The sequence below is a fragment of the Panthera onca genome, chromosome A1 (genome assembly GCF_046562875.1).
Source record: "Panthera onca isolate mPanOnc1 chromosome A1, mPanOnc1 haplotype 2, whole genome shotgun sequence".
In the NCBI taxonomy this organism is placed as follows: Eukaryota; Metazoa; Chordata; class Mammalia; order Carnivora; family Felidae; genus Panthera; species Panthera onca.
Window position 1 is genome coordinate 132,798,194 of NC_138339.1, and position 144,179 is coordinate 132,942,372.

General features: G+C 38.6%; 1 protein-coding gene, 1 long non-coding RNA gene and 1 other non-coding gene across 3 annotated transcripts; 1 reads left to right on the forward strand and 2 right to left on the reverse strand.

The window, feature by feature from the left end:
* Positions 1 to 4,506: 4,506 nt before the first annotated feature.
* On the reverse strand, positions 4,507 to 85,565 carry SLC27A6 (solute carrier family 27 member 6). Its single transcript, XM_060636226.3, has 10 exons — positions 84,517 to 85,565; positions 66,064 to 66,267; positions 44,717 to 44,875; positions 43,272 to 43,396; positions 23,793 to 23,987; positions 15,443 to 15,533; positions 11,948 to 12,146; positions 10,283 to 10,380; positions 9,082 to 9,212; positions 4,507 to 5,085 (listed from the first exon to the last, which is right to left on the reverse strand). The coding sequence occupies exons 1-10, from the start codon at positions 84,995 to 84,997 to the stop codon at positions 4,909 to 4,911; spliced, it is 1,860 nt and encodes a 619-aa protein (XP_060492209.2). The 5' UTR covers positions 84,998 to 85,565; the 3' UTR covers positions 4,507 to 4,908.
* On the forward strand, positions 85,455 to 87,153 carry LOC132681588 (uncharacterized). The gene is made up of 3 exons (XR_009611126.2): positions 85,455 to 85,559; positions 86,376 to 86,483; positions 86,975 to 87,153. It is a non-coding gene; the product is annotated as an uncharacterized LOC132681588 (long non-coding RNA).
* Positions 87,154 to 107,981: 20,828 nt separating this feature from the next.
* On the reverse strand, positions 107,982 to 108,116 carry LOC132682486 (U4 spliceosomal RNA). Its single transcript, XR_009611675.1, has one exon. It is a non-coding gene; the product is annotated as a U4 spliceosomal RNA (small nuclear RNA).
* Between the last annotated feature and the right edge of the window lie 36,063 nt (positions 108,117 to 144,179).

Genomic DNA, 144,179 nt, shown 5'->3' on the forward strand with positions numbered 1-144,179 from the left:
TAACCCAACTAGGTAAGCACTGAGGCTGTGAGAGAAGAGAACACAGTAAACCTGACTATAATTACACTTTACTCCTGAGTGTATTTTTTATTTTTTTAATATTTATTTACTTATTTTGTTTGAGGGAGAGAGAGCTTGAGTAGGAGAGAGGCAGAGGGAGAAGGAGACAGAGAATCCCAAGCAGGCTCTGTGCTACCAGCTGGAGGCTTGAACCCCAAACTGTGAGCAAAACCAAGAGTCGAACGCTTAACCAACTGAGCCACCAAGGTGCCCCCAACTCCTGAGTTTAAATAGAAAGTCATAATGCTGGACACTGGACAGCGCAATGTCAAGGTGGCAATGCATTTCCAAGAGCCACATATTAAAAGAATATTTTGGTATGCATTAAACTTCTACATCTGCAGTGTGGGCCAGTAGATATACACCACTGTTTGGGAAATTTTTTAAGAAATAAAAATCACTACAGATTAATAATAAGAAAGATCACCATTTGCTATTCCATAGAGTTTTTAGAACTTGTTAATCTGATATCTCTCTTACACAAAGACAATAATTTTCTTAAAATTGCCCAATATTTTACATTCCGAGCCTAGACACAAGCCTATATGTCTCTGGGTCTTTACCGACCTTAAAAGTTTTGAGGAGTGCTAGTCAGGTATTTTGGAAAGTGTTCTCATTTGGCATTTTTCGGATGCTTTTTCTCACGATAAGACTGGGGTTATCTGTGGGTTACTGCCCACAGTCTTTTTTTTAGTCCAGTGTGAATGACTAAAGGCTAAGAAAAACATATGAGAAAACTGTATTATTGCTTTGTTCTTTTTATATATGAAACTTCTCCCATTTCCCAGAAAAAAATTAATTCCTTTACTACAAAACCCCATTTGATCTAAATGGCTTTTCATGTTTTCATAGCAGATGCATTGTGATAGCTTCAGATAATGTTTTCTTCTTGGGTTTAAATAGAGTATGAAGGTAATTAAATAGCAAAATCAGATATTTTGATGCAGATCAAAAACAATTGGCTATTTATAGACTTCCTTTTTATTTTTATGTATTTTTATTTTTTACATTTTTTTAAAAGCTTATTTATTTTGAGAGATGGAGAGAGTGTGAGCAGGGGAGGGGCAGAGAGGGAGAGAGAGAATCCAAGCAGGCTCTGCACTGTCAGCACAGAGCTTGATGCAGGGGTCAAATCCATGAACTGTGAGATCATGACCCAAGCTGAAATCAAGAGTTGGACACTTAACTGAGCACTCAGGAGCCCCTAGATTTCCTTTTTTTTTATTTTATTTTTTTTTAACATTTATTTATTTTTGAGACAGAGAGAGACAGAACATGAACAGGGGAGGGGCAGAGAGAGAGGGAGACACAGAATCTGAAACAGGCTCCAGGCTCTGAGCTGTCAGCACAGAGCCCGATGCGGGGCTCGAACTCACAGACCATGAGATCATGACCTGGGCTGAACTCGGACGCATAACCGACCAAGCCACCCAGGCGCCCCTAGATTTCCTTTTTAAACATAATAGTTTGGCTTGCTTATCAATCACCAAAATATTAGACTACCATAGTTTGTGCAGATTTGACCATTCTCTTTGATATGAACCAATGAGGTCATATTTTTGCCTTCTTCGTTTTCTTGGCAACATTAAGAAAGAATTACCTTTTTGTTTGTTAAATTCAGTCTGACAGAAATTTGTTCATTATGGTATTGCCTTTCTGGCATAAGCTTTCACATATTATCTTCAATATTTTTAGCTCATTTCCATGAGAATATAATATCTGGTCTCAATACTGCAACTCTTAGTATATGGAGAATTTGCTTTAATTTTCCTTTATGTCATTGACAATTTACAAAACATATGTCTGTAGAAAATGGCATTTTTTGGCTCAGATGTTCACTTATAAAAGATAGTACATTCAAGAAATAGAACAAAGAAGAGCCATAGTAAAAATAAATAAATAAATAAATAAATAAATAAATAAAATAAATAGCAATGACTTACCTAATTCCATTCCCAAATCTGGCATCACGATGCCAGCATAAGTCTGTCATTGGCCCACCCATTACTGGTATGGGTATCTTCTTCCCATCCATCAGGCACATGGAAGCCAAAGTAATCCCTTGGCTGCTCTTTCTATTCCAGCCCTAATTCATAAACAGGTAGAAAGAGGCAAAATATCTGCCAATTCTAAGAGAAGTGCCTCATGAATCATACTAGAAGACCCTCAGAAGCACAATTAATGGACAATTCTCTGAGTATTTATCTGGAGAGTTCCTTTATTGCAATTTTTCTTCCATATCAAGAATTAAAAGTTAAGATACTTAATATTAGTTTGAACCAGAATTTATCTAATTTACATTTTGGAAAGCAAGATGGAAGCACTTAATTTCAGGTAACTTTGGCTTCTCTTCCACCTATCATTTCCCTCAACTTTGGGTCTATGTCCTGAAAAGTATGCCGTGGACACTTGGAGAAGAGGGGGCGTATTGGGTTACGTGCCATACAGTGGTCTCTGAAAAAGCCATTGTTTTATTTGGCTCCCAAAGATCCATGCTGTTAGTCACTGAGATGCTCCTTATTTCCAGCCCCCAACCCTCTAAAAGCCCAATGTCCTTCTCACTAATCTCCTGCTAAAATGGAAGTCACGGGAACCATTCTATTTCTGAAATAGCCTCTTCTCTGTGTCTCTAACATCAGAGGCTTTCCACTCCAGGTGGAAGTATCTTTTCTATATTCTCTTAAGGACTTTATTTTTTTTAATTATAATCAGAAACCTCCTTTCCCCCTGTTTCTATTCTAGCAAAGTTGGATCTTGGTAGGAGTTCCATTTCTCATACTCTCATATATATATATTTTTTGCAATTGTTCTTAACAATACATGTGGCCAACTTCCTTCCCCAAGTTTCTAGATCTTTTGTCTTACTTCCCAACTCTTTAAAAACGTAAATCCTTAGTGTCTTTTGTTTGAAAGGCATTTTGAATGTCATACAGTCTTATTTTCTTTCTTTCATGTCATGAATTATTTTACGTGCTGATGGAAATTTTTTACAATCAAGAGAAAAGCAGAGAAACTATCTCAATTTGCTACAATTACACAGAGGGCCCATCTTGGTCTTTATATGTATTTTCAATGTGTCTGGAGTTTCTTTTGCCTTTGAAGCAGTTTTCAACTGCTTAATCGTGAGGCTTCGTTTCCCCCATCCTGCTGTTGTTTCTTTGATAATCTGATCCCAGGTATTTTCCATTTTCCAGTAATTTCTGACAACGTTTTATCTACAGAAGACAGACTCTCTTGTCCCCCCCCCCCCCATATTTTAGTGGATTATTGTCTTCATAATATTCTGTCTTTTACTGTAATGGATTTGACAGGAAAGGTGTGGGTAAGGGAGTGAGATGTGTATGCTAAATTCACCATCATGATCTAATCTCCAAAGATTTTAAAGAGGAATTAGTAGAAAAGTGTTCAGATTTATTGCAGTAAAGAGCACCCATAAATTAAAAATATGTACATAAAGGCAAAGCAGTTTTTTAATGGGAAAGGTAAAGAACACCAATCACCAGTATAAAAATTAAATGCTAATTTATTCATTCACTTAATACTTTTTTAACAAACAACATTTATCCATTCTCAGATGGTGGGAGAATACACTTATTTAATTCATTCTACTTATCATTTAAAAACTTTTTTCTCTTTTAAAATTTTTTAGTTTTGCAAAATTGATTATATTTTCTTTTTTTTTTTTTTTCCTTATCCTAAAGTTTGGCCTCTTATTTCTATGTTACTTATGGTTAACCTTTACATTTAAAACATATTTCAACCTTATAACCTTTGTTTTTCCAACAATGACAAAAAGGAACTACGAGATCTGCAAATTCTCTTCCAATCAAAATAAACGTTTTAGCATGGGAGGCAACCTGAGGCAAAGCCAACTTTCCTTCTGGTTGCACAGGGAGCCGGGTTTATGGGCAAAGGAGCTTCCTGCCGAGCTCCGCTCCACTTCTCAGTCCAGCTCCACACTCCCCCCTGTGGGAGAAAGCTCACTTTGCTGAGAGCTGTTCATGTGGTTCTAGCTTGAAGCAAACCTTGGAGCTTGGCACTTCCAGACTGAAAGAAGTGCAAGGGTGCTTATTACCCTGTCCTTGCAATAGTGTTCTCACTTAACAACTCACAAGTCTGCTCACACGCAAAGCCTTTTCCTGCCTCCGATCTTGGGGTTCATACCTGCATTCTTGTTCTAGTCCATTCTTTCTCTGTAGCTCTGTTGGATTTTGTAATGAATTTGATCCCATTTATGTATCTTTCAAAAGTTCCTAAATGTTTCGAGCTTACCAGTTTTCTTGTTTTGCTATCTCACACTTCTATGTTTCTCCTATCATCTGAATGTGAATTCAAGATAAGGGCGATAGACAGAAGTGCATATATTTTGGCCAGTCAGCTTCCTCTACTGGAAGTTTATAATTAAAAACATCAGAAAAAAAAAACACCTCAAAACACATATTAATGAAGATGATTTTATTGAGTTTTAGGACAGGGCAGATAAAAATCAAATAATGGAGTAAAAATAAACCCATTTTTCAAAACTAGAAACTAAATATTTAAAAGTACATTTTTACTAAGTGTCTAAATTGTTACACACTTATGTATCATTTAGAATCTTCACAACTAAAGCAAATATTAGTTATGCACTAAACCCCAAAATAGGTAAAACAAATAATCAACTAGAGTTTGTTTTGAATTAAAATAAATTAGAGTTCCTACTAAAAGAAAAGCTGTTGCGTATTAAAGAAAATACAGCATATGTTGATTAATGTCCATTCCCTTCCTCCTTTAATGTTAAAGTATCACACTCTCCTCTCCTCTCACCTGTCCTAAGAAAACATATGAAAATCCAATACGTAAAAAATCTTAAAGTTTGACCTCCCCTAACATGATCTGATCATAAAGTTCTTTGGTCAAGGGAACATAAGACTTTTTCAAGTTATCCATGAAATAAAGTGGGTCAGAAATTTTCAGTGGACTAAACCCTTCTTCCACCAAGTGAAACTTCTGTAGTTTGAATGTCCCTGTTGTTTCCATCTTCTCCTGTAAAATAATTGCCAGAATTAGTGGAATCATTTAATATTGTCTAAAATATATAAACAAAATATTCAATAGACTATAACGTTTAATTATAACACTTTCATAACCATTGACCATCTCTCTATTTACTACTAATAATTCAACATTAGAAATTTTAAAATGCCCTCTAAAACACTGAAATCTTTAGCTCAATTTACCGCTGAGCTTTATTCAACCTGTAAGAATTACGGAAATTGTCGGGTCACCTGGGTGGATCAGTCGGTTGAGTGTCCGAATTTGGCTCAGGTCATGATTCGTGGCTCGTGAGTTCAAGCCCCACAGTGGCTCACTGCTGTCAGTCTGTCAGCAAAGCCCACTTCAGATCCTCTGTCCCCCTTTCTCTGCCCCCCTCACTTGCAGTCTCCCCAAAATAAATAAATATTAAAAAAAAGAATTATGAAAATCGTCAAAAACTAATTACGCTTGATTATAAACCCTCTAAAACACACAGGCTTATCACTTTAATTCACTGTCAGTACATTATGTACAGAGAAAGCTATTAGACACCAAGAAGATAGAAGTTATAAAAGAGAACATTCTATTTCATAAGGCAGAATTTGATAAAAACCAGAAGGGGTAAAGGATGATCTAATACTTGGGTTGCCAAACTCTGCACTGAGGTGCTTTGCAGTATCCCTGGTGAACTTCCAGAGTGTCCAAGGGATATTTTAAATTTTCTAGGTAAACCCTGTGACATCTCAGTCACCACTTGCAAACTACTAGCTCAAGGTAGTTCACAGTTCCTATAGTAGTTTGTGATACATTCTTTCCAATGATGTCTTTATGAAACAGGGTTTTCAGTGGTTGGCATGATAAAAGGGAAGTACAGCCGAAAATCAATGTGGGACAAAGAATTAGGCTGGTTCTGTTCAGTCTGATCTAATCCCAGGGTTTGAGGAGTTGTATAATGCCCAATTTACATCTCTTTGGTACATCTGGTTATTAAAAAAAAAAAAGCATTTTTTCTTTCACGTTGTATGCATTACTTTTTCAAACAGCAACTAATTTGTTAGACTTATGAATTTGTTTTGACCCAAATACTGAATAAATCAAAGTTTAGGTATTTGCTTGACTGCAGAATGCCAGGAAATATTTACTGAGACACTATAGATGCCATGAATCTAGAAAATTTCAGAAGCTCTGCTTTAAGGGATTTAAAGGAGATAAAATGGGGGCAGCTGGGTCACTCAGTCAGTTAAGTATCTGACTTTGGCTCAGGTCACAATCTCACAGTTCGTGAGTTCGGGTCCTGAGTCGGGCTCTGTGCTGACAGCTCAGAGCCTGAAGCCTGCTTCAGATTCTGTGTCTCCCTCTCTCTCTGCCCCTCCCTCAATCCAGCTCTGTCTCTCTCTCTCTCTCTCTCTCTCTCTCAAAAATAAATAAACATTAAAAAAACACAACAAAAAAAGGAGATAAAATGTAACCCTTTGTGGTTGTTTCAGGCATGGAGAAGGAGCTTGTTTTAAATCAGATGACCATGTAGAGGTCCTTATAAAGGTTCTAGGAGTAATATGGCCATTTTTATTCAACCTTCTGAACTAATTCAAGAGTCAAGTTCTCTGTGAGTCTCCTTCCCTGATCTCATCCTCACTGTCCCCACCCTTTCCCAATACTGTCATCACAGAATTAGATCTATGTAGAAACACATACTCTTTTTCTCATTTTTAGAAAATTAGAAGCTCACTGTACTTACACTATTGATGTTCAACCTTAAAAGAAAAAAAGTTTTATAATGTGCCAGGTATATTTCCCCAGATTAGGTAATTTTTCATTGGGTAATGAAAAATTATTAGGCAATGGTTTAATAAGATCTCATCTAATTATAATATTTTAATTAACATTACTCTTATTCTAACTTATAAAGAATATCAAAAGTTTTTATTGCTATAAATAATACTTTGAAGAACATCTTTATATATAACATTTTTTCATCTTTGATTATTTCCTAAGGATATATTTCAGGAAATGAAATTATTGAGTCAAAACATGTAAATTCTAAGAGTCTGATTATATATTTACCAAATTGTTTTCCAGATAGATTATAACACCTTGTGTTTCTACAAGCAGAATAAAAGGACCATTTAATTTCATTGTACCCATGCTGAGCAATACCATATAAAATTTTTTTTTGTAAATTTATTGGCCAAAAAAGTCATTTTTTAGTTTGTGCTAAACAGACTTCGATAAGATTTTATTCTGATAATATAGTTGCTTTATTCATTTTGTCAGAGGTGACCTATGCTTTTTGCTCTGCTTATATCACATCATTTATAAGAATTCATTTGTTAAATAAATATTTCGACTGCCAACTATCATGCATTGTAATAAATACTGTAATAAATACAAATACTGTAATAAATACAAACACTGTAATAAATATAATAGTCACGGCTCTAGTTCTTTGAGGTGTTTAATGACACTAGAATATTTTCTAAGTTTGTCCAAGACTGATTTAGACTCCTAGAGTAGTTCAAAGCTAAAATATTTCTTCTGCTTCATGAAAGTGAATTGTAAGGTGCCCTAGGGGAAAAATGTTTAAGATATCATTTAATCTATCAACTGTGTACTCCATTACACAATACACTATTTCTAGGGTGGTATGGGGAGGGCCAAGAGGAAGCAGGATATGGTTATAAAAGGGAAAGAGTTCTTGTGGTACCAGGAATGCTCATATCTTGACGGCAGTCAATGATGAATGAAGCAACATGGGTGATAAAAGTGTATAGGCCTTAAAACACACACACACACACACACACACACACACACACACACACACACACGCATGCACACATGCACGTGTGAATATAAGTAAAGCAGGAGATTTAAAAAGATGGATAGATTGTATCACTGTCTATGTCCAGGTTATAATAGTTTTGAAAAAATGTCACCACTGGAGGAAATCAAGTAATGAGTACACACAGGATCTTTCTGTATTATTTCTCACAACAGCATGTAAGAATGTTATACATTGTAGATCAGTCTACAATGATCTCACTAAAAATTCCAGTTGAGAATGTGTTACTTCTGCTTTACATCCACTTACCTTTAGTATTTCAGAGGATTTTAATGAAAATAATCTGAGGCAGTGTATACAAACAGAAAAATAGAAAATTACGTAAATATGTATTTATGACAGTTAAGATGATGTGTCCCACTGGACAGTAATGACAGGCCACAAAGATGCTCAACAAATGCTTTAAAGATGAATATGAGGCCATCAATTGCTCCCCTCGGAATGTAACAGTGATACGACAAATGTATCCAGAAAAGCTCTATGTGATTGGATGTTAAGAGGTGATAAGTGTTAGCTTTGGGTTCACAATACTAAATACATGAATGGCTGAATAAATGAGCAAGCAAACTGATACAGTAGCTAAGTAAATTTTCTTTTTACTGTTTTTTATTCTAATAACCTAACAAGAGAATGCCAGCTCTCAAAACAAATACATTCAGAAATCCCTAAAGGTATAAAGTCCCAGAGGGAGGGCAGACAGAAGGAGGTAAAAATTAAAAGCAGAATTGCTTAAAGCCATTTGCTTTTAGGCTCTGCACACATCCTGCAGACACCTTGAGGTCAGCTTGGTGGAACATAATTTTAGGCACAGAGCACCAAAAGTCTTCACAAGGCTTGGGTGAAACGTAGTTTTGGCTTGAAACCATCTCTGAGGTCTTGAGTGAAGAGGAACAAAACAATCCCATAATGAGGACAAAGACAAAGACATCCTAGCATTTCATCACACTCCCTTCTATAATTAGGCTTCGAATATGGCATAAATTAACATCCTAATGATTTTCAGTGTTCTTGAGATTTTCTAATAGAAATAAAGTGCTCACAATATCTAAAAGATAAAATATTATTTTGTAAGTAGACCATCTCCTGGATTCCTGGTCTTGTAGTTCAGTTGAGTCTTTACCCAAGTACAATTACCTGAATTCTTAAAGGTGAAGCAGTAAGATTACCTGAATTCTTAAAAATCTTGGGCAGGCATAAGCTGGTAGAAAAGATACAACTTGTTCATAAACTTTCTCCAAGTCTAACGACTTATTTGGTTTTAAAGTAATAGAAGCCATTCCTGCTTTTCCTTCATAATCTGAAAAAAAAGTTGGAAATAGCATTAATTTTACAGGTACTAGGTGATTTTTAAAACGGTCCTGTTAATTATATACTAATTGTTGCAAATAGAGACATTAATAGTGTCACAGCAATAACAATGCAACAGTAGCATAAATGAGTGGGTCCTTCCTTGAGCATATGATTTGCTCCCCAGAAATAAGTTATAAACAGGGAACGGTAGACTCTATTCTTAATCATCCACACCACGAAAATGAAATAGATGGGGTGGAAAACACCATAAATAACCCCTAGTTTGCATCCTACAGCCATTAGTGTAAAATATTAAGAGGAGACATTTATTTACTGGTGAATATATTCCAGAAATATATCCATGTTAAGAGTCAATGCAAAAAAAAAAAAAAAGACAACATTGTTTTCAAATTTAAAAACTAGACTGCCATTTCCATAACTAATTCCACAGATCACTTACTGCTGATCATGCCACCTATGGATTTTTCCAGGGAATCAGAATCTCCTATAGCTTTCCTCCAGCACCCAATGTCTGTTAGAGTAAATATCTCCTCCTCTGCATAAAGGGGCATAGCTATCCTCTAATTCCAAGTTGGTAACTTTTCTTTGCCATTTTCGCCATCATGAGAAATCCTCTTCTGCATACTTTCAAAGATAAATGAGGCCAAACAGACTTTAAAATTATTTTTGAAGAAGACTCAACTTAGCTACAAGTCAGTGTCATAAAACATTTAAACTAGAACATGTCCACGTTTAGTAGCACGTATAAACTCTAGTCATAAAGAGAACAATAATAAACTATGGAAGAGCTGTAACTATTTTCGAGCAGTGAGTCACTGACCAGAGTTTCCAAGCTTTACCTAAAAATACACACATACATTAAAATTAAGTTGGTACCTGATGGGACCATGAAATTTGTTAGCCTGGTCTAGAGTCACTTGCCAAGACAAGACTAAGCTACTTATTTTAATTGATTAAAAAAAATGAAATGTGGCATTAGTAAGATCATTGCAGAAGTGAAGAAATGTGGCACATTCTATTCGGAGAATTCCTCCCAAACCTGAATTATATTCATACCTGGCACCACCACCCCATACACGTTTGTTTCCTGTATGAAATCCAACATTCCAATAACATCAGCAACCTCTGTGGTTGCAACATTTTCTCCTTTCCATCTAAATGAAAGAAAGAAGTTCTGATTAATACACCTATATTTGAAGAAGTAGGTACCCAGTTTTAGTTTTAGTGCCTTGTACGTGGCTCCGTGCCAGTACCTAGTAACTGAACACAATGGCAGATTTCAGAACGAATGGGAGGCATTTGTAAGGGAGCACACTGTTGACAAGTCAACAAAACCAGAATCAGTGTTTTAGTGAAAATAACTTTATCTGTGTTTCATTGGTATAAACTGGTTACTGAAAAGTGTTTTTTGGTAATATGTCATAAAAGGAAAAGAATGATAAATCCCTCTTTATTTATGAGATGTATTAACGGTTCAGTACAAAACATTCCCTGTCTCCAATGACAGAGATAGAAAAAAATGAAAGGAAAGCTATAGTGGTCTCTCCAGTACCGACCCCCTTCAACTTCTAGGGATTAACCCCTTTGGTTCCCTGAATGCCAATGAATATTCTATTTCAATTAAAATAATTGTACGTATGGTGAGCACATAACATGGTACTAGAAGGTGAGGAAGTAAGAAGTATGACTCATTTATTCATTCAAACATGTTTTTGAATGTCTCCTGTATGTTCTTCACTGTTCTATAGTCATAGACCATGACTAATAATTTCATAAGCCCAAAATAATCTTAAGGAATTAAGAAAGAAATGTAAAAAAGATAAATTTGGCTCTTTCACTGTTTTTATCATTAGGTCAAGAATTAGACCATATTTGACCAGATCGGTTTCTGTTTCAACCCTGCCATTTAAACACCCAGAGTGGATGAGGTCAAATATAATAAAAATAAGTTCAGAGGAGATACACACACACACACACACACACACACACACACATATATAATATTTTATATATATTATATAAACATATATTTTTATATATCTTATATATTTATATATTTATATTTATATATTTTATTTATATTTATTTATTTTAAATATATATATTATATAAATATATAAATTTATTTATTTATAAATATAAATATATTTTTATTTATTTATATATTAAATATTTATATATTATATATTTTTATATATTATATTATATTTTATACATATATGAATGTCTAAATATGTCTAAAATGTCTAACGTTTATTTATTTTTGAGAGAAACAGAGATAGAACGTGAGTGGGTTAGGGGCAGAAAGAGAGGAACACACAGAATCTGCAGCAGGCTCCAGGCTCCGAGCTGTCAGCACAGAGCCGGACGTGACAGCTCGACAAGCTGTGAGATCATGAAGTGAGCGGAAGTCGGACGCTCAACCGACTGAGCCACCCAGGCGCCCCTGTCTATTTTATATTCTAACGAAAGGAGCTCACTGATTTTGACCACACTGATTCATTAAAGTAATGATAAAAATTGACATCAAGATTTAACTTACGTTTCAATCTAACAACAGATGGTCCATGAATTTTTAAATGAGGAGACATTATTGAGATAAAAAGCGCTCTGTCTGCCCTGAAGGTAAAGACCAGGGCGTCTAGAATGTTTCCATACAGCCTTGCTTAGAGCACGGTTCACAGTCACAGAACCAGCAGTACAACCGATGTTATTTCATACCTGAAAGTGTCTCCAATACGGTCCCAAAAATAAAGGAAATTCTCCTGATCTTGGACCATTAAATCTCCTGTGTTAAAGTAAACATCTCCCTTCTTAAAAACATCACAAAGCAGTTTCTTTTCTGTGTGCTTCTTATTCCCAGCATAACCAAAAAAGGGATTATTCTCAGTCACTCGAGAAATGAGAAGTCCAGGTTCTCCTTGGAGAGAAAAGCATTTTTCAGTTATTGGATTAAAACGATTATTACACATATCATGCACGTACTTAAATGGTATCTGACCAACACAACCAGGGTTGCCGATCTTCCTCTGAACTTATTTTTATTATGTTTGACCTCAGGCACTCTGGGTGTCTGCATTCACAGACTGTCCTTTCACAGACTGCCACAGACACAAATTACTTTGGAAAAACTAACAAAAAAGGAAAGCGAATGTCAACAAAACCATATTAAATTTATTTTACATCCTGCATGGATGACTGAAGGCTACTTTTCTTTTATGTTAACTAGATTTTAACACTAAGAATAATGACAACCCTATAAATAACCACAATTATAATGTTAATAAGATTATGACTGTAGCGATGTTTATTGAGCATTTACTATGTAGCAAGCCCCATGAGCCCCTTGCAAACACTAGCTTGTTTATTCTTCACAGAAATCCTTTGAAATTGATCATTAAAATTCCTATTTCACAGGGAAGAAATGGCCCAGAAGGGTGAAGTAAATTACCAAAGACCAACAGATGGACAGGAATGGACCCAGAACTCAAATTTAAGTCTAGGATTCTGTAGCAAGGTTTCTGTTCACTACTATCTCTGGTCTAGAAGTTATTAGAAGTTTAAGAAAATGTTTTATTCTTATGGGATGTTGTCTAGAAATCCTCAATGGGCAAGAGACAAGGCATAAAAGTTATTAGTATTACTTAGAAACATTATCTGAAAAAAATATTCGATCAGATTTACTCAAATTGATCAGGATTTTGCCCAGCAAGCTGTGCGGTAAAAAACTACTTCTATGAGAATGATAGAAGACAAAGGGAAGCAGCAATCACTGCCTGAAAAAAAATTTTTTTAAATGTCTATTTAGTTTTTCAGAGAAAGAGCAGGGAAGGGGCAGAGAGAGGGAGACAGGATCCAAAGCGGGCTCTGTGCCGAGAGCAGAGAGCCCGATGCAGGGCTCAAACTCATGAACCGTGAGATCATGGGTTGAGATGTGAGAGCATGACCTGAGACATGAGATCATGACCTGAGCTGAAGTCAGACGCTTAACAGACTGAGCCACCTAGCTAGGCACCCCTGTCCCAGAACATTCTAAGGCCATTGTTGACTTCCTGTGAAGAGAGGCAACATCCACATGATTGATTAGATGGGGTTAATTCCAGCACATTGTAGAGTGATTTATATCATTTTAACATTCTCTGTTAAACTCTCATTGCTTCCACTCATTCTGGACATCCGGGCTGCCAAAGATATACACCAGTGGCAAAGCCATGCCTGCTCTACTACAGAAAAGGCTCCTGGTTGTCACTGTCATCACTGATACCTCCATCATCATCATCGTCATCATCATCATGGCCATTGCTACACTTTCTGAGCATTTTCTGGGTACCAGTCGTTATTCTGAGCACTTTATTTTATGTATCCCATTTGAGTCTCATCACAAACCTATAACACAAGCCCTCATATTATCTCCATTTTAGAGGTGAAGAAACCGAGAAAGAGAAAGTAATTTGCCCAGTGTCACATATTTGCCAAATGTTGGAGATGGTTTTTTTTAACCAGGTTCATCTGACTTCTAAGCCTGTTTTCCATCACATATTCCTTCAGTCTACATATCCTCTATTTCAGAAATTTCCAAGCTTCTCTTATTTCCCTTAGAATTTATGTTCTTCTTTTTTCTTCAAGACACAGGCTTATAGTTTCTTCCCTGACAATTAATTATTACAAATGCTTAAAAAGATCATAGTGTTTCTTCTATCTGTTCTAGGCAAATGTATGCAAGGCAAAATACCATTAATAGAAAAAAATACTGAGTAATTCATAATGAGAATTGCAAAACACTAAAGCAGATGTTTGGGGACAATCTGCTTTTTAAAAAACCCTGAGTTTACATAAGCAGTTCTGGGATTCAAGTTCCAATGTCAGATATGATTGTAATTGTAATAAGTAAAATACACCAGGAGTGCTTGGCTGGCTTGGTCGGTAGAGCATGTGACTCATAATCTTGAGGTTGTGAGTTTGAGTCCCATGTTGGGTATAGAGATTACTTAAACAAAATTGTAAAATAAATAAATAAAATAAAACAAAACACACTAGTTAAGTGTGTGTATAGTTTAGAAATGGATTTTTTTCTTGGACACAGCTTATAGAGTTGAATTAGGGAAAGATATTTTATAGATGCCCTTAGGCTTGAAATTCAGAGGAGAAGGAAATTTGTGTTTTAATAGATAATGCTTATATTCTTCCCAAGCTTTCAGCTACCAGAACAAACCAACCGACCAGGCTTGCAACCTTTATCTCCACATTTGAAGTAACAGTTTAAATGAAATCATCTCTGAAATGTAGTCCAAGCATATTCTGAGGCGGCAAAAAGTAATTTTGGCCTGATTTATTCAGACTGAATGTCTAAACAATTCCAAATGCACATATCTACATTTAAATTCCTAGACTGATTATATGCAGCAGCAAGTTAATTGGGGCACTTGCTTTTATTAACATGTCTAACCAAAAATCATCATAAAGTCCTCCTTGGGGCAGGAGGGAAGTGAGAGGGAGAAGTGGGGAAGTAGCAAGCCACATGCCAGGCTCTCAGTAGGGTTCTACATCTATCATCTCATGTAATTATGAACAATAACCTCATAAATAAATATTGTCACCTCTACTCTACATATGAAGAAAATAATCTCAGCCTGAGTGACCTGCCCAGAGTTGGACAGTTTCTAAGCGTGAGAGCCCATATTTAAATCGAAGTCTGCCTGACTTTCCATTATACCTAGAATGATAACTAGGGCATTGTTTTTCATATTATATCTTAGTCATATGGGACATTAGTGCCACTATTACAGCTAGACGTGGTGGACTGAGCAAAGTATAAGCCCAGGAGTGCCTGCATGGCTCAGTTGGTTAAGCATCCAACTCTTGATTTCAGCTTAGGTCATGATCTCACAGTAGTAAGACTGAGCCCTTCGTCAGGCTCCACTCTCTCTCCTTCTCTCTCTGCCACTCCTCTGCTTGCTCTCTCTCTTTCTCTCAAAATAAACATTTTTTAAAAAAGGAAATATGAGTGCAAGAGTAATGTGTTCTAAATTTCAATATCTTACTGAGTGACCTATCTGGGATCCCTAACATTAATAATTAAACTCTTCTCCCTGCACTGAAATTCCAAACAAGTCTCATCACATATTAGTAAAAGCCATTCATTCTAAATTCAGTAGTAATTAAACAGAAATTCAGAAACATTGCCTGAGGGGACGTGGTCAAACACAAGAATCTTACCTTTTTTCACAGGAGTACACCAGCCCTGTTCATTTCTAATGGGTTCATCTTTCTGAAGATCATACTTTATCAAGTCAAAAGTGAATAAAAGCTGCCAAAACAAAATTAAACACACAATAAAGACAAAAACAACAACAAAATATTCATTTGTGCAGTGACATCTACCGGTTATGGACTTTTTGTTCTGTCAGTTGAAATAAAGAATGAGAATGTAGATTTATTACTATAAGTCAACTTTACTGAAAAAAAATTAACTATGTATTTGAAACTCAAAACTGAAGGCGATAGTAAATAGCACTTGTATACTGGTATTTACTTCAATTTCATTTTATGTTGCACATTATCTTAGGAAAATTTAATTTTATTCTTTATTCCTCAATTACATATTCTACTAACTCCAGGTAAGAGGAACACTTCTTGCCTTCTCCTTCAGAAATCATTCAGAAAGAGCCTTTGAAATAAAAGTTTTAATCGAACTAAAATGTCAACTATGTGAATGCAAGGATTTTGTTGTCTACTTTAAATTTACAATCCCTTGAAAAGGGAGGGATCAGATGCCTAAAAAATACTTATTTGACACGGACTTTGAACTTTTTCCCTAGGCCTTTCACCTTAATGTCCCTAAACTAACTCAGTACCTCTGTGCACTCATGTGCTATGAGATGGTAAATTGGTAGAACACACTCATCAGATTGGGAAGCAAGCTAATTGGACATCTCTCCTTGTCCCCAAATATTTCCAGCTACCCTGCTCTTGTAATGTCCATGTTACCATGCCATGCTGATTCACAATCCACTAACGTGTGACCCTGGGAGAAAACTGCAGAGTGGTTCAATCCAACTCATTTATTTTATATATAAGAAAATTGAGGTTTTCCTGATCCATTAAACAAACAATCTTATTAAGGAGAACTAGAAAATGGTAAGCTAAGATGGAGATAATAAAAGGAGGTAAGAAACAATAATAAGGAAGGACACAGAGAAGACAGAGACCAAGAGGAGGAGAAACAAAATGAACAAATATAGAACAAGTAAGTGGAAAAGATTAATAAAATTAGTGAGGTAAATGTATTATTTACAAAAAAAATTTTTTAATGTTTATTTACTTTTCAGAGAGAGAGAATATGCACACACAAGCAGGGGAGGGACAGAGAGAGACACACACAGAAGCCGAAGCAGGCTCCAGCTCTGAGCTGTCAGCACAGAGGCTGACACGGGGCTCAAACTCATAAACCATGAGATCATGACCAGAGCCGAAGTTGAACGCTTAACGGACTGAGGCACCCAGGCACCCCGAGATAAATGTATTATTTATCATTGAAGACTAGACACAAACATTTGTTTTTGTTTTTGTTTTTTAAGTTTATTTATTTATTTTGAGAGAGTGAGAAATAAAGCACATGAGCTGGGGAAAGGCAGAGAGAGAGGGAGAGAGAGAGAATCCCAAGCAGGCTCTGTGCTGCCAGCATAGAACCTGATGTAGGGCTCGAACTCATGACACCATGAGATCATGACCTAAGCCAAAGTCAGGAGCCGGAAGCTTAACTGACTGAGCCACCCAGGCACCCCTATTTTTAATGTCAGTAAAATCCACATGTAATTAGAATCACAAGTCATTACTTGTGATGAATATAACTGACACCAACTCATGTTGATTGAGTGCCTCCTGCATGTCAGACACTGCTACAAGCTTAAGAACAGCATTTAATTTAATGGGATAATTTAATTAATATTATCCCATTTTAAGATGTGGGTCAATGAGAGAGGAGGCAAAACAAAATATATTGTAATTCTAGACATAAAGATTCTTCATTAAAAGGCAAGCTTGCATCTTGTTGGTCTTCATCTGTAATTGGGATAACAGCTTTCTGGCCACTTGCCTAATGACTAGTAAAAGGAGAGATTCCAGAAGTTCCGGAACTGCATTTATCATTTTGGTCAAACAGGAACAGCGCCCTTGTTCATTACCAATCTCCTTTAACATGTTTTATAGTTTTAAAACTTTGCTCAGGAGCTGATGATATCAGCATTAGTGTTGTTTCTTTCAGATTAATTGGTCAACCGCATTCATGGATGCGATTCATTCTACACCAAACCACTGTGCCTGTTGTCACATATAGGGGACTTGCAGGTCACAAATTGGGTAATTTTATCATACGAATGAAATTTAAATATATTGCAGCATCGTGAGATGGTCTGGGTCTGAGTATTAAGTTTCAGCTAGAGGGATTTTTATTTTTTTCTTGCCTTTGAGATTCCACACGATTACAAAAATGGCTGTGTTATAATAACACAAATAAAAGTAAATAAATCCCCACCTTTTAAAAAATATTTTTAAGTTTATTTTATTTATTCACTCAGAGAGAGAGAGAGAGAGAGAGAGAGAGAGAGAGAAAGAACAGCGGGGGAGGAGCAGAGAGAGAGGGAGAGAGAATCCCAAGCAGGCTCTGCACTGTCAGCGCAAAGCCCAATGTGGGGCTGGAACTCACGAACTGCGAGATCATGACCTGGGCTGAAGGCAGGCGCTTAACTGACTGAGCCACCCAGGCACCCCACATCCCCACTTTAATATCCCCTGATTGTATATGTGCACACACAGGTATAGATATGTGTGTCAAGAGCAGAGCTGCACGGGATCGCATTCGTAACAGACTAGGTAAACGGATCCCCAGCACTGTGAAGCACACACCTGGGGGCTGTACACAGTGCCTCAAGAGTTCCCATACATGTCCGCATGCTTTTGTCTATTCACATCTGTACATTTAGAAGCTGGAAAGGAAATAGAAAACTCACTGCCTCTGTTAATCGGTTATGTTTATCTTGTTTGTTTTCTGCCTTCCCCAATAGAATATAACCTGCACATCAACAGGAATCTATGTCCACTGTGTTCATTGGGTTCACAGGGTAAGGCGTACTGAAAAATTTTAATAGACTGTATAAAGGAGTTCATTTGATGAGCATCATTACAAATGTGTTTAAATTGATAGAAAGGTAGGAAACTGATTAATAAAATATACTCTCTGACAAATGAAACCATACCATTTTAGGAAGTGAAACCAATTTAAATTTCCTTGAGTTTAACCAATGAAAATGGAGCTCAAGTTAAATTACAGTGTTTCTTTAGTGTAAAAGATATCAGTCCCCGTGAGGTAAAGAATTTAACCTTAAACGCAGAATTTAACCGGAGGTCTGGCTTTCACTCTCACCTTCTGGCAGATAATCTCTATGCCCCTCCAATGCCATGGCCAACAGTATGTTTGTTAGCCTCAGGCTGTTCAGCATGTGGATAGTGACAATACGAGCTAGATTTAGTGTCTGAACCACACTGATAATGTGATGTAGGGGCGGGGCTTTGGGTCCCCTACCTTGACCTCTTGAGGGATTGGAGATGGAGGTTAGCCCCAGAAGCAGCCAACTACATTTAAATGTGGACATCAAGGCTGGTGAGTTTCCCTAGCAGCAATACTCCATGTACATTGTCACCTGTCAATTCCAGGAGAGTAATGCCATCCTGTCTCCACAGGAAAGGAGTAGAAGCCTTTGCATTTGGTGCCCTGCTGATTCTGCCCCATTGCTTCCACCTCCGTCTGATTTTCATCTGTATCCTTTAGATCCTTTAGATGTAATAAATGGTAATTATTATGCATAACAGCTTTCTGTGAGTTTTGTGAGTACTTAGTGAATTATTGAACCCAAAGGGGGCTTTAGGGACTTCAAAACTGCAAGTGCTGTCAGAGGTAAGGGCTTGTATGGATTATTGCCTAACTTCATAGTTAGCTAAATTTCCTAGTCCATAAAAAACACCTACTTTTAGGGCACCTGGGCGGCTCAGTTGGTTAAGCAACTGACTCTTGGTTTTAGCTCAGGTCATGATTTCATAGCTCGTGGGATCAAGCCTCGCACTGGGCTCTGGGCTATCAGCACGGAGCCTGCTTGGGAGTCTCTCTCTCTGCCCCTCCCCCACTCTTCCCCTCTCTCTCTCTCTCTCTCTCTCTCTCTCTCTCTCTCAAAATAAATAAACTTAAAAAAAAATGCCTACTTTTAAGATAATAAAAGTTTAAAGACATGTGAAGGAGCCTTTTATTTACACTGTACTTATGGACTTACTACTATAAGATGAAAGAATCAGCACTTGTATTTCGGCTTCTGCTCCCACCCAATTCCCATCATTGTTAGTGCTATAATTATTTTTATATTTTCAGGATTTATACTTCCATTCCATCTATAAACATAATTTGGAGCTGTTCAATCTTCTATATTTAAATGGATTCAATCAATCCTTTTAACTGAAGGTGATTCCTTCATTTCTAAGTTCTGTTTTATCTTCAGGATGACTGGACATTTTCACTAAGTGAGTTTGATAAAGTACCGCGTTCCTGTAAATACATGGGTGTTATAGTCTCTGATTTCTTAACTTTTTGGGAACACCTCTTTAGACTCAAAGAACAATGGGGTCAGAAGTAAAATTCTTCGGTGAATACATTATTTTTTTGTTTCTTTCTGGCATTGAGTGTTTTGTCCTCATTTTGAGAGAAGCCTAAGCTGTTTCGCATCTTCAACCTACAGTTTGTACAGGCTTTGTTTTCTCTGCCTCAGCATCTCCTTAGAGATCTTTAATTCGTGTTCAGTAATTTCAACAGCATATATTTTTCTGATGATCATCCTGCATTAAGTTGTTTGTTCCTGGAACACAATGTGCTCTTTTGCTAAAGATTCAAGTCTTTAAGGAAGTTTTCCTCTATTAGGTTTCAAATAAGAGTCTTCTCTTTAATTTTCTTTTTCTGCAGGGACACCAATTAGCACATGTCAGATAACTGTCTATGTTTCCAAAATCTTTCTAATTTATTTTGTATTCCTATTTGCTTATCCTTTTTACTGTGTTTGTGTGATGCCTTAATCCCATCCATCTTGCTCCCTAACAATGTTACAGCCTATAATGTGGTGTTCATTTGTGCAACACTTTCATCTTGCCTTTTATTTTTTTTTCTTTAAGCTGACTCTATCTACTTTCCAACTCCTTTTGTTGATTGACATTTCCCTGGAACTTTCCTCTCTTTTGAGCTCTTATTTTTATTTATTTATTTTTTAATTTTTTTTTTTAATGTTTATTTATTTTTGAAGGAGACAGAGAGCATGATCAGGGGAGGGGCGGGGGGGGGGGGGGGGAGACACAGCATCCAAAGCAGTCTCCAGACCCTGAGTCTCCAGACCGTCAGCACAGAGTCCAACGCAGGGCTCAAACTCACGAGCCCTGAGACCATGACCCGAGCCGAAGTCAGACGCCCAACAGACTGAGCCATCCAGGCACCCCTGAGCTCTTATTTTTAAAGAGAGTATCATTGCAATTTTTGAAATTAAGGGGAATTAAGGGAAACATTCCCTGGTCATTTCGGAGGGCTTATTATTTTCTGTGCATCCATATTATTTTTTCAGCTACCTTTTATTAAGATTTATCTTTTCTCTTTTTTTCAAGTTTTATTTTCTCTAGGGATTTTGTGTTTGTTCCTTCCCAATTATGTTATCCCTGGGTGTAGGGATAAGGAAAAGCCAGTCTGTTGCTATTATCAAATGCAGGTCCGTCCATCAAAGGCACTGTCACAAAATATAGGGTTTGCTCTGAGGGCACAAATGGCACACAGAGCCCTTCAGCTGTGTGCATTTAAATGGCAAATGTGGCACACAAGAAGGACACTTGGGTCACAGGAGCTCTGTGTTGATGCCTCTTCTTTTTCCTTCTCTGTTAATATCCCATCTTTGGAGGCTGATTTGTTTCTGAGACAGTAAGTGGAGAGGAGGCCTCCATGAAGTTTAAATTTGTGAGAGACAGACTTATCAAATCTCCCCACATGATCATGAAGCAATTATTGGTCCAAATTTTTCAGCTTCCCTGCTCTGTAACAAACTCCTATGCAAATGAAGTGAGAAAAGATAAGGTAGAATTCATTTGATATGAGGTACCACGTTTTTCATTTCCAAACTGAAAACATAACCGAGCCTAAGCTTAAAATCAGAAGTTTTCCAAATCAGTTGGAGACAATCATGCCTTCTTGCTTTATTGACAGTATTGCAGTCTGACAGGGAATTTAAGACATTTTAAAATTATAATGAAGTCAAGCCAGTAATGTAAAATACAAATCTTCTTCATTGTGCTCTTGTTGGATGATTACTTTGCAATGACTCAGCTTCACTAAAGAGCTTTAACATGAATACCATATTTTTAATGGAACACTGCAATGAGTTGAGAAAATTAACTGGGAGGAGTGTAAACCTCGGTAGTGTCAGCGCTTATTTTCCCAAAATTACTTTTCAGAATGTACATGCATGTCTGTGATGTCAATAAGACCCTCAAAATCCCAAAGAGCACATCATAAAAATAGTGTGTATCTTCTCAAGGTTACAAACATCAGAGCAATTTCTATCAGCTTTGAATCTATCTCTCTGCTTTTTAAAAATTATATGTTTATCTCTTTTGATGCTCCTCACTATTTTATATATATATTTTTTTTATTTATTTTTTTTACGTTTATTTTTGAGACAGAGAGAGACAGAGCATGAATGGGGGAGGGTCAGAGAGAGGGAGACACAGAATCTGAAACAGGCTCCAGGCTCCGAGCTGTCAGCACAGAGCCCGACGCGGGGCTCGAACTCACATACCGCGAGATCGTGACCTGAGCCGAAGTCGGCTGCTTAACCGACTGAGCCACCCAGGCGCCCCTTATTTTATATTTCTTTACTTTATATTCTTGACTACTTCCTTCTTTTTATTTCCTTTAGGCTTATTTCAGTTGCTTTTTATGTATTTAAAAAACACTTTTTAAGTGTTTATTTATTTTTGAGAGAGAGAAAGACTGTGAGCAGGGGAGAGGCAGAGAGAGAGGGACACACAGAATCCGAAGCAGGCTCTGAGCTGTCAGCACAGAACTTACAAGCCATGAGATCATGACCTGAGCTGAAGTCAGATGCTTAACTGAGCCGCCCAGGTGCCCCTCAGTTGTATTTTAATTAACCCCCAGAAATGGATATTTAGCTCACAAATTTTCAACCATTCTTATGTGAGTCCAAAAACTGTGAAATATAATGCTTTCATCTTGATTCAGCTCAAATTACTTTTTAACTTCAATTATTTTTTTTTGTTGACTCACTGGAAATTTAGTGATGTTTTATTTCCAAATATATGGGAGATGAACTAGCTGTCATTTAAAACATTTATTTCCACTTGAATTAAAATGCCGTTGGAAACATCATCTATATTCAACCCTCTGAGATTTGCTGGAATTCCCTAAGTGGCCCAGTAATCTTTGTGAATGTTTCAAAAGGGCTTGAAAAGAATGGATGTTCTGCAGTCTTTTTCAAATTATTTGTATTTATTATTATTATTGTTAATGTTGTTATTATTATTATTATTATTATTATTATTATTTGGTAGGCTCTACAACCTGTATGGAGCCCCATGCAGAGCCCAACGTGGGGCTTGAACTTATGACCCTGAGATCAAGGCTTAAGCTAAGACCAAGAGCTGGACACTCAATGGACTGGGCCACCCAGGTGCCCCTATTCTGCAGTTTTTAGAGGCAGTGTCCTATATATATTCATTAGCTCAAGTAGTTTCTTTATTGCATTATTCTGTATCATTGCAGATTTTCTTTGGCTTCTTCTATCAAACATTGAAAGAGCTATAATATAATATCCTACTATGATTCCAGCCTTATTTTAGTTCCTCTTGAGGTTACATATATTTTGCTTTATAAATTTAGAGACTATTTTCTTTACTTTCACTTTTATTCCTTAAAAAATATCGATGACTATAAACTCTATTTTGACAATTACTTTCACCAAACCAACTGAAGACATCTGTTCAATCTTTTGTCTTCCACAGTTGTTACTGAGAAATCAGCAGGAAGTTTTTTACTCCTAGATAAGTGATTTGGGGCAGCTTTTACGATTTTTAGTAGTATCTTGATTCATTAGAAGCCTGTACATAACTTTTGAGTGATATAAAAATGAAGGGTAAGCAGAAACCCTGCATTGAAAATACTCAGGCAAAATGAAAAGACTCAAATTAACATGTATTAGAAACTTTGCTTGCTGTTTATACATTACATAATGAAATTTGAAAACAGAACAAAAGACTTAGGTATCATTATCCCTACATTATAGAGGAAAACATGTGAGATGGTTAAGATTTTCATAATCTATGTTCACCTAGAGGCCATGACTTTATAGAAGTCCTCAACTTAAAAAAAAGGAAAAAGAAAGGTGATAATATTTACCATAATTCACAAACAAAAAGTCTAGAAGAGAGATAAGCAGATCTCAATATATTTCTTTTGTAAAGAAAATACCATACTTACTTTGTGAAGGAAATTTGTTCTCCCAACGGATCCAATTTTCCCATTATGATTAATTAAACAAATGTTTCCTTCAGTAGCTCCATAAAACTCACAAATCTTAATATTTCCAAATCTGTCTAAAAATTCCCTCCACACATCACTCCGTAGGCCGTTTCCAACTGCCAAACGCACTTGATGATCCTTTTCTCCTTCTCTCTGTTAGAGGAAAAGATTTGACTTGTAATTGATTCATTCTAGTTCTCAGCTCTTTCTCTCATTATTATGACTTAAATGGAAATATCCAGAAGTTGGGTGCACATATGCAATAATGGAAGGGAAGTTAAAAACAAATCATGCTTAACTCTGTTGCAGAACTACATCCAATAGCTAAGGAAACTAACACTGGCCTAGAGTAATATAGCTTTTATTATCTGGTAAAAGCTCTTCCCACATTCCAGATTATGAAAGCCTTATTTTGGTAGAGATTAGGTAAGGAAGAAAGCTTATTTCAGGAAACAAGCAATAGTTTAAAAGAATTATAAAATGTACCTGAGTTTATCCTCTCAGCTCTACTACTTACTATCTGTATAACTTGGAACAAAAGGTTGAATACCACTATAATACTATAATTCTCATTTTACTCACTTGCTGAGAACTGAGAACATCTATCTCACCTATGTACTGCAGTAGTCATGTAAACCCACCACATAGCAGGTGGGAAACAATAAACTGAGGTCATCTAATCACTATAATATATGACAGTGCAAATATTACGGCAACTACTTGTAAATATTATTTTTGAATGCATAATAGTCTCATATTTTACTTCTAATTTGTATTTTAGAATTGAAAGAGAAAACAGAACTATATTTTCTTCTACATTCAATACAATACAATACATTAAGTAACATGAATTATACACTGACCAAAAATGAGAACCTCATACCTGTTAGAATGGCAATTTTTTAAAAAGATAAGAAATAACAGGTATTAGTGAGGATGTAGACAAAAGGAAACATTTGTGTATTGTGGGTGGGAATGTGCATTGATACAGCCACTATGGAAAATGGAATGGAGATTTCTCCAAAAATTAAAAATAAAACTCCCATAGGATCCCATACAATTCCACATCTGTGTATTTATCTGAAGGAAATAAAAATGCTAACTGAAAAAGATATGCACCCCCATGTTCACTGCAGCATTATTTACAGTACCCAAGACACAAAAACAACCTAAGGGCCTACTGACAGATGTTATCAGTCAATAAATAGTGGTACACACACACACAGGACTACTATTCAGCCAAGAAAAGGTAAATATTGCCATTTGCAACAACACAGATGGACTCAAGGGTGTTATGCTTAGTGGAATAAGAAGGAAAAAGACAAAGACCATGTGATCTCACTTATATGAGAAACCTAAAAACAAAAGCAAAACCCAAAAAATCCCCAAACCAAAAGCTCACAGATATAGAGAACAGAAATGGGGAATGGGGAAGGGTGAAATGGGTGAAGGGGATCAAAAGGTACAAATTTCCTAATATAAAATAGTCATGGGGATGTAATGTTCAGCATGGTGAATGGAGTTAATAATGCTGGGCTGAATATTTCAAAGTTGCCAAGAGAGTAAATCTGTTTCCATCACAAGAAAAACAAATGTGTAACTATCTGTGATGTTGGATATTAACCAGACTTATTTTGTTGATCATTTTGCAATATACACAAACACTAAATCATTATGTTGTACACCTAAAACTTACATAGCATTAAATGTCAATTATACCTTACCAAAAAATTAGAGTCAGACTATACTATCAATGTAGTTATGGTAAATCCATGATTCCCGCTGAGCTACCTCCATCCTCACCAAAATACAAACTTAACAAGAAATAATAATACATCAACAACAGTAATAAAATAGAGAAATCAATGTCCCTGACACTTATAATTAAAAATGATAGGTTGATCACATTCTTTATCTCAGTTCCTTCTCAGTCTTAAAGGAAAGATTTCATCGATCAATTCTCAAGAACAAAGAGAATGTGAGTGAAAGGTCATTTTTGGAAACCGCAAAGTAAATAGGTAACAGCCATGGGACTAAGCAGAGTGGGGAAGGCTGACATCAAAGTCCATAGGTGGGGCACAACAAATGCCCTAAGGTGTTATGGAAGCATTCTTCAAAAAGAATGAAGAAGGTAGAAGCCTGGGTGGAAAACCAGCAGCCATACCCACAGATAACGTCGGCACAGGTGATATACATCTGGGCACCTGCCCTTGCTACACATTAGGCAAATACTGGAGATTTCCCCTCTGGAAAAGTCCATCCAGACAGACACCAGCCTGGATTGAGGAATCTACTGAAAATAGTAGTGTTAAATAAAAGGTGAGATCATTAAACTCAGAGCAAAACTAATCTACAGTGATAGAAATCAGAATATTGTAGGCATTTGGTGGGACAATGACTGACTCTTAAGGACATTCAGGGGGAAGGTCTTCATGAAAAAAAATAAAATTGCTTAAAAATACTTGAAGTGTAAATCATAATGAGAAATTTCAGCTTCAATGGAGAGTTTGAGACTAATTAGTATTGCAATACTAATTCATTTAGATCCTAACTCATTAGGCATTTAGAAAGCTCAATGCCTTTTTAAAAAGGCTATTATTAGAAATAAGATGTTGCTGCATCCCAATGTTTATAGCAGCACTATCAACAATAGCCAAAGTATGGAAAGAGTCCAAATGTCCATCGATGGATGAATGGAAAGAAGGTATGGTATATATATATGTTATATATATATGGTATATATATATATATGTTATATATATATAACATATATATATATATACTATATATGGTATACCATATATATATTGTATATATATGGTGTCTATATATGTGTATATATATATACAATGGAGTATGACTCAGCAATCAAAAAGAATGAAATCTTGCCATTTGCAACTACGTGGATGGAACTGGAGGGTTTTATGCTAAGTGAAATTAGTTAATCAGAGAAAGACAAATATCATATGACTTCACTCATATGACGACTTTAAGATACAAAACAGATGAATATAAGGGAAGGGATGCAAAAATAGTATAAAAACAGGGAGGGGGACAAAACATAAGAGACTCTTAAATATGGAAAACAAACAGAGGGTTGCTGGAGGGGTTGTGGGATGGGGGATGGGCTAAATGGGTAAGGGGCACCAAGGAATCTACTCCTGAAATCACTGTTGCACTATATGCTAACTAACTTGGATGTATATTAAAAAAAAAAAAAAAGAGTAGAATCTAGTAATTCATCACTTACATACAATATCCAGTGCTCATCAATTTTACCTAATTTTAATGAATTGAGATTTAAATTTAAAAATCGATTCTTGGTTTGAGTCATTAGAAAAATTTTAACTGTATTTGAAACAACTTGGTCATTCGAATCTATTTGCTTTAACTGTAAATTTTGTGACCTCTATATACACACCAGATTCAGGCTTAGTTAAAAAAAAAAGGGTTATAAAATATCTCAATTTTTAAAATATCTGTTATATGTTGCAATGATATTATCTTGGATATAATGGATTAAATAAAACCTATTTTTAAAATTTAAAAAAAAAAAGGATATGTGTCATCATTGTACATGGCAGGGGTGAGGGGTGTGGAAATTAGGGAGTAAATCTTTTCTCCTGGGTTGTGAAGACTTCCTAGGGGAAAATGGGCAGGACAACTTATTCATATGTTAATTTTTAAAATTAATACATTTCAATTTTTATATTAGATATTTTCTGTTCATCCGTTGAATTTGCTTTATGACCTGACAGTAATTTATGATTAAGTCTAAAGAGTCTACTCCAGACCTGGCATGCAGAAAACATTCAATAAATATTGTTGACCAATTAAAAAAAAAAAAAGAAAATGTTGCAAAAGTCAAATTGTAATTATATTTTAAACACATTCTGTGCCTCAGCTATGAATAAAATTTACATATTATAATTTCTTTATAATAAAAAACGGATGATCAACATATTTTAAAATGATCACAATTATATTGGTACCAAAGAGGGAGAAGAAATGTATGTATATATGTGAGTAGGAAGTCAGGTAGATGACAATTAAAAATCAAGGGGTGCCTGGGTGGCTCAGTTGGTTAATTGTCTGACTCTTGATATTAGCCTGTGGGACTGAGCCCTGCATAGGGCTCTGTGCTGACCCTGGAGCCTGCTTGGCATTCTTTCACTCTCCCTCTCTCCCTGCCCCTCTCCATTCCCCACCCCACCCCTTTCAAAATAAACTTTAAAAAAAGGAAGGAAAAAACCTGAAAAGTCAATAGTCATAGACATATTTTATCGAGAAATACGTGACTGTATAACAACCCAAAATATCTTAAAATAATTAAGAATGTTTACCTGCAGAGATCAGGTATTGATAGCAGGGGGTTACTATTTATCTTGAGAGATTGATTTTTTAAAACTACAGAAGTCCTTATTTGATAAAATAAAAATTAAAGAAACTAAATAAGAGGCAAACAAGAGTGTGGGTACATCAAAAATAAGACTCCAACTTGCTGATTTCCTTAGTCCCACATCAATAGGGTTTAAGGTAAACATTCTCCAGACAGAAAAAAACTCACTCAGACAAGAACAGCTCCTTCTTAGACAGAGGATTCTTTTCTACCACTAAATATAACCTTGAGCAGTTCTGTACTGGCTCCCAGCTCCCATGGGCATGTTGGATATTGCCTACCTGGCATGGAACTAGTTCATAGATTTTCCACTGCCATTTTTCTAGACAAAACAGTAGTGCTGCAAATCTTAAGAGTTATTCTGCTTGAACAGAGAACGATCCTTTATATGGTAGAACTCTTGGAAGCTTTTCAGGTCAGAGATGAGTTTCAGCAAGTATCATTATTTCTAAAATGTGTTGGCACACTCCAGAAAACAATAAGTAGGTGGTTTACAAACCAAATTTCATAGACTTTAACCTGTGTGGGCCACAGCTATAGAAGTTTACTAAATAAGGACATTCATTCAAAATAATTCAGTTGGTAGAAAAATCAAGTTATTAAAACTAGGATAAGGCTTTTGTCTGAAAAGATCAAATGCCCTTATCTAACTCTCAAGGTATCTTTATTCTATCTACTTTAAGCAGAGCCTGATGTAATGACTACATTAACCTGGCATCCACTGGCATGATGAACTGGGAGGTTGGTAGGGGTCAGGAAATGGAAAAAGGGGGTCAACAGAAAGGGAAATGTGAGAAAGAAAACATAATAAGGATTGGCAAAGGGAGCTTTAAAAAAGTGACCCTGGAATGTATGGAAATTGGAAGGTGGGCCTAAGGGTTGCTAATTATATTTGGTTTTATATGTGTACATTTTATAATTGCTCAGAAACTAGCCAGTACATCATCTAAAACACAACCAAAATTTCTCAACTTCCACCTACAATTAAAAAAAAAATCCCCTTCTCTGTCCATAAATTCCTTCAAAACTTCTTTTTTTATTAATTTTGTCTAATATTTATTTAATTTTGAGAGAGAGAGAGAGAGAGAGAATGCAAGCAGGGGAGGGGCAGAGAGAGAGGGAGACACAGAATCCGAAGCAGGCTCCAGACTCTGAGCTGTCAGCACAGACACTGATGTGGGGCTTGAACCGACAAACAGTGAAATCATGACCTGAGCAGAAGTCAGGTTCTTAACTGACAGAGCCACCCAGGCACCCCCCTTCAAACCTTGTTAGAACAAATTCCTATTTCTTCTAATTCTCCCTGAGGCAGGAAGTTACTACCTAAATATCTCTAGATATCTGAGCTGCATCGGGAATGGAATGAGGAAAGCATGCATAAATATAAGTACAATTAGATGAATGAAGGAATACATAACACTTACATATATACATGTGCAAGAGAAAGACACAGACTGGCAGAGAGAACAAGTAATGAGAGAGACAAAGTGATGGAGAGAGAGAGAATACATAAGGGACAAACAGAGACCCATGGAAAGCAGGAAAGACACAGTAAAAATGAAAGAGAGAGAGACCTACACAGAAGAAAGCAAGAGTGACACACAGAGCAAGGGACAGAGGACAGGGGCAGGAAAGGGTGGGTAGAGAGAGAAAGACAGAGAGAAAGGATAGAGTATAAATAAAAGAGAGAAAGGGACAAAGTGAAATAGAGATACAGAGAAACAAAAACACAGTCGGGGCACAAAGACAACAGTGCTTGCACACAAAGGGATGCCATCTCTCTCTCTCTCTCTCTCTCTCACACACACACACACACACACACACACTCACACACACATAGGCAGAATGGTAGAAAAAAAAAGATAAACTAGATACAGAGAAACATATTCAAAGAGAGAGAGAAAGATGCACTCACAGAGACACAAAAATAGAGACACATGGTTGCCCAGAGAGACACAGGTACTGAGACATGCAGAAAGGGATACAAGCAAATAGAGAAACAAACAAGGAAAAACAAGTAAGGTAGAGACAGACAGAGAAAGAGGGCAAATACAGAAATCCAGAGGATGATGTTGGACAAAAAACAAAAGACATGTTTGCAGCCAAATCAGCAGAAGCAGAAAGATCGAGAATATGTTTGAGTCCCTGTGTCCAGGTTATTGTATTACCTCATTTTAATCACCATGATAACCCTATAAAATAAGATGTATTATCCCCATTTTGCACACTGGGATAATGAAGTTCAGGTCCAAGGTCATAGACATGAAATAAACAAGAGACAGAATTTGAACTCATGAAAATGAAAGCCCTGTGTGGGCAGGGCTGTTGCCTTTTCTCTCCTCCGCTGTGCTCCAATGACTAGGCCAGTGCCTGGTACATAAGAGATGTTTAAAACATATCTGTGGAAGGAAGAAAGAAAGAGAGGGAAAGCAAGTCAAAAAAGAAAGGAAGACAGGGAGGGAAGAAAGGAAAAAACAGAAGAGAAAAAAACAGCTCAAGCCCCCCAACCCCATACCCCCCAAAGCCCATGTTCTATTTTTCCCAACCTTTCCCCAGGATTTTAGTAATAGGAAGCAATCAAAACATGGGTTTCTAATTCAGTAGTTAGTGCCTAAATATTTATAGACTTGCACACATGTAGAGTAAGCCATTTTAGAACACACACAAAGTATTCATTTTATCTCCAGCCATTTAAAATCCCGTTTGAATTTTTTTTGAGAGAGAGAGAGAGTGAGAAAGAGAGAGTGTGCGAGTTGGAGAGGGGCAGAGAGAGAATCCCAAGCAGTCTCTGCCCTGTCAGTGCAAAGTCGGACGCGGGGCTCGATCCCACAACCCTGGGATCATGACCTGAGCCAACCTCAAGAGTCAGACACTCAACCCACTTGAAATTTAAAAGTGAATCTGTTGGATGAATCAGACCTTTTAGGACAGCGATCCCAAGGTCTTGGATTTCAGGAGAGCACTTTTTTCATTTGCCTTTCAGTACCATGTATCCATTCCAACTTGGACGTACAATGCCCAACAGATGTGGCCATACAGGACTCACATCAACTGGAACCAAGGCTCTTGTTTCTTCAAAGTGTTCTTGGGGAGCTGTTTTTCCAGCAGTGTCTATTGGTTGAGCTGCTACAGGGCAGTCAGTGGTTGAACTACAGCAACCTCCTACTGAGTCATTTGTTTATTTATTCAACTGCTGAAGTGGGCAGGCCTCTAACAATACCCTCCTAGAAACAAAGTCTTCTTCTTCCAGAACATGTGCTTAATCCTCCTCAGAAAATCTAAAACACACCCAAGCAAAATAGCCTCTTTATGTGCCTATGAAAAATGAAACTCTGGAAGTTCTGCTTAAACACAGGTAATTTGGCATCAGCTATGATTTCTTGGGAAACAAAGGGCATCTGTTGATAGATGGAGACGCAGAAAAGAAATAGAAATTGACAGTGAAAACAAAGGGGCAAATCCTTTCCACCTTCAGTCCCGGATAACTAGCTGCTTAGTGCGTAAAAAAAGTATGGTCTAATTCCTAAAGGATCATCTAAAATCTCTAACAACACATGTTAGGGATTATGATTCTTCCATCTTGATTCTCTTTAACGTCAGACCTCTTTTTCCCAAAGCCCACTGATAATTATGCATGCATAATTGCATGTATCACATCAACGCACTCCATATAATAGGAATGAACTACATTCCAACAGTTTGCTTCCTTCACAGCCACTCCAATATTATACCTTGAAAAAATAAAGGCAGTGAGCCACATGGGTATTACAGAATGGGTACGAGAGTAACACTAAATGCAAACAGGCTGTCAGAGAATCCTGGGGCAAAAAATCCAGGCCAAAAAAAAACAAAAAACAAAAAAAACCCGGCAGCCTCTCTTTTACTGAAGGGGGAGAGGAATGGTGGGGGACAGAGTGGAGGCCTCTATTGAGAAGGGACCAGAGAGTACTTGAAAGGAGAGACCTGTACTGCTAACTGGGTGCGGGCTCCAGCACCCCATAAGTCTTTGCCTCCCCAGCGTGGGTTTGGGCAGGCCATAGTTTCCGAGATGCCAGGCCACAGTTCCACAAACCATTTGAAGGCATAAATAGTAGCTTGAAAAGACCTCTGTGATTTCAAGTGTTAAAGCAGAAATTTCTGCAGCCACATCGTGGGCTTATTTCACACTTATCTTTTAGATATAATATTAAGAGGGACTGCCATTTACAATCTGCTTCTGAACAGGTGTTTTCTAACCTGACAGCACTCGGGGGGGGGGGGGGCGGGGAGGGGACTCAGAGCAGGGGGAGAGTCCTGCTTTAGACCGGGGACATTTCAAAGCTGCCTTGTTTGAGAAAGACTGGTTCCAAGAGTCTCTGCAAGACTTGCCTTGAACCTGAATTTTATTTCATCTAACTACAAAAAGGGCTGTGTAAACATAGAGGGCACGGTAGTCTTCTCTGGAAACCCAGAAAAAGGGTCACCTGAGCCACAACTACTGTGATTTATTAATGAAATGTTCTGAAAAGTGCAGGGGCCCATTACCAAGATAATTTCTGCTCTGAGCTGGATGCAGCAACAGTCTGACTTGCTCCAGGTAATGATGCAAACCTTTGATTTATCCAAACTCCCTCTGAGTTCTGTCCTCAGGAACTTGACTTTCTGATTTTTATAAAAAAATCTTTAACCTTTTATTTTATTTATTTATTTTGAGAGACAGAGCTGAGCAGGGGACAGGCAGAGAGAGACAAAGACACAGAATCCAAAGCAGGCTCCAGGCTCAGAGATGTTAGCACAGAGCCAGACGCGGGGCTCAAACTCACGAACTGTGAGATCATGACCTGAGCCAAAGTCAGATGCTTAACCAACTGAGCCACCCAGGCACCCCTTGACTTTCTGATTTTAACTGAGCTTACCATGCAGGGCTGGGACCAGTGAAAGATCGTGCTGGTCATGAGTACATGAGTATCCCAGCAATGAGGCTTCTTATATTGGTTACTTTATTTAACAAATAATAATAATTCAACAGGGGAACCTGGGTGACTTAGTGGGTTAAGTGTCGGACATCAGCTAAGGTCATGATCTCACAGTTCAGGAGTCTGAGCCCCGGATCAGGCTCTGTGCTGACAGCTCAGAGCCTGGAGCCTGCTTCAGATCCTGTGCCCCTCTCTTTCTCTGTCCCTCACCCATGCACACTTTGTCTTTCTCTCTCAAAAATAAATAAACATTAAAAACAATTTAAAAATAACTCAACAAATTTTTACTGAGCACCTACTATACGTCAGGTACCATTGTGAGTATGGAGGATATAATTATAGATGAAAAAGATAAAGTCCCTGCTTTCCTGGAACCTATATAATAGTAGAAAGGAGGGATTAAGAGAGAATAAAGAACAAGTACATATAAAATCTATAACAGAGTCATAAGTACCATGAAGAAAAATAAAGCAGTAAACGAAGACTATGGGATAAACATTGTAATAGAGTCTGACTCCATTCCTGGTGTATGACTACTGATAGCCTTCAAGCCCCAACACTCCCTTCTTCCCCTACCTCACATCTGGGCAAGCAGGAGAGAAAGCCCAGCTTTCCTTCCCTTGGCAGCAACAGGAAGTTCAAAGCACACAAGCAGCCCCACCTGCACAAGACCACTCACCCTACTGCCTCCTCCTCATCACAATAAAAGCTGAGCCCATCCCTTTCTTCTGCTTTCTGAAGCCATTTTTAAAACATGTTTATTTATGGTGAGACAGACAGAGAGGGTGAGTGGGGGAGGGGCAGAGAGAAAGGATCCAAAGTAGGCTCTGCACTGTCAGCACAGAACCCCACGTGGGGCTCGAGATCATGACCTGAGCGGAAATCAACAGTTGGATGCCTAACTGACTGAGCCACCCAGGTACCCCTGAAGCCATTTTTGGATACGCTTGGGACCCTGCCCTGCTCTCCCCAGAAAGCCCCATTATGTAAGTAATAAACCGTTCACATTCTCTTGGTGCATGTGTGGTATCGTAATGTGGACACCACACTACACATCAGTAGGACCTGTGGTCAGAGAAGCTCTCTCTGGTGAGGGGGACTGGGATGGGCTAGGCAGTGAGTCATGCAAATATTGAAGGAACATTCAAGGGGAGGGAACTGAGAGCCCCCTTTCACTGAAGGAAAAGCAAGAAGGGCAGCAAATGTGGTGGAGTGAACATGGAGAGAGAGCGGTGTGACAGGGAATCGGGGGATGAGGGGACATCCCGGTAGCGGAAGCAGACCACATAGAGCTGTGTGGTCTGTGATAAGGGAACCGAGATTTTCTTCCAAGTGAACCATGAGAGGTATTTGCATAGTGGAGTAACACAACCTGACCTATATTTTAACGGAACCATTCCAACTGCTATGTAAGAACAGAATTTAAGAGGACAAGAGTGAAGTGAAGAAGAAGCCAGTGGTAAAATATCAGAAGGAACCAGAGCTGGCTCAGATGAGAGCAGCAGGGAGGTGTTAAACTGAGGTTTCGTTCTGGATGTATTTGAACGTCAAATCTGTAGGGTTTGCTCAAGGGTTAGATGGGGTGTGAGGGAAAGAGAACTCCAAGGGAGATCCCAGGGTGTGTGTGGCTGAGGACTTGGAAGAATGGAGTTGTCATTAACTCGGAGAGTCAGGTTGGGGCAAGGAGAGCATGTCAGAGGAAGTGCTGAAAAGTTGGGCTTTGGCCACTTTCGAGATCAGGTGTCAGGAAGATTAAGGAAGATCCAGCAATGGAGACCATGTAAAGCTCTCAACTGGCATTCTTGAGCTTGGTCGATATGAGTCTAATCTAAACACATACACTGATAAAAGGCAATCTGAACCTATCACGCTGGAGACTAGCTCTTCAATTTAGGCATATTCCCTAAGGTAACAAAAACTATCTCCGGAAGCCTCTTCCAGGGAGTCCCTGGCCATTGAGATCAATCTGTTTCCATTTGAATTCCTGCACTTAACTCATTAACCCTTACATCAACTCTGGACATAACTGCTATTACACTCATTTTATAGATGAAAAAACTGGGGTGTTGGCTATTCAGAAAAGCAAGATAATTTGCTCAAGATCACACAGCTTTTGAGACATGGAAGTTAGGCTTGAATTTCAAGCTCCCTGATGCCAAGGGGCAAACAAATTAAATTACTTGCCTCATGTCACATGGTGAATTAATGGAAAGGTTGGAATTAGCCCCCTGACATGTTTACTCTAAATTTATTGTTATTTTTTTTCCATTGGGAATAAAATGATCATTTGGAAAATTCTAGTCATTTATCACTTGCTGAAGATTCTTGTACTTGCTCATTGCAGGGTAAAGATTGGCCATTTCTCACTTTGATTTTGTATGTTCATAGCAAGGAAGTCAGGAACATACTATTAAAGGAAGAAGCAACGTGAAAAATTGCAAATAAATGATAAAATAATCTTAGATATAATTTTAATATTTTAAATCGATTTGGACTGTAGGAAAACCTCACTCACATACCATATATACAGGAAAAATAGTATATAATCCAAGAGGAAACATGCATCATATTTTCAGGATTTCTAATTTTATATTTTTGTTTTCAGTGTTTTTAGTTGTGAAAACACAATATTATAAAATTACTAATATGTTAATATTTTAAAGTTGTACTTTAAAATTATGCTGTATTGAAACTGGCTTTTAGGGGCGCCTGGGTGGCTCAGTCGGTTAAGCGGCCGACTTCGGTTCAGGTCATGATCTCGCGGTCCGTGAGTTCGAGCCCCGCGTCAGGCTCTATGCTGACTGTTGAGAGCCTGGAGCCTGTTTCAGATTCTGTGTCTCCCTCTCGCTGACCCTCCCCTGTTCATGCTCTGTCTCTCTCTGTCTCAAAAATAAATAAAACGTTAAAAAATTAAAAAAAAAACACAAAACTGGCTTTTATAATTAGAGTGTGATTTTTATTGGTCATAGACCAATTATTTTCAACACTCACAAAAATTACTCTCATTTTACAATGACATATGCAGAAAACATGACTACATTCTGTTTAAAAATAAAATCCTTCCATTTGTATTGGGCTTCCCAGTTTAGATTTTTTTCACATATATCTCATAACTGGATTATGTGAGGGACAAGTGAGGACAAGTAAGTACTGTCACCTATTTTAGATGAAGACGGCAAGTATGGCTCAAAGAGAAGTGACCAGCAGAAAGTCATACGACAAGAATTTGAAACTGAGGGGCACCGGGGTGGCTCAGTCTGTTAAGCGTCTGACTTTAGCTCAGGTCATGATCTCATAGTTCATGAGTTTCAGCCCCACTTTGGCCTCTGTGCAGACAGCTCAGAGCCCGGAGCCTGCTTCAGATTCTGTGTCTCCCTCTCTCTCTGCTCCTCCCCCATTCACGCTCTGTCCCTCTCTCTTTCTCTCAAAAATAAATAAACATTAAAAAAAATTTTTTAAAGTGGGTACCTGCGTGGCTCTACAGTAGGTTAAGAGTCCGACTTCAGCTCAGGTCATGATCTCATGGTTCATGGGTTCAAGCCCCATGTCAGGCTCTGTGCTGACAGCTGAGAGCCTGGAGCCTGCTTCAGATTCTGTGTCTCCCTCTCTCTTTCTCTCTCTGCCCCTCCCCTGCTCATGCCCATGCGCGTGCTCTCTCTGCCAAAAATAAACAAACATTAAAAAAAATTTTTTTTTAAAGAGTTTGAAATTGAACCCGTGTCTTTTGATTCCACAGTTAATGCACTATCTGATGACTTTGTGCATAAAGTAAATTTCTTGGGAAATTTCATAAATAAGGGATATGTGTACTCTTAACGGAAATCATAGCATGAATGGTAAAAGCAGATAGACAGAAAAAAATGTGTATTTTATATGTATCACTACTAATGAAATATGAACCATTAAATTTTAAATTAGCAATTAAAAGCTTTTAATAATTTACACAGTCTAAAACATTCTCAAAATATTCATTAATTCCCTGCTAATTCTACTAGCATTTAGGGTGCTTGTAGTTATTTCTTATCCTAGTCCTTCTGAGGACTATATTTGTATATTTGTAGTTTCTAAGCAGAAAAGAAGGTTCTGGGAACTTGCCAACTTTTCTAAATGCTTTCATAGCTAGTATGAGAATATTAAACACACCTTTGATTTACTTAAGGAAAAGTGAGTTTTAAAAGAGAGATGATTTACTCAACCATATAATAATATGTTTCAAATATCTGGGGGAAACAAATAACAAAAAATGTATAAATATCTTAAAATGCCTAGGTCTTGGAGATAAAATCAATTCTTTTGAGTGTTCCAGAGAAGAAAATGGTGATGAAACTAACTCAGGACATCTTAATAACAATTAAAGTTCACATTAATTTAAAAATATCATTCTTTAGAGGTTATTACGTGTGATGAGAAAAGTTTCCTGACCTTCATGCTTTGATAAACTACATCTTTTACAAGAGGTGGAATAAGGAAAACATGATGATAAAACATTTGAGGTTATGTAGAAACTAAGAACATGAAAACACGATGAAAGAACAAATGTTCTTAATATACCCATTAAGGTGCATTTATTCACCTACATCAACTCAGCATCATTTAGTATCTTCTAGTGGAATCGTATCCTTTGACACTGCTATATCTTCTTCATTCCCACCTCCTACCTAAACACGACAAGGAAAAAGCTTGTCTTATCTGGTCTTAAAGCTTGGAAGAAATGATGGGCGTTCTTCAGGGAAAATAGGGTGGGTAGTTTTTCAAATTGAAGTCTTAAAAAAATCTCACAGTGCCAATACTTGATCACTGTTACTCAACATTTTCGTTTTGTTACACTCAGAAAAGCCCAGCAATCGCTTAAAGATTCCCCACAGGATTGTCCAAACACTGCTAGTGAAAAAACTCAGTAAAATTTATATGGCTTTTGATGAGCAATAATTAATAAATATTTATCAGTTATCCAGGTCCTGCAAAATGTCTCTCTTTTCATAACGGGAATCGAGTGTAACCCATTTTGTCAAAGTTTTAATGCGCTTTAACCCAAGGATCTAGAATCCTAAAGATGCTTTCTAGCTGCCAGTATATTTCTTGGCTTTTAAGAAAACAGAAGGAAGAGGGGCGCCTGGGTGGCTCAGTCGGTTGAGTGTCTGACTTCGGCTCAGGTCATGATCTCACTCAGGTCTGTGAGTTCAAGCCCTGCGTCGGGTTCTATGCTGACAGCTCAGAGCCTGGAGCCTGCTTTGGATTCTGTGTCTCCCTCTCTCTCTGCCCCTCCCCCGCTCGTGCTCTGTCTCTCTCTCTCTGTCAAAAATAAATAAACAGTAAAAAAAAAAAAAAAAGAAAAGAAAAGAAAACAGAAGAAAAGGGATGTAACTTATGATGTATACACTAGAATACATATACCAAAATACATATACTAGAAAGTATAGGTAGGCTATGCATTCAGAATGTGAAAACATAGGGGTTTTACACGGAGACAAACTACATTGCCCAAATGATAAACCATAATAATAACTTGAAAAAAAAAAGCATTTCATATGTGCACCATAACATAGGTCTTTGTTTTGCTAATTATATCCTGCCCCCTGTATGCTTTGGGCTCCAGATTCCCACATCCAACTGTATATTCCACTTGTTTACCTTGATGCCTCATGAACAGACCAAAATTAACAGATACAAAAGGAATTTCATTTTAATTTCTCAAATCTTGATTTTCCTCATCTCTGCAAATGGCTCCCAATTTACCTATTTCCACCAGAAACCTGAAACTCATCATTGATTTTTTTTACTTCACTCCCTACCCCTGAATTAACAAATCTTATTATCATTCCCTCAAATAGGTCCCAAATCAGTATAGTTTTTTCAGTTAGCCTTCGTTTTTTCCAAATGCTCTGATGGGAATGATATGCAAATTTCTCCTTCACGTAGACTGAGCCCTTCAAGATCTGGTCTGTCAGTGGCCTGGCCAAAACTTCCTTCTCTTTAAATACTCAGACTGTGTCCTTTATTTTATTTTGCTTTGTTGTGACTGCAACCCCCCAGCTTTTCCACGGCTGGATCCCACTTGCCATCCCAATTCCTCAGCTCATAGGTCACCATTTCAGGGAAGCCTTCCCAGACCCCTCAACCTAATTAGCAAAGTCTCACCCTCACTACCCATCATCCTCCACCACCTCACCCTCTTTTTCATCATCACACTTGTCATTGTTTGTAATGAATTTCCTTCATGTGTTGGCTGGTTTATTTTCTCTCTCCCCAAGCTAGAGTGTGAGATCCATGAGAAAAGGAGTCCTGTTTGTCTTGGGTGCCCCCGTATATGGAAACCTGCAATATTACCTGAATGAATGAGTGAGTGACAGATATGATCCTATCCCTAGAGAAGGCTGCCTGCTGTCTTAGGCAGAATTTATTTAAATAAGATGAAATGCTGCAGGAATTCCCCCAAACGATCAGTGATATGTAGCACTCCCCAGCGTTCCTCACCAAGCAATATTAAATGCAGCATTACTGGTACAAAACCAAAGAAGTAGGTCCAGTCAGAAGTTGTATGATGGCGCTTCGGTAATGCAGAAAACGTGAAGGATGGATGTGAGGAAGAGCTGCTTTCCTACTCTCCAAGGAAGAGAATAATTACTCCATCCCTCTGAGTAAGAAGGGCCAGAACCTTGGCTATTTTAAAAGGGCACTGCTGCTGCCAGAAGTTTGAGGCATATCCAATGTGTACGCCACAGGAACTTTTGTAATTGGACTTTTGAAATGGAGAAAAAAGACAGGGTTTAGGGGGTGGATAAATGCTTCCATCCAGGGAAAGCCAAGTCCAGGGTGTTTTTATGCAACTAAATAAAACCACATACAGCTTTGGGCAAAGCTGTATTTATTTTCCTCTCCCCTCCTCCATTTGCCTTCAGGTAATTGCTTTAAGATTATTTCACACATACTAACTTTTCCCCCAAAGAACTTTAGTTAAGAATTAAAATATATAGGAATTCTGCTTTCAAACACTCGACTCAGGTGGTGAATTCTACCTGCAGGTAAATCTCCTTTGGAATATATCACTTACCCTTGGATGGACAACAAATCCGGATGTATTTGTAGAATAGGTGATTTTGCTTTCTTTTCTTTAAGGATTTATTTTAACCAAGTGTCTAGGAGGCTTCAAACCACGGTTTATGAGACATCCACTTTTAACTCCCTGAGGATATGGACCCTATCATCTATTCACTGTCTGGCTGTACCAGAACTCAATGCTATGCTCACAGAAGACATGGTCCCTTCTCTGCAGAAGCAATTCACTGAAAAGAATAAATACTGGACAGGGGGGAAAAAAAAGACCTCCTTGAAGGTGTAAGATGTCATAACAGAATGACTTTCTTCTTTTCCTGATCTTTAATGCCAAGAACTGTTTGTTTCCTTCTGTGTGAAATCAGCAAAAGTGATTAGGTAATACAGTGCATCTCTGCTTAAGAAAATTATTAAATTTCTGTCTCTCTCTCTCAAAAATAAAATAAACATTAAAAAAGTCATTAAGTTTTCCTTTGGGCAAAGCTATTTTTATTTCTTTCTCTTCTCTACTTCCTTCAGGTGAATGCTTAGAGAATATTTCACAAACGCTATCTTTTCTTCGAAGGACTTGAGTTAAGAATTAAAATATTTAACTAACTAAAAGAAATTGAGTGCTCTACTTTCAATTCTCAGTTCTCTCAAATTCTCTGCAGCTATAGCATTTTCTCAAAATTAGTGCATTAGCAATTCAAAGAGGTGAAAATGATATTTCATTTTATAAAAAAAATCAAAGGAAAACACTCTGAAAAAAGATTTTTAGTGAACATGACAAACTATTAATACCTTTATTATAGGAAATGATAGCTCAAACAGGTAAGAGAAAATATTATGTGCTAAAGACATAAATGAGTAAAAGGCTCAGAAGAGACATTTTGAGGTGAAATAAGATAGAAAATTATTCCACCTTGCCAGTAATCTTAACAGAAAATTTAAAAACATGTTTGTTTCTAGTCTATAAAATTATAAATAAAATTATAGTTTTCCCATTAAAAAAACAAGACATTCATTGTGCGAACAAAATATTATTAAGAAGCCCAACCAAATTGAGTTTCATCCATCATATCTGAAAGGGTGGATCTTGAAGATTGGTCTATTTTCCCTGTTCACCTCCTTCAGGGACTTTTGAGGAACCTTGAAGGAGGCGCTGGTTCCCCATGAAGCATAATTAGAAAACCATATTTTTAATATCACACAGTACTGATAAGAGACCGTACAATATGCATCCTCCCACAATGGTCGATGAGACTCTAAATCACATTAACCATTTTGAACAGCAATTTGGAAATATGCCATAAAAATCACCAAAATATCCACGTCCTTTGTCAGCCTTCACTTCTGAGCCCCTATACTGGCGATCTTGCATAAAGATACTAATGGCAGCATCATTTAATACAGTAAAATGTTAGAAAAAAATGCATGTGTTCAACCATTCAGTACATACTTAATGAGAAAAAAGTCTTGCAAAAAGCTAATGTTGTTACTGAAGGATAAGGAGGAAAAGGAATGGATAGGGGCACAGTTTAGAAAGTTCATGAAGAAGTACCTAATCTATCCTTTACTGAAGGTGGCTTCTATTTTACTGGAGGGCATTAATTCCCTAAATTATCTTAGTCCAGATACCACATTACCAAAGAACACAATGAAAACTAGAAGAGAAAATATGTCAGGCTGTGGCATTATACTTAATTGTTCTACCAGGTCTTTTCAGAAGACCACAACACTGACATTGGCAAAGCCTCCCGAAGAAAACAAAGGTCAAAAAAGTCTAGAACATGTCTCTGAGACTCTCTGTCTTAGCGATAGATCGAGGGAATCTGTAGCTAACTGAAGCACTCCTGACCAAGGAAAGAACAAGGATGGCTTCTGGCCACAACGGGGGTGGGGGGGTGTGGGTCGGGAACTAGACGGGAGGTCTCTACATGGTAAACTATGAGCTTAAAGTGAATGAGAGCATTTTATAAATAAGGTTATCCAGTTTCACATTCTTTTTGTGTTTTTCTGCCCTGTGTAATCCCATATCTTCAACAAAGTCTTATTTAAATGCTTCCAGCCTAGTCTCAGCTGTGCTGTGGGTAAAGAAGGATTACATGTCCATATTTTAGCCAGCCAGAGAAGACATCTGGCCCACCATCCATGCCTTAAGCTGGCATGATGATGGCAAAGGTGATGAGAAATGAACAAAGAAGTTTAGCAAGGGTCAAGGGCAGGTCATCAATTCTGCTGCCCGTCCTACACAGGGGGCATTGTCTATCACCATTATTCATGGGGCTGGTGGAGATTTGATTACAGAAGCCCACTTCTTTATAGCCTCAAGAATGTTTAGAAAACCAGACAGTTAAAAAATAAGCACCGTGAAATATAAATGAGATCAGGAAAAGGAAAATAACCTCTGAGGCAAAAAAGCAAACAAACTAATAAAGACAAACTTCAGGCTCTTGCAACTCTCTCTGCTTGTCTATTTTCAGAGAGGGGCAATTTGTCAATTGTCTGTGGAAATGATTGGTTTAGGTGGGCAGACAAACATACATCAAAGCAAAATTTCTTTTTAAGTTGAAATCAAAACCAAACAGAAAGATATACTAAGATAATCACATATTCAAAAGAAAAGAAATAGAAAACAAGTCTAATCCATGTCATTAGTTTTGTTTTGTTTTTTCAAAGAACAGCATTTTAAAAGATTCTCTAATTCAACCTTGTAATAACTGCTTTCTGTGTGCATCATCTAATGTCATAATCAGATGTGTGCTGTGTTTACAGAAATTTTAATCAGTCTAAACACCAAGTGGACTGGATTGTGGGTCTGTCCTATCCTGCCACCATAGAGAGCACATTAGTACAATCCTGCCTAGCTGTCCTTTTATTTTTTCTGACTTGTTTTACATTCATTTCATCTTGGGGTATTGCAAACATCTGTCAGTCAGTCAAACTATGCTCTGGAAGAAGTAGAATATACACGAACAAAAATTAATTTTCTCCCCATGCTTTTTCTTTCTGAAATTACTTTTCCTTTCTGGTAATGATTATTCTTACCTTAGGTTGTTTGCAAAGATAGTGACAGAGTTCTCCAATATACTGAAACACAGTCACATTGTACTTTCTACAGTCATTCCAAAACTGACTTGCTGAGAATTTCTTCTTTAATACACAAGTAGCTCCTATGAGAAAAGGCAAACAAAACAAAACAAAACACAACACAACAACAACCAAAAAAAACAGGCACTAGGGGAAATATTTGAGGGCAGAATGAACAGAAAACTAACATGATGTTGGCCTGTCTGGTGCACTTGTATTCAATTTCAAGACTTTTATAATCTATCAGTGGCCATTTATATCAAGCTCATTTGAAAACATTAATCTTACAGTCCAATAAACTTTTTAAAAATTCATGTTACAATTCTGTATTTTGACTACAAATATATTCTTTTTGGGATGAAAGAAGCAATCAAAATGCTTAGGGAGTTGCAAGCGTTAGAGGATGACTACCCATAAGGGTTAGTCTTCTCCACAGGGATCAACAATATTCATTTACTTTTGACCTTGAATATGTACATCTTATTTACTTTTAAAACCTTAAAGGAGCCTTAGTATTTCTCAAGGTTGAGAGTTAGTAAGGTAGAGTTGGTAACATAGCACCAAAAACAAGTTCACTGATGGCTGCAGAATTTAACTGTAACAACCTGATTTTCACAACAATGTAAATCATATGACTTTTTTCCAAGGAAAATGCTAATGTCTTAACCCTCATCTTGATTTATTTTGGACACCGATCATAGTCTAAATATGCTCCTCCATAAAATTACTTTATTGTAGTTCAGACATATACACTGTGACATATAAACACACACATAACTATAGTTAAGTACTATTTCAGGGCCAGACACGTAATCTGAGCATGTTTATGAATGAAACCTACTGAGTCACAAATTCTACCAACTGAGTTACTAGATGCCCAGGTACCTTGTCTTCAAAGACAGGCTCAACAATTCCTTCTATACACTTACCTTTCAATGTGCATTTGCCACTCTTCCTTTCAAGGGGTAGGGTCTGTTTCCCCACCTCTCAAATCTTGAATCTGGACTGGCTTTGATCATCAAAATACAGGTGAAATTATCTAAGTGATTTCTGAGGGTAAGCCTTTAAAGCAACACAGCTTCCACATTCACCCTCGTGGAAGGCTCCTAGTACCATCTAAGGAGGCCAGGGTAGATCATCCAAGGAAGAGTGACCGCATGGAGAAGGAAGCCCACTCAACAGTCAGCTCCAACCACAAGGCCAAATTTCCAAGGCACTGGTCTTTCCAGTTTCAGGAATAGAATGCTATGCCATGAAATTATGTCCTTTTAATAAACGTTCTGTTGTAATTATATAATAAGCACACAATCACTCTGAATTCTACTGATAGAGTTTCAAACTTTAACACAAGTTACAATTAATAGGCATTTTGAAGACTTACCAGACATAAAATAAAAACTTACCTAACTCAATACATCCACCAATTCCCAGAAGAGCTCCTGAACTATGATACAGGGGAAGGGTTATATAAATGATGTCATTAGCAGTACAACCAAAAGCCCACAAGCCAGCAGAGCCCTTTAAAGTCTGCATCTGAGTGATCACGGCTGCTTTTGGTAGTCCTGGAAGAAAAGAAAAGAAATATATGTAACAGAAAGTTTATGCTGGTATCAACTACAGTGGCAACTGAGACAAAATACATCAAAATATTACATGTGCTTTATAGGGACCATGCAAATGTGAACTGCCCCTGTACTTAGTTCCTAGAATCTTGGATCTACCCAGAAGAATCAAAACTACAATTATATAGAGTTTGGGATGCCATAAACTTCAAAGAGCCACATCTGCTACAAGAATGACAAAAATGTCCCAAATCCGAAAATGTACACCCAAAATGAGGCAAATCACAACATAAATCTAAATTATACTTAAAGTAGAAATTTTCTAGTGAGCAATTCTAATTCCAAGATTCTGTCTCAAGAACCAGTAGTTTTATCATGTTTCATATGTCCTGAATTGAGATCATTCTAGAATATCAGATTCAGTAATACATAATGTTGAAACAGTTCTAAACATTCATGAGCCAAACATCGATCACTTTCTTTTTCCCTTCCAGTCTTCTTCTATGTACAATGGGTTTCTTAAAAACATTTGTAGTTGTGATTAATATATAAAACGTTTTGCTTACTTTTTTTTATTTTCCATATCGTTATGGTCTTTTGGATTACAATGCCAGCATAATAAATTCATCCAGTTAGTACATAATGTAATATGAAATTGGCTTATTTGAGATTGAATATCAGCAATTTCATGTTTCAACATACAATTCCTTACCATGGGACACAACTTGTTTTCACAATGATAAGTACCCTCTCTTAAATTCATCTGTTAGATTAAATGCTACTTTAGTCCTATTTTGTCTGTCACTTCAAAGAGTTCTAATATTTTTGGAATGTCTTCACTCAGAGGGTCCCAGCCCAAATCTACCTCACCAATAAAGTTACTTCACTTCACAAAACGCAACGGTGACAAGGAGTATCATTTGTTGTTCCAGAGATGCAAGTGGCAACCAACGTCAGAAAAGCCCCAGGAATAAGCAAATAACAGGATTAAAAGTGAAGAGCAGCAGATAGTAGAGCCAGAAGTATAGCTTTTTTCTCTACCCCACATACTGATACAGTCCTACTCACTATCTGTCAAAGGCAGGTCACTAATGTCAGTGGCTCTACAAACTTACTGTTGCACCCAGGTGGACTTGATTTCCCACTTCTAGAAATGGAGTCCTAAATTTCACAATGTGTTTCCCAAACGGAAGTACTTCCTTATTATTTTCAGCTTGCCTTGAAGTCTTATAGTAAAATACACCCCTACACTGATGTCAGCTGCGAGGCTGTGTGAGTCAGTCCTTGTTTCTCTTCCCTCTGATATACAACTAAGGGGACATGTATAATTACCTCCCTCGAAAAGTGCCGCGGCATAGCTCACGAAGACAACCCAGAGATCCATCCATCCACTGGTGGATACGATCATGGCTGAACTGGACCCCAGAGGCAATGACAGAGAGAGGGAAGTGGCACTGGAGCCGTGGAGCAGAGAATGAGGTAGCTGGCCCAAGAGCAGGCCAGCATGACCCTTGTGGCGGAGGAGATCCAAGGTGAAGGTGAATGAGTGGTGAATTGGCCTGGCCACATGTGCTGCCACTGGAAGGACCAGTTGCTCTCTCTCAGGAGTGACCACAGTGACTGAGGGGAGGGAAAGGAAAGTCAAAGAGGCAGACAAAGAGAAGTGAAGCAAAGTGACTCCTACTGGCTGCCCCAGGACTCAAGAGGACCACCCATAGATCTCTAGGTCACCCTTCCTCCCAACGCTTGATGATTCCCCCTACAAGGGCAGAGGCACACCCAAAGCCCCAAGAGCTAAGTAGACCCCCAGGCCCCCACCACTCTGCCTTTTTTAAGTGCTGCCAGCTCCAGAAAGAGAAACCAAGAACTGGTGCTATAGCGCCACCTTCTGGAAAACAAAAGGAAGGCTCCTAACTACCTTTGTTTTCAACTGTTAGTATCATAGAAAACAAAACCTTGTCTGGGAGACCTGGCTGGCTCAGTAGATGGAGCGTGAGACCCTTGATCTCTGGTATGTGGCTTGGAGCCCCACATTGGTGTAAAGCATTACTTAAAATATTTACTACCAAAAAACCCACCTTGCCTACATAAGAAAAGTGTTTGCCACTTTAAATACGGTGCCGGAGGCACTTTTCATCAAACATCGTGAAAAATCAGGGTAATACAGTATAACAAAAAGAAAATGACAATATTTCATAAACAGAACCTCAAAATATGGAATAATGGAATCTAACTGGTATGGAATTTAAAATATCTATCATGAAGAAATTCAATGACCTACAAGAAAACTCAGAAAGACAATATGATGATCTCAGGGATAAAATTAATGAATAGGAGTACTTTACCAGTTCTGGAGCTGAAGAATTCAATATATGAGATGAAAGATGCATTAGAATTCACTGGAAATAGACCAGATCATATGGAAGAGAAAATTAACTAGATGGAAGATAAAAGTATAGAGATGATTCAGGTGTAAGAGTAGATAAAAACTAAGATTTTTAAAAAGTGAAGAAAACCTATGAGAACTATCTCATTCCATTAGAAAAGCCAACACAAGAATAATGGGTACCCAGAAGGAGATGAGAGGGAGAAGAGGGCAGAATGAATATTTAAAGAAATAATAGCTGAGAACTTACCATACCTGGGGAAGGAACTGGGTATATACAAGTCCATGAAGCTAATAGAATACCTTAGTATTTCAATGCAAAAGATCTTTTCCAAGAACATTATATTAAACTGTCAAAAGCCAATGATAATGAAAGAATGATAAAGGTAGCCAGGGGGAAAAAAAGACAACAGTCTACAAAGGTACCCCCATTAGGCTATCATCAGATTTCTCAGCAAAAATTCTACAGGCCAGGAGAGAATGGAATGAAATATTCAAATATTGGAAGATATTGGAAGATAAAAACTGCCAGCCAACAATAATCCATCTGGCAAAGTTCTTTCAGAAATTAAGCAGAAATAAAGGCTTTCCCAAACAAACAAAACTGAGGGAGTTCACCACCACACGAAATATTGAAAGGAGCTCTCTGAGCTGAAACAAAAAGACAAAAATACACAAAACTCTGATTAGGTCGCTAAGTAGTCAGAACTAGAATACTATAACTCTTTGTTAAAATAGTATAATAAACTCCTAATTATAACATAAAGGATAAAGGAAAATAGCATTAAAATTAGCTCCTGGGGCGCCTGGGTGGCTCGGTCGGTTAAGCATCCGACTTCAGCTCAGGTCATAATCTCGCAGTTGGTGGGTTTGAGTCCTGCATCCGGCTCTGTGCTGATGGCTCAGAGCCTAGAGCCTGATTCCGATTCTGTGTCTCCCTCTCTCGCTGCTCGTACTGTGCTCACTCTTTCTCTCTCTCAAAAATAAACATTAAAAAAATAATAATAACTAGCTGCTACAACTTGGTAATAAAATCACAGCATAAAAAGAGATAACTTATGACATCAAAAATATAAAAGGGTAAGAATAAAAAGACAGAAACTTTATAGGTGAATGAAGATAAATCGCTATCAGCAGAATAAGAACTATTTTATCTAAGATATTTTATGTAAATGCTTGGTAACCACAAAGCAAAAATCTAGAGCAGAGACATTAAGCATAAAAAGGGGGGAGACTGAGCAAACCAGCATGGAAACCACCAACTTCCAAAGGAAGACATAAAGGGAAGGGAAATGAAACAATGGAAACACAAAATACCCAGAAGGCAAAAGATAAAATGACTGTAGTAAATCTTTGCATATCAATAATCACCCTGAATGTAAACAGATTGTACTGTAAGTCAAAAGGCACAGCGTGGCTGCATAGGTTAAAACAAACAAGACTCAACTATATGCTGCCTATAGGAGACTATTTCAGCTCTAAAGACACACATAGGTTCATAATCGAAGGATGAAAGATGATATTCCAAGCAAATGGAAATGAAAGGATGGCAGGCATAGCCATATTTATATAACAAAACAGACTTCAAGCCAAATGAGTAATAAGAGAGAAAAGGTCATTATACAGTAAGGGGTCAATACAGCAAGAAGATACGATGATTGTCATTATATGTTCTCCACACCTGAGTATCAAAATGTATTAAGCAACTAATAACAGATCTTAAGGGAGAAATAGACAATATAATAATTGTAGGGGACTTCACATTTGATCTTAACCAAAAGACCAAGAAGCAATTGTAGGGGACTTCAATACCCCACTATCAACAATAGGTAGATCATTCAGTAAGAAAATCAACAGGGAAACACTGGAATTGAACCACATTTTAGAACAAATGGGCCTAATAGATATAAACAGAACATTCCATCCAGCAGCAGCAAAATACACATTCTTCTCAAATGCAATGCAAAAGTCTCCAGGGTAGATCACAAAACAGATCTTAGCAAATTTAAGAAGAATGAAATCATACCAATTATCTTCTCTGACCAGAATGGTATGAAACTGGAAATCTGCAACAAGGGAAAGTGAAATCTACAAATGGTGGAGGCTAAACAACACACTTCTTTTTTTTTTTTTTTTTTTTTTTTTTTTATTTAAAAAAAAATTTTTTTTTTAACGTTTATTTACTTTTGAGACAGAGAGAGACACAGCATGAACGGGGGAGGGGCAGAGAGAGACGGAAACACAGAATCAGAAGCAGGCTCCAGGCTCCGAGCCATCAGCCCAGAGCCCGATGCGGGGCTCGAACTCGCAGACCGCGAGATCGTGACCTGAGCTGAAGTCGGACGCTTAACCGACTGAGCCACCCAGGCGCCCTAAACAACACACTTCTAAACATCCATTGAGTCAAAGAAGAGATCAAAAGGGAAATAAAAAATGTATCTCAAAACCAAAGAAAAGAAAACACAACATAACAAATATTGTGGGATGCAGCAATAGCAGTTCTTAGAAGAAAGTTTATAGCTATAAATACCTACATTAAGAAATTAGAAAGGTCTCAAGTAACCTAACTTTATACCTCAAGGAGCTAGTAAAAGGAAAAAATAAGCCCAAAGTTAGCAGAAGGAAGGAAATAATGAGGATCAGAGAAATACAAACCAAAATAAACAATAAAAAAAAATCGACAAAACTAAAGCCTGGTTCTTTAAAAAGTTCAACAAAATTGGTAGACTAGAGAAGAGAGAAGAATCAAATAAATAAAATTAGAAACAAAAGAGAAGACATTACAACTGCCACTATAGAAATAAAAAGGATCATGAGACACTAATATGAACAATTATATGCCAACAAATTACATAACATAGAAGCAATGGATACATTGCTAGAAGCACACAACGTACCAAGACTCAATCAGGAAGAAATAGGAAATCGTAACAGATCAATAATGAGTAAAAAGACTGAGTATAAAAAAACCAAAAACTCCCCAAAGTGAAATCTCCAGGACCAGCTCCTTCACTGGAGACTTCTACCAAACATTTGAAGAAAATACTGACAAGGAAGCAACACTTCCAAATGCACTGTACAAGATCAGCATTACTTTGATACCAAAACCAGATAAAAATACAAGAAAAAAAAAATAGTAACCAATATCCCTGATTAAAACAGATGCAACAATTCTCAATATTAGCAAACTGAATTCTAGAACACATTAAAAGCATGATACACCATGACCAAGTGGGATTTATCCCTGGGATCCAAGGATGGTTCAACATACGCAAATCAATAAATATAACACACCACATCAATCAGATGAAACCTAAAAATCACACGATCATTTCAAGAGACCTAGAAGAAAAGTGTTTGATAATAAACATCCTCTTTTAATAAAAACCTTTAACAGACTGTGTATTGAAGGAATACACCTCAACATAATAAAGGCCATATATGACAGGCTGACAGTTCAACAGAGAGAAATTGAAAACACTCCTAATAAGATCAAGGACAAGGCAAAGGATGCCCACTATTACAATTCCTATTTAATACATTACTGGAAGTCTTAGCAAGAGCAATTAGGCAAGATAAAGAAATAAATGTTCTCCAAATAGGAAAAAAAGAAGTAAAATTGTCATTATTTGCTGATGATATTATCCTATATATAGAGAAAATCCCAAAGAATTAGGCAAAAGACTATTGGAATTGATCAACAGTTTCAGTGAAGGGTCAGGACACAAAATCAACATACAGAAATCAATTGTGTTCCTTTACACTAATGATGACTCATCTGAAAAAGAAAGAACACCATCCCATTCACAATAGCATCAAAAACAATAAAATGCATAGGAATAAATATACTCAAGGAAATAAAAGATCTGTACAATGAAAACTATAAAACTTTGCTAAAAGAAATTAAAGAAGACACAAATAGAAAGACATCCCATGTTCATGGATCAGAAGAATTAATATTATAAGAATTGCCAAACTACTTAAAGCCATCTACAGATTCAAAGCAATCACCATCAAAGTACCAAAGGCATTCTTCACAGAAATATAGGAAACAATCTGAAAATTTGTGTGGAACCACAGAAGACCCCATTTGTGTGGAACCACAGAAGACCACAAATAGCCAATGTAATACTGAGAAAAAAAGAACAAAGACAGAGGTATCATGCTTCTGAATTTCAAACTATACTACAAAGCCACAGTAATAAACACAGTAGGCACTGGCACAAAAAGAGGCATATCTACTAATGGAACAGAATGGAGAGCCCAGAATTAAACCCTGGCATATATGGTCAACTAATATTTGACCAGGAAGCCAAGAATACCTAGTGGGTAAAAGGTAGTCTCCTCAACAAATGATGCTGGGAATACTAGAAAAACATACGTAGAACAATGAGGGGCACCGAGGTGGCTCAGTCAGTTAAGTGTCAGCCTCTTGATTTCAGTTCAGTTCATGAAGTTAAGTGTCAGCCTCTTGATTTCAGTTCAGTTCATGATCTCACAGTTCATGAGATCGAGCCCCACATCAGGCTTAGAATGTTCTCTCTCCCCTCTCTCTGTCCGTCCACATGCTTGCTCTCTCTCTCTCTCAAAATAAATAAATAAACTTAAAAAGGTGTTAACAACATATAGAACGATGAAATTGGACCTCTATCTCACACCATAAAAAAAATGAACTCACCATGTATCAAAGACTTAAACATAAAATCTAATACAATAAAACTCCTAAAAGAAAATATATGGAAGAAGCTTGTTGATACTGCTCTTGGCATTAATTTTTTTAACATGATACCAAAAGCATAAACAATAAAAGAAAATTCAACAAATGGGATCACATCAAACTCAAAAGCTTCTTTACAGCAAAACAAAATAAATAAATAAATAAATAAATAAATAAATAAATAAATAAATAAACAAACAGCCAAATAAAAAGACAACCTATAGAATGGGAGAAAATTTCTGCAAACCATATATCAGATAAGGAGTTAATATTCAAAATATGTAAAGAAGTAAATCAACTCAGTAACAGAAAAAAAATACAATTAAAAACTGGGAAGAAAAACTAATAGACAGTTCTCCAAAATGTACATCAAAATGGCCAGATACCTGAAAAGATATGCAACATCACTAATCACCAGGGAAATGCAAATCAAAACCACAGTGAGATATCACCTCACACGTGTTAGAATGGCTACAGCCAAGAAGACAAGAGACAACAGATTCTGGCAAAGATGCAATAAAAAGGGAATATTTATACATTGCTTGTGGAGTGTAAACTGGACTCAGCACTATAGAAAACAATATGGAGGTTCTTCAAAAAATTAAAGAACAGATTTACCACACAGTCCAATTCTACTTCTGGATATATACCCAAAGGAAATCAAAATGTGATTTCAATCAGATAATCTGCTCTCCCATGTTTATCACAGTATTATTCATAATAGTTAAGATAGGGAAACAACCCAAATGCCCATCAATGGATAAAAAAAGATGTGGTCCATATACACAGTGGGATATTATTCAGTCATTAAAAAGAAAGCTATTCTCCCATTTGAGACAACATGGATAGACTGTGAGCACATTATGCTATGTGAGATAAGTCAGAAAGAGAAAGACAAGTACTGTATGATGTCACTTATATATGGGATCTAAAAATGTTAAGCCTACAAAAACCAGAGAGTAAAATGTTGCCAAAGGATGGGTGTGGGGGGAGGGGGATAAAAGTGATGGTGTTTAAGGGTACAAACTTTTAAGGAATAGTCAATAAGGTGTAGAAATCTAAGGTATAGTACAAGGAATATAACAGTAAAATTGTACTATAATTATGTGATATGCTAAATATCACTATATAGAGGTATTATAATATAATGTTTCAAAGTAACACATTATATAATTTAAATTTACAATGCTACACATAGAATTTATTCAATAAAAATAAGTTATAAAATAAAATACACTCCCATGTCTGATGTTCGAATTTTATAGCCAAAATCTCCTACTGCCCAATACATGCTTCTCTAGGTATTCTCTGGCCCCATGTAATGCCCTATGGCTGGTACTTTCTCCTGGACCTCCTACTACTGATCATTTACCTGTTTGGCTCAACCTCTTTGAAATGATACTTGATCTTCCAAATGAGATTTGACTCATGGTGGTATTTCTATCTATCTCCCAACATATATCTCACTGAGACAACGAGCACTACCTATTGCATACAAACTAAACTCCAGTTTGCTCTGGACATCCTACAATAGTAGGACATCATTCTTTCCTCTGATTCAACATATTCACTGATAAAAAGCCAACATTTTCATGGGGTTTTTGGTCACCGCAGCACATAGAGCTATGAACCAGAGGCTTCAATGACCCCTAGACATTTTACCCAGGTGAACCTCAAGTCCACCCTGTTGCCTCACCTGCTTTGACATTTTCTGACAAGCTTTGTGCTCCATGTCTACTAAAATGGAAGATAATTGATCTCATATGCAAAGCTGGTATTGTCTTGCATTTTATCCTAACTAAAATTTACTAATTTTTTTAAAAAGAAATCTCTCTGGCTCTTCCTGATAGCTTGGCATCTCACACCATAGAAGTTTATTGTCCTCCTCATGCATGGGGAATCTCTCCAAATTTTCTTGTTAAACCCATTGGGTAAGACTAGCTCCATCTTTGGCTTTTGGTAATTCAATGCCTTTCTCTTCTTCATCCAGAGGATCAAGCATTTATGTGTTTTCTGCTTCCAAGAAGTTCCCACCCATGGTCCTTCAGTCACTATATTCCCTACTTCCCACACTGCTCCTGATTTCATGGCAACCCAGCTTTAAAAGTAGCTTTTTACTAGGGGTTGTGACCAAAAATAAGGATGCTTTATCCAGGTGTTTCCTGTGAGCTTATGTACCTCCTTCAAAGCACACTAGTAAACTAATTAGCCATGTTTCCCTTCCTAATCTGGTTAGCTTTAAGTGATAATGACCTTGTTAATGTATTATAAGCCATCCAAAGTATTCAGTTAGATTTTTTGATAAGAGACAACAATTATGAACTTGTCCGGGAAATGAAAGTGATCAAAACTTGATGGAGGTTAAAGTTGGAAAGAAGGAAAAAAGAAATAGGAGAATAAAGTTTGTTAAAACAGCATTTTAAAGTCCTGCCTTTAAAGAGTTAGAAAGCACATTAACATATTAAAGCCCTTGTGGAGCCCAATGGTGCAGAAACTTTGGTATTTTTGTTATGGTGTTTCTCAAACTTATGTGGTCATAAAGTCCCTTTTCGATTTTTATTTCATTTTTTTAAAGTTGTGAAGGGATATGCTGTACAACAGACGTGGAGAAAAGATACCTAATATGGTCTCCAAAGTCCTCTGCTCTCCTAACCTTCTATGAATCCCTAGCATTGGAACTCCTCACATGTCCAGGAGGAGGTCCAGGCATAAAGGTGGGAGGGAAGCTGTGTCCAGTGAGTTGAGGATTAGGAGGATAAAGAAGGGAGAGATGATCCAATTCAGAGGTAGGAATAAATAATTTAAGGAATTCTGGGATAGTTTTGGAAAAATGAAAAAATCCATAAGGTCAAGGAAAAGGAGAGACAAAGGACAGAGAGATTGAGATGGTGCTAGCCACTGGCTTCCAGGCATAGTGTGGCAGGCAGTGACCTCGTTTTCTTCTTCCCCCTCCTTCTAGGAACGGTCAAACCAATGGCTCCTCTGTCCAGGCTTAAACAGCTTTCCTAGAGATTCTTGAACCTACCTAACCAAGCCCAGTGAACAATAAGAGAACTAGATGTTTGCAGATAGAACACATACACTCAAGGCAAAAAGAATGGAATTACAGATGAAAACAACCAAATTTTGGAAAAGCAGAAGGACAGCTGTGTACACAGCAGACCCAAAAAGCTGACACAGGAGATAAACCTTGAGGAAAGCTGATCTGCCCCCACAGAATCCCAGAAAGGCTCAGAAATTTGATTAGCAGGCACCCTATTGAAATGGAAGATAAATATGGAACTATAAACAAGGAGCTTTATAGAAGTTCTATTTAAGAAACCATGATGTCAATGTTATAGAAAAGGGAATCTATACAATTCTCAACCTTTGTTCATTAAAATATCACATTATCACTTATGTCAAAGAAACACGAATGCCTTCAAAACTGAACTCAATCTTTTTCTCACTTGGAGACAGACTGTGTCTGCTCAGATCCAGGAATATATTATTTTGGTGACCTTGGGCAAACAGAACTTGGCAGTGGTAAGAATGGATAGGAAATGTTTAATACCAGCTGACAGGCTTCCTTATAACCTGCCAAAAGGGCTTATGAGAAGATTCTCTCTCCATCATTCACTTTTTCAAAGCCCACTTTCTTTTTTTTTTTTTGAAATATGAAATTTATTGTCAAATTGGTTTCCATACAACACCCAGTGCTCATCCCAAAAGGTGCCCTCCTCAATACCCATCACCCACCCTCCCCTCCCTCCCACCCCCCATCAACCCTCAGTTTGTTCTCAGTTTTTAAGAGTCTCTTATGTTTTGGCTCCCTCCCTCTCTAACCTTTTTTTTTTTCCTTCCCCTCCGCCACGGTCTTTGTTAAGTTTCCCAGGATCCACATAAGAGTGAAAACATATGGTACCTGTCTTTCTTTGTATGACTTATTTCACTTAGCGTAACACTCTCCAGTTCCATCCATGTTGCTACAAAAGGCCCTATTTCACTCTTTCTCGTTGCCATGTAGTATTCCATTGTGTATATAAACCACAATTTCTTTATCCATTCATCAGCTGATGGACATTTAGGCTCTTTCCATAATTTGTCAAAGCCCACTTTCTATATCACTTCCTAACTTGCATCAACACCTTCTTCATTATCAACATCCTAAGACTTTATTGTGTGAGAATCAAGTGACTTTTATGACATCAAATGGCATACTAATATAAATGATCATATTTATTACCGTTACAGTCACTTAATTCAGCACAAGATTTTGAGTTGCAAAAGCAACATTTTGTATTAGAGAGAGAAGCCTTTTATAAAAAAATATTAATTAAATCTTCAAGGAGGCTCCATATGGTTTTGTCAGACTCTTCGATAGCATTATATTATTAAATCGTGATATCTGTGACCAGTTCTGTACATTGCTCTGCTCTGTTCTTTATAAGAGGACCCCACATTGCTTAGACTTTAAGTTAAAAGAGGATGACATTTGTAGAACACTCCCTGTGTAAGATCATTCACAAACCAATTTTAGAAGAATGTCAATAAATGCTTCTTGATATTTGTTTTACAATTCAAAAAATAATACAAAATTATAGCCCCAGATTGCTTCCACTATTCTGGTAGAAATTATGAGATATACCCTCCGGAAAAGAGAAGCCTCTGGAAACCTCGGGAAGAAGAAATACTGAGCAAATAAGAGGAATAAAAAAAGAAAGTCTGCCTTTGCCTTCAGCTCCCTTTCACATTTGACTCGTTTCACCCTTCAAGAATCCTGTCTGAGGAATCTGAATCGTCCACAAGTAACAAACTGAAAGACACTGACAGTCATGAATTCCCTGACAAAATGTCCTTTACGATGAAACCAAACAGTCCATAAATTCCACTCAAGCACACAGAGCCTCTAGTCAGGATTTGTTTTGGGGGGTTTTATGTGTGTTTCTTTGTATGCATTTTCTTTTTTTTTTTTTTTTTTTTTATTTTATTTTTTTTTAATTAATTTATTTATTTTTTAAATATGAAATTTATTGTCAAATTGGTTTCCATACAACACCCAGTGCTCATCCCAACAGGTGCCCTCCTTAATACCCATCACCCACCCTCCCCTCCCTCCCACCCCCTTGATTTACATTTTTTTTTTTTATTTTTTTTTTTTATTTTTATTTTTTTTTTTTATTTTTATTTTTTTTTATTTTTTAATATATGAAATTTACTGTCAAATTGGTTTCCATACAACACCCAGTGCTCATCCCAAAAGGTGCCCTCCTCAATACCCATCACCCACCCTGCCCTCCCTCCCACCCTGCCCTCCCTCCCACCCCCCATCAACCCTCAGTTTGTTCTCAGTTTTTAACAGTCTCTAATGCTTTGGCTCTCTCCCACTCTAACCTCTTTTTTTTTTTTTTTTTTTTTCCTTCCCCTCCCCCATGGGTTTCTGTTATGTTTCTCAGGATCCACATAAGAGTGAAACCATATGGTATCTGTCTTTCTCTGTATGGCTTATCTCACTTAGCATCACACTCTCCAGTTCCATCCATGTTGCTACAAAAGGCCATATTTCATTTTTTCTCATTGCCACGTAGTATTCCATTGTGTATATAAACCACAATTTCTTTATCCATTCATCAGTTGATGGACATTTAGGCTCTTTCCATAATTTGGCTATTGTTGAGAGTGCCGCTATAAACATTGGGGTACAGGTGCCCCTATGCATCAGTACTCCTGTATCCCTTGGATAAATTCCTAGTAGTGCTATTGCTGGGTCATAGGGTAGGTCTATTTTTAATTTTCTGAGGAACCTCCACACTGCTTTCCAGAGCGGCTGCACCAATTTGCATTCCCACCAACAGTGCAAGAGGGTTCCTGTTTCTCCACATCCTCTCCAGCATCTATAGTCTCCTGATTTCTTCATTTTGGCCACTCTGACTGGCGTGAGGTGGTATCTGAGTGTGGTTTTGATTTGTATTTCCCTGATAAGGAGCGACGTTGAACATCTTTTCATGTGCCTGTTGGCCATCCGGATGTCTTCTTTAGAGAAGTGTCTATTCATGTTTTCTGCCCATTTCTTCACTGGGTTATTTGTTTTTCGGGTGTGGAGTTTGATGAGCTCTTTATAGATTTTGGATACTAGCCCTTTGTCCGATGTGTCATTTGCAAATATCTTTTCCCATTCCGTTGGTTGCCTTTTAGTTTTGTTGGTTGTTTCCTTTGCTGTGCAGAAGCTTTTTATCTTCATAAGGTCCCAGTAATTCACTTTTGCTTTTAATTCCCTTGCCTTTGGGGATGTGCCGAGTAAGAGATTGCTACCGCTGAGGTCAGAGAGGTCTTTTCCTGCTTTCTCCTCTAAGGTTTTGATGGTTTCCTGTCTCACATTCAGGTCCTTTATCCATTTTGAGTTTATTTTTGTGAATGGTGTGAGAAAGTGGTCTAGTTTCAACCTTCTGCATGTTGCTGTCCAGTTCTCCCAGCACCATTTGTTAAATAGACTGTCTTTTTTCCATTGGATGTTCTTTCCTGCTTTGTCAAAGATGAGTTGGCCATACGTTTGTGGGTCTAGTTCTGGGGTTTCTATTCTATTCCATTGGTCTATGTGTCTGTTTTTATGCCAATACCATGCTGTCTTGATGATGACAGCTTTGTAGTAGAGGCTAAAGTCTGGGATTGTGATGCCTCCTGCTTTGGTCTTCTTCTTCAAAATTACTTTGGCTATTCGGGGCCTTTTGTGGTTCCATATGAATTTTAGGATTGCTTGTTCTAGTTTTGAGAAGAATGCTGGTGCAATTTTGATTGGGATTGCATTGAATGTGTAGATAGCTTTGGGTAGTATTGACATTTTGACAATATTTATTCTTCCAATCCATGAGCAGGGAATGTCTTTCCATTTCTTTATATCTTCTTCAATTACCTGCATAAGCTTTCTATAGTTTTCAGCATACAGATCTTTTACATCTTTGGTTAGATTTATTCCTAGGTATTTTATGCTTCTTGGTGCAATTGTGAATGGGATCAGTTTCTTCATTTGTCTTTCTGTTGCTTCATTGTTAGTGTATAAGAATGCAACTGATTTCTGCACATTGATTTTGTATCCTGCAACTTTGCTGAATTCATGTATCAGTTCTAGCAGACCTTTGGTGGAGTCTATCGGATTTTCCATGTATAATATCATGTCATCTGCAAAAAGCGAAAGCTTGACTTCATCTTTGCCAATTTTGATGCCTTTGATTTCCTTTTGTTGTCTGATTGCTGATGCTAGAACTTCCAGCACTATATTAAACAGCAGCGGTGACAGTGGGCATCCCTGTCGTGTTCCTGATCTCAGGGAAAAAGCTCTCAGTTTTTCCCCGTTGAGGATGATGTTAGCTGTGGGCTTTTCATAAATGGCCTTTATGATCTTTAAGTATGTTCCTTCTATCCCGACTTTCTCAAGGGTTTTTATTAAGAAAGGGTGCTGGATTTTGTCAAAGGCCTTTTCTGCATCGATTGACAGGATCATATGGTTCTTCTCTTTTTTTTTGTTAATGTGATGTATCACGTTGATCGATTTGCGAATGTTGAACCAGCCCTGCATCCCAGGAATGAATCCCACTTGATCATGGTGAATAATTCTTTTTATATGCTGTTGAATTCGATTTGCTAGTATCTTATTAAGAATTTTTGCATCCATATTCATCAGGGATATTGGCCTGTAGTTCTCTTTTTTTGCTGGGTCTCTGTCTGGTTTAGGAATCAAAGTAATACTGGCTTCATAGAATGAGTCTGGAAGTTTTCCTTCCCTTTCTATTTCTTGGAATAGCTTGAGAAGGATAGGTATTATCTCTGCTTTAAATGTCTGGTAGGACTCCCCTGGGAAGCCATCTGGTCCTGGACTCTTATTTGTTGGGAGATTTTTGATAACCGATTCAATTTCTTCGCTGGTTATGGGTCTGTTCAAGCTTTCTATTTCCTCCTGATTGAGTTTTGGAAGAGTGTGGGTGTTTAGAAATTTGTCCATTTCTTCCAGGTTGTCCAATTTGCTGGCATATAATTTTTCATAGTATTCCCTGATAATTGTTTGTATCTCTGAGGGATTGGTTGTAATCATTCCATTTTCATTCATGATTTTATCTATTTGGGTCATCTCCCTTTTCTTTTTGAGAAGCCTGGCTAGAGGTTTGTCAATTTTGTTTATTTTTTCAAAAAACCAACTCTTGGTTTCGTTGATCTGCTCTACCGTTTTTTTAGATTCTATATTGTTTATTTCTGCTCTGATCTTTATTATTTCTCTTCTTCTGCTGGGTTTAGGCTGCCTTTGCTGTTCTGCTTCTATTTCCTTTAGGTGTGCTGTTAGATTTTGTATTTGGGATTTTTCTTGTTTCTTGAGATAGGCCTGGATTGCAATGTATTTTCCTCTCAGGACTGCCTTCGCTGCATCCCAGAGCGTTTGGATTGTTGTATTTTCATTTTCGTTTGTTTCCATATATGTTTTAATTTCTTCTCTAATTGCCTGGTTGACCCACTCATTCGTTAGTAGGGTGTTCTTTAACCTCCATGCTTTTGGAGGTTTTCCAGACTTTTTCCTGTGGTTGATTTCAAGCTTCATAGCATTGTGGTCTGAAAGTATGCATGGTATAATTTCAATTCTTGTAAACTTATGAAGGGCTGTTTTGTGACCCAGTATATGATCTATCTTGGAGAATGTTCCATGTGCACTCGAGAAGAAAGTATATTCTGTTGCTTTGGGATGCAGAGTTCTAAATATATCTGTCAAGTCCATCTGATCCAATGTATCATTCAGGGCCCTTGTTTCTTTATTGACTGTGTGTCTAGATGATCTATCCATTTCTGTAAGTGGGGTGTTAAAGTCCCCTGCAATGACCACATTCTTATCAATAAGGTTGCTTATGTTTATGAGTAATTGTTTTATATATCTGGGGGCTCGGGTATTTGGCGCATAGACATTTATAATAGTTAGCTCTTCCTGGTGGATAGACCCTGTGATTATTATGTAATGCCCTTCTTCATCTCTTGTTACAGCCTTTAATTTAAAGTCTAGTTTGTCTGATATAAGTATGGCTACTCCAGCTTTCTTTTGGCTTCCAGGAGCATGATAAATAGTTCTCCATCCCCTCACTCTCAATCTAAAGGTGTCCTCAGGTCTAAAATGAGTCTCTTGTAGACAGCAAATAGATGGGTCTTGTTTTTTTATCCATTCTGATACCCTATGTCTTTTAGTTGGCGCATTTAATCCATTTACATTCAGTGTTATTATAGAAAGATATGGGTTTAGAGTCATTGTGATGTCTGTAGGTTTTATGCTTGTAGTGATGTCTCTGGTACTTTGTCTCACAGGATCCCCCTTAGGATCTCTTGTAGGGCTGGTTTCGTGGTGACAAATTCCTTCAGTTTTTGTTTGTTTGGGAAGACCTTTATCTCTCCTTCTATTCTAAATGACAGACTTGCTGGATAAAGGATTCTCGGCTGCATATTTTTTCTGTTTAGCACACTGTAGTTATCGTGCCAAGCCTTTCTGGCCTGCCAAGTTTCAAAGGAGAGATCAGTCACGAGTCTTATAGGTCTCCCTTTATATGTGAGGGCACGTTTATCCCTTGCTGCTTTCAGAATTTTCTCTTTATCCTTGTATTTTGCCAGTTTCACTATGATATGTCGTGCAGAAGATCGATTCAAGTTACGTCTGAAGGGAGTTCTCTGTGCCTCTTGGATTTCAATGCCTTTTTCCTTCCCCAGTTCAGGGAAGTTCTCAGCTATAATTTGTTCAAGTACCCCTTCAGCACCCTTCCCTCTCTCTTCCTCCTCTGGGATACCAATTATGCGTATATTATTTTTTTTTAGTGTATCACTTAGTTCTCTAATTTTCCCCTCATACTCCTGGATTTTTTTATCTCTCTTTCTTTCAGCTTCCTCTTTCTCCATAACTTTATCTTCTAGTTCACCTATTCTCTCCTCTGCCTCTTCAAGCCGAGCCATCGTGGATTCCATTTTGTTTTGCAATTCGTTTAAAGCGTTTTTCAACTCCTCGTGACTGTTCCTTAGTCCCTCGATCTTTGTGGCAAGAGATTCTCTGCTGTCCTGTATACTGTTTTCAAGCCCAGCGATTAATTTTATGACTATTATTCTAAATTCACTTTCTGTTATATTATTTAAATCCTTTTTGATCAGTTCATTAGCTGTTGTTATTTCCTGGAGATTCTTCTGAGGGGAATTCTTCTGTTTGGTCATTTTGGAGAGTCCCTGGCGTGGTGAGGACCTGCAGGGCACTTCCCCTGTGCTGTGGTGTATAACTGGAGTTAGTGGGCGGGGCCGCAGTCCGACCCGATGTCTGCCCCCAGCCCACTGCTGGGGCCACAGTCAGACTGGTGTGTGCCTTCTCTTCCCCTCTCCTAGGGGCGGGATTCACTGTGGGGTGGCGTGTCCCGTGTTGGCTACTTGCACACTGCCAGGCTTGTGTTGCTGGGGATCTGGCGTATTAGCTGGGGTGGGTAGGCAAGGTGCACGGGGGCTGGAGGGGCAGGCTTAGCTCGCTTCTCCTTAGGTGATCCACTTCAGGAGGAGCCCTGTGGCAGCGGGAGGGAGTCAGATCCGCTGCCGGAGGTTTGGCTCCGCAGAAGCACAGAGTTGGGTGTTTGCGCGGAGCGAGCAAGTTCCCTGGCAGGAACTGGTTCCCTTTGGGATTTTGGCTGGGGGATGGGCGGGGGAGATGGCGCTGGCGCCTTTGTTCCCCGCCAAGCTGAGCTCTGCCGTCCGGGGGCTCAGCAGCTCTCCCTCCCTTTGTCCTCCAGCCTTCCCGCTTTCCGAGCAGAGCTGTTCACTTATGACCTCCCAGACGCTAAGTCGCGCTTGCTGTCGGAACACAGTCTGTCCGGCCCCTCCGTTTTTGCCAGCCAGACTCGGGGGCTCCGCTTGGCCGGCGAGCCGCCCCTCCGCCCCGGCTCCCTCCCGCCAGTCCGTGGAGCGCGCACCGCCTCGCCGCCCTTCCTACCCTCTTCCGTGGGCCTCTAGTCTGCGCTTGACTCCGGAGACTCCGTTCTGCTAATCCTCTGGCGGTTTTCTGGGTTCTTTAGGCAGGTGTAGGTGGAATCTAAGTGATCGGCAGGACGCGCTGTGAGCCCCGCGTCCTCCTACGCCGCCATCTTCCGGCACTCTCTCTGTATGCATTTTCAATATGAAGTGAATATTTAAGGAAATCCTCTAGGATAAAGGACAGAGACCAAAACAAACCAAAAGATAAAAGGATGTTGGCAAAAATAGAGACAAGGTAGAGAGGAGAAATTTTCAAAAAATTATTGCTAATATTCTGAGAGATACGGGATAATAAATAATAACACAAAAATAACATGGTGGAAAAAAGAGGCATTTTCAGAGAATAGAGGTTTGGAAGATAAATCTCTCAAAAAGTAGATGAAAGTAAGAGAAGGAAAATGGGATAAAAAGATTAGAAAATTAACAACTCAGTCCAGGAAGACCAATCTTTAAGAAGTTACAGTTTCAAAGACAAAAGAATAAACAAACAAATATAATAGAAGGAGTACATGGGCAGAAAGAATAGCAATAAAAAAGGAAAGAGAAGGGGACAGAGAACTTTTTTCTCTTTAATTTCCAAGTACCTAGACTTGTAAGACATGAGTTTCCAGACAGAAAAGGCCTATAAATTTCCCAGCAAAATGGATAAGTAAGACCAGGCCCAGTATAAGTCATCACCTCATTCAGGACCACTGAAGACTCACAGGAGATAATAAAAATCCCCTCCAAAGAGAAAAACAACACCAGCTTGGATATAATGGCAAAGAAATCAGAAAAGAAATGATGTCTCACTATGTGTCCTGGAAGTCAGAACATGGAGCCATGTCCTCAAACCCTGGCATAGAAATTTTCTTCTAACCTAGAATACTACGTGGCTAAGTAGAAGGGTAGAAAATAGACATTTCTGGATGTGAGGACTTAACCATTCATCTCCTAAATACTCCTTAGCAGATAGCTACTGGAAGTGGAGCAGTGAACTGAGGAAACTAATTTAGGATCTAGGAATTGGGGGATCAGAAAAAAAAGAACTGAAGGGAATTCCCAGGACAATGGTGAAAAATAAACCCAGGATGGTCAGAGAGCAAGGGGTTGAGACTGAAATCATAGGAAGGCTCCAGGCAAAAGGTGGCCAAGAACACATGCTTGACAACATACAGACTATCTTTTCAATATCAAAGGTGAGCTCTCTTTTTGACAAAGGGGTGAATATGAGTGATAGGTGTATAGATAACTAAGTAAGCAAGCAAACAAAAACAATAATGCTTAAGTTCAGGTTGGGGGGAAATCTTACACAAAAGGAGATAATAGTGTTTACTAAGTTATGATACTGATACGAATCCAGTCAAAATTAATGATGACACATTAGCAGGATGTTGGGGAAAGAAAGTGTCTGCACCAGAGAGAAAGAAATAAATGGAGAGAAAGAGTGGCTGGTGATGGAAGGCAAATCCTCATTTCCATCATGGGAAATCAGTAGATACTTTTCAGTAAGAATCTACTAAATATCCAGTAAGATACCTGTTTTGTTTAGAGAAATGGAGGTGATTCCTAAAAAGAAAGATCTAAAAATACTGAATGCATTTGGTTTGGGGAAGGAGAAATTGAGGCGGCAGGGGGTGGGGGAGTGGTGGCATGCGAGGTACTTTTCTCTAAAATTTCTTAAGCTATTAGAATTTTTCATCTCTGTGCTATAACTTTAACACAAATAAGTATCAAATAAAATAAAAATTAGTAGTACTTTTGCTTTCAGCCTGTTGTACAAATGCGTTAAACAATCTGGTTTCAATCCTGAAAAACAAAAATTGTTACTAGTGGCTTTGGCATGTTCTCTTTGGGCTGGGGGAGTGGTGAAGATTGTTTGGAAGACCAGTCACTTTCTGTTTTTAGCAAGAAAACAGCCATACAGACAGATTGGTTAAGTACCTTCTGTTGGAAGTTTTTAAAACATACCATTTCTGAAATTTTATTGTCTCTTGTAAAGTCCAAAGTCAGACTAAATGTATGCAGACAATTTGATACACATTAGCATTTTCCAGTTCATTTATCAAAGCTGTTCTAAATGAAGTTAAAAGCACAGCCTACTTTCCAGTGTAAAAGAGATCGTTAGCCTCCAAAGAGTAAATTTAAAAAAGACAGAGAGAGAGAGACAGGCACACACATACACAGAAGAGGAAAGAAAAAGAAAAATGTAAGAAAACTATTTATGCAATAATAGTTTGCTTATATTACTGCCTGTGCCCAGGAAATGAGGAACAGAGTATTTTTAATGTACTTAATTCAAACACCCAATCATTTTCACACTAACTGCAAAAGTGTATTTAGCCTACCATAAAGACCATTCAACTTTTCCTAAGAATCAACTGAGTTTAATATTTTGTTGAATTCTTAGGCAGTTTATTCTTTTTATTTTGGTGTGTTGTTATTTTTACCAAAAAAAAAAAAAAAAAAAAAAAAAAAGGTGTGAATGTTTATTTACTTGATCCTATTTTCTATCTTCTCCAAAACATGCAGGGCTTCCAAGACTTCCTATTTGTCACGTGTTCCGATCACCCTAAGGAAAAACTGGGAGAGCCCGCTACAGGTGCTTAAATTACAGCTATAGCTGGATTGTGTTTAGGATTTAACATGGTACACGAAAATAGAGAAGACCTTTAAAAGAGACTAACGGATTTTTGAATCCAGTAAGATAATTAGAAACTACTTCAGCTAATTTCTTCATTTTATGCATCAGGAATCTTAAGGAACAGAGAAGCTACCAGGTATCTTGCCAAAGAGGCTGGCCAAATTTCACACTCCGAGCAACTGGGTTGGGTCAAACTGTTCAGACATTCCAGAGTCCTTCATCGAATCAAGTTTGAAGAAAATCTTTCTAAATGAGACAGTGGCCAAGTGAACAGGGTAATTTGCCACGTGTGGTTAGAGCAATGCACTTTTTCATCCAGGTTTGAGGGTTCTAAGATCTAAGAGCCTCAGGACTTCTTGGATGCATGCTTTTTCAGATGTTTGCTGAGTACCCATGGTGACTACGGTTGCTTTGCAAATATGTTGCTTTCTTTTTAATTCTCAAGATGAAAGGGATCATACCTGTTGTTCCAGAGGTAAAGATATAAACGTGAGTAGACCTAAGGCTTGAGGCAACAAGGTGGCTGTGTGCCACAGGCTTGTCAGATGCCGTCCTCAGTTTTTCTTTGAGTGAAATCACGCCTCGTGGAACAGAATCACTCATTGCCCAAACACTGATACCTTCTGGGATTCTCGGCAGGATTTCTTCTATAGTTCCAAGCAAATCTAAAAACCAAAGGTTTAGGAATAGATAAATAAACCATAAATCTCAAACGATTAACCTGTGTTTTCTTTTCTCTGTTGAAACAGGGATAAACTGTAAATAGAACACCGACTTCCTTTTCATTAGGATAACTATATGATTCTGATTCAACCGGACCAATTGAAAGGGAAATCCGGTTATCACCTGACTTAATAAATTCAAATAGGCTGATTCAAATTGAACTTCAGAGACAACATTATTCAGATTATGTTTTTTTCCAATTTTTAAGTGGAACTCTTTTTATATCCTGCGTTACATCTACACTCAGGATACTAACATTTTCCGTGAAATACATCTTAGTGGCTCATTATACCCAAAAAAACCATCTGTCTGTCACTGTTTAATTCATTGTATTCTGCAATACATTCAGGAGACTCCCCTGACTCTTCTGGTATCATAAGATCATTATGGTTTAGAGACACTTTTGGAGTCAAAAGCTAAGGAAATTAGAGATGTCCTTTTCTCTGGATCAGGATAATGGAAAGTCGGCTTGGGGTCGCCTGGGTGGCTTAGTCAGTTCAGCATCCGACTTCGGCTCAGGTCGTGACCTCATGGTTCACGAGTTCAAGCGCTGCATCATGGTCACTGCTGTCAGCCTGTCAGTGCCAAGCCTACTCTGGATCCTCTGTCCCCCTTTCTCTCTGCCCCTCTCTTGTTTGCACTCTCCCTCTCAAAAAAATAAATAAAACTTTTTTTTTTCTAAAGTGAAAGTCTTTGAAAGCAAAAGGAGGAAATGAATGTCTTCCAGAAAAGGTAGTAAGATCCTCGGTTCCCAGCAAGGTCCAACAATGGCAAGTAGGAGCAGGTTGATGACAGCAGCACCCTCCATCAGCAGCAATGGAATCCAAGGCTCGGCTAGAACCAAGGTCAGGCGAAAAGGGAGGCAGAGGAGTAGAAAGAAAATCCTGAAACACTGGTGTCTTCAAGCCTGAAGATCTTGAGAGTCTCATAAGACAAAGAATCTGGGTTGCAATAAAGGTTTCAGAAAGGAGAAAGGGACACCTCTCTCAAGATGCATCTACCGTACAGATCACAACAAAGCACCTGGAGAGGAGAGGCTATGTTACATTAATTTGGGAGACTGAACTAAATCTTCTTAATTTGGTCATTAATGTAGAAGAAAATGTAATCTGCTCATGGGGAGAGGTGGGTAGAGAAAAAGCAAGACAGAAGGTGGGCATGAGTCCCTGAGGAGGAAATACTTATTAAGGTACCCAGCACACTGTAGGATATAAAACAAGGGTGGGGGAGGTATCTTGTTCCTGGAGAGTCTTTGCATAAGCCAGTGAGGAGGCCTTCTTTTTTTTTTTCCAGGGAAGAGACACAGTTATTTACGTATTTTAAACTCTTTTAAAATCTGACACTTCCCTACTTTAATATGGATCTCTAACAGTGAAGTTTGACTTTTACATTCCACAAAGGTGCTCCGATTTTAGTTTGGTATTCCTATAAATTGTCCCAATTGTCGAAGATATAAGTGATTTCTGAGGGCTACATTATTTATCTTAAAATCTACATTATTGTAGTAGAGATAGAAAACACTAATACCCCACTAGCCTGTAGAGTTAATGCAAGAAATACCAAAGATTACCAACAACCACCAGAAGCTAGGAAGAGTCGAGGGAAGATTTTTTGCTTAGATCCGTTAGAGGGAACATGGCCCTGCAGACACTTTTATTTTGGACTTCTAGCGCCAGAGATGTGAGGGAATAAATTCCTATTGTTTTAAGCAACCTAGTTTGTGATATATTACTTCAGCAGCCCCAGGAAATTAATACACCAAGGTCACAAGCTGGTGAACAGAACTGTTATTCTTTTTTTTTAATTAATTAATTAATTTTTAAATTTACATCCAAGTTAGTTAGCATATGGTGCAATGATGATTTCAGGAGTACATTCCTTAATGCCCCTTACCCATTTAGCCCAACCCCCTCCACAACGCCTCCAGCAACCTTCTGTTTGTTCTCCATATTTAAGAGTCTCTTATGTTTTGTCCTCCTCCCTGTTTTTATATTATTTTTACTTCCCTTCCTTTATGTTCATCTGTTTCGTACCTTAAATTCCTCATATGAGTGAAGTCATATGATATTTTCTTTCTCTGAGTGACTAATTTCCCTTAGCACAATACCCTCTAGTTCCATCCATGTAGTTGCAAATGGCAAGATGTCATTCTTTTTGATTGCCGACTAATACTACATTTGTGTGTGTGTATATGTGTGTGTGTGTGTGTGTGTGTGTGTGTGTGTGTGTGTGTGTGTATACCACAAATTCTTTATCCATTCATCCGTCCATGGACATCTGGGCTCTTTTTATACTTTAGCTATTGTCGATAGAGCCACTATAAACCCTGGAGTGCATGTGCCCCTTTGAAACAGCATGCCCGTATCCCTTGGATAAATACCTAGTAGTGCAATTGCTGGGTCATAAGGTAGTTCTATTTTTAATTTTTTGAGGAACCTCCATACTGTTTTCCAGAGAGGCTGCACCAGTTTGCATTCCCACCAACAGTGCAAAAGAGATCCTCTTTCTCATCATCCTCGTCAATATCTGTGTTTGCTTGAGTTGTTAATGTGAGCCATTCTGACAGGTGTGAGGTGGTATCTCATTGTGGTTTTGATTTGTATTTCCCTGATGATGAGTGATATTGAGCACTTTTTCAAATGTCTGTTAGCCATCTGGATGTCTTCTTTGGAAAAGTGTCTATTCATGTCTTTTTGCTAATTTCTTCACTGAATTATTTGCTTTTTGGGTGTTGAGTTTGCTAAGTTCTTAATATATTTTGGATACTAACCCTTTACCTAATACATCATTTGCAAATCTCTTCTTCCATTCAGTTGGTGGCCTTTTAGTTTTTCTGATTGTTTCCTTTGCTGTGCAGAATCGTTTTATCTTGATGAGGTCCCAACAGTTCATTTTTGCTTTTGTTTCCCTTGCCTCTGGAGATGTCTTGAGTAAGAAGTTGCTGCAGCCAGGCTCAAAGAGGTTTTTGCCTGCTTTCTCCTCTATGATTTTGATGGCTTTCTGTCCTTCATTTAGGGCTTTCTGTCTTACATTTAGGTCCATCCATTTTGATTTACTTTTGTGTATGGTGTAAGAAAGGTTCATTTTTCTGCATATGTCCAGTTTTCCCAGCACCATTTGCTGAAGACACTGTCTTTATTCCATTGAATATTCTTTCCTGCTTTGTCAGAGATTAGTTGGCCATATGTTTGTGGGTCCATTTCTGGGTTCTCTATTCTGTTCCTTTGATCGGAGTGCCTGTTTTTGTGCCAGTACCATACTGTCTTGGTGATTACAGCTTTGTAATATATCTTCAAGTCCGGAATTGTGATGTCCCCAGCATTGGTTTTCTTTTTCAAGATTGCTTTGGCTATTCAGAGTCTTTTTCAGTTTCATACAAATTTTAGGGTCGTTTGTTCTAGCTCTGTGAAGAATGCTGGTGTTATTTTGATGGGGATTGCACTGAATATGTAGATTGCCTTGGGGAGTACCGACATTTTAACAAAGTTTGTTCTTCCAATCCAGGAGCATGGAATGTTTTTCCATTTCTTTGGGTCTTCTTCAATTTCTTTCATAAGCTTTCTATAGGTTTCAGTGTATAGATTTTTGAACTCTTTGGTTGTGTTTATTCCTAGGTATTTTATGTTTTTTGGTGCAATTGTAAATGGGATCGATTCCTTGATTTCTCTTTCTTTTGCTTCATTGGTGTATGAGTGCAACCGATTTCTGTGCATTGATTTTATACCCTGTGACTTTGCTGAATTCATGGATCAGTTCTAGCAGTTTTTGGTGGAATCTTTTGGGTGTTTCATATAGAGTATCATGTCATCTGTGATGAGTGAAAGTTTGACCTCCTCCTGGCTGATTTGGATGCCTTTTATTCGTTTGTGTTGTCTGATTGCTGAGGCTAAGACTTCCAATACCATGTTGAGTAACAGTGGTGAGAGGGGACATCCCTGCAGTGTTCCTGACCTTAGGGAGAAAGTTCTCAGCTTTTTCCCAGTGAGGATGAGATTATTGGTTGGTCTTTCATATACAGCTTTTATGATCTTGAGGTATGATCCTTCCATCCATATTTTCTTGAGGGTTTTTATCAAGAAAGGATGCTATATTTTGTCAAATGCTTTCTCTGCATCTATTGAGAGGATCATGTGGTTCTTATGCTTTCTTCTCTTGATGTGATGTATCACACTGATTGTTTTGCAGATATTGAACCAGTGCCTGCATCCCAGATATAAATCCCACTTGGTCAGGGTGAATAATTCTTTTAATGTATTGTTGGATCCAGTTGGCTAGTATCTTGTTGAGGATTTTTGCATCCATGTTCATCAGGGAAATTGGTCTGTAATTCTCCTTTTTAGTGGGGTCTTTGTCTGGTTTTGGAATCAAGGTAATGCTGGCTTCATAGAATGAGTTTGGAAGTTTTCCTTACATTTCTATTTTTTGGAACAGCTTCAATAGAATAGGTGTTAACTCTTCTTTAAATGTTTCGTAGAATTCCCCTGGAAAGCCATTTGACTACTAATTAGATTTCTTTGTTGATTATGGGTCTGTTCAAATTTTCTATTTCTTCCTGTTTCAATTTTGGTGGTTTATATGTTTCTAGGAATTTGCCCATTTCTTCCAGATTGCCCTTTTTATTGGCATATAATTACTCATAATATTCTATTATTGTTTGTATTTCTGCCATGTTGGTTGCGACCTCTCCTCTTTCATTCTTGATTTTATTGATTTGGGTCCTTTCCTTTTTCTTTTGGATCAAACTGGCTAGGGGGTTTAACAATTTTATTAATTCTTTCAAAGAATCAACTCCTGCTTTCATTGATCTGTTCTACTGGTTTTTTGGTTTCGATAACATTGATTTCTGCTCTACTCTTTAGTATTTTCTGTCTTCTGCTGGTTTGGGATTTTATTTGCTCTTGTTTTTCCAGCTCTTTAAGGTGTAAGGTTAGGTTGTGTATCTGAGACCTTTCTTCTTTCTTTATGAAGGCCTGAATTGCTATATACTTCCCTCTTATGACTGCCTTTGCTGCATCTCAGAGGTTTGGGCTGTGGTGTTATCATTTTCATTGGCTTCCATGTACTTTTTCATTTCCTCTTTGACTTCTTGGTTAGCCCATTCATTCTTTAGTAGGATGTTCTTTAGTCTCCAAGTATTTGTTACCTTTCCAAATTTTTTTCTTGTGGTTGATTTCGAGTTTCATAACATTGTGGTCTGAAAATATGCACAGTATGATTTCAATCCTTTTGTATTTGTTGAGGGCTGATATGTGTCCCAGCATTTGATCTATTTTGGAGAACATACCATGCACACTGGAGAAGACTGTATCTTCTGCTGCTTTAGGATGGCATGTTCTGAATATATCTGTTAAGTCCATCTGGTCCAGTGTGTCATTCAAAGCCATTGTTTCCTTGTTGATTTTCTGTTTAGATGATCTGTCCTTTGTTGCTAGTGGGGTGTTGAATTCCTGTACTATTATGGTATTATTATCAATGAGTTTCTTTATGATTGTGATTAACTGATTTATATATTTGGGTGCTATCATGTTTGGAGCATAAATGTTCACAATTGTTAGGTCTTCTTGGTGGATAGACCCCTTAATTATGATAGAATGCCCTTCTTCATCTCTTGTTACAGTCTTTATTTTAAAATCTAGATTGTATAAGTTTGGCTACTCTGGCTTTCTTTTGGCAAAAATTAGCATGATAGATGGTTCTCCACACCCTTACTTTCAATATGAAGGTGTCTTTAGGTCTAAAATGGGTCTCTTGTAAAATGCATAAAGATGGATCTTGTTTTCTTATCTGTTACCCTATGTCTTTTGATTGGAGCGTTTAGTCCATTGACCTTTAGAGTGGGTACTGAAGATATGAATTTATTGCCATTATGTTGCCTTTAGAGTTGGAGTCACTGGTGGTGTTCTCTGGTCCTTTCTAGCCTTTGTTGCTTTTGGTCTTGTTTTGTTCTTTTTTCTTTTTTCTTTTCTCCCCTCAGAGAGTCCCCCTTAAAATTTCTTGGAGGGCTGGTTCTGTAGTCATGAACTCCTTTAATTTTTGTTTGTCTGGGAAGCTTTTTATCTCTCCTTATATTTTGAATGGCAGCCTTGCTGTATAAAGAATTCTTGGCTTCATAGTTTTCTGATTCAGTTCATTGAATATATCCTGCCACTCCTTTCCGGCCTGCAAAGTTTCTGTGGATTGGTCCGCTTCAAAGTCTTATGGACTTTTTTTCCCTTGCTGCTTTCAAGATTCTTTCCTTGCCTGAGTGTTTTGTGAATTTGACTATAATATGCCTGTTGATGGTCAGTTTTTGTTGAATCTAATGGGTGTTCTCTGTGCTTCCTGGATTTTGATGTCTGTGTCTTCCCCCAGGTTAGGAAAGTTTTCTGCTATGATTTGCTCACATAAATGTTCTACCCCTTTTTCTCTCTCTTTATCTTCTGGGACCCCTATGATTCTGATGTTATTCCTTTTTAATGAGTGACTCAGTTCTTCAATTCTTATATCATGCTCTTTTGCCTTAGTCTCCATCTTTTTTTCTGCTTCATTATTCTCAATAAGTTTGTCCTCTATATCACTGATTTGATGCTCTACTTCCTCCATCCTTGCCACTGTGGCATCCATTAGAGATTGCTGCTCAGTTACAGAATTTTTTATTTCATCCTGACTAGCTTTTACTTCTTTTATCTCCGCAGAAAGGGATTCTAATCTATTTTCAATCCCAGTGAGTATTCTTATTATCATTATTCTAAATTCTGGTTCAGACATCTTGCTTGTATCTGTGTTAAGTCCCTGGCTTTCATTTCTTCCTGTTCTTTCTTTTTGGGTTTAATTCCTTCATTTCATCATTTTGAAGGAAGAAAATAAATTAATAAAGTAAAAAAAATTTAAAAATTAAAAACAACATGGGAGTGCAAGCTGGTGCAGTCACTGTGGAAAACAGTATGGAGCTTACTCAAAAAAACTAAAAATAGAACTACCCTATGACCCAGAAATTGCACTACTAGGTATTTATCCAAGGGATACAGGTGTGCTGTTTCGAAGGGACACATGCACCCCAATGTTTATAGCAGCATTATCAACAATAGCCAAAGTATGGAAAGAGCCCAAATGTCCATCGATGGATGAATGGATAAAGAAGTTATAGTATATATATATATATATATATATATATATATACACACAATGGAGTATTTCTCTGCAATCAAAAAGAATGAAATCTTGCCATTTACAACTATGTGGATGGAGGAACTGGAAGGTATTATGCTAAGTGAAATTTGTCAGTCAGAGAAAGACAAATATCATATGACTTCACTCATATGAGGACTTTAAGAGACAAAAGAGATGAACATAAGGTAAGGGAAGTAAAAATAATATAAAAACAGGGAGGAGGACAAAACATAAGAAACTCATAAATATGGAGAACAAACAGAGGGTTACAGGACGGAGTGTAGGAGGGGGAGTGGGCTAAATGGGTAAGGGGCATTAAGGAATCTACTCCTGAAATCAGTGTTGCACTATATGCTAACTAATTTGGATGTAAATTTAAAAAGATAAATAAATAAAATTAAAAATTTTAAAAATTGAAAAAAATAAATGCCTATAAAAAAAATTTAAAACAACATAAAAAAATCAAATAAGGGCTGCTAGATCCTAGGTGTGTTTTGGTCTGGTTGTTGAAAGAAGGTTGACAGATTAGAGAAAAAAGGAAAAGATAAGAAAAGAAAAAAAAGGAAAATGTTTTTAAATTAGAAAAAATGAATACAATAAAGTAGAATAAAATGAAATGATGAAAATCTAAAGAGAATTTTAAAAATTTACAAAAAAGTAAAAAATACAGTAGAAAAAATTAAAGAAAAATCTTTTTAATAAAAATGGAAAATAAAAATAAAAATTTTCCCTTTCTGTATTCAAGAATAAGAAAAGAAAAAAAATTGGATAGATGGATCAGGGAACAGAATGAAATACGATTGAAATTACATCTGGTCTCCCCTAGAAGTCAAACTATGAAGCACCTTATAGTCTGTAAACTAAGCAGGCAGAGAGACTTGTGGTGTTCCTCAAGAGCATGGTTAGCCCATTTGGGAGGGGCTTAGTGTCATGGTTCCATTCTCCACTAGATGGCACTGCTTAGCTTACTGGGGTGGATTGTTGTGGTGCTTGTAGGCATGTATGCACATGCGCAGATGAAAAAGGCATACCCAGCTACCCAGTCTCTAGTTTTAGAACTCTGTGCTCTCTCCTACTGGCAATCTACACCCCTCCTTGTCTCTGGCTTCTGTCCACTCCCCGCTTCTCCATTTTCTGTGACCAAGCCATCAGGCTGACAGGTGGCACTTCCTTTCTGAGTTTTATCTCAGATGGGGCTGTGTTTCCCACACCCCTCACTTCGGAGGGACTGTGGCTTTGACCCACTCAGACCCTCTGGGGAGGGTCTCACTGAGCAATGGCTGGGTGCTGGCCCGCCCCCAGGAACATCAGCAGGACCATGCTGCTGTTGATGACCAAAGACTGCTGCTCGGTGCCAGGCTGCCCCCAAAAAGTTTGTGCGATCGTGTAGCAGCAGCATGTCAAGGATTATGGTTAAATCACAACACATATCTGGCACCAGGCTTCACCCTTAATGTCCTTGTTTCAACACCAGTGAATGTTGTGTTCTCTGGGTTCTCCTTTGCCTGTGGAGAGGCCACACAGCCTCTACCAAATATCCTCGAAGCAAAGGAACCGCCATTCCCCATGTGACCTGAGGGCCTCCTGGACCTGGCTGTCTGCTCCTGGGGATTTGCCTTTCCCACCAGACCACTGCCAGGCATTGATCTGCAGAGTTTTCAGACTCTGCACATCCCCTGTTTATAGAGTCTTAATGGAATTTAAACCCTCTCCTTTCTCATTTTTCCCTTTTTTGTTCAGTCCCTTGTGGCTGTTTGCACTCTTCCACTTTCTCTCCAGCTACTTTGGTGCTCTTCCCATATTCTCCCTGCCATCTTCGTCCTCTCTCTGCAAGCAAAAACAGCTCCCTGCCCTCTGTGGTTTCTCTCTCCCCCAGTTCACCTCTCTGCACTGTGTACCTGCTGAGTTCTATGGTTCAGGTGGTGCAGATTATTGTGTTAATCCTCAAATCAGTTTTCTAGGTGTGCAGGATGGTTTAGTGTTGATCTGGCTGTATTTCATGGATGAGACACAAAAAAAAACCTTCCATGCTGTTCCACCATCTTGGCCCCTCCTCCAGAATTGTTATTCTGACCTGTGTTTGATGATCTCTAAAGTGTATACACTACCTCATAAAAAAATCAATTATAAAAAATAATATTAGGGGCACTGTGTGGCTCAGTAGGTTGAATGTCCAACACTTGACTACAGCTCAGATCATGGCCTCACAGTTTATGAGATTGGGCCCCACTTTGGGCTTTGCACTGAGCATGGAACCTGCTTGGGATTCACACTCTCTTGCTCTCTCTGCCCCTCTCACCCCCAAATAAGTAAACATTAAAAAAACATATTAAATATTAAATATACCCTGGTCAGAATGTTCAAGTACATATAGATATGAACATTTCCAATCAAACAATTATATTTTTTTTCTAAATTTTTAACAAAATTTTAAAAATAATTACAAGATATATTTGAAGCTGAACTCAGTGTGCTGCATTAAACACCTTTTTTGAAATGTAAATCAGAATCTGATTACCTCAAAAAGCCATCTGTCAGCCACTACTTAATTCTACTATAATTCAATATATTTGGGAAAAAACTCATGATTTAGTTCCTCAAAATCTATCATTCAGATTGATCACAAAGAAACAGCAAGAGAAATATGTCAAATGGGACCAGGTTGTTCACAAGTAAAACCTGCAATAATACTAAGGAAACACAGAAAATAATAAGGAGTTCATATGTAGGACGTAGGGAGGAAAACTGGGACTTGAACTTTTCTGAATTAATTTCTATTCCTATAGCAAATCCAAAGAAAATAAACTGTAAGAGTCCAGAGTTCCACTGAGCATATACAGCATGCTGCAGGTTGCTTTGGTAAGAAGAAGTGAAAAATCACAAGGAATGCTGGCTGGGGGGGAAGAACAAGCCACAAATAAATGAAAAAAATAGGACAAATCATCCAGACTTTCTATTTTCTTTTATTTTAATGACTCTCACATTTTGAACATATAAGTACAAGTCTCTTAAGTGACTCATTTCATTATCTTAATTTCAAATCGCTCACGGGGAATTGTAAATTAACAGCATAAACTTTTATATGTTCATAATGGTATGTATGTCTAAATAGAAAAAATAAGTACAAAGAAAGTTAGAGGATGATGAATTCTGGCCCAAAATCTTTGTTGGAATTGTAGAGGCTAAAGAAATACTCAGGGGCATCTGACTGGCTCAGCTGGCTAAATGATCGACTCTTGATTTCAGCTCAAGTCATGATCTCACAGTTCATGGGTTCCAGCCCAGACTCAAGCTTCATGCTGCCAGTGCAGAGCCTGCTTAGGATTCTCTCTCTTCTTCTTTCTCTGCCCCTCCCCTGCTCGCTCTCTCTCTCTCAAAATAAATAAGTAGACTTTAAATACATATATATGTATTTTAATATAGATTAATATTTACTAATATTAATATATATACTTATTTAATATATATTTTAAAAATATATATGTAAATAAATATATATTATAAAATATATATATAATAAAAAACAAACACTCAATGTTGTCAAAGAGTCATGATTTTTACAAGAAAAAGGAAGTGAGTAGATTCCTAAGAATTAGAGGAAATACAATTTCATTTCCTTCATATGTTAACATTAAACTGACTTAGCTGAAACATTTAGAATTCCACAGAACTTTCATCATACAAATTATTTCTTCAGTAGTAGTAGGAAATGTGGGTGAGGATAGTGAAAACTGAAATAAAAATTTAAAAAGTCTTGCAGAAGATAAAATATTATTTTACTCATCACAGCCAATTTATGTTAACAAAATGAAAAGTTTCAGTGTAATTTTGAAAGTAAATTCTAAACGCTAAGTCCTGACAGAAAAGAACATTTGTTCAAATGCCTCAAGGAAATTTGCCTGTTTTTCATGAAGATTTACTCTTTAGTGAAGTGTGCTACCACTGAAACCCAGAGAACTGTAAACATCTCAAGGTAATGATGTGGACCCTAATCCATACTTGAGCGGACTGTGCCTGGCACACACACGGGAGTTGCTGGACAGAGATGTGCTTACGGAACTGAGCTCTGCCCATGGGATCCACTGTGGATGCAGGTTTTGACGGAAAACTACCATAAGAAAGTGAGACAGCTGAATATTCTGTGACCTTTAATTAAGTCAACATTATAGGACAAGGCTGTAATGGAGAAGACTTTCAAAGCAATAGGTTCTTTTAAGAAACACTTATTATTGGAGCACATGGGTGGCTCAGTTGGTTAAGCATCTGACTCTTGACTCTTTCAGCTCAGGTCATGATCTCATGATTCATGAGTTCAAATCTTGGTTGTGATTTCACAGTTCAAGCCCCCGTCATGATCTCACGGCTCGTGAGTTTAAGCCCATGTCAGGACCTGAGCTGACAGCTTGGAGCCTGCTTGGGATTTTCTCTCTCTCCCTTTCTCTCTGCCTTTCCCCTGCTTGTATGCATGCATTCTCTCTCTCTTTCTCTCTCTCTCTCTCTCAAGAGAAAAAAATAAACTTAAAAAAACACACATTATGTCTCAAGCATGCAAGGCATTTCATTAGGTGGTGTTGCAAGCATAAAAACAGGTAAGTTGTGATCTCTGCTTATGATCATGTAGCACTTTTTGTACCAATGAAGTTGGTTCTCCGTCAAGTCTCTTATTCCTATTTCTGATAGTACAAATGCAATTAGTAAAACTTAATATATCACTCTACTATGCCATTAACATGAATTAGGTTATTAAAAGGCTTGCAAAGGAAGAGCTTGTGGCTCTTAATATACTTGAATTCTTAGGTTAAGAAGAAAACTTATATGAAATTCAACTACAAACGTTTAGATTGAGCTTTTCACACTCCAAAGCAATAATCACACAGAATCCAAAGTGGAATTATAGACCTCACTTCATGCTTTAACCACCATCCTACTACTTAGAGCAGCTTTTCAGCAGCTTAGAATAGGTTTTTCATAGAAAACATGGGCAGACTCTGGTTTCTAAGAAAGTTGATATTTAGTTGATATCCTAATGAATATTAGTTTATTAATTATCATAATAACCCTAGGAAGGGCACAAAAGCACAAGACTTTCAATTGTAATAACATATTCTTCCCTGAAATGATTTTATTAGCTGCCCTGAATATATGCACATGAGTTTGTAAGGGGGTTTATGTGTTTTCACTCTTGGCCATCCCCACCCATTTTGAGGAAGAGACATCATATTCCTTATGGGTAAAATTGTGCAAAAAAAGAAAAAGTAGAACACTTCATTTGACTTTGTTTCTAGCACATCTCCTATTGCCAAGGAAAAATTATCACTCAAGTGGGACCACAACGCCACAATATATTTGGCTTACTATTTTTCAATGACAAAGTAGTATAAACCAGTAAATGCATAGAAAAGCTCTCTAGACACAGACTAAACAGTAAGTAGAGGATAAAGTGGTAAAAGGCAAATACAAGGTGGTATTTCTACAAGTTTCGGACCCCATCAGAGTTCTTTTCCACACTCCTCTTTGGTTATAAATGGAAGTATCCTCTTTTTCTCAGCCACAGAAGAGCTAACCCATTTGGCTGCTAATTTGTGCCTGACACTCTTCCAGCCCCAGCTGCTGATGACGGGGAAGTGGACATGTTTGCAATGCTACTGGGGAGGACACAATAGATGCTTAAAACCAGTTCACATGGGCCGTGTGCCATGTGCCTGGAACTCCCTCCTGTCAGCCCTCTCCCCAACAAAGACAGAGACTCCTACTTCGTATACATGTCTCTGCTCCTCTGCAATTAAAAATAATTATAGCAACCATTTAATGGATAGATACTATGGTCCAGGGATTCTGTTGCGTTCTTTACGTTTAATTCACACAAGACCCAGTGATACTCATTGATCATCTGCTATGTGTCAGCAGTCAGTTAATGGCAGAGCTAGGATCCAAGCCCAAGTTTTCCTGGCTCCAAGATGTATACTTCTCCCATTTTACCCTGCCACTTCTCTAAGCAGTCATGATGTCCTTTTAAGTAGTTTTTGCTCCTGCCAGTATTCAAACATCATCCCCTTACAGTAAACACGTGTTCAGCAGACAGTGTAAATGAGAACCCCATTGAGTGTCCCCATGATTAGAAAAGAAAGAAAACTACAAATGTATCAGTACTTAGAACACTGTCTTTTTTAGTTAATGAATCATGAAGCCACTGAACCTTCCTATTGAAGTGAGCAATTTTCTTTTGGAATGGAGGTAATCTTTGATGGAGCGGAGTCTAAAATGGAAAAGAAAAATGCAAAACAGCCAGTCATTCTACTAAACATTAGCAAAAATATTAAAATGCCCCCCAAATTAAAACCAATATATGTGAAGACAATTATGGCACATGGATTAAATGATAAAAGTGTACATGAGCCATGTATCTTATCTGAATATGCATTCCTTTCTATACAACTTAAAAGGCCTTTGTTTTTCTCCTAACTCTTCCTCTTGGTCTTTAAAAAGCAGTTATCTTTATGGCTGATAGTCATTGGGAGAATTACAAAGGCTTGATGACTGGAACAGTCTGAATGAGATGGTTCATGAAAACTAACGAGGCAAGCCTGCATGTTACTTTAAGTTTATAGTACTGTTTCTTGGGAACAGGAACACAAAACCCTTCCAAACATGTTGAAAAACAAAATACTATTGAATCTAAAGTAAGAGTTCAGGGTAATATTAATATGTATTTTTTAGCTATCCACTGATAATAATTTGTGTATATTCAGAAGGAAGAGAGTACAAAACACACACATGCAAGTAAATCTGAAAACTTGGGGATGCCTAGTGTGTCTAAAAGACTTTGTACTTTTGGGAAGTCATGATCCTAACACTTAGCAACATTAATTACCGATGAACAGCAGAGGGACAGTTTATTAGCAAAACTATGCAAGTAAATAAAAAGGTACTGAGTGTATATATGTACTTTGGAGTTTTTCATTAGTTCATTCATTCATTCATTCATCCATCCATCTAGACAATAAATATTTGTTGAGCATCTCCTTTGTGCTAAGTTCAGGGAATTTAGTGGTGAACCAAACCAACTTCCTCGGCTCAAAGAGCTTACATCCCCATTCGGTCTAGTCCCCAGAGAGACACAAATAGCAACTAGAACTTTACCACTCCATTGGGCGGCTGTGAATAGCCAGAGCATATGGGAGGCAGGACGGTTTAGTGGAAAAGGTACTGAAAGAAAGTAAGTGGATAGATGAAAGGTGAGAGAGAAGGAAGGGAAAGGGGGAAGGGTGGGGTGGGGGGGGGGATGGAGAACAGAAAAGAAAGGAAAAGATGGAGATGGGGGAATGAACAGGAGCACGAGGACAAGGACAAAGGTGTACCCAGCAGGCCTTTGCATCAGAAAATGCAGGCTCTAGTCATATGCTTCTTCTACATATGTGAGCTTCAGGGAACAGCTTGCCCTCTCTAACCTATGCTTTCCTGATCTTTAAAACAAGGCTACTATGGCTGTGGTGAGAATCACATAAGATAATACATATAAAAACAATTTATAATTTATTAAGTACTTTAGAAAAGGGAGAGATTATTTATTATTATTAGTAGTAGTAGTAAATAGGTCAAAGAATATAATTACACAGACTTTTTAAAGTGATACACAAGCATCCCAACACTTTCCTATTTATTCTAAGAAAAGAGAAAAGCATATAGACATAGAAATCATCTTGGCAACAGCCACTATTACTAATATCAAAGTTGAGATATTGTGAGGAAAGGACTAGGTTTAATCTAAGCCTATTTTTCAGTAAGCACTGACATTTTCCAGGGAAATCTGAAATGCCATTTGACACTTCTTCAAAACTACAGAGTACACACAGGAAACTTCCTAGTAAGTATTTTTGAACCTGCATACCGTGAGAGAATGAAATACAAGTTTTAAAACCATTTAAATTGTTTCTAGTTATCTGTGTATGAACTACCTGGTGTTTTAATATTGGCAACTTTTATTTTACTATTTTTATATAACTGGAATGCGTATTTTTTCCTAGTAGTATCACCAGAGGACTGAGATACAGAAACAATTAGGCTCTACAGTCCAGCACTGTCTTATATAGGAGACCAGGTTGGGAACGTCTGCTCTTAAACCTGAGTTGTATCAACCTGGACACCCTCAATCAATTTCTTCCCTTCGATTTCCACTATATAACTCTGTACCTGCCTCTTGGAGTCACTGGGAATATCTTTTACATAGTCAGCCTTGAGTAAAAGGCAACTGTTAACATTTTTGTTAATGCCACTAACATTTGCCTGGTAGATTAGTTGCTATCTTCTCCCTTTGACTTGTTCATGGAGACAGAATTATAAGACATTATCTGGCCTACCTGTAAAACCTGTTTGAAATCGATTCTAGATAACTTCTGGAAAATAAAATGTTGTTAAAACATACCAAAGTAAGGTGTTTGGGGTCCTATGCCAAACCACTTACTAGCCTTTCTTATGGCTAACACCAGATTAGATGGCAGCAGCAAAATCCAAACAAGTTTCCTTATTAAAGGCCTCAGATGACTTAATAATGATAATAATAGTAACAATTATTTCAATTCACTAAGGCTTCAGTTGGTACATACCAGGCATTCAGCTAGTCCCTTTACATAAGGTCTATCATTTAATCTCAGAATTACACTGTGAAATAGATGGTATTGTCACCATTTGCAAGTAAGTAAAACGAGAGGGAGTGAGGGAACGAGGAAGATCATCTTATCCTTAATGTCTGGCTTATCTCCATCTAAACCATCTGATTGTTCTTTCCACCTCAATACAGTTTCCCTGGGGATATAATGGTTTAATGGTACATCTCCATCAGAAACATTCCATGAGATTCTAAGAGCTCTAACATTTAAGGCTCTAAAAACCATATGTATGTTTAACTCAAGATGCCAAGAATACAGAATTTCTTGTATTTCAGGCTAAGAGCTTCATATATAGAAAGGTGCTTGTGATATAAGCCACATCTTAACAACAACAACAAAAATCTAGTAATTAAATGAAACGGAATTGTCCCATAGCCGAAAAACTTATGTACTTTATATATTTTAAAGATATGCTGAAAAGAACTGTTAAAAAGATTTAAGGTTGATTTCCCCACCTATCTACTCCTAAGCAAATTGACTGCTGTTGGCTTAAAACTCCAGCATCTCAAATAGGCTTTTATATACCAAAACTTACTGTTGGTGTTAAAAACAAGGAAACAATGCAATTAAGTTACTGGCAAGGAAAGCAAAACTCTGGCACAAGTAACACTGCAAAATTAATTGGTCCTAATTAGGCAGTCACTCAGCAAAGAGCAAAGTTGGAATGTCTATGTTGAAAGGTAACAAGCCCTATACATTTTGAGAGGAATCCCTCAGGAGACTGGCTGTAGGATGTTTCTCAGGTTGGCTTTAAAAATATGGCTACAGAAACCTTTTCAGGGACACTCTGGCCCTCTTCGTTTGCTCTTGTCAAAGCAATTTATGGCTTTATCAAATTTCAGCACAATTTAATTTTGATTTGTTCTAGAAACTGTGACCTAAATTGGATTTAGTGATCTAACTGGATTGAGCAATAATAGGGGCAATGGAATAAAATGTGAAAATATATCCAAAGAAGAACTATAATATTTTTTTTCTGCTTCATTCACATTCATTCACACTTGCCCCATTCACCATGATATCAAAATTCTGTATGACTTATTTATCCTGCTTATGGTCACAGTTCAGAGAAAGTTCATCACGCTAGTTAAACTTGAACAAATGAACAACAAATGAACAAAAAATACACAGGAGAGACTATGCAGCTTCTCCACTTCTTTAGATTAAACAAGACAAAATCAATGCTTGAGAGTAAACATTTTGCTACTTTATCAGGTCCTAAGTTGAGCTGGAAGGACAATGGGAGCAAGGAGAAATCAAAGTCTTGAGTAACCTTTGTACTATATATCGCCTAACCCGTTATTGTGTGATGTGCAATAATGATACAAGAAAGGTTACTAGTGAAGTTCTACACCTTCAAGATCACTTACATATCAATGTAGATAATTTTTCCAGACTGCTCTGTGAATCTAAAAACTCTGCACGAGTTGTCAGTATGCATCTATTCATCTAAAATACTTAAATACTTAGCTAAGGTCCTTGCCATGGAGCCTCTTCATCCTCTACCTTCCTGGCTTCATGCAAGAAGAATATACATAAACCCATTACATTATACCAAGTAAGTATCACTTGTCATACTTCAATTCCACTTGGTGGTGCAACTCAACTTCCCAGGTTCTTTGTTAATGAGGTATTCAACCAAAAACTTTTCTTTGCAGTTCTGTGTCAGTATGTGTATCCAAAGCCTAACCCAAGGGAGGAGGGAGAGAAGACTAGAACATAATGGAAGCGAAGAAAAAAAATGCAGAGATGGGGGTGAGGGAAGGGAGAGCAAGAAGCCTAGACTCTGCCAAGAGCCCGCCCACTGGCTGGGAGATGGGAGCCTAACCTTGCTATGCAAGTCCCAGCTTGCAGGGATGGCAAAATAAGAGCAGACATGAAGATAAGAATTCATGCAATTCAGATTAATTTGCTCTTCAAATGTAGTCAACCTTCATATTGTTACTGTTAGAGGCAGGTAGGTATTCCACAATGAAATGAAAGTAACTTTCCTACTCATCAAATAATTTTGTCAGATCTGACAAAACTAGAACTTACCGAATTCTATCTCTCTGTGTTCTTGCATTCATGGAAGATACCAATAACCATAAAACTGCCCCTCTTTCAAAATAGTAAGAAGCAGAGATTTCAGAAAAGTTTTCTGAACCTTTCCTGGTGGTTACTAATCTACAAAAGGGTAAGTGATTGAAATAGAACAGGGGATATTAAACCAGCAGTCACAGAACTGTAAAACTATTTTGTAGCCATACTATGCACACTTCATCACACACACCCGAAGTGTTAGTTGTGAAGTGTTGTAACCAACAGGGGCCAGGGAGTGATGACAGGCAGGGTTGCCTTTTGCCCATGGAGACCTCACCCGGACGGGCTTTTTACCTGCACCCACCACGAGGGCCCTGGGCTCACAGCTGCGGATGCAATGCAGAAGGGAGTTGGAGACAATGTTGGAATTGAGGAAGGCCACCACGCAGCCCAGCTTGGCCAGGCCGAACCACACATGGACGAAGTCAGGCTCGTTGCTCATCAGCAGAGCCACGGTGTCCCCCCTTTTCAGCGTGGAATGGTTCAGGAACACGTGAGCCACTCTGCTACTCCTTTTGTCCACATCCTGATAAGTGTAGATGTCTCCCTCATAGATGATGAAAGGTTTCTGGGGCTGCTTCTTGGCAAGACTCAGGAATTTATCCAGGACAGTGAACAGCTCCCCTTTCAGCATATACATCTCCAGCCGAATTCCATAGCGTACCACCTTCAGCAGGTACCAGAAGTCATCCCAGAAATAAGGGAACACCAGTTTCTGCAAGAAATGCAGGAAGCCTATTCCAGCCGCTAGTCCTGTTAACCATGGCAGGAGCATGGGGGCAACTGGAACAGAGAGCAGCTTGTGATCCCAGCCCTTCTTTTCAAATGCAGCTTTCCGCAGAGACCACGGCTACCCAGAGCTGAGGGCTGGCACCTGCAGCTTGAGTCAGCCTTTCTGGGAGGAAGAGGGTGATCTTGAGAAACAGAATCAGAAGTGTGCACGGAAGAACTCGCCCCGAGGGATGCTGGGGATAAGGCTTAGGTCATCACCTATCAGGGGCCTCGCAATCTAGGAGTCCAATTCGCAAGCCCCGACGGCTGTCCGCGCCCTGCGGGGTTCTCTGGCCCTCTCAGCCCTCTCGCTGCAGGCTGGCTCAACCCCCGACGGCTTTGCGGCCCTGAGCCAACCCCACCACCCTCAGGAGAACTATGTCCAGGAGCAGACGTTCTTCTGCTGGGTGTGGGCTTTCGGGCGGCTGCAACTTGGACGCTGAATTCGAGCCTGGAGAAGCTGGAGTTGGCGAGGGCTGACAAGCGCAGCCGCTGCGGGTCTTAACCCGCCAGAAACCGCGCAGGGTCTCAGGGCCACGCCTCTGCCGGGGATGCCCCCAAGTCAGGTGGGATCCAGGCCCGAGCCCCGCCCCTGCTCCGCCCCGCGCCCCCGCCCCGCGCCCAGGAGCTCCCCCCTCCCCTCCGGGGGTACGGACACACTGGGTTCCCGCGAACTGCTCCGGGTGGCCACCATCTCCCCTCCCGGTGCTCTTGGGCTGGTGTATCTCTGCTCGGAACCGCGGCCGTGTCGTCCGCCTGTAGCCCGTCTCCAGGCTCCCGGCCAACCCCTGCTCGGGGCGCCGCCGCTGGAACAGCTCGGGCTCCGTCGCCGCCTCCTCTCTGGGTGTGCGTCCCGCCGCCCCGGCGAGTGTGCCGCTCGACCCGCCCCGGGCCTCTGGCCGGGAAAAGACGGTCCCCGAATGCAGGGAAAGCCGGGGATCCTGGAAGTCGTGGCTAGAGTCAAGGGCAACCAGGCTGCTGGAATTGGGTCGAGAGAGTTCATTCACTAAACAGTAAGACCTAAAATCGCTGGAGAGGCGATTGGAAGAATTAAAAAAAAAAAAAAAGTCTCGACAGAAAGAACGAAAACGACAAAAAAATATTTATGAATTGGCCACATCAAGGAATATTTGAACTTTTTCTTCAGAAAACACAAAATTGGGTTGTTCTACAAAAAGTACTTTTGAAAACTTAAAGTTTGGTATTGACATGTATGTTGAAATTCTATCCTTAGAGTGCCTAGTCATTGCTCTTTACAAAATGTTCCAAAATTACTGATTGATGTGGAAACTTAAGTCCATATCTACATCCATATTTCTTTTTAGGTGAAAAATACTATTCTCTGTCCTTAACAATAACTGTTTTTTAAATCCCCCATTTAGATCGGGAACTTGAACTAAGAATTCCCAAAATGGGAGAGGAGATGGTGAAGAAACAAGTAATTGCAAAGAATTATAAAATTTTCTGCAATGATGAAATTTTAACTGAAGGTAAAAAACTGAGGGGCATTTAGTTACACTTTTTTTTCTTGCAGACACCATCATCCCAGGCCCCTGCTTTTAAGGAGTGTGAATAAATGGTTAATTGTACATAATGAAACCATTAAGCATTGCCTCACATTTCCCTCTTTCTTCTCTTATGTTCTGCAGCTGGGTTCTAGCTAACCTCAGATTTCCTAATAAAAAAAAACCTGGTAACTCCAAGGCCGACTCTGGTTTATCAATCTGAAAATGATTACTTTGAAATCACAGCGAAGAGCCCAGGAGAAAGACAGGCTCTTTGATCTTTTTTGCGCAGATGAAGAAAATGCTTTCTCAGTTTATTCAGAAGGGATGGTCTTTTCAATTCAAAAACATCTTTTCAGTTAAAAAAAAAAGTGTTAGTATCAAGCAGTTTACAACTTGAAAAGTCAGTTTATGACTTGAAAAGTCAGTTTATGACTTGAAAAGCACCTTTGAAATTGGATCCTTTTCTCTCCTAGCTGTAATCTGATTCAGTCACCTGGAAAAACAACTTTCAAAGCAGACCATACAGACCATGAGCAGTGGGTTTCAGCTTTTGGATTTCCACTACAAGTAAAATCTGTCTTCCTCTAGTGGGAACAGAACAACTAAGGAGACACAGGTTTGCCATCCTTTAATTTGTTAAATTAAAAACATTAAGCACACGTTAAAACAATTACCTGCTACTGTCACCATTGTTTTATAAAGGGAAGGATTTATTTCAACATTAAAAGCCAAGAAAGTAATACTATTATAATAAAGGGCAGTCTTTTAAAATAAATAAAATTGGGGCGCCTGGGTGGCTTGGTCGGTTAAGCGTCCGACTTCAGCTCGGGTCATGATCTCACGGTCCGTGAGTTCGAGCCCCGCATCGGGCTCTGTGCTGACAGCTCAGAGCCTGGAGCCTGCTTCCGATTCTGTGTCTCCCTCTCTCTCTGACCCTCCCCCGCTCATGCTCTGTCTCTCTCTGTCTCAAAAATAAATAAACGTTAAAAAAAATTTTTTTTTTAAATAAATAAAATTAACTTCATGAAAAACTCATTGGGTTACACTTATTTTTCTCATCATTTTTTTGAATGTTCACTTATTTTGAGAGAGAGTGAGAGAATGGGGGAGGGACAGAGAGAGGGGGAGACAGAGAATCCCTAGCTGTCTCCTCAGGGTCAGCACAGAGTGTGACCCAGAGATCATGACCTGAGCTGAAATCAAGAGTTGGATGCTTAACTGATTGAGCCACCCAGGTGCCCCTTTGTTTCGTTTTGTTTTTAAAGTAGGCTCCACACCCAGCCTGGGGCTTGACCTCAAGACCTGAGATCAAGACCTGAGCTGAGATCAAGAGTCAGACACTTACTTAATCAACTGAACTACCCAGGTGCCCCTCTCATCATGTTTAACATCATCCCAAGGCATGGAGATAGATTTTTATCAACTACAGATATAAGTGAGTCAAGAAAATATTTGGCACCATGAATATGAGACACTTTGATTTATTAGGAGAGCTACAAGCTACGTTGCCAAAATTTATATGGGCCAAGAACAATTCCTCACCTGAAATCTCACCATAAAAGAGTCAATGAAAATATTGGGACAGCTAAGCAGTATTGTATGTACTCTTAAATCAGCCCATGTGTCTGTTCCTGTTTTTGTTTTTGTTTTTCCATAAATTTGGTATTCACTTTCAGAAAGAACCAAAGACAGCTCAGTAAAATATATATAGTTATTTATTACAGTTGCTAATTATTGCAAAATGGGGGTAAGACACTAAGAATAACTGCAAATGAGTAAATTTATTGTTAAATTAAAATAAAAACAAACACATGGGAAGAGTCTAGACGTTTCTGTTACTATTACTTTTGATTAGGGACAATACAGTATTTCTCAGATTCCCTTTTATGGAATATAGAAATTTAATTGCTTTTAATGTTATCTGAAAATAAATATTGTGACTAAATGCAAGTCAATGCAAATAAATCCCCTTCCTTTATTTTCAGTGTATATATGATCTCCTCTCCCCCATTCCCATTTCTGGTTTGACTTTCCCCTCTAACCTGCTCCCAGTCCCCTCTGTTGCAGATTGTTTAGGCAGCAGATAGAAGTAAAACTGAACAAAAAGCATCGTATGGTAGACACGGAGTCATCTTATGCCCATAGGATTTTACCACTGTAACTTAAGAATTCTGACTTTGTGTAGACAAATTACTCGTGTCTGTAAGTATTCTGACAAAATTCTACAGCAGTCATATTTTGGATTATAGGAGGTTTGGGGAAGGCAGAGGTTTAGAAAGTCAAAAATCCGCAAAAGGTGTTTGCAATGGGCAAGGAAGCTGAGTTCCTTGACTGTAGCAGAGCTTGAGGAGGTGGGTGGGAGTGGGGTGGAATGTGTGAGGGAGATGGATTGGTAAAATGAGGTAGGGAAGGGTGAATGCAAGACTTCCACTTAACACTTCCATACAGGAAGGGGGTCTCGCTCAGGTTTTAATCACTGTCTTCGTCTCTCATCATAGCTTGATTTTAATGGGAAGCCTCACTCTTCCTACCGTCAGTTGCTTTGTTTGTGTTAATGAGCCATCATTGCCCACAAGATTATTCCCCACAAGAACTCACGAAGCCAATTCAACATTAAAGATGAGAAGTGGGTTAGAAGGTTGGGTGGTATTAACATTACCATATGTCTTAGACACATCAAACACTTCTTGAAATATAAAATTTTTACAGCACCAAATAAGTGATCCTATAATAACAGTCTGGGCAGCAATTCTCAACCAAATTAAATGTTTAACTATCATTTTTGCCACAGGCTACAAACCATGCCTAGAAACTTCTGCCAATCACCATCCTGCCAAGAAGATATTTTACACATGTATTTTATTCATGCATTTTAGAAACAGTTTTCTTACATCTAAGTGCGTCTGTTTGTGGCAACTTTCCCTTCCTCAGTGTTGGTGAAATATACCCTTTGGGAAGGACATTTATGCAAAGTTTTGTATGTTTATTCTGAATCCTCAGGGTAGCTTCATTTCTATTTAAGAAGCCACCTACATGGAGGCAGGTCATTTGGTCATTAGTGACATAAATCAAAGAAATTCTTTGGCAACTTTTATTAGGAATTAACAATGTTCCAAATATCACAGTGAGTTCTTCCATGGGCCCCACTTTTGCAAATCCCATAGGGTCTAAGATTTAGTCTCAAAGCTCTGGGAGGGGACAGTGGGAATTCTGAGATTCAGCATGAATATTTCATTTCTTGGCACATCCTGGAAATTTACAACACTTAAAATTAAATACTTTTCCAATGGCTTAATTATAATAATTATTTCTCCCTGGGTAGACAGGTGGTCCAGTGCTGGTGGGCGGGTGCTCCAGACCTGGCACTACTCTGCCAACTTCAACTCATGCCTTCTATTTAGGGGGGTCAAGGCAGCTGCTCCAGCTCTTGCCTGCTCCCAGTCTCCAAGAGGGGGAAGGGATAGGAACTGAAGGAGTCACCTCATTTAGTGTCTTGTTGTTTTATTTTATTTTTTAGCTTTTTATCAAATAAAATTTGCAAACACGCATAAAAGTAGAAATAATATAATAATAATACCCCCTACCATATAGTCATCACCTAGAGTTCGTGATGGTTAACATTCTGGCCAGTTTGTTTAAACTATTTTTTTCTGAAGCATTTTAATCGCAGACAACATAGTATTTCTATCCTAAATATCTAGGGACATCTCTGAAAGAAGGACATTTCCCTACCTCATCACCATATCATGATCACATGTGATAAGATTAACAATAATTCTTTAATACCATCTCATACTTAGTCCATATTTAATTGCTTCCAAAATGCCTTTGGGAATTGGTTGGTCTAAAACCAGAATCAATTCAAGCTCTGAAGTCTAAATTCTCTTTTAATCTAAAAGAGTCCTTATCACAACCTCTTTATCTTTTCCCCAGAAGTTTCCTTTTTAAAGACAATAGACCAGTGGTTGTGGAGAGTGTCCCACCTTCTGCTTTGATCTGATTGTTCCCCCATGACCCCTTTAAAATGTTCCTCTGTCCCCCATATTTCAAGTAAACTGAGAATTAGACCTATAGACTTAGACTCCGGTCAAGCACTTTTGGCAAGAATACTTCATAGGAGAATCTATGTATTTTATGCTGTATTACATCAAGATAAACATGATATCTAGTTGTTGTGAATCAGACTGCTCATCACTGTTGATGATGAAATGTACCTTACTGTATACACTGATGTCCACCTTGCTTTTTCCACCTGATGTACTCTGGTGACCCCAATCTATCATTATGCAGACATTCTCATCACTTCCTTTTATGGTTGTATATACTCCATCATGTGATGATATCATAACTTATTCAACTTGCTCTCCACTGATGGGCTTGTTTTTAATCTTTTGCCATTATGAATAGTGTTATAAGTAATGAATCCATGCACATGGTATATATTTTTCCCAGTGTAATTTTGGGATAGCTTCCTAGAAATGGGATTTATTGCTGAGTCCAAGAGAAAACATATGTATTATTTTTCTGGATACTGTCATTTTGCCCTCCACTGGTTCAGGTTTCACAGAGAAGGAAAAGCAGATCCAGAGAAGCTGCTTAGGCATAGCCTCGCAGGGCATTCATCATCTGAAATAATTTGTAAAATTAACTTATGACTCTTCTGGAAATAGAATTTACTTCATTTTTATTTTTTTTGTTTCTAAATATACTTAGATTTTGAGCTTGTCATTCCTAAACAAAGTAGCATTCAGAAATTTATGATAAAAGGAATAAGATATTAAAATCTTCACATATTTCTGTGATAACCCTCACATGATTTTTTTAATCAATTGGATCAAAAATTGAAACTATTTGCTCTTTAAAAACTTTAAGTATTTTCCTTCTCATTCTTGATTACATGAATATTTCTGAAGATAGCTTATCTATCAGATTCTGGAAGTTAACATTAGCATTTAGTTTATGAGGAAGAATCATTCTTCCCAACACGTTAATACTTTATTGGAGGGGCTCCACATTGACTCAGACGGTTAAGTGTCTGACTTCAGCTCAGGTCATGACCTCACAGTTAGTGAGTTCGAGCCCCATGTCGAGCCTGGAGCCTGCTTTGGATTCTCTGTCTCCCTCTCTCTCTCTCTGCCCCTCCTACACTGGTGCTCTCTCTCTCTCTCTCTCTCTCTCTCTCTCTCTCTTTCCCTCTCTCCCTCCTTCTCTCTCTCAAAAAGAAATAAACAAACATTAAAAAATTAAAAATTAAAAAGTTGAGAAAAATACTTCATTGGATGAACTAGATGATGTCCTCAAAGGTCCTGCCCCTTCACACCTCAGACCTAAAACAAGTTCAGGCAACTCAGCCTTAATATTTTTCAAGCCTGAAACCACAGGTGACACCTTTTAATCATATATTCATACGATTCAAAATTCCTATTGCACAATAATTCATGTGAACACTATCTGTGCCCTACATCTCTATCTCATTATCAAGATGCAGATAAAGAAGAGTTCTAAGAAAAAAAAATTTCTAAGAACTATTTTTTTAATAAAAATTCATGAGATCAAACCCAGTAAATATCACCTTTCCAGATGTTTTGAACATTAAAGTTGATATTTTGATACTAAAACAAATTCATTAATTGTATCTATATGGTCACTACCTACACTAAATTAGCCAACATTTAAATGAAATTATTTATTACATCTTTTGGGTTTTTTTTGTTGTTAATTTATTATTATTTCCTGTTTATTTCACTAGTTTGCAAGTGCTTATTGCTACAAGAACATATTTCTGTTTACTTGGCTTAGCAGCAGGCAAGGAATCATCACATTCACACACTGAATTAGTCCAGTATGGATTTGGTAGGCTGGTGACACTTGGGTTGGAAGTTAAAATTTCCAACATATCTGTACTTACTGGATTTGCACACAAAGTACTTTGTCTGAAATATCTTGTGTAATGAGGTTGAGATGTCAAAACATTAATGTCCTAAAAAGAAAGGCAGCAATGGAATTGAGTGAGTGTTTGCTCCAACAAACCTGTATCTTTGGACTTGGGTACTCCTTACTCCAATCCTATTTACTAGAAACTACAGAAGTTGAGGTACCACCTTGATGACTCAAACTAGAGAATTTAAACTGGCCATCTAACCAGTATAGCCCTTGATTTCCTTGACTGGGAAGAATTAAATTGGATCTAACAGTTTGCTGACAGCAAGCAAACAATCGAGAAAGAAAGAAAGAAAGAAAGAAAGAAAGAAAGAAAGAACGAGGGAGGGAGGAAGGTAAGAAGGATGGAAGGAAGGAAGGAAGGGAAGGAGGAAGGGAGGGAAAGAAGGAAGGAAGAAGGGAAGGAGGGGAAGGGCGAAGGAAAGGTTGAATCAGATATTTATATTGCAGTGACTGTTCATGGGTGGTAGATGTATTGTAGTTTCATCTATAGCATGAGTATACTCATGTATACCCTGGACTGGCCCTCTGGAATGTGAAAAGCTATCCCAGAGAAGGACCATAATAGTTTACTTTTATTCCTCAGGCCTGCACCTTCCCTTCCCTTTCATTGCCTATGACTGCCTTCCCTATTCTCCACACACAATCTACAACCCACACCCTGAGTTTTTCATAGTAAGAAGAGAAATAACAAGGAAGCTAATTGAGAAAGGAAAGTGTAAAACCTCCAAGGTGGGTCCTCCCCTTACATACTGTCTCACCAGCAAGATGCACTGTCAGTCTCCCAATGAAGCTTTCACCTGTCAGAGTTCCCCATCCTTCTGTTCACCGGACTTCTAATGCAGATTTTGCAAGGAACTGCCAAGATAGTCATCTTTTGCATAAAGCAGAGTGAAAATCCCTAATGTTTAACTAAACCTTAGGGAAACTGATTGCAACTGATAGCAAATGAGAGAAACCAACTAACGCCATGCAGATTTAAACAGAAAAGGAAGGAGGGAGTTTGGGAAGATGGCAGCGCAGGAGGACGCTGGGCTCACCCTGTCCTGCTGATCACTTAGTTTCCACCCACACGTGCCTAAATAACCCAGGAAACTGCCAGAAGACTAGCAGAATGGATTCTCTGGAGCCAAGCACAGACGAGAGGCCCACAGAAGAGGGTAGGAAGGATGGAGAGGCGGTGCGCGCTCCAGGGACTGGTGGGAGGGAGCTCGGGAAGGGGCAGCCAGCCGGCAAAGCAAAGCCCCCGAGTCTGGCTTGCAAAAGTGGAGGGGCCGGACGGAGTGTGTTCTGAAAGCAAGCGGGACTTGACATCTGGAAGGTTGTAAGTTAACAGCTCTGCTCGGAGAGCGGGAGGGCTGGAGGACAACGGGAGGGAAAGTTGTTGAGCCCCGGACAACAGAGCTCAGCTTGGTGGGGAACAAAAGCGCTCGCCAGCGCCATCTCCCTCGCCCATCCCCCAGCCAAAATCCCAAAGGGAACCAGTTCCTGTCAGGGAACTTGCTTGCACCTCGCAAACACCCATCGCTGTGCTTCTGCGGATCCATCCCTCCAGAGGCGGGTCTGACTCCCTCCCGGTGCCTCAGGGCCCCTCCCGAAGCGGATTACTGAAGGAAAACCGAGCTAAGCCTGCCCCTCCTGCCCCTGTGCACCTTGCCTACCCACCCCAGCTAATACACCAGATCCCCAGCACCACAAGCCTGGCAGGGTGCAAGTAGCCCAGATGGGCCACGCCACCCCACAGTGAATCCCACCCCTAGGAGAGGGGAAGAGAAGGTACACACCAGTCTGACTGTGGCCCCAGCGGTGGGCTGGGGGAAGACGTCAGGTCTGACTGCAACTCCGCCCACCAACACAAGTTATTCAAGACAGCACAGGGGAAGTGCCCCGCAGTCCCGCACCACTCCAGGGACTATCCGAAATGATGAAACGGAAGAATTCCCCTCAGAAAAACATCCAGGAAATAACAACAGCTAACGAACTGATCAAAAATGATTTAAACAATATAACAGAAAGTGAATTTAGAATAATAGTCATAAAAATAATCGCTGGGCTTGAAGACAGAAGAGAATCTATTGCTACAGAGATCAAGGGACTAAGGAACAGCCAGGAGGAGCTAAAAAATGCTATTAATGAGCTGCAAAATAAAATGGAGACGACCGCAGCTCGGATTGAAAAGGCAGAGGAGAGAATAGGTGAACTAGAAGATAAAATTATGGAAAAGAAGAAGCTGAGAAAAAGAGAGATTAAAAAATCCAGGAGTATAAGGGGAAAATGAGAGAATAAGTGATGCACTAAAGAGAAATAATCTACGCATAATTGGTATCCCAGAGGAGGAAGAGAGAGGGAAAGGTGCTGAAGGTGTACTTGAAGAAATAATAGCTGAGAACTTCCCTGATCTGGGGAAGGAAAAAGGAATTGAAATCCAAGAGGCACAGAGAAATCCCTGCAGATGTAACTTGAATCGATCTTCTGCACGACATATCATAGTGAAACTGGCAAAATACAAGGATAAAAAGAGAATTCTGAAAGCAGCTAGGGATAAACGTGCTCTAACATATAAAGGGAGACCAATAAGACTCGTGACGGATCTCTCTACTGAAACTTGGCAGGCCATAAAGGAATGGCAGGAAATCTTCAATGTGATGAACAGAAAAAAATATGCAGCCGAGAATCCTTTACCAGTAAGTCTGTCATTTAGAATAGAAGGAGAGATAAAGGTCTTCCCAAACAAACAAAAACTGAAGGAATTCATCAGCACTAAACCAGCCCTACAAGAGATCCTAAGGGGGATCCTGTGAGACAAAGTACCAGAGACATCGCTACAAGCACGAAACCTACGCACATCACAATGACTCCAAACCCATATCTTTCTATAATAACACTGAACGTAAATGGACTCAATGCGCCAACCAAAAGACATAGGGTATCAGAATGGATAAAAAAACAAGACCCATCTATTTGCTGTCTACAAGAGACTCATTTTAGACCTGAAGACACCTTCAGATTGAAAGTGAGGGGATGGAAAACTATTTATCATGCTACTGGAAGTCAAAAGAAAGCTGGAGTAGCCATACTTATATCAGACAAACTAGACTTTAAATTAAAGGCTGTAACAAGAGATGAAGTAGGGCATTATATAATAATTACATGGTCTATCCATCAGGAAGAGCTAACAATTATAAATGTCTATGCGCCAAATATGGGAGCCCCCAAATATATAAAACAATTACTCACCTTATTGATAAGAATGTGGTAATTGCAGGGGACTTTAATACCCCACTTACAGAAATGGATAGATCATCTAGACACACGGTCAATAAAGAAACAAGGGCCCTGAATGATACCTTGGATCAGATGGACTTGACAGATACATTTAGAACTCTGCATCCCAAAACAAGAGAATATACTTTCTTCTCGAGTGCACATGGAACATTCTCCAAGATAGATCACATACTGGGTCACAAAACAGCCCTCAACCAGAACTGAGATCATACCGTGCATACTTTCATTTATTTTTGGGACAGAGAGAGACAGAGCATGAACAGGGGAGGGGCAGAGAGAGAGGGAGACACAGAATCGGAAACAGGCTCCAGGCTCCGAGCCATCAGCCCAGAGCCTGACGCGGGGCTCGAACTCACAGACCGCGAGATCGTGACCTGGCTGAAGTCGGACACTTAACCGACTGCGCCACCCAGGTGCCCTACTGTGCATACTTTCAGACCACAATGCTATGAAGCTTGAAATCAACCATAGGAAAAAGTCTGGAAAACCTCCAAAAGCGTGGAGGTTAAAGAACACCCTACTAAAGAGTGAATGGATCAACCAGGCAATTAGAGAAGAAATTAAAAAATATATGGAAACAAACGAAAATGAAACTACAACAATCCAAATGCTTTGGGATGCAGCGAAGGCAGTCCTGAGAGGAAAATACATTGCAATCCAGGCCTATGTCCACAAACAAGAAAAATCCCAAATACAAAATCTAACAGCACACCTAAAGGAAATAGAAGCAGAACAACAAAGACACCCTAAACCCAGTAGAAGAAGAAAAATAATAAAGATCAGAGCAGAAATAAACAATATAGAATCTAAAAAAACTGTAGAGCAGATCAATGAAACCAAGAGTTGGTTTTTTGAAAAAATAAACAAAATTGATAAACCTCTAGCCCGGCTTCTCAAAAAGAAAAGGGAGATGACCCAAATAGATAAAATCATGAATGAAAATGGAATTATTACAACAATCCCTCAGAAATACAAGCAATTATTGGGGAATACTATGAAAAATTATATGCCAACAAACTGGACAACCTGGAAGAAATGGACAAATTCCTAAACACCCACACACTTCCAAAACTCAATCAGGAGGATATAGAAAGCTTGAACAGACCCACAACCAGCGAACAAATTCAATCAGTTATCAAGAATCTCCCAAAAAATAAGAGTCCAGGACCAGATGGCTTCCCAGCGGAGTTCTACCAGACGTTTAAAGCAGAGATAATACCTATCCTTCTCAAGCTGTTCCAAAAAATAGAAAGCAAAGGAAAACTTCCAGATTCATTCTATGAAGCCAGTATTACTTTGATTCCTAAACTAGACAGAGACCCAGTAAAAAAAGAGAACTACAGGCCAATATCCCTGATGAATATGGATGCAAAAACTCTCAATAAGATACTAGCAAATCGAATTCAATAGCATATAAAAAGAATTATTCACCATGATCAAGTGGGATTCATTCCTGGGATGCAGGGCTGGTTCAACATTCACAAATCAATCAACATGATACATCACATTAATAAAAGAAAAGATAAGAATCATATGATCCTGTGAATTGATGCAGAAAAAGCATTTGACAAAATTCAGAATTCTTTCTTAATAAAAACCCTTGAGAAAGTCGGGATAGAAGGAACATACTTAAAGATCATAAAAGCCATTTATGAAAAGCCCACAGCTAACATCATCCTTAATGGGGAAAAACTGAGAGCTTTCTCCCTGAGATCAAGAACACGACAGGGATGTCCACTCTCACCGCTGTTGTTTAACATAGTGTTGGAAGTTCTAGCATCAAAAATCAGACAACAAAAGGAAATCAAAGGCATCAAAATTGGCAAAGATGAAGTCAAACTTTCACTTTTTGCAGACGACATGATATTATACATGGAAAATCCGATAGACTCCACCAAAAGTCTGCTAGAACTTATACATGAATTCAGCAAAGTTGCAGGATACAAAGTCAATGTATAAAAATCAGTTACATTCTTATACACTAATAATGAAGCAACAGAAAGACAAATAAAGAAGCACCAAGAAGCATAAATTGCACCAAGAAGCATAATTGCACAAGAAGCATAAATTGCACCAAGAAGCATAAAATACCTAGGAATAAACCTAACAATTGCACCAAGAAGCATAAAATACCTATGAATAAACCTAACCAAAGATGTAAAAGACCTGTATGCTGAAAACTATAGAAAGCTTATGAAGGAAATTGAAGAACATATAAAGAAATGGAAAAACATTCCGTGTTCATTGGTTGGAAGAATAAATATTGTCAAAATGTCAATACTACCCAAAGCTATTTACACATTCAATTCAATCCCAATCAAAATTGCACCAGCATTCTTCTCGAAGCTAGAACAAGCAATCCTAAAATTCGTATGGAACCACAAAAGGCCCTGAATAGCCAAGGTAACTTGAAGAAGACCAAAGCAGGAGGCATCACAATCCCAGACTTTAGCCTCTACTACAAAGCTGTAATCATCAAGACAGCATGGTATTGGCACAAAAACAGACACATAGACCAATGGAATAGAATAGAAACCCCAGAACTAGACCCGCAAATGTATGGCCAACTAATCTTTGACAAAGCAGGAAAGAGTATCCAATGGAAAAAAGACAGTCTCTTTAACAAATGGTGCTGGGAGAACTGGATAGCAACATGCAGAAGGTTGAAACTAGACCACTTTCTCACACCATTCACAAAAATAAACTCAAAATGGATAAAGGACCTGAATGTGAGACAGGAAACCATCAAAACCCCAGAGGAGAAAGCAGGTAAAGACCTCTCTGACCTCAGCCATAGCAATTTCTTACTTGACACATCCCCAAAGGCAAGAGAATTAAAAGCAAAAATGAACTATTGGGACCTCATGAAGATAAAAAACTTCTGCACAGCAAAGGAAACAGTCAACAAAACTAAAAGGCAACCAACGGAATGGGAAAAGATATTTGCAAACGACATATCAGAGAAAGGGCTAGTATCCAAAATCTATAAAGAGCTCACCAAACTCCACACCCAAAAAACAAATAACCCAGTGAAGAAATGGGCAGAAAACATGAATAGACACTTCTCTAAAGAAGACATCCAGATGGCCAACAGGCACATGAAAAGATGCTCAGAGTCGCTCCTCATCAGGGAAATACAAATCAAAACCACACTCAGGTATCATCTCACACCAGTCAGAGTGGCCAAAATGAACAAATCAGGAGACTATAGATGCTGGAGAGGATGTGGAGAAACAGGAACCCTCTTGCACTGTTGGTGGGAATGCAAACTGGTGCAGCCGCTCTGGAAAACAGTGTGGAGGTTCCTCAAAAAATTAAAAATAGACCTACCCTATGACCCAGCAGTAGCACTGCTAGGAATTGACCCAAGGGATACAGGAGTACTGATGCATAGGGGCACTTGTACCCCAATGTTTATAGCAGCACTCTCAACAATAGCCAAATTATGGAAAGACCGAAATGTCCATCAACTGATGAATGGATAAAGAAGTTGTGGTTTATATACACGATGGAGTACTAGGTGGCAATGAGAAAGAATGAAATATGGCCCTTTGTAGCAACATGGATGGAACTGGAGAGTGTGATGCTAAGTGAAATAAGCCATACAGAGAAAGACAGATACCATATGTTTTCACTCTTATGTGGATCCTGAGAAACTTAACAGAAACCCATGGGGGAGGGGAAGGAAAAAAAAAGAAAAAAAAGAGGTTAGAGTGGGAGAGAGCCAAAGCATAAGAGACTCTTAAAAACTGAGAACAAACTGAGGGCTGATGGGGGGTGGGAGGGAGGGGAGGGTGGGTGATGGGTATTGAGGAGGGCACCTGTTGGGATGAGCACTGGGTGTTGTATGGAAACCAATTTGACAATAAACTTCATATATTGAAAAAATAAATAAACAAACAGAAAAGGAATTGCCAGAAAGTCTAGAGAACTGGACAAAGCCAAGGCAAGAGCCAAAGGAGTTTAGACACGATGAGTACAGCTAAAACCACACCTTGACCAAGCACCATGTGGAGGTAGGCACTGCTATCTTTCCAAGTGTATGTGAGGTATAGTACCAGACACCCAGTTCCATGTGGCACCAGACAGGGTACATTGATGCACCAGCCAAAGGCCTTGTAAGCTGCCAGATGAATTCTTGCTCTAGACCAAGGGTCTGTAGGGTTGTACTCATCCCTCACTTCTAGGGCCTGGAGAAAGAACAGTGTTTGGACAATGGAAACTTCGTAGTAGGAGATGGGTCCTGCCTCCCCAGGCATCACGAGGTGGAGAATTCCCCAAAAGTAGGAAAGAGCTTCAATAACTAACCAGGCAGAAGTAAAGTAAAAGGCCCAGTAGAGGGACACTTTAGATGACTTGAGTTTTGTGAATTTCCCTATTTGTTAGTTTCAAGCTAATGTTTTTAGATTTATTATTAAAATGTTGGGGCACCTGGGTGGCTCAGTCAGTTAAACGTCCGACTCTTGATTTCGGCTCACGTCATGATTTCTCAGGTTCGTAGGTTCGAGCCCTGTGTTGGGCAGGCTCTGTGCTGACAGTGCAGAACCTGCTTGGGATTCTCCCTCTCTCCATCTCTTCCTCTCATGAGTGTGTGCGCATTAGCGCGCGCGTGCGCGCGCGCGCACACACACACACACACACACACTCTTTCTCTCTCTCTCTCTCTCTCTCTCTCTCAAAAATAAATAAATAAAAACATTAAAAAAAAGTTATAAAATGTTTTTAAAACCTTCAAATAAGGGTTCTGCATACAGTGAGATGTGACCTCTAAATCTGTCATTAAATCAATTTAGTGAGCTGATTTTTTTCAATATGCTAGAAGGAAATACAAATGGTCAACGTGCCTATCACCCAGTGTGATGAGTTTTCTTCCCTAAAACAGTTTCAGTTATGTAAATATATAGGTACATATTTATTTAATTACAATGTAAAATGCTGTGGGTCATAGTAAATAAAAGTTTGAAAACCATTGCTCCAAAGGACTGTACACTTGGGTTCAGGCATTTGGAGACTAGAGAATAACTTCAGTTTTTCACGATTGTGACCTGGGAGTGGAGACAGACTGGGGGCAGAAGGGACAGATCAGGGCAGCAGAACTGAAAACATGTGGGTCACTGTCAGGGCTCTGTAAGTAATGTAATTTGGAGATGATGCAGAACAAAGGACCTGAGAACTGTCGTTGCCCTCTTCCAACTGTCCTCTACCCAAGCCCCAGATGGCTGCAACTCTTCATCCGGGTCTCAATAATCATTCCCAGTGATTGGGGAGGCAGCGTTGGAAAGGGTTACAGCAGTGGGACGTGGTTTTTGTTATCTGAAGTTAGAATACATTATGAATTTCCCCTGGGAGAGCTTAGAGCACAATGCTAGTGTCACGTTATGCTATAATGCTGCTCTAATGAGGCGCATTATGAGTCAGGTAGGCTACACGTATTCATTATTTCTCCAATAAATATCTGCAATTTCCAAAGAACTGACAGACTTCCTAATGATTTGGCAATTTCCTCCATACTTCCAAGTGGAAGTGGAGGTTGATGAAAAGTCATGTGCACAAAAGAGGAAGTATCTCTCAGTATAAACACATGGACAGGCAGTAGAGACGTGTCAGGACCGCTTTGTCATTTGTCATTTGCACAAATTGTTATCTAGTAACACTAGACACCTTTAGTGCCGTTGTACTCTGACATTACTCATTTTTAGGTCTCCCCCAAACGGAGTTACCATTAACCTGAACACATTGAGAGATAGTCTGTTCTTCCTTTTTGTAGCGGGGATAATCTCATGATATGATCACGTTGATCTTCTTGTGGTCCATGCCAGAACATCTTTTCTTGGCATTGGAGCGCGCACTGAACTGCATGGTTCGTCTGCTGAATAAACACTGTTCTATAGCTCAGAACTGCATAGTGTGGTGCGGTTCACAGGACGCGGAACTACAAAGAGAATCATCCCTGATATGCAAACACATTTTCTCTCACAGATCACTAGACTGTAAACTTCCAGAGAGTAAGGAATGTGATGTATTTAACTCTGAGTTCCCGGGTTGAGTATAGAGCTTGATATTCAACGAACACTCGACATATCATTCTGGAAAGTGATAGCCACATTTCTCTCTGACATTTATTATTACAGGCTTTACTGATCAATCTTTACAAAAAACGTTAGGAAATAGGTTTTATCACCTTTTACACTATGCAAATGAGAAAGCTGGGGAAGGTTAAATAATTGCTCCTGTCATACAGCTCATGGGAGGTCAAGCTGGGATTTTAACCATGTAGTCTGACTCAACAGTCTGCAACGTTAATCACTGAGGAAAACTGCCTCTCTTGAAGTTCAAGTATTGTTAGAAGGCAAGAGGACCACAAGAAATACTACCAGAGGCTTTAAGAAATTATCAAAATGAGAATAGAGGTAAAATTATACAATCTCCCAATACAGTGTTACTTTCTTTGCTAAAACAACTTTCCTCTCTGCCTCCCTTTAATGAAACTGTCTACAGCTTATAGTGTTATGATCTTTAGAGACCAGAATATACCTTAACAGTAGGGGTTACATAAATATAAAGTTGATTTTATTCTCATGTAAAACAAATCTGAAGGTAGGAAGTCCGTCTTATTTTTTAATGTTTATTTATTTTTGAGAGACGGTGAAGGGAGGTGCACAGAGAGAGAAGGGGACACTGGACCCAAAGTGCACTCTGCACTGACACCAGAGAACCCACGTGGGGTTCAAGCTCACAAACTGTGAGATCATGACCTGAGCTGAAGTTGGATGCTTAACTGACTGAGCCACCCAGGTGCCCTGGTAAGAAGTCCATCCCATGTTTTCATCAGAAACCCCAACTCCTGTTGTTCTCTTCTACCAGGTTAGCATAAGGTTGCTACATTCATGACACATCGAGACCTAAAACGGTCTGTGTAACTTCAACCATTATATCTGAGTTGTGGGGCAGAAGACAAAAAGGCAGAACAATAAAAAGAAACTCCTTCCTGCAAGTCAGCTACTCTTTAAACATCCTTCGCAGAAATCATACATAACACTTCTGTGGACATCTCACCAGCCAGTGCTTGGTCACATGACTGCACCTCACTTTAAGGGAGGCTGGGAAATGTGGTCTTTCCATGCATCAACAGGCTCAGCTAAAATTCAGGATACTGAAATAAGAAGGAAGGGGGATTGTGGATATGTAGGTAGACAACTAATAGTTTCTGCCACAGAGTCCCTAAATGACATGCCACCTATCTCATGAAATCTTCCCTTTAATTTCTTTTTATTTATTTTTGAGGAGGGGGGAGAGAGACAGAAAGAGAGAGAGAGAGAGTGATTGAGAATGAGCAGAGGAGGGGCAGAGAGAGAGAGGGGGGACACACAGAATCTGAAGCAGGCTCCAGGCTCTGAGATGTCAGCACAGAGCCCGAAGTGGGCTCCAACTCACAAACCATGAGATCACGACCTGAGCTGAAGTCGGACAGGCGCCCCGACTTTCCTTTAACTTGTAATCTGATGTGATGTGTCCTTACTTCAAATTCCATAGCATATTGTGTGTGCCTCCAATTACGGGTTTTATTATCTGATTTATACTGTGCTCTTGTTTTATCCTTACGATTTGATGGCCAGATCCTTGAAGTCAGACACTGCCTCGGTCCTTTATGCATTCCATGCAGCACCAAGAATACAGTCTTGAATCGAATGGAGGAGGTTCAGTGTGAATGCAAATGGCATCTTCTTTGTGTTGCAGGAAAACAAAAGAGTAGTCACACATGATGCTAATGTTAATACACAACAGGTCGGTGATTTCCAATAAAGCAATAAGACTGTACATTTTTCAGCAAATAGAATTATTTGAGGATCTACTTTAACCTAACTACGGAGCTAAATAATAGAGATAATTTTACTGCATTGTGCAGACATGTTGGAATAACACAAAATATGAACGCTGAGCTTATAATCATTGTCATTATTCTTTCATATTATCATCCAATCATCATTGCCTTCGGGGAGCTGCCTTCTACACAAACAAGGAGGTTCACTAGTATATAAATAAATATGTGCCATATGAGCAAATCCCTGGTATTATCTGAAATAGAACAATGACACTTTAAAAAGAGAAAATAGGGGCGCCTGGGGATCTGGGTCTTGATTTAGGCTCAGGTCATAATCTCTTAGTTCATGGGATCGAGCCCCATGCTGGGCTCTGAGCTGACAGTGCAGAGCTTGTTTCGGATTCTCTCTCTCCCACTCTTGCTCTCTGCCCCTCCCCCACTCACGTACTCACAATCTCTCTCTCTCTCAAATAAATAATCATTAAAAATAAAATAAAATAAAATAAAAAGATAAAATACCATAAAAATGAAGGGGAAGTTTTTCCTCAGAAAGTGATTTTAGAAAAGGTGAGAATAGTAGATCTCGCTTTTAAAAAAACTTTTTTTTTTTGAGACATAATTGACATAAAACATTACATCAGTTTTAGGTGTACTACACGAGGATTCAATATATGTATATGTTTCAGAATAATCACCTCAATAAGTCTAGTTAACATTCATCACCACATAGAGTTATAAATTTTTGTCTTGTGCTGAGAACTTTTAAGATTTACCCTCCTAGCAACTTTACATATACAATATGGTATTATTACCTATGGTCATCATGTTGTACACAATGTACAGTGTACATTACTTCATCAGAAATTATTCTTTTTTAAACTGGAAGTTTATGCCTTTTGACCAAATTTGCCCATTTCACCTATCCCCTACATCCCAATATGTTCTCTGTACTTGTGAGCTCAGTTTTTGTTTTTCTTTTAGATTGCACATATAAGACAGATCATACAATATTTCTCTTTCTCTGACTTATTTCACTTAGCATAATGCCCACATATGTGTGGGTTTATTTCTGTACTGTCTTTTCTGTTCCATTGACCGATGCATCTGGTTTTTCTTTTTTTAAGTTTATTTATTTATTTTGAGAGAGAGAAAGCACAAGCAAAGGAGGGGCAGAGAAAGTGGGACAGGGAATCTCAAGCAGGCTCCAGGCTATCAGCTGCAGAGCCCAGCATGGGGCTCGATCTCACAAACTGTGAGATCATGAGCTGAGGCAAGATCAAGAGTCACATGCTTAACTGACTGAGCCACCCAGGGGCCCGTTTTTTTTTTTTTTTTGGGGGGGGGGTTGTTTTTTGGTTGTTGTTTTTTTAAGCTTATTATTTATTTAAGCAATGTCTACACCCAATGTGGGGCTTGAACTCATGACCCCGAGATCAAGAGTCACATGCTGTTCTGATGGAGCCACCCACACCTACATAACTGTTTTTATGCAAATGCCATATTGGATAGCAGAGGAGTTAGAACTGTGGTATAATATGTATGTACAACTTGTCAAGGACTTTGACAGTCAGTAACTCTGTTGAGCGTGTATTCAACTATGTTCAATATGTGTATCTTCTTTGAACAACTATCTATTCGGATCTTTTGTCCTTTGGTTTTGTAGATAAAAAAAGAATTATTTCAGCTTATTTATTGTTCTAGTTTTATTAGGGTATAATTGACAAAACCATCTATATTTCAAGTGTACAACATGATGATTTGATACGTGAATACATTGTGAAATGATTGCCACAATGAAGTTCATTTTATAATGGTATTTTTTAAACTAGGCTTTTATTAACCTTATTTTATGTTTCTTGGATTTTGTTTTGGCTTTTTTCTGTTTACACTTTAAGCATTTGAGTCATGTTGCTGTATTTTCTACAAGCTAACTCAATTGATTTTGAGTCAAAGATGAGTATAAATAAAGAAATAACTAATCCAGGTATGCACTGACCTAGTTGTTTGCATAGAGCGGAGAACATTTTGACTTTCCTCGTGATAATGATGTCAAAAACCGATCTCTGTGCTCCGGAGTCCAAATACGTAAGGTGAAGACAGTTTGGGTATAAAGAGGAACAAGAGCTTCATTGCTTTGTGGGGCAAAGGAGACCACAGCAGACTAAGGCCTTCAAAGCTACAAGCCCATGCCGACCAAGGGGCCGTGGGGTTTTATAGGGGGTGGAGAATCTGGCCGGTTTCAGCAGGAATTGTGTTTGTGCAGCCAGCCTCCTTGCTCTTGTTTTCAGAGTGGTACTGGGCTCCTGAAACAAAAGCCTCAGAAGGGAGGAGGGGAGGTGTGTGGCACAGAGGGAAAAAGTTACTTAGGTCAAAAATCAAGGGGCGCCTGGGTGGCTCAGTTGGTTAAGCATCCAACTTCAGTTGTGTTAAGCATCCAACTTCGAGGCTTGTGAGTTTGAGCCCCGCGTCAGGCTCTGTGCTGACAGCTCAGAGCCTGGAACCTGCTTCTGATTCTGTCTCCCTCTGTCTCTGCTCCTCCCTGTTCACACACACACACTCTCTCTCAAAAATGAATAAACATTAAAAAAAAAAAAAAGAGTCTGACTTGATTTTCGCTCAGGTCATGATTTCATGACCATGGAGCTAAGAGTGGAACCTACTTAATATTCTCAGCCCCACTATCTCTCTCCCCCGTGCCCCCCCCCCCATTCAAGCTCTTCTCCCCACTTGAGCTCTCTTGCTCTCTAAAATAAATAAATAAAAATGTTTCCAAAAATTGAGCCTCCTGGAAGCATTAATGCAGCCATTTTGATTTTTGTTCAACTTCATGCTTTTAAGTGGTTTCTATCACATCGCAAATTTTCTTTCCCTACCCACATTTAAGTCACATTTACATCTTCATGAAGACAGAGCAATTGTAAATATAATCTGCTCCAATGTGTGTATCTCATATATACTAAACTACCAACTGGCACATCTTAAAAACTTGTTTTTAGGGGTGCCTGGGTGGCTCAGTCAGTTGAGCGTCCGACTTCGGCTCAGGTCATGATCTCATAGCTCGTGAGTTCGAGCCCCTTGTCGGGCTCTGTGCTGACAGCTCAGAGCCTGAAGCCTGTTTCAGATTCTCTGTCTCCCTCTCTCTGACCCTCCCCCGTTCATGCTCTGTCTCTCTCTGTCTCACAAATAAATAAACGTTAAAAAATAAAAATAAAAAACTTGTTTTTATTTTAATAGTTCACAGTAATAGGCTTAATATCTTTTATCACTTATATCTGTTAGCCATTTGGTTATAGTAATTTTTAAAACTTTTATGACTTCAGAAATAAAGGTAATAAAATAAAAATAAACATTTGTCTGTGAGAGCAATTACATTATAAAACGACTGGTATTTTTTAATCCTTCTACACAGTGTATATTAAACATCAATTAAGGAAATAGAATTCTTAGCACAAAAGGAGAATATTTCTCTACCTCAAGTACATATTTCACTTCAGTTTGATAATTCTTGATTTTTAGGAACTGAACAAATAACTTGAGACATTCTGTGTTAAACAAGGATAATTGTTAAGCATGAAATGTTTGCCTGAAGTGGTCATTTCTTTTCCAATCCACATGGAATTCACTGACACTATGTAATTAAATACCACACCTCCCATCTCTCTCTCTGCTTCTCACTTTATTCTAATTTAGGAACAACTTGCATGATTAAGAAGTTTCTTCCAGTAAGTTCTGGGATGACTACTAAAAACACAGTGACCTGATGTTTCTACAGAATGGGGAAGTTCTGCCATTAATTGTGTAACAAACCAAGGCTGAACTTGATAGGCAGGGCTCCTGAACTGGGCACAGGATACGGGGCAATGAACTCTGCTTTTCACAGACATTGGTTGTCAACCAGGGAGATTTTACCCTGATTTTGCAATATGTTCACAACGTTCTTCATTGTTACAACTGAGGTTTCAGGTGGCCAGGAGGGGTGGAGGTGGGGGGCGGGGGATAGTGGAGGGGCAGATACACTACTAGCATCTAGTGGGCAAAGGTCAGGCATGTTGCTAAACATGCTACAATGTAAAGGACACAAAGAATTTTTGGTCTCAAAATGTCAATAGGGTCCCTCCTACTTGAGAAACTGATGCAGAGAAGAATGGCTCTATCCGCACGTCCTGTCTCTTCAGCTTCTTACTTATCAGTTGAATGCCAGACAGCACACTAGGCCTTTGACACTGCATCAGTCTCTCTTCTGACCCTATATGTATTACCTTAGCTCACTCTTACATTATCTAGGCGAGGAAGTATGATGACCACAATACACTTTTCACATGTGATTCAAATTCATTACGAACTCAAAGATGCATGACGTCTGAAATGTTGCTCAACTAAAATCAAGCAGCCCTGGTCCTTGTTTTCATGGAACATCACCTAAATACTAATGGTAAAATTTTATCTTAAAATATAAGGGTAAGAAAAAATATACCATTCTTTTCTCCCTCCACTCGTACATTTTCAATTAGCAATAATCGCACCTCGGATAAATCTCTTTGGCTACGATACTGCTACTGTGCAAAGCTTCACTTGTACATTTTCAACTAACCTGAATTTCAAGTGATTCCCTCTCTTCAATCCATCAACATTAGAGGGAAGATTGTTATTAAGCACTTTCAGTTAATCTAAAGATATTTCAGGAGACATCATTCCTATGATTGTCTTCTTTTGCAATAATATGCAAAATTAATATGAATAACAGAAAAAATAAACTATCAAAAAGAGCGTAGGGGGCACCTGGGTGGCTCAGTCGGTTGAGTGTCCAACTCTTGGTTTCTGCTCAGGTCATGAACTGATGGTTTGTGAGTTTGAGTCCTGTATCGGGCTCTGTACTGGCAGCGGGGAGCTTCCTTGGGATCCTCTCTTACCGTCTCTCTCTGACCCTACCCTGCTCTCTTTCTCTCTCAAAATAAATAAATAAACTTTTTTTTTTAATGATGTGCCTCTTTAAAAAAAAGAGAGCATAGGGAATTGAGTAATGCAGAATAAAACAGTTATCATGAAAACAATCAGACATCTTTACTTTTAATTATATTTTCAAGCCATCCTCACTATCACTAGGTCAAGAGCACCTTTCAATTTACTCCATCAAATAGTCTCAGTTTTGCTGTGGGGCAAACAGGAATTTAGCCTAAGGTTTAGGAGAAACCTCCTATTTATATTTAATCACTGGCGAGGCAATTATAGTTTTTAAATAAAAAAAATATGAACCTGTTCCCGGAAGCACAGATATTTGAAATTTATCTTATGAATGACATTTAGTGCTTTGTGATTGGTGTGTATATTTCTTCCAGGTGCTCATTGCTCTTTGTTCTGATTAGCGGCTATTTTTGTATACTCCAAACACTTCTAATAATACATATGAGCAAATATACAAAAATCATCTATTTTTTTAATAATTTTTAATGTTTATTTACTTTTGAGACAGAGAGAGAGAGAGAGAGAGAGAGACAGAGCATGAGTGGAGGAGGGGAAAATCATCTATTTTGTATCCTAATCTGTAGTTTGGATCGTGTTCAGTGGGATTTCCCACAAGAATTTTTTGTATGTGAAAACTATAAAGTGCACATTTTTGTTTAAAGAAACTCATATTTTCCTTTATACCATGAACCACAATCTAGTTAACTATGGAGAAACAACTAACCATCACATGCAGGGGAAGAGGTCAAAAGCAAGAGAAGGATAAGCAAAATATAAGAATATTTCTAGTAGTTTGTTAAAAGGAAAGCTCAAGAGGAAAAGCACCCTGGAGAAAGAAAGCCTTGAGAAGGAAAGGTTCCTCCTCCAGGAACATGGCAGGGATGCTGCTACACAATCATCATCGTAAAATTGTAAATCATTCTGAATAAACACTTTGACAAAATGGATGCACTGACTATCACAACTACCACCCACGTAGCTTCATACACACCCACTTGCTAAGTGTGAAAGAGTAAATTTGGTCAATTATCCACCAGGGGCCAGGGAGTGTTGAAGAATGGTGCCTCTTATTCTTTTTTTTTTTTAATTTTTTTTAACGTTTTTATTTATTTTTGAGACAGAGAGAGACACAGCATGAACATGGGAGGGGCAGAGAGAGGGAGACACAGAATCTGAAACAGGCTCCAGGCTCTGAGCCATCAGCCCAGAGCCCAACGCGGGGCTTGAACTCACGGACCACGAGACTGTGACCTGAGCTGAAGTAGGACGCTTAACCGACTGAGCCACCCAGGCGCCCCCGGTGCCTCTTATTCTGAGGTCATTTGACCTCACCTCTAAGATCTTCATTTCAAAATCTGTGAGTAACTTTTGAGACGTACAAAGTGACAGTGTTCTGAGACAATCCTCAAATTGTTCCTCCTTGTCACCAAGGGGCAGAGTTCTCTAGAGGAGCGTAACGAATAAGAAACAAAGTATTTGGCTTCCAAAGATTGTTGTGCCATACAAAGGTCAAGTAAAAATTCATCTTGAGAAAGAAAGACTTGCATTTTCTGCAGCAGAATCATCGTATATCCAATTTTTAGACCTTGTTAGCCAGTAAAGAAAGTCAGCACCGTACTGAGTCTCATATATAATCTAATGATTGAAAGTGTATTTTACAGTTTCTATAAAGTACTCAACACAAGCTGTGCTTCCAGGATTTGGCCTCACTAGTGTTCTTCCTCTCTCTCTCTCTGTCTGTGTCTCTCTTCTTTAATTATATCCCATATAAAAATGTTACATATAACACGTTCAGAATAAAAAAGAGATCATCAAGTATGCCGGCATTGGGAAATGGAACAAGGCCTAAGACTTGGAAGGAATTTCTTCAACGGTTTGGTCCAACTAAAAGGCTGGAGGATTACAGACCCACGGAGTGAAATATATTTATCTTCATCTACACAAATGCTACAGGAGCTGTGGGACGTCACAGTGTCTTTTCTGAGATAAATGTCAGCATGCTTTTGTGGAGACAGCCTGCCTGAGCCCTTCCTGTGGAGAGCCACAAGTATGATTCAGGTTTCCTTCTGTGTTTGCCAAAATCACCATGATTTTACCAAATGATATTTTCACTTCACTTACCTTAACATTCCTTCAACTGTCTTGATATTTAAAATGAAAAAGAATGAACAATTTGGAGAGGATGACGGATGGTATGTCAAGGCCAAATGGGGTGTAAAATGGCTTTCTTTCCAGTTCATCCTTTCTCTTGCTCTCAGAATGCTTGCAGCTCCATGCTAGATGACCTGTTAAAGCTACACTGCTTAGATTTCACATATTTTCTTTTTTTAAAAAATGTTTGGGGCGCCTGGGTGGCTCAGTGGTTGAGCGTCCAACTTCAGCTCAGGTCATGATCTCTCAGTGTGTGTTTGAGCCCCGCGTCGGGCTCTGTGCCGACAGCTCGGAGCTCGGAGCCTGCTTCAGATTCTGTGTCTCCTTCTCTCTCTTCCCCTCCCCCACTTGTGCTCTGTCTCTATCAAAAATAAATATTAAAAAAAATTTAAAAAAATGTTTAATGTTTATTCATTTTGAGAGAGACAGAGTGAGAACAGGGGAGGGGCAGAGAGAGAAGGAGACACAGAATCTGAAGCAGGCTCCAGGCTTCGAGCTGTCAGCACAGAGCCCGACACGTGGCTCTAACCCACGAACCACGAGATCACGACCTGAGCGGAAGTCAGATGCTCAACGGACTGAGCCACTCAGGCACCCCCAGATTTCACATACTTTCTAAAGGAGATGTTTCCATTAGCATGAGTGTATCCTCAGGGGAACATGTGGCTGCACTGAAGCTGTGTAATGTGTGAACCAACTGATTTTTTGTCTACCATGTGCAATTTAAACAAGAGGTATTTACTAACAATAAACACTGACAATGATTCTTTTGAGAATAATGAGAGGAATGCATTTCCAAACTGTCTGTATACAGGTGCCTATGTCACAAATGAGTAAGAAGGCAAATATCATTTTTCTTTCCTTTGAACGCTCGGAAGAGGTTGCCTTTTTGTACCCCAAGTTATTCCAAACTACGCCTTCCTAGGCTGTGACAGAAATGAAAAAGCCGTTAAAAGCAAACTCCTAAATGGTGTATTTGTAAACGGGGATCAGAATTTGGGGGTCCTGCTTTTTGTGACCCAAGAAGGGCTTCTGTACTCAGGAACCGAGTTGGGGGGTGCACTTGGGAAGCATTTTCCGCAAAAGTACACAGGTGAGGCTCAGTCACTGAGGGAATGCTCTGAAATGAGCTTTAGAGGTAATGACGTCATGCTCCTTCTGAAAATTATATTGAACAGAGGCTAAAAGCCTAAAATTAAAACATTCTTTTTTCTAGACCAGAAATCTGAGATCCCAGTGACATGGCTGTATCTTGGTTGGGATCATTGTAAAATTAGGTCCTTTCGTACTTTCCTTTCTTTTCCTTTGTGTTACGTTGCCATCAGGCACTGCTCACACTGTAACCGCACCATAATGAATACTTTTCTCATATTGAGTTCGTACGATCTCTTCACAGCTTGAATAAGATGTGTTTCAAAAGGAATGACTGGGAACAGCCAGCTCACTTAATGTGTTTTAAGATACAGTTTCCAAACTGGAATTCAAATATTTTAGGAACTCACTGGGCACTGTTTCAACGAAAGCTATCTTGTACGCTATTTCCTTCTCGGTTCCTAGGCACAATCTTTTCCATTAGTTGATAAACTACACCTTCTGTCTTCCTGCCCCTTGCTGATATTGTTATCTTTTTTTAACCCTTCGGTTTAAATCTTAGATATCTGGATTACAGCTTTACTGGAAATGTAGGTTTTCCTGCTGCTGTTGTTGTTTTCCAAGGACAGTAATGAGGACATTTGCATTAACGCTTGAGCTAAATAAAAATCTCATTGCGGTTCTATTTGCTCTCACTTTCTGGAATAAAATTTAAAATGCCAGTGTAGAGTATGTGAGTATATATGTGTAAAATAAACTGGTTTGAAATAAAAGCTTCCAACTTTTTGACAGAAAGGAACTTATTTTCTGTGCACTATATATATTTAATGAGACGAAAAGGAGAATGCAGTTCAGCTATGGAAGCCATTGCCACGCTGGATTTTTTCAAGAGGCCCCTGTATATGAAGTGAGACTAACAGATATGATGGAGCTTTGGTTTTAGAATTCAGTTAATTTTTTAAACCTAAATATAGGGGCGCCTGGGTGGCTCAGTCGGTTAAACGTCTGACTTCAGCTCAGGTCATGAACTCACAGTCCATGAGTTTCAGCCCCACGGTGGGCTGTGTGCTGACAGCTCAGAGCCTGGAGCCTGCTTCGGATTCTGTGTCTCCCTCTCTTTCTGCCCCTCCCCTGCTCACGCTGTCTCTCTCTCTATCTCTCAAAAAAAATTTTTTTTAACCTGAATATAAATTTATCAGAGGGGTTGCAAGAATTAGGATTTCTTGCAAAGTGGACTTGGAAGTATTATTTCTTCTTTCCATTTGTAATTTCATGGAGTTATTCCATGTCACTTTTCTGTACTTACTACTCTGACAGAAAACTTGGCAAAGGTGTGAGCATGTTTTTCTCAAAGCTTCAGTGCACTGGCTCAGTGAGTCTGGGCTAACTCTATGAGATTTAACGTAACACCCTAAGTGTTATGCCCTTAACACGCCCTTTAACACTAATTGTCTTGATTGGGTGTAGGGGGTTTTGTTTGTTTTTCAGTTTACCTGGTTGTAATGTAATAAATCATGAAATTTCGATTGCATGACATTTAAAGGCGAATTCCATCCCACTGGTAATTTTAAGATGAATTTGAAACCATGTTAATCATCAAGCAACAATGATAATGACTGTCTGTTGATCTTAGTGTCTAAAGAGCAGGTAGGAATGGTGATAGTCACTCTTATCCATCTCAAGAGCCAGAAGAGAAAAGAGTTTATGAGCATGCTGTGCGTTTCCTCCTACGATGAGTTGTGGTAAGAAAAGGGATACCGCTTCCAAACAACTATACTTGTTTCTGCTAAATGGCTTGCTTCTGACTCCATTCCTCTGAATGGAGCCCAGAAAAACTACAGAAACGAAAGTCGGCCTGGGAAGACTGAGGGCTGTCAAGAGCTGGTGTGAAGAATGAGTGAGGCCATGTTGGTATAGATGTAACAGTGGCTGGAGGCTGAAGGGAAGGGATAATTTGGAAGAAAGCTGTAAATTCCATTCTTACTTTTCACCACACTGCCTATGGAAAATCATTGCTTATCCTATGACTGAAGAAATTCTCAGCAATTGCTAGGCTGTTGGGATTGGTGGCGTGTACCAGGCCATGCCCCACCCCCGCCCCCCAAATTCTCTCAGGTATTTTTGAAGAGACACGCACAAGGATTTCACTACAGCCTCCTGTGAGCGCAGCGAATGCGGCCAGTCTGACCAGGAAACAGTCCCGTGTACTTTGGAAAAATAGCTTTCTCAAACAGGTTAAATTCTCCAAAGAAATGAGGTAAATCAGAGTTGTCAATATAAATTACTAACACCAGCAATTTCAATCTTCTCCTTTTCCCCATATTCTCATATCCATCAGTCCACAGAAGCATGACTGTCAGTCTTTCCTCATGCACAGCAACGGTTTATAAAGTTATCTATGTGTCATGCAATCCAATACGGTCGTCCTTGAGTCTGTTTGGTTCCATAACTGAACTGGGTAAGTCAGGAGTTTTATAAGGCAAGCACAGAAATCAGGATGTTTTGACATCATAATTAATCTCTTGTTTTCTAAAGACTGATAATTTAGTCCCAACTGTCTTCAGAGAGAGATTCTCCATCATTCCTGCACTTTGTAATGGCAGCCAGGATCCACACCTGCTTAACCTATGTTAGGTAACTCATTTCTCCAGCTTTGGGTTTGGTAAAGATTATAAAAGAGGGCTGAAAAACCAAACAAACAAACAAATAAAAAAAACTTTGCTACATTAGAAAAGCAATATTGAGGCGTGTCTGGGTGGCTCATTCAGTTAAGTGTCCAACTTCGGCTTAGGTCATGATCCCACGGATCGTGGATTCAAGCCCCACGTCGGGCTCTATGCTGACAGCTCGGAGCCTGGAGCCTGCTTCAGATTCTGTGTCTCCCTCTCTCTCTGCCCCTCCCTCACTCATGCTCTGTCTCTGTGTCTCTCTTTCAAAAATAAATAAACATTAAAAAAATTTTTTTAAAGAAAAGCAATATTGAAAGAGATACTACATAATTTTAAATTTTCATTAACTGGAAATTTTAGGATCTCATGAAGGCAACACCAACGTTCAAGGTATTTTAAAGGAACTCTAAAAATAAAAGGATTTAATGCAGGTATCATCAGTGGGTCATTCTATTATTTGGAAATCCAACTTTCCTTTAACAAAGGAAACCTACAAGAATATCATTTCTGACCAGGTTAGGTTATAATTGTTATCATGCTATTTTTCAAAGCATATGGGAATAATTCTGAGGATCAGAAAACTCACTACGATTTTAAAGGTTTATCTGGCAGCTTTTCTAACCAGCGTTGCTGCATCTATCCTTTTCATTTTTATTTCTCACCAAGAAGTATCATTTTTAATTGACTCATGGCTCTCAAGTTATGTAAGTAATCAGGTTTAATGAATACATTTGGTACCAGGAAGTCAGTGAATGGGAAGTCTAAGGACCTAGGAAGGATTCTTATCAAAAATAAGCTATTAATTTCATGTATGTATATCATTACGGGCTCTTTTTCATACATTAAGTTAATAAACAGAGCTGAGTCCTTTTTTAATAGTCTAGGTAAATAGTGGACAGAATCAGCTATAGTATAGACGGTAAAAGTCATAGGATGGTCACAATTCACACATTTTTAAAAACTGTCTGTGTAAGTCCAGGAAGCATTTGTGAGCTTTGACTAACGATGAAACAAAGCCTACACACGTACAGTCATAGTTGGACAGGTTCTGTCGGCTGGGTCAGGCAAGGTCATCTCTTCTTTGGAATTCTGTTAAAATAATTTCTTGCTGTTCCAATCCATGCCTCGCCCTGCAGCCATATTGATGTCTTTAACACATCTAGATGATTCTCTCCTTTAAAAAATGCTCAGCTATCTTTCCTATCTGGCAAGATAGCATTCACACACCCCCTCCTGACTCCTTCCTGCTTACTGATCTGTACTTCTCCCAGGAACTCATTCAGCTATATCTCCCAGGAATCCCTATACCGCTTTCCACCCCAAACCTCCTACTTCCAACTTCAAGCCTTACCCTGTGCTTTTCATGACAATTTTCCCTTCTCAATCTGTCAGCTATATAGCTCAAGCCCAGTTTCTTTGAAAGGATCTCCACATCTTTAGTGCCAACACAATCTAGTCTCCAAATTCCTGTAGCACATATTTTCTCATTTGCTTATTTTAGCATCTAATTATACACTTCCATATCTTGTTAATTATTATTTCAAAGTTTAATTAGGTTCGCATAATTAGGTATTTAAATAATAATTACTGCTGTGTATGAGATTTTACTGTTTTCCAGCTAGCAGAGTGTTTTGCTCTTATCAGAACCTTTTTACCTGTTGAGAGAGGAAGTTCAAGTAGAGTGATGTAGCAAAATCAAAAGTCATGGTGAGGTCTCTTGGTTACATAAGTTCAAAAAATATAAAATAGAGAACAGTGACTAATTTCTTATCTGCGGCAACATCAGGCAATGTATACCAGCAGGAAATGACTTACATATACTGTCAAGGCAAGGCTTCAGTCCTTAATAAGAGTTTGGGAAGACTGTTTTTCAAGTCACGCTTGTTTTCAGTTGTGTCTTTCCTCAGTGCTGCAGAATATCTAACCTTTCTTTCTCTCTTCGGAAAATAAGACTGTTTCAAGATGTGTCCCCAACTTTTCAAAAAGTAACAATAGATTTTATGCTTCTAACTAGATTTTGTTGTTGTTGTTTATTGTTGCAGAGTTTCTTTGAAAGATTATGATTTCCCAGTCAGTCTTACTGATCTAGCTTTTAATATTTATAATCAGATCCAGTTTATTAGTCATGTGAAACAGAAGAAGTCTTACATTATCACCACATTTCATTTTGGCCTCTGAGTAATGCCCACTTTATTCACTAAATTTAATTCCAAATTTAACTGCCCCTAAAACAAATCTAACTTCAAAGGATGGTTTGACATTATCGATAATATCTTTAAGAAACTGGTTCAAATATTGAAGGCAATTACTAAGGAGGAGTTCCAGGGGGAAAAAAAGAAAGAAAGAAAGAAAGAAAGAAAGAAAGAAAGAAAGAAAAGAAAAGAAACAGGCAAATGGTGAGAATAGTTTTAGTTTCCAAAGGTGTCTTCTTTGAAAATTAGAAAAATGAAACACTCCCTTATATGTGTAAATTCTGGTTTGTTTGTTTATATCATTGCCACATTCTAGCCATACGCTAAATGAATGTGTGTTTCATACATCCTTTTCAGTTCAAAAAGTTACTGAGTATATCTCATCTTCAAGGCACCTTGCTGGGGATAGAAACAGAAATGTAACAAAATAAAATACCTCGAGACAGCTTCCTCCCAGTGAGGAAGACATACACATATGAAAAATTATAATAAAATGTTATGCGCAAGTATCGCTGGGAGTATCTAAAGTTTGGCTTATGATTATTCTGGGCAGGTGAGGGAAACAGAAGAATTTCCTCCTTTTTTCATCATCATGAGGGCTGTCTCAAGAAAGCAGAAGTGATGATTCCTTTTTATGGAGCGTACGTTTTAGTAGACAAAGGAAAACGTTAAGTAAAAAGAACAGCCAAAAACACATTGTGTTGTAGTGACACGAATTACAGCAAAAATGAAGTCGAGAACGGAGCTAGAGGTGTTGGGGTGAACAAAATTTTAAGTAAGGTGATCAGAGAAGGCCTCTGTGAAAATGTAAAACTTGAGCATCATCATCAAGGAGGGGAGGGTCTAGGCAAAGCAGCTATCTGGAGGAAGAGAGCTCCAGGCAGATGCAGAGAGCCAAAGAGAGAGAGAAGCCTGACTGATGTGCTTAAGGAGCATCACGGAGCCCTGTATAGCCGTTATGTCAAAGGATGAGCACTGGGGGCCGTGGGGTGGGGGAGGCAGAGTTAATCCAAGATGAGATCAGAGCGGTAAGGACTAGGTGCATATGTCACAGGGCATTAAAGCCATTTTAGGGCTTTCACTTTTCTTTCCTTTTTAAAACCAATTAATTAATTATTTAAGCCGATCTCTACACCCACCATGGGGCTTGAACTCACAACCCCCAGATCAAGAGTCTCACTGAGCTGGTCAGGCACCCTGGGCTTTACCTTTTCTCAAGTAGAGATGGAGGCCAATGGCATTTGGGAGCTGAAGAGTGCTAGGATCACACTGATTTCTTAACAAGGTCATGCTGGCTGTTGGGTTAACACTAGACTGATAAGACAAGGGCAGCCCCTGAGAGATCAGTCAGGAAGCTATTGCGCTCATCTGCTTTAGGAATGGGAGCTTGCTCCGTGAGTTCGAGCCCCACGTCGGGCTCTGTGCTGACAGCTCAGAACCTGGAGCCTGTTTCAGATTCTGTGTCTCCCTCTCTCTGACCCTCCCCTGTTCATGCTCTGTCTCTCTCTGTCTCAAAAATAAATAAACGTTAAAAAAAAAAAAAAAAAGGAATGGGAGCTTGCTCGGCTCTGCAAACAGTAGTGAGCATGGACAAAAGTGTTCAGAGCTGGGAGACATTGAGATAATAGAGCTGGCAATGCAGGCTGATGAAGGGGAAGCTAGGATGTGAGAGAAAGGAGGAGGCAATGACAAACCTATGGCGTTCGAATCATCAGAAAGAATGGACAGCAGTTCCAGCTGGAGCCCTATGAGACCTTCAAACAGAGATATGAGTGGGCCCTGAGAGCTACAGTGGAGGGAGGAAGTCCTCACTGGAGATACAAATTTACAAGTTTCCAACCATGTTGAGATAGCAGTAAAAATGGTGTCTGTCTGTCTGTTTGTTTGTTTAAGTAGTCTTCATGCCCAGCACGGAGCCCAACGTGGGGCTTCAACTCACAGACTGTGAGCTCAAGACCTGAGCTGAGATCAAGACTGAGCCACCCAGGGGATCCCCAAATGGTTTTACTATCCGCATTAACTGAATAGAACCCCAAGACCCACAAAGGTGGGCTACTAACGCAAGGTCCCTCACCAGTGGGACAGAACAGGAGTGAGAACTTAGGTCTGCCTATTCTTAGATTAGCTCTCTTTTGTTTGCCATACTTGTTAAATACATCTTCCACCCTGCTGCAGTTACGTGTTGCTGCCTCCGAGCCGATACACTCAGCACAGGTTTGCTGAGCACCCACCATGTGCAGGAACCGTCCTTGGGGCTGGGAATAGAAAAAAGGAACAGAAGTGACAAAATCCTGTCTGTCGAGCCTGCATCTTGTTAGGGAAGGACACAAATAAACAAGGAGATATGTGATAGATTGTTTGATGATAAAATACAGAGTTTAACAGTAAGCCCAGGTAAAGGGGGAAGGCAATACCAAAGGCAGCAGAGGCGTGATTGTGTCATCGTGTTTCACAGGGTAGGCATGGAAGGGTTCACTGAACTGACCTGAGCACTGACCTATGGAAATGAGAGACAGCCATGTGGAATCCGGGGGACAGCAATGTGAGACGATATCCCCCCCGAAATCAGTAAATCAGAAGAGGAGCAAAATAAGATTTATGAGTGAAGAAATGTGTTCTCCCCCTGGCCTAGCAGTAAATGGATTTTTCACCAGGTAGCTTAATTTACAAAACAACAAATTCATATCTGATAGTATGGGGTGAAAAACAGACATTGCTCTCAAGCTGAAAAACATGAAAAACAATAAAATAAGTAATAATGCAAACTGGTTATATTCCAGAAGGTAGGAATTAGCCTTTGAATCATCCTTTACAGACCTCCAACCAAAGAATACATTAACTACACAATGATACAATATTACTCTTAAAAAAAAAAAAAAAAAAAAAAAAAGCGCCCTTGCAAGTGCTGCCATCTTGTGGCAGAACAGAAAACTGTTATTAAGTTACGGCATTAATGGCTACCTTTACGTTACTATTGTTTGTCTTAATTGATCAAATGCGTCTATTGGAAGAGAAAAAGTATGCTTTATAACTGATCTCGAATGCGAAATACCTTTCAACTAAGTTAACATTCAATTAAAGAGCTGGAAAAAAAAAGTGAAATTTACAAAAACTGAGACTTTATTAGCTTGACTAAAAGAATGTTAATTGCACTGTAAAATTACTTCGCCGTACTTAAAATTTCTCCCCAATGCACGGATACATGATTCTAAGGTAAATTTCATTATTCTGTACTCCCCAAATTATCCCTTTCTCTACACTTTAAGCAGATCTTGTTTTTCAATCCGTGACAAATTGCTTTCTGCACATACTAGATAACATCATACACAGGGTAATTTTTATTCCCTGTGTCCCTGACTTTTGTGTTTGTTAGCCATTAAGTGATTTGAACAGACCGGTTGCCTGGGTATTTATGAGCATTGTGCTTGGAGGACTAGGATTCCTGGGGGTGGGGGAAGGAGGGAGCTGCCTAAGGCCATGATTTACTGTGCCTTGAAAACGAATTCCCTGTCTCCTGGAGAGTTCAAAATCATAGGCCATCACCAGTGGTATGTTATTGTGACCCCATATGCCTTGAGAGCAAAAGTGTTGGAGGCATCACTCAAATGTAATTGAGTCACAGTTCTGCCCTACAATTCCATCTCTGGCTGTTTGTCCTGCAGCCCTGCTCCTGCCTGATCCCACATTGATCCTTATTGCCTTACAAAGGATCACTGTCTGCTGGGCCTCACAGACCTATCTCACCTCCCTTACCAGGTATTATTTTTATATTGTCAAAGACATACGGCGTTTACATTTGATTCTGTAGCAGTGACTCCCACACCCATTGAACCTTGATTCCAGATTTAAACAGAATCAATGTTCATGGCAGAAGCACCTAGCGGTCTTCCTGTGTCCACCCTCCACGTTTCCATGGCCAGTAAGAGAAACCTTGATTATTTTCACCTGCACACTTGGCTGCCCAGAATGAAAAGTGCGTTTCCCAGTCTTCCAGAAATGGCTCTCGACTGTCCTAGCCCACGAGGAAGAAGCAGAAATGCTGAGTGAATCCTTACAGGAACTTAAAAAAAAAAAAAAAAAAAAAAAAAAAAAAAGACAGCTAATGTCCTACATATTAATTTTTAAAAATCAGTTTCAAGAAGTATCATGTATGTTGGAAGAGGCTAACCATGATCTATATGGTGGGAAGTAAAGCCTACAAAATTTCAGGGGAACGCCACATCATGGAGATTCCAGGAGTGCAACAGGATGGGGCATGCCCAGACATACCCTCCAAAATAAAAGACACATTATTGCTGCTTGAAGTCTGACCCGCTTGTGGGACACCTCTGAAGGATCGCCCAGGTTCGAAACTCCCTCCACTGGAGGGACTGAGACCTCTCTTGCAACTTCCCTGTGCCATTCTCTTTTCTTCATTTCCTCAGACATGAAAGGGAAGGAGCGACCAGCTCTGCCTCTCCCTAATTAAACTCCTGCACACATCATTTCATTTCTGAGTACTTTTCTAGTGAACCCAGCCTAAGACGTCTTTCAATGTCCACCCCATCTCGACACAGACCTATCAGGCTTACGCATTCTTCTGAACGCCACAGGGTCTGATGTTAAAGGTGTTTAATGCTGACCTCTAACCCCTTTCTATCTATTTATGGACAGTATATAAGGCTATTCACAGTATACAATATAATCTTATACATACTGGCAGGTTTTTAAAACACTGGACAAAAGGCATAGAACGTATCCTGAATTATCTCTAGAGTATAGATAACATTTGTTGTTCTCTTTACTGATACTTTTCCTATGAAAGAAAAGGTATTATTTTTTATAACAAAAAAATTTTAAGTAGGTTTTTTTTAATGCTTATTTATTTATTTGGGTGGGGGAGTAGGGAGAGAGGGAGACAGAGAATCCCAAGCAGGCTCTGCACTGCCAGTACAGAGCCCAACGTGGGGCTTGAACTCACAAACTGTGAGACCTTGACCCGAGCTGAGATCAAGAGTCAGATGCTTAACTGACTGAGCCATCCAGGCGTCCCAAACAAAAATTTTTAAATAAAGCAAAATCTTTCCTATCTCCTAATACTGCTAACAATAGCTACCAACTGAGAAGACCAAATACACCCAAAAAAGGGAATGGATTTGTAATACAAACCCTATTTGTAGCAACTGACAAGCACATAAATTATCTGTTTCTACGCATTCCAAGAAGAGAAGGGAGATCAGCTGTGTGGCTCTGCCTAGGAATATTTCAACACTCAAAAAGGGAAAAACAAAAACAAAAACAAAAACAAAACAGTGAGCTATTTCTGCAATCTCTGTCAAGTGATGTTTCTGCCATAATCTACTTGGAGCCAAGTTGAAGATAAACACGACAAAAGTGTGGAGTGAGAACCACATTATAACACAATCAGTTAGCATTGTTCAGGTTAATGAGCATGAATGACCTCTAAGAATTTATCAGGATGGGATTCCTGGTGGTGGTATTATTATTAGAAGTTACAGAAAGGACTGCGAGTTCGCCTTCAGCTAACATAGGAGATCCTGACTTTCAGCCTTCACTCTACTGAGGTGTAATTCATTTGGTGAAGTCTCCCTTCTTTTTCCTTTTAGTTCCATCCTACACTATCCTCCTATTTTTGCTGCATTTCTTAAGGAAAAAAAATCTCATAATTCCTTACATATTTAAAACTAATGCTTGGGGCGCCTGGGTGGCGCAGTCGGTTAAGCGTCCGACTTCAGCCAGGTCACGATCTCGCGGTCCGTGAGTTCGAGCCCCACGTCGGGCTCTGGGCTGATGGCTCGGAGCCTGGAGCCTGTTTCCGATTCTGTGTCTCCCTCTCTCTCTGCCCCTCCCCCGTTCATGCTCTGTCTCTCTCTGTCCCAAAAATAAATAAAAAACGTTGAAAAAAAATTAAAAATAAAATAAAATAAAATAAAACTAATGCTTTATTTGGAGACGGTGCATCTCCTTCTCTGGAGCCAATAACTACACAGAATTAGAATTGTTTCTCAGTGCAGATAACACTGGCTATTTCCACCACAGATTACCGTGGCTTTTCATTTTTTACTTACAGGGATAATCATAAGCCAAAGTGATAGTGGACACACTTGAAATTTGCTCTGTGTTGGTGTGCCTTTTGGGCTTGTGTCAGAAGATTCTAGGACCTCATGCATTTGGCATACAAGTGACTCTCTCTTAAGATGACAATACGTATGTTCTTTCAGATCTGTAAGTCCACCTGTAATGATGCTACATTTTACAGATCACATCTTCCTCCCTCTAAAGTTATAAAAGGCCTTAACCTTAAGGATAAATGAAATGCTTTTCAATAAAAACATTAACTAGTCATAACATTGTGTGGTCAATTACTAAATAATATTATGATAGCTGAATGCCTTGGAATATTAACAAGGAGGGAAATAAAATATTAAATGAACTTGATACTTATGTAATCAATATTAAATTATTTTAATAGTCAGTACTCCTGTGTTCTTAGGCATGCCTGCACATATTCTTGAATGGGTACTTGGTGGCTCACCTTCGCTAAGAAAACACATCCCTTTCCTTTAGGTGCTGTTCTGAGCACAAGTATTTTCTCGGTAGATTCCTGGCTCTTTAAGGGTTGGAGTTTTGGGTTCATATTTTCACTCCATAGCCATCAGCATGGTGCCAGGGTCTTGCACCCAGATAGTGCTAATAGTTACACGTCTAATTGATTGATAGGCAAGAGGTTAACACTGCGATGAAACCAACTACATACATGAGTGCTGACAGCTTTGAGTAAGAATGAACAGTTGATACTTGGTTAACGGCAAGTGAACGAACAGCTATGGACATACATTCTCAGGTTAGCCGGAGCTAATTGCGACTGTATGTGGCTTGTTAAAGATGGCCATGAGTTCCTCGATTATACTTCCTTCTTGGAAACTGTGCAGGATGTGCCTTCCTTTTGAATCCAGGCTAGCCTTTGACTGCCGTGACCAACGGAGCATTCTGTAAATATATTATTCTGGTTCCACATCTGGCCTAAAGAGGACAGACGAGTTCCATCTTCGTTTCTAGGAGCTCTGTGCCACAGTGTAAGAAGTGTGACTATTTGGAGGGACAGAACACCCGTGGGGAGGGCCTGAGATTACAATTCTGAGGGAACAGGAGTGACACTGCATTCTCCCAGCTGTCTCTGTCAAGGCAACAGGCATGTGGATGAATCCATCTTAGACGCTCCAAACCAGACCAGTGGCCAGCTGAACACCACCAAGTGACCCCAGTTGATGCCACATGGAGCAGAAAAATAACCCAGTTTAACTGCCTGATTTTCCGAATCACAAAATCATGAGATATAATAAAAGGATTGATTTAAGCCACTATTGTTTGAGGTAGTTTCATGCACAGCAATCAATAACCAGAACATTCTACAGGGTGGTTTGCCAAGGACAGTCCCAATGTCTGCCAGTGGTCCAAGCACCCTGTCATGATTTATATTTGCTCTGGATTTTCAATTTTCACAAAGGATTATCAAGAATTGTGTTTAAATAAGCCAATATGGGCTTGGTAGTTTCTGTCATGTTCTGATCCAGAAAGAGAGTGAGAATTATGTGAAATGAATAGTTGCAACCTGAAACCTACTTCAAAACTGAGATAACCAATGAAACCTTTTCTCTTCTGAAGCCCCCAGACAGAAACAGACTAACATTTCCCCTTGGAGGTTGGCATGTAGGGTGCTTGCTGGATGATGTTATGCTCCTGAATCATTAGCTGCAAAAGACAACCATCTCCTTCTGGTCTCAGGCAGTGGTGAAGGGAGAACCATTCTATTTGCTGCTATGGCTGGCCAGACAGTCGTGCCTCGGTCCTGTCTTGTTCTACAAGAGAGACACATCTGCCAGGCCACCAGTCCTGCATTAAACTGTTTATAGTAGATAGGGGTGAGGGGCCTCAGGGAGGAACATGGGAAATTTTAAGTTAGGTGTATGTGACAATTGTGTATGGAAGAGGGCTGCAGGTGTCCTTCTACAGAGTGAATAGAAAGTTGTCTGTATCCTTGATGTAGTGGTAATGTCATCTTTGTATTATGTAAATCGATAATATTTATTCCTTGTTTCTCAAATCTTAAAATTTGCAAGAAATGTTCAGAAGCAATGAGCTAAAATTAAAAGTGCACATTTAAGAAAAAGGAAATATTGAATTTTCAGTTCTCAAGAAAGCAGATGACAAAAGAAACCTGCACAAAATGTTAATCAGTGCCCATCCACCATGATATCTATACTGTATCACTAACCCATAAAATCTAGAAGCCACAAATCTGCTAAAGAAGGATAGCCATATGCCTCAAAAATTAATTATTTTAAGAAAGCTGTGCCTGAAGAAAACGATTTAGTATGTGTAACTGCAGAAAACGTGTTTACACACGAACCTGCGAAGCCTGACTTCCAATTATATCGAAAGTCTGTTTTTCTAGATTAAACGCGTTCATTTTCAATTTCAAGATGTCTTGAAGCAGTAGATGTCAATGCATCCACTACTAGCAAAGAAGAAGAAAAAAGACCTTTGCAAACAGTGAACTAAAGCTGTTTGTTCATCAATATCCTCAAATGCTTCAAATAGAACATCATTTAAATTCATATCAAAAGTCACTCAAATATTTGTCATCCAATTATTGGAACCAGAGAGAAAGAAGTGTTCAGTCCATTTTGCAAAAGTGAAACAGCTGACAGCGTGAAAGTTGTTTGAAAGTTCAACAATGAAGGCAGCATCATTCAGTTAGGAGTAAAAATACAAAGACGAACTTAGAATCAGCAAGTTTTATGATAAAAACAACAGTCTTAAAAAGTAGTTGGGAGAATAATTCACTTGGAATTGATGGTGATGAACGTATAATTTATAATTGAGTTCAAACAAGTTTCAAGAATCTACCAATTGAAATAGAGTATGTTAACTGTCCACATTTACGATTTACAAATATTATTATATATACATACTTGGGGTGGCTGGTTTGCATTGTTTGTGACGAAGCGATATCTAATATTTTAAAAATCACTCCAGCACACTTGTGGACACTTCATTAATTGAAAATTAATTGGTGGTTAGATATATTTAAGCCTTTGAAGAACCACCTTGCAGATCAACATACGTGTTCCATGATGACATTGAAAATTTCGGTACAAGAGCTCTTTAAACTTGAGAATAATTTTATATAAAGTAATAGGAAACTTTTGATCAAAGTGTTCTGCAAACCAAGCATCGGAAATCTTTGAAGCGTTTACATTTTGAACTGACCGAAAGCATTGCTTGCGAAATGGAAGACAATGAAAATCATCCTTACCAAAGCTAGAGAACTGAACAAACTGATACGGGCACTCAGTGGATGTACACGATGTAAGTCTGTTGCTTTATCCTTGAAACATGAAATGTCTCAGTTTGCAGAAATAGTCTCTAATGGAGGAGCTCCTGTTTGTAGTAAGTTTCTTTTCCATACTGAAATCAAATGGAGAAGGCTTACAGTTTTCTAACATTTAAGCTTGGCAAAACATTAAAAAGAATACACAGGGACAATTTGTCTTAGAGGAATATTTGTCAAAGATGGTTCCTTGAAAGGAGGTTAAAAAAATACCTAAAATATTAAGCTAAAAGTATTTTCAAAGTTTAATAAAAAATTTAAGATTGAGGAAATCTTCCATTTAGCAAGACTTGCTCAGAGTTTGTTAAGCATGTCAGCACCTCGAAGGAGAGCACTTTATCAAGTAAAATTATCAGAATCTACAGACGAGTCCATTTCAAATTCGCGACCAGAAAATGCAACTTTCTAGAAGATGACAATTTAATGAAAAATTTATAATAATAAGATTTGATTGAAAGTGTATTCTCCAGAAAATATCAATGACAAAGTATTAAAAGTAGAAACTGCTGTGAAACTGATATGTGACCTTCTACAAAAAACAATTATTTTGCTTATTGTAAAATTTCAGTTCATCAATGTTTTTGCTTTAGTGTATATGGGTATATCCTATTTTTGAAAATCAGTTTTAAATAGAATGGTTTTATAGGTCCATCAAAAAATACAACCTATCTGCTTACCTATAAGTATTTCTAAAAGTTATAACATCTTAATGATTTTAGTGCCCATGTTTGCTCTCAAAAATATCCCATTTTTGATGATAAATGATGTGCTTACTTTACTTATTCCTAATCTGAATTATTACTTCCAGTCATTTCTTCACTTCACTCACATGATAGCCTCATGCTATCATTATCAGATTATTTTTCTTTCTTCATGATGCAGAAAAATCCATTTCTTCCTACTACCTTTTCCAGTGTGACATTTCTTCATTTTCCTATGAACACTGCTTTCTATTCCCTGAATATGCTTCTCTCCTTCTCTCAAATGTCTAGGACATTGGTAATGCTCTTTTTTGACATCCTGAATTCTTCCTTTCGAAAACAACTTGTGACAATATTCCCCATTTTTCAAAATCTGGTTCAAATACTGTCTACTCCCACGTCGTGTGAATCACAATTAATCTCATCCCCTTTTCTCTTCCTGAAGAATTTTACTCATAAATCTATTGGAGTACATCAAATTGCTTTGCATTGCAGATAACTGCCTGCCCAGTTTTCTTCTCCTAAGTAATTATGTGTCAAATACCATATTTTCTCTTTTTTCAGTTTTGAACTAACTTTTAAAAATTTATTTACTTATTTATTTATATACGTACATACGTATGTACATATGTATGTATGTATTTTAGGGAGGGGCAGAGAGAGAAAGAGAGAGAGAATCCCAAGAAGGATCCACACTCAGTGCAAAGCCCAACACTGGGTTGAAGGGTGGATAAGCTGAGTGGTGCTCAGTATACTTTTGGACTAATTGCTATTTTTCTGTAAACATGTTTTACTCGCACATCTCTCTTTACAAATGTAATGTTAATCTAAGACCCTGATTAATCAAATGTTTTTAGTTATGACTCATTAAAATAAGAAAATGTGTTTAGTCAAAAAAAAAGAGAGAGAGAGATAGAATTTCTGCTAATACAAACAATGGGAAATTGCTTGAATTTAATTTGTTTATAAAGAGCTTTTATGTTTATAAAGAGCTTTTTAAAAAATTGACATCACAAAATTCAAAAAGCAAATACAGCAAATTGTATGATTTAAACTGTTACTCAACTATGTGTTGTAAGAGTATGAAAATGGACATCAGATTTTAAGTATAAAAGAGGAAGACATTACTGGATTTATTTGTAGCTTCTTGTGCATTATTACTTGATGTGCATTATGATTTGTAGTCATACTGTTTTTCTGTTCACTTTGATTTCCCCACAGCTTTGGAAGTTAGGCACATCCCAGTTCTACTTTTCTACTGACTTAAAATTTTAACAAACAAACTTTGCTTAAAATCAAATACTACTTAATATCTCTCTCTCCTTAAAAATTTTTTTTTAAATGTTTATTTATTTTTAAGAGAGAGAGACAGAGTGTGAGTGGGGGAGCGAGAGGGCGACACAGGATCAGAAGCAGGCTCCAGGCTCCAAGCTGTCAGCACAGAGCCCAACGCAGGGCTCCACCCCAGGAACCGTGAGATCATGACCTGAACTGAAGTCGGATGTTCAACCGACTGAGCTCTCCAACCGCTCCTAATCTCTCTCTCTCTTATTCCTAAACAATCAGGGACTTCTTGACCATATTAAATTGCAATCACCAACCCTTTTCTGCCTTACATGTTATTATTTTGGTTCTTTTTGTTGTTTCTTTTAACCACAAAAACTAGGCATTGCTATTATTATTTTAAATAATCACTGTTACCTTAAATTTGCCTGTGAGTTTACCAGTTTCCTTGTGCATTTCATCCTATGCCTCAGACATTCATTTCTCTTCAGATATTTCTTCAGATAAGATCTATTGGTAATACACTATAAGTTTTGGGTCGTCTGAAAAATGTTTGTACCTCAACTTAATTCTTGAACAAAAATGTACTTTGGAATACAATTTTATGTCAGTAGTTGTATTCTTTTTGCATTCCTCAAGATATAATTCCCTACCTTAGTGCTTCATTTGTTGATATCGTTGAAGATTCTCAATCTTATTTGTAATCTTTTTATTCTTTCTGTTGTGGTCCTGAATCTTCATTTTCTACTAGTTCTATAAAATTATCTCTTCAAACTATCCCTTCAAATATTACCCTTTTCTTATCTGCTTGATTCTCTTCTTTGGAGGCTCCAATTAAAGATACATTAGAGATTTTCATTCACAACTCTGTGTCACGTAACCACTCTTTTGTATTTTTCATCTCCTTATCTTACCATTTTGCAACATGAGTAATTTCTTCAAATCTACCTTCCATTTCACCAATTTTTCTTAACCCTACCTATTCTCTCATATTATTCCAACTTTCCATCTGATATTATTCTCTTTCTCCCTGAAGAATATGCTTCAGTATTTTAAAATACCATTCTCATAGTGATTTCTTTAGTTGAAAATGTCTTATTTTCTTTATTTCTTGGAATAAAATTTACATGGGGCTATAATCCTGGTCTGGCCATTATTTTCTTTGAGCTCTCTCAATATACCTTTCCCTTACTTTCTGGCTTCTTTTGTTCTCAAGAAATCTATAGTCAAATAGTTGCTCTTTGGATAGTAATCCTCTACTTTTCCCAGCTGCCTTTGATATTATTCCTTGTATCTTTGGTCTTCAACCAGCTTTATTTTAAGTGTAGGTGTTCTTTTGTAACCTTACTTGGGAGTTGGTTTGGACTTCACGAATCTGTGGCTTAAATTGGTTTTAGGTATGGGAAATCCTTAGGCATAAGCTCTGTAAATATTGTTTCCCCTCTTTTCTCTCTCTTCTCTATTACTGAGATTTTAGTTAAACTTGTGCTAGAACTTCTATTGTATCTTTTTTTTTAAGATTTAAAAAAAAAATTATTTATTTATTTTGACAGAGAGAGAAAGAGAGAGAGCAAGTGGGGAAGGGTCAGAGAGAGGGAGAGAAAGAATTGCAAGCAGCCTCTGCACCGTCAGTGCTAAGCCTGATGTGGGGCTCGAACTTCACCACCAGATGAGATCAAGAGTTGGACGGTTAACCAGCTGAGCCATTCAGGTGCCCCTTTTTATTGTGTCTTTTATGTTTTTATCCTATCTTGCCATTTCCCCAACATATTTCTGTTGTTCAGGCTGGATTTTTTTTCTGAATTATTTTCCAATGAGCAAATTCCCTCTTCAGCGATCTCTAATCTAGTCCTTTCATCATCCATTAGTTTTAAATCTTATTCTCTTCAATGATAGAATTTCTATTTTCTCCTTCTTAAAATCTGTTGTGTCATTTTTCTTCTTAAACTGTGGTGGTTTTTATTTTGAGACATAATATGCATACCATAAAATTTATTATGTTATGTTAAAGTGTATGATTTAGTGGTTTTAGTATATTCAAAAGGTTGTACAATCATTACTACTATCTATTTCTAGAACAATTTCATCACCTCAAAAAGCATCCCCATATCATAAGAAATCACTCCCCATTGCTTTTCACTTGGCTCTGGCCAACCCCTCATCTACATTCTCTTTCTAGGAATTTGCCTATTCACAGTATTTCACATACAATATGCAGCCTTTTGTGTCTGGCTTCTTGCAGTTAGCATAGTGTTTCTAAGATTCATCCATGTTGTAGTATGTATTAGTACTTTGTCATATTCCATGGCTGCATAATATTTCTTTGCATGGATATGCCACCTTTGGCTCATCCAGTCATCAACAGATTGAAATTTGTTTCAAGGTTTTGCCTATTTGAATAATGCTATCTCTTTGTAGATAGCATACAGCTGGCTGCCGTTTTTATATCCATTTTTTTCCAATACCTGCCCTTGAACTGAAGAATTCAAATGGACCAAATGTACTTATTGATAAAGCAGAATTTATGTCTGCCATTTTGGTGTTCATTTTCTGTATGTTTGCAATGCTTATCCACAAAGTTCACTCCCTCATTTTTTTATGATCTTCTCTCAAACATTAGCTGCTCAGTGAGGTCTTTGCTGGCCATCGTGTTCAAAATTTAAACATTTTCAACACATACATTTCGCAATTCCAATCCCTACTTGATTTTTTTCAATATTTATCATTATCTATATACCACATATTGAATTTATTCACATCACTTATTGTATATATTGTTTTGTCCACAAACACATTTAGCTCATTAAATTGTAAGCTTTGTGGGGTAGGGTTTTTTTTTTCTGTTTTTTTGTTTGGCTTTTTTTTTTTTTTTTTACATTTCCAGGACCTAGGAGAGGGTCTTGCCCATAGTAGAGGTCCACCAAATATTTTGTTGAATGAATGGTCAAAATACTTGGCCATTTTTTCTATGAATCGCAGTGGAGGATGGTTGTTTTCTTTTCAGTCAGAAACTCCATAAATTTTTTAAATATTTATTTATTTAGAGAGAGTGTACACACACATGTGAGTGGGGGACGGGCAGAGAGAGACAGAAAGAGAGAGAGAAAATCCGTGCTATCAGCACAGAGCCTGACACAGGGCTTGATCTCATGAACCACGAGATCATGACCTGAGCTGAAAGCAAGGGTCGGATGCTTAACTACCTAAGCCACTCTGGCAACCCAATCATAAATTACTTTTGGAATTTAATTTTAAATGCTGCTTTTAGAGTACATTAAAAACGAAATAGTTTATAATCCTTATTATATGGGGTACATAATAAAGTTTAGGCTTACAGATGTTAAAGTGGGGGACTAGCAAAACAGAATTCAATAGATGCACTAAGTGAAGACTGCATGACTAGAAGGCAAACTTGATCGGACTCAGGGGAACTCTAACTTCAGCATACCATTTTCTTCTTACTAACCGAACAAGAGGTGTTAAGTAGCTCCAGCCATCCAAAACACAATGATTGAACTGCAAGTCCAAATAGTTTCCTGCCACTTAGCATTCTCTCTTAGCTATTTCAAGGTCACCCGAACTCATATAACTAAAACCAAAATACACTCCTCTTCACACCAGATCCCCTCCCCAAGAATTCCATTTCAACCATCCTATTACACAAGCATTATTGACCCAAGCCTTACTTTTGTTAAGTCTTAATATGAAATCTATCATCAAGTACCCTGCCATGTACCACCTAAATACCTATTAAATTTATCCCTATTTCTCTCTGTGTGTCACTACTGTCCTAATTCAGATTACTAACATCTCTATTGGGTTTCCTGCAACGGATTCTTAACTGGTTCCCCCCTGCCACTTTCATTCCTCTCCAATCCATTCTATACACTTCAGCCAACATAATTTTTGCAAAAGCAGATCTGCTTCAAATATTTAATCAGCATTTCATTCCTCTTAAGACAAAGAAAATATTCTGGAACTTGACCTAATGCTCTCTGCGGTTTGGTCCCCGCCTATTCCTTCATCTTGAGCCGCTCTCCTTCTCCCCTCTTTATATGACTGTTACAATGATCCTTTCTCATTTCTTGGAATGCACATTTTTTTCACTCCTGCTGTTTTGTTCCCACTTCCTGAGTCGCCCTCATTCCCTCATTCTCTCTCCACATATAGGCCTTTTAGTCTTCCTATTCATCTAGAGAACTATCATTTCACAACCACCAGATTTCAGCTCAATTCTTCTGTTCTCACGGAAGCTTCCTTGACCATCTTCCCCACCCACCACTCCACATACCTGGACTAGGTATCAAAGTCATATTCTCCTATGAACCATGTTCTTTTTCTCATATTACTTATCTGACTTGCAATTAGATACCACTTATAAGGTTACTTGATTGTTATTAGTATTTTAAGCTTTGCAAATTCAAGACCATGCCTGGTCTTCCTCCGTATGTTTTACCCAAATATAATGCCCAGTACAATAAATATTTATTAAATGAATGTGTTATACAGCTTTGTATAAAATAGACCATAACCTGATGTTATGGTGCCCCTGTGGCTTTCTTTTTGCATTACCTTCACTGACATTGCCCCACCTTCTGCCCACCAGTAACAGCTCCACAGAGCAGATGTGGTTATCTCAAGCTCTCAGAGCAAACAAAGGCAGTACTGCTCAATCCTGTGGTCAAGGACCCACATAATAGTATAACTGCAGCAGACAAATACATGGCCCACCACAGACAAAAAAGATGGTTCTTTCAGTACTGCCCATCTCCAAAATTCTTTATTGCTGACATATGAAGAAACTGTCATGTTTTTAATAAATAAAGAAATACATGTATGTGTATGTATGTATTGGAAGTGCATGAATGCACTGGAAAATCAGTATTGATCCTATACACAGGCATCACTCAACTCCCTCATCGTCTTTTTATTACTTGTTGACTCCAAATCCAGCTCCATGAAAACTGAAGTTGGCCAACTTCTTTTTTCAATGTGTTCTTCCATTCTACTTTTCGACCCCTATCTCCTCTACTCTCATTCTTTCTTCATGACGTGTCAGGATATCCTGTGGTTCTTGAGATACCCGGTTTCACCTCCTCTCCCTCCTCCTGTCTTTAGCCTCCTTTACTTTGTTCCCTGCTGCCATTAACAGTGAAGGATATTACCAGATGATGTTTTAAAAATGTTTTTTAATGTTTTAGTTATTTTTGAGAGAGAGAGAGAGAGCGAGCACGGGAGTGACAGAGAGGTAGAGGGAGACACAGAATCCGAAGACAGGCTCCAGGCTCTGAGGTAGCTGTCAGCACAGAGCCCGACGCGGGGCTCGAACCCATGAACTGTGAGATCATGACCTGAGCAGAAGTCGGACGCTTAACCGACTGAGCCACCCAGGCACCCCATATTACCAGATGATTTGTAAATAACTCAAATTATGACCCCTTCTGGGAAGAAATTCTCTAGTCGTGGAATTCCACTTATATAAAATAAGCTGGTGGATGATAATTGTAGGATCAAAAAATATCATATATGTCTCTGATTCAAACAGTGTAGGAATCCTCTAGCAATCAAAGACAACCCAGATCTTTTGTTTTCCCAGTGGTACTATTCTTAGAGAGTATTAAAAAAAAAATCAGTACAGCATGTAAGGAAATGTATCTTTTTAAAACTACTGAAATGTTTTAAAAGCAAAAGCCACACCCCTAAAACCCCACATTATAGTGCTTGCTATAGATTCCTCCCTGCCCTTGGAAACTACCCAGTGATTTTCATGTGGTGCTTTAGTAGTTCTCCACCCCCATGATTGATGTGGCTTGAATGCTAACGTTATAGTTCCCTTGTCATCCAAAGTGATTTCCCAAGATGATCTGTTTCCTCTCAAGCTTCAGATAATTTAACCTAAACTCTGACAACAGCCAAGGCAGATCTTATGAAGATCAAATTAACTTACCATCAAATATATATATATACACACATACACACACACATATATACACACACACACACACATATATATATATATACACACACACATATATATGTATATGTATATATATATATATATAAAGTTTCTGGATCCTAGTCAGTATTCTTAGATGTTTCTGGACGTGACTGAAGATCTAAAACATGTTCTAACTACAGACACTATGGAACACAAGTTCTATTTATTTAGAGTTAAAGGAGATTGATTTTAAACATCCATTTTTTCCCAAGAAAATTATTTAAGCTTCATTTTGAGGACATGCATGAAACAAAAGGAGGATTTAAGGAAATGATCCTCTGGATAACAGAAGAATGTCTCCCGCTATTTGATCTTTGATGATCTTGATAGTTTGGGTAAAGACCCTTGTTTTGGCCTAAATTGGGCAAGGCCTCCATTGTGCATATTCCCTGATCCACTGGGAGGGGTGCCTTTCTAGTAGCAAAAGTGTTTCTGATGTTCTCTTATCAATGTTTTCAATTAAAACTTGGAGATAAGATTTCCAGTCTGTACATAAAAGACCAGGAAAGGGAAAAGAATTCACAAGATCTGTGCTTTATAAAGATGAAACTGAAATTTATAGAACTGTCAGCAATTCTGGCCTCTGCCTCCACTCATCATCCACCTAGACCACACTTGCCAAAGGCACTCCACTGTCTGTGGGCCCACCTCAGGAAATTGCTTAAATCAGACAGCAGAACATAAATGCTTGAGTCTGATCTTTTCATCTATATCCACAAAAAATACTGTGTTCTGCTGTCTTTACCACAGGTTAGTACTTCTAGAATTCCTCCACTTTTCTTCATTCCTATGGGCTCTACTTTACTTGTGACCACTATCAATTCTTGCTAGATCACGCAGAAGCTTCTGCCCGACTTCTCCAGTCTGATCTCTTACAAAGCTTTCTATATGTTCCTCCTCATACCCTATCCTCCAACAAAGCTGACATATTGGCAGGTCCCAGCATATAGCATGCTCACTCTTATCTCTGGGCTCTGTGCATTCTGCTTCTTTTGTTTGGACTTTTCTCCCCAGCCTTCCCTAATGACTGCTTGTTTTCTATGTTTCCTTCAAGGATGATCTCAAGTAATTAATGTTCCCAACCTTTCCTCCCACTAGGAATCTGATGGGTGTCCCTCCTCCATGTTTTTTCAGCCAAAAGAAAATTTAAAACAAACTAAATCAAACTTACCTTTTAACTAACAGTATGGTTTTAATGAGAAAAATATGTTTCCAGTAGACTTTAGGAATTAATGAAAAATAATGTGCATTTCTTTTTTTGACCATACATTTGTATTCCAGAAGTAAAGGTCATGAGATTAACTCAAAGGAGAGAAGCTGCTAATGTCACAGCACTTTATTAAGGCAATTTGGTAAATGGAATCTTGTCACCTCCTTCCCACAAGGTCATTCTAGAAGCTCCTTGATTTATAGACCTATTTATAAAAAGTACAGGTCTCCATAATTGGGTGTCTTTTCCTTTTCAATTTTATGGTCCACAAGAGAAGGTGGACGATTTAACTCATTAGAATTTCAGCACTTAGTTCTTTCTATAAATACTCATCTCTACCACTGTTTTCCTCTCAACCAAAAAGTTTTAGAACTCATCTATGTTCTGTAATTACAATATAGTTTCAATGTATATGGCGCACTACAGACCACTATTTTTCCTTTACTGGTGTTGCTGTCACGAACTCAAATTGTAACCATCCAAAAAACTTGTGGACTAAAGCAGAGAGATTAATGGGTTTAACAAGTATGAATTCTTGATCCAAAAGGAAAAGTAATTTGCTCTTCTAAATCCTCTTAAGTGTGTAAATAAAATCTAAAAGTAGCCAAAGTTGTCTCATACCCCCCGGGCACTATCCCAGCTGTACCCTTTTCCAATCTTAGTGACTGTCAAGTATCTTGTGTCCTTCCAGGCTCTCAGCTTTGCCTTGGGAAATTTGTATTAGCTCTTTCAAATTCATGAAAAAGTCTGATTAGCTTTAATTTTTTTTTTTAACGTTTATTTATTTTTCAGACAGAGAGAGACACAGAATGAATGGGGGAGGGGCAGAGAGAGAGGGAAACACAGAATCGGAAGCAGGCTCCAGGCTCTGAGCCATCAGCCCAGAGCCCAACGCGGGGCTCGAACCCTCAGACCGCGAGATCGTGACCTGAGCCAAAGTCGGACGCTCAACCGACTGAGCCACCCAGGCGCCCCAAGCCTGATTAGCTTTAAATAGTATCCTGCTTCCATTCGTGTCTGGAGGAGGGGCTTAACTACAAGTAATAAGTCTTCAGAGAAGCAAATTTGCGGGAAGAGAGCCTTCAAGACCCTTCAAACCTTAATTGTCTAAGCATCAAGCACACACTATCCCGGAGGGATAGGAGGGTTAGTATTAAAACTGTCCTGTTTAGGGGCGCCTGGGTGGCTCAGTCAGTTGAGCGTCTGACTTCGGCTCAGGTCATGATCTCGAGGTTGGATTCGTGAGTTCTAGCCCTGCATTGGCTCTCTATTGATAGTGGAGAGCCTGCTTGGGATTCTCTCTCTCTCCACCTTTCTCTTCCCCTCCCCTGCTCTCTCTCTCAAACTAAAATTAAAAATATATACACACATAACCTAAATATTAAATCAACATTAATTATTTTTACTATTTCTTTGATTATAAATGCACTTTAGAGTCTTACAGGACCTTAGGATTCTCATTAATGGGGAATTCTTGCTGATATGAACTAAATACAATTTTATTATGTAACACAAAAATTGAGAGTTGATTACTTAGTATTTCTACTAAAGATATTAACTACAGTTTGCCTTTGCTACACTCCCTTCTATCAGCTGCTAGAGAGCAGTGGCTTTGTTTTGTACTCATGCAACCCCCACTCAGAACAGATGATTGGAGTTCACTGAGCTCTTGGATGGGATTAAAGTTTTCAGTAAGTGTGAGGATTTTTTAAAATTTATTTATTTTGAGAGAGAAATCACTTGTGCGCATGCATGCAGGAGAGGGTCAGAGAGAGAGAGGAAGAGATAGAATCCCAAGCAGGTTCTGTACTGTCAGCCCACAGCCTGACATGGGGCTCGAACTCACGAACTGAGATTGTGACCTGAGCCAAAATCAAGAGTTGGACACTCAACCAACTGAGCCACCCAGGCGGCCTTAAACTTGAGGAATTTTTTATAAATATTTCTTCTGCTGTTTTCTGTCTTCTCCTCTTGGTAATCCCATTTTACATATGTTGATGTAATTCTCATTTTTCTTCATTTCTTTTTCTCCCTGTTCTTCAGATTGCATAATGTCTAATGATTTCTGATGGGGTTTCGGAGTGGTGGGGGTCTGGAGCCGATGGCCAAGAAAGAATTTTTGAGACGTCTTTGGTGTAAAAAGGTGATTTTATTAAAGCATGGATGAGGACAGGGGGCAGAAAGAGCTGCACCGGAGTTGTGAAGAGTAACTGATTATACACTATGGAGTTGGGGAGGTAAAGTCAAGAGGAAGTTTCCTAAAGAGATTTTCATATGCTAAAGAAGACTCATAGATTCCTGGAAGCCTAGCTATTGTCAAGCCAAGGCTGCCCTTCCCTCAGCAAAGCATTAACATTAAGACAGTTCCTGGATCCACATTTCCTTCTTGTCTTTGTTCCCCGCAACACCATGGAGGGGAGGATGATGTTGGAGCTATATGTTTCTGGAGATTAAGTTATTGGCTATTGATAGGATTGCTTTTTTCTTGTAATTTACAAAGATATTTGTAAACTAAGGAGACTCAGGTCTTGCACAACTGTGATCTCTATTAGTTCACCATTTGTTTTCCCCTTTCCTTTGTTCTTGGGCAGCCAGGAGTGCCCGAGGAGTGTCACATATATCCTACCTGGGTCAGGGGGAGTTTGTGGGGTGTCAGCTTGCCTCATCAATTTCCATTCCAGTTCACTATTTATTCTGCTGGTTAAAATCTGTTGAGTCCCTCAAGTGAAATTTTCATTTCCATTATTTTACTTTTCAATAAAAAAACAGAATTTCCACTCAGTTCTTTTTATAATTTCAGTCCCTTTATTGACATTCTCTCTTTGATAAGACACTGTCAACATATCTTCCCGTTTTTCTTTAAGCGTGGTTTCCTTTGGTACTTGAACATATTCATAATGGCTACCTTAAGGTCTTTATCTATTCAGTCTGATATCTGGGTGCTCTTACAGGCAATATTTGCTGTATGCTTTCCTCTCCCATGTACAGGTTTTCCTTTCTTTGTGCCATGATTTTTTATTGGAAACCGGACATGGTAAGTACTATATTACAGCAAGTTTAGGTACTGGTTCCCCAGCCCTCCACATCAGGATTTGCTATTGTGTTTTGAACGTTTACTTGTTCAGTGATTGGCTGGATTAGTTGAGTGAAATCTACTTTCTCCCAGCAGTATGAAACCTCTAAAGTTTGTCCTAGAGGGAGCAGCCTTGAGCACACACTGTCACTATGGGATGACGGGGAGCTGGGCTGGGCTCTCTATCTCTTTCCCTCACCACAATCAGCTGTTAAGCCCAACTAGTTGCCAGCTGACTGCTCCATTCTTTTCTTTTCCTTTTTAAGATTTTTTTTTTGATCTTTAAATGTAATCTCTATACCCAAAGTGGGGCTTGAAGTCACAATCCAAGATCAAGAGTCCCAGGCTCCACCGGGTGAGCCAGCTAGGCACCCTGGCTCTATTATTTTCAACAATGTTCTGGGGTCATAAATTGCTCCACAGACTGATCCACCTACATTCAGGATCCTCTATTAGTTTTTGAGATCAGTGCTTCAGACTTTTCCTGACCCTAGGAGGTCATTGTTTTGCTTCTGTAAATTTGAGGGCTTATGGTTATCTTCTATGATTAAGGAATCTAAAGTCTGTTCATTTCTCTTCACCATAACATCTATTGTTTCTGAGAGTGCCCTTAGGCTTGAGTTTCACCACACTCTGTTGCAAATGAAGTCAATTCCTTTAGGAAGTGTTTCTATTGCTGTGTTTTATGACCTTTATCTCTGGCCAACTTCTTTGTTCCCCTCTGAAGTTCAGGGTGGGGAAAGTGACACATCCTTCTCTGAGTAACACTCCTGCTTTAGGGTCTAGCATTTGCCAGGGAGGCCAGGGTTGAGGACAGTATGCTTAGGTCTCAGCTTGCCACTTATGACATGGAACGTGTGTCTTAGGAGTGAGTGAAGAGTGACAGGGCTCCAGCATTCACCACCTCCATCCTAGAGCTGCTGTCCCATGAGAAGAGGCTGGATGGAAGAAGAGAGTCCCCAACTCCTGACTGCCTGATCAGAACTTAGCATTTGCAACATGTTGTTGGGGGCAGAATGAGAAATACTGACATCTTGTCCCTCTCGGGAAGACACCATAGCCTCAGACTGGCAGCTGGAGGAAGGGAAAAACCTTGTTCTTGGCTGCACCCATCTGGAGGGCAGTTTCCACCATGCTGAGCTGGGATTGGGGTGATGGAAGGAGCAGACTGTGATTCAACTGCTACATATTTATGCTATTCTTACCAAGTTTTAGCAGGCTTTCTTGAAGAGATTTTGTTTTTTGTTTTTTGTTTTTTGTTTTTTTAATTTGCTGTACTATCTTAGGACCATTTCCAAAATATTTAAATGGCTGGGGTTTTAAACAATAAGTTTCACAAGTTTCACTGGGGAGTAGGCCCATGGAACTCTTCAGGTTGCCATGGCAGAAGGGGACCTTCCACGTGCTTTCCTAATTAGCAAATGAGTGCATCTAGCCCAGATGACTAGACTCAAAATCATCATCAAATCAGATTCCTCTCACGAATCTGGAATTAGGAAGCCAAGAATGCCAGCAGTTACTAGGAAGGGCAGGTGCCAAAATACCACATCAAGAATTTTTATAAGATAAAGAGGACCTGATCGATTCAAATGAGTTGTAACAAGAAAAAATGAACAGATATCAAGAGGAGATGAATACAATGGGATAATTATTAGAAAGAATGGAAAAGCCAGAGAGAAGAGAAGCTGTGTGGGAGGGACCCTGTGGATGCACTGACACCAGCTCATTCTGCTTTCCTTCTCATATGTGGAGCCCTGAGATCCCTAGAATCTTGCTACATTTTACAATACAACCAGCCTAGTATAGGAGCCAAGGACAGGCTGCCCCAAGATGTGCCACTTTGGCATGAAGATTATTTTGAGCTGAAGGCAATTGAGACCCTGCAGGCTTACGAAAAACTTTTTTTTTTTTTTTTTTTTTTTTTTTGCCTCTCCCTTAATTACACAGAAGAATCTAAAAAAATTTTTTTAAACTAGAATAGTGATTATCACCAGGGATAAATTTTATCTGAGTAATCCATCTGTATGTCAAGACAAACATCTAATTACCAAACATCTACTCTTTTTTTCTTATTGCCCTGTGAATTGCACCTCCCCTTCAAAGACCCAGACCCCTACTCCTGCTTACTTTAGAATGACACATATATCTCATTTTGCCTGACTGCCTTTGGAATTTGTATGTCTGTGTGGATTCCCCATATGTACGCTATTGAATTTAATTTTCTTCTGTTAATCTGTCTCATGTCAATTTGATTCTTAGTCCTTGACACTTAGTCTTGCTCCTTGATACTAGCAATCAAATAAGACTGAAGAAAATAAGAATTCTTTATATAATAATGAAGGCTCAGGTTTTATTTTCTTGGCTCTTTTGCTAATTTGTCTCAGCAATATATTACAGCAGAATAAAAGCTTAAAGATACTAAGGGTAACATTATTAAGGAATAACTATTTGGGACAAGTTGGAGTTCAGATAGCCTGGAAAACTTTCTGATATTAAATTAAAAAAAAAAAAAAACAAACACCTACAGATTCTGGATAAAATGTGACAAATATACCTGGTTTTTTTATTGTGGTTAACATAAAATTTACTATTTTAACCATTTTGGAGTATATGGTTCAATGGCATTAATTATATTCACATTGTTGTGAAAATACCGCTACTATCCATCTCTAGAACTTCTGTGTCTTCCAAAACTGAAATTTTCTACCTTGTTTCTCCCTCCCCCCGGCCCCTGGCAACCACTATTCTGCTTTCTATCCCTATGAATGTGACTATTCTAGGTACCTTACACAAGTGGAATTATTCAATATTTGTTCTTGTGTGAATGGATTATCTCACTTAGCATAATGTCTTCAAGGTTTATTCATGTTATGACATATGTTAGAATGTCTTTCCATTTTTTTAAAAACAGTTTTTATTTATTTATTTTGAGGGAGAGAGAGAGAGAGAGCACAAGAGTGAGAGGGGCAGAGAGAGAGAGAGAGAGAGAGAGAGAGAATCCTAAGCAGGTTCTGTGCTATCAGCACAGAGTCCGACGAGGGCTTCAATTCATGAACCATGAGATCATGACTTGAGCCAAGATGAAGAGTTGGTCGCTTAGTCGCTGAGCCACCCAGGCAGGTGCCCCTGTCTTTCCTTTTTCAAGGTTGAAAATATTACAGTGCATCCCCACAGTACATTTTGTTTATCCAATCATCCCTCACTGGCCACTTGAGATGCTTCCACCTTTTGGCTATTGTGGATAATGTTGCAGTGAACATTGGTGTACAAATACCTGTTCAAGTCCCTGCTGTCAGTTATGTGAGGTGGGTACCCAGAAGTGGAACTGCTGAATCATATGGCAATATTCTTTGAGGAACTGCCGTAATGTTTCCCCTAGTGGCTGCACCATATTGCTCCTACCATAGCAATGGGTAGAGGCTCCAATTTCACCACAACCTCACCAACACTTGTTGTTCTCTGTTTTATTTTTATTTTTTCTTTTCATAATGGCCATCCTAATGGGCAAATGTAATAAACATACTTGTAAGTCCGTATCTGAGGACTGGGGAAGAAATACAAATAAAGTGAAAGCCAAGGGGGGAAGACTACAGAAGGAGTATAGGTTTTTAACTGTCACCAGGGCAAATGGGACAAATGCTGAGACAGTATAAAGTAAAGCACTGAATGAAGTGTCTAGATAAAGCCAGGGCCATTAAAGAGCATTCCTTCTTTCTTCCACAAAGAATGCTCTAGGGGAAAAATAACCTACCAGTTTATGGAGATGAAGAGAGAAATCCTCCTTTAGCCTGGTATGGAAAGGACAAAGATTGAGTAGAAAGATCTGTGAGAATTTGCAACCAGAGGTGTGCCCTCAAGCAGATTTTTAATCACATATACACTGCTGTGTGTTCTTGGAATACAGAAGCTAGCATATTAAAATTCTTTTACTGTTTATTTTATTTTTGAGGGAGAGACAGAGCGTGGGCGGGGGAGGGGTAGAGGGAGAGGGAGACACAGAATCTGAAGCAGGCTCTAGGTTCGAGATGTCAGCACAGAGCCAGACATGGGGCTCAAAACCAAGAAACATGAGATCATGACCTGAGCCAAAGTCAGACGCTTAAGTGACAGCCACCCAGGTGCCGCTGGAAGCTAGCATATTAGCAGGAAGCAATCGGGTCATCCTATTAATGCCCATGGCAGAATAACGTAAATAACTTTAGAGACGCACTGTCAACCCAGTCTTCATAAACCCTTTCTTTAAAAAAAAGCTTCACCACTCCTTTCCAACATAAGCACGAAGTCCAAAGCTATAGCACGTGGGAGAATATTAACTATCATAACCAGGTCATTACGCATAACAAACAGCATATTCACACTCCAAAGTAGACTACGGGAGTAAGCATCAGTAAATAATAACATTAAAATGTTACCCTGATTAGAGAAATAAACATGATAAAAAATAAAATAAAGGGACATGGTACTTTAGAAATATATGAGGTTGATTGGATCAAAATTAAATAAAATTTCTACAAAATGAAAACCATAAAGTCACTGAAATGAAAAACAAGCCACCAATGGAGTCGTTCATGTATAATACCAGACACCAGTAAGGACTGCGTTAGGGGAGCTGAACCACAGTTCTAAAGTGATTGCCTGGAATGCAGTGTATATAATAAGTGGAAAACACACAAAAAGAAATTAAGAGATGTGGTGGAAAGAATGAGAAAGGCCAATATGCCTCTTATTAGAGCTTTAAGAAGAAATACAGATAATAAATGGAAGGTAATACTGAAAGATAATGGCTGGGAATTTTCCAGAGTAATGGGAGACCTGGGTCCTCAGATTCATGACACACACTAAATCACAAGCAAAATAAATAAGACCATATCCACACCTAAACACTATGTAATTAAACCAGAGTATTTTTATAGCTATAATAACAACTAGATAGAAAGGACAGCTGGCCTCGAAAGTCAAAAATAAAAAAAAAATTTGAAAGCACAGCTAAAGAAAATAATAGCCTCGAAATGCTAAGGTAAATAATTGTCAGTCAAGATTTTTAGAGCTCACCCCAAAATACCAGCTTTCAAGGACCAGGATAAAACTGCCACATACTCAAAAGAACAATACTGAGGAAATCTTTCACCAAAAGGCTTTCACTTAGAAACTCCAATTTCCAATTTTTCCCAGAGAGGAAGAACTGAGGCAAAAGAAGTAATGATGAGCAGAGGAATTAGTAAATTTGTGGTTATTTTTACAGAAGCAATAAGTGTATCAGCTGTAAGAAAAATAATAGAGAAATTGCTTCAGGAACGAACTTTTAATAGAGAAAATATTCAGAGTTAAATTATTCTAAGTTATTGTTCAGGCACAGTAAAAGTGATGAGTAACTGTTACATTTTCTAATTATCTACAAGTAAGTTAAACTTTAAAAATGTCTATAAAAAAGAGAAAGAGAATACTATTGCTTCTAAACCAATAAAGGATAGTAAAAGACAAAGGGAATCTTCACCAATTCAAACAAAATTTTACAAGGAAAAATAATAAGTATAGAAACAGCAGGACATATGGAAAACAAGTATGATATAGAAATAAAAATAAATGTAACTAAGCTAAATTCAATACCTATCCATTCAAGAACTATACTCAAAACATGATGGCACTTAAGGTTAAATGTTGAAAAAAAGCAGGCACATAACAAGTAAACGAAAGCCTGTGTAAGTTTTTCAGTTGATATTAAGGAAAGAGGAAGCTGTATTTGTCATGTCTTTTGACAGGTGGTGGGTCTTTCTAATTTTTTGTTAGGGCTGAAATACTTCCTGATAATAACAAAAAGTGCTGGAGGAAATGGGCCAGGGTTCAGAATTAGGCAATAGTTCACTATCTAGAGGAACCCCACTAGCCAATTAATACAGTGATGATT

Coding starts and splice junctions, on each gene's coding strand:
- SLC27A6 (XM_060636226.3), bottom strand. CDS start 84,997: ATGCTCCTGCCATGGTTAACAGGACTAGCGGCTGGAATAGGCTTCCTG. Junction 43,397..44,716: donor TGGTGGATGTATTGAGTTAG/GTAAGTTTTTAT, acceptor CTTTTCTCATAG/GAGCTACTTGTGTATTAAAG. Junction 15,534..23,792: donor GAACAAATTTCCTTCACAAA/GTAAGTATGGTA, acceptor TTGTTTTGGCAG/CTTTTATTCACTTTTGACTT.